Below are 144,179 nucleotides of genomic sequence, written 5' to 3'. Positions count from 1 at the left end.
CACACTTAGGCCTGAGTGAAAAAAGCAAATGGTGCTTTTGGGATGGAGGCTACAGATAGGGTGTGTTCTATCGGGGCAGACACACTAGGGTTAATGTGGGATTGAGTACAGTACCGCCCACATGGTGATGTCAGAAGGCACATGACTCAGACCCAGGGTCAGTGTGGTGTTGAGCAGAGATGTGTATAGACCTAAGCATGGAGACAACCCCTAGCCTGTACCCTTTACTGTACATATGAAAATTGTTCTAGTAGTTAACAAAGACTTACAGTTAACCTACAGACGACTACTTTAAGACATACCCAATATTCTCCCAACAGGGTGGATGATACAGGTCTTCGCGGCCAAGGCTGAGGATTAACAGTTTTAACATTCAGCTGGCATGCAGAGATTTCCATCAATAAAAATGGACTGGGGATTATTTTCCTATACCTGACATTCTTCCCCCATAACTGCTACATATTCAGCAGGGAGACACAAGATGGGAATGGGATAAATCAGCACTAAAGCTGTCAATGACAACAGGAGTGACAAACTGTTGACTGTCGCCTGGCAGATTGTAGTGACGCCCAACACTAATGTCATGAACTCTCTTTTTCGAGGTCCATTCCCTATTGGGGGGGCCAATAGGAGGCTGCAGCTAAGTTTTTCTATTGGTAGTTTACGGTGTGCAAAGAAAAATGGAGAGGGTCCCACAAACAATGTCCAGTTTTGTTGCTTCATTTCTCTCCTGCTCACTCTCCAGTGACCACCCCCACCCCAACTCCCTCCCTCTCACTGGCATATCATGTGTGTCAGTATCAGGTCAAAGCAGGGGGTTCCCACAACTGAATAGCTTCTACTAGTTAGTGACCTACATTGGCTCCTGGTTAAGTAATGCCTCGATTTTGAAATTCTCATCCTTATCTTCAAATCCCTCCATAGCCTCACCTTCACTATCTGTGTAGTCTCCTTCAGCCCCACAACCCCCCCAAGATCTCTGCATTCCTCTAAATCTGGTCAATTGATTATCCCTAATTTTAATTTCTCCACTGTTGATAGCCAAGATTTCAGTTGACTGGGCTCTAAGCTCTGGATTTCCTTCCCTAAACCCTCTCTGCCTCTCTCTCCTCCTTTAAGATGCTCATTAAAACCTATCTCTTTGACCAAGCTTTTGGTCACCTGCCCTAACATCTGGCTCAGGGACAAATTTTGTTTTATAGCACATCTGCGAGGTGCCTTGTGAAGTTTCATTACATAAAATTGTTATTGTTATTGTCTAAGACCATCCTAGGAAGAGTGGTCAAGTAAAGGCTTTCAATCCTGTGAAATTCTTCCCCAAGAGGTGACAATGTCTTCAGGGGAGAGGGGAAACATACCTCACAGAGTTGAAATGAAGAGATGTTTATAGCCTTTGTGGATACCAGGTTAAGATTCAAATGTAGCACATGGATTATCAAGAAATTCGCAACCCCTTACAGCTATCCCAACAGTGGCTCACGGGGCCACACTTGCACATCCCTACAAAATTCCTCTCCGGCTTCTGGTCTGCACTTCCAAAGAATCTCAATGGGCTAGGAAGGAGTTAAAGTCTGTGAAAGGAATATTGCTGCAAGGCATCCCTCCATGGGAGAATGCATTACAAGGGCACCTGGACATTACGGCAGCTAAATAGCGCACAGCTGGTCAGAGTGACTATAGGGTTACCTTTCTCTCAGCCCCTCGGCCTACCTTATTCAAATGTGCAGATGTTAAGTGCTCAACACCCATCCCCCCTCTAGAAAAACACTGTTTGTATTTCTGAGCCTGCACTTACTACTCACTGCTTTGATCAGTTTGGAGGAGTTAATTCTCTTGTATCTGTTGCGATGTTAAATGGGGACCCACTGAGCTGCAGAAAATTTAAGACAATCTTCTTCCCTCTGAAGGCAGTAACTCCTCGCACTTACAGGCAAGAAAAATATTAACACAAATGCTCAACTTGAAGTTCCTTGATAGCTTGCTTAATTTATCCAGTTTTAGTTGGGCCGCAAACAGACCAGGCCTTAGCAGGGACAGCAATGGGATGTTAGAATTAACCTCAGGATCCTGGACTAGGAAGGGGTAACTCCTGGGGCACTGGGGGTCCTGATCAGGAAACATTGACCCCTGCTGGAAAGTGTGCATCTGTGCACGTTGGATCTGCTTCAGGGTCGGCTGCCTCCTGGAACTCACTCCTCAGGCCCCTCGCATGCATCACAGCCATTTCAGGGGAAGTCCTGGGGGGTGTCTGTCACCTGTAGAACCATTTCCAGTGTCAGAAAGTGTGAGAAGGGCCAAAACTTTGTGGAGGAAATCGTCTAGAGATAAAACGTGCTAATAGCACTCCTAAAACTGCCCAAACTGAGATCAGTTCAGACACAGGCCTAGGGTCAAGCCTTAGAACATAAGAAATAGAAGCAGGATTAGGCTATTCTGCCCCTCTAGCCTGCTCCACCATTCAATAAGACCATGTCTGATCTGATCTGACCTTAACTCCACTTTCCTGCCTGACCCCCGTAACCTTTGACTCCCATGTCACAAAAGGCCAGTATGCAGGTACAGCAAGTAATTAGGAAAGCTTATAGTTTATTGCGAGTGGAATTAAATACAAAAGTAGGGAGGTTATGTTTCAGTTCTGCAGGGCACAGGTGAGACCACATCTGGAGAACTGTGGTCACCTTATTTAAGGAAAGATGTAAATGCGTTAGAAGCAGTTCAGAGAAGAAGGTTTACTTGGCTGATCACAAACCTGACTTGGAAATATATCGCTGTTCCTTCACTGTTGCTGGGTCAAAATCCTGGAACTCCCTTCCTAATAGCACCGTGGATGTACCTACATCACAAGGACTGCAGCGGTTCAAGAAGGCAGCTCACCACCACTTTCTCAAGAACAACCAGGGATGGGTAATTAATGCTGGCCTAGCCAGCAACACCCACATCCCGTGAATGAATTTTAAAAATACCAGGAATGGACAGGTTGTCTTATGAGGAAAGGCTGGACAGGTTAGGCTTGTATCCATTGGAGTTTAGAAGAGTAAGAGATGACTTGATTGAAGCCTTTAGGATCCTAAGGGGTCTTGACAGAGTGGATGTGGAGAGGCTGTTTCCTCTTGTGGGAGAATCTAGAACTAGGGGTCACAGTTTAAAAATAAGGGGTCGCTCATTTAGAACTGAGATGAGGAGAAATTTTTTCTCTCAGAGTTGTGAGTCTTTGGAACTCTCTTCCTCAAAAGGCAGTGGAAGCAGAGTCTTTGAATATTTTTAAGGCAGAACTATATAGATTTTTGATTAACAAGGGGATGAAAGGTTATTGGTGGTAGGTGGGAGGTTACATTCAGATCAGCCATGACCTTATTGACTGGCGGAGCATGATTGTAGGGCCGAGTGGCCTACTCCTGCTCCTAGCCCATATGTTCGTATAAAAATCCTGAATATCTTCGATGACCCAGCCTCCACTGTTCACTAGAGGACAGATTTCCAAACACTTACTACCCTCTGAGAGAAGAAGTTCCTCCTCATCTCCTCCTTAAACGGGAGACCCCTTATTTTGAAACTGTGCCCCCTAGCTCTAGATTCCCCCACGAGAGGAAACCTCCTCTCAGCACCTACCCTGCCAAGCCCCCTCAGAATCTTATATGTCTCAATAAGATCACTCCTTCCATACTCCAATGAGTATAGGCCCAACATGTAAGATTTTCCCAAGTTTAATGCCCTCTGTTCACACACTAGTTAATGGGTTTGTTCATGTGCTGGTTTGGTGCGGTTGTTAACTCTTTGAAGATAAATGGATTAATGATTGGTTTAAAAAGAGCACGCAAAGAAATTATCCCCAAATATCTTAAACGGAGGAAATGAAAGCTTTGGTCTGGTTGGTTTCGCTCCATCACAGGGTGGGATATTTATCTATTAATCCCCTCTGAGTTGGCTTAATGTTCACATTGTCATTATGTGAAGAGGAAACGTTAACAACAGCAGCTTGCATTTATATAGCACCTTTAATGCAGTAAAACATCCCACAGTGCTTCACACACAAAAACAAAATGACATGCAGCCAAAGGAGACATTAAGACAGATGACCAAATGTTCAGTCAAAGAGGTGGATTTTAAGCAGCGTCTAAATTAATGAGCTGTCGATTTCTTCTCCACTCATGCTCATTGGTTACACAACAGGCAGCAGTTAAAGCAAGTAGAACGGACAGAGTGAACTCAATCACAGTACTGGCCCTGGCTGTTTACTGTTGATTAAAGCCAGTAACCTGAGTTTCATTCACTAATGCTGTGTCTCTGTTCCTGTTCAATCAATAAATACTTTCAGTTCTGTGAGGGAAGCTTGCACTACACCCAATGATCCTGCCCAGTCCCTCCCTGCACCATCCATTTCTCTTCCCCTGATAACGTTTATTATTAGGAAACCTAATTTTGCCACTCGTGCTTTCAATCAAATCAAAATGTGCCCATAGGGTGAACAGTCAGGTGGGAGATACACTGGGCAGGCAATGTCTTTCACTCTGTTGGGTTATTAATTCCACAGAGAGCCATATTGTAGGTGAGCTACAGTTGAATCAGTGTCTGTATCCCTGATCTGGACAGAGGAGAGTGGGTTCCCATCCCTCCAGGATTAGCCTGGAGACTCCAAGAATTGAAGATCAATCTCCAGGTCGCTGCTGTGTGTAACCCTAGAGAAAAATCATCAGGACGTTAAAAAAGATGGTGTTTTTTTTAAATTTTCATTGAACATTTCTCTTTACCAGATTTTTTTAAAAAAGGCTGTATGACTGACAGTCAATAATCATGCAATTGGGCAATGAGTCTAGAGATAAAATGTGCTAATAGCACTCCTAAAACTGCCCAAACTGAGATCAATTCAGACACAGGCCTAGGGTCAAGCCTTAGAACATAAGAAATAGAAGCAGGATTAGGCTATTCAAGAATCATGCAATTGGGCAATGAGTCTTTTTGCTTTTCAGTTGGTGTAGGGAGGCAATACATCACAAGGATGGATGTGTTGGCTGAATAATAGCTGGAGCATGAGGGGCAAGTCATACGATGAAACCTCCAGGAATACATTTAATCACAGTTGGCAACCCTAGGGGAGGGGAATGGGCCAGGCTCCCTGTCCTGGGTTGCTGCCTGCAGACATCTGTTGCAAAGTGTGCAGAGTTAAGGGGCAGGATTTTCAGGCCCGCCATGGTTTGGAAACAGAGGCAGACAGGGCCCGATGACCCCAGAACCAGAGTGTGCAGAGTTAAGGGGCTGGTTTTCAGATCCCGTTCTCGGCGCTGGCCATTTTGGGGGGAAGGCAAGCTCGGGGCCCAGCAAGGCCGCCCCACTCCCATGAGATGGGCAACCAATTAGGTGCGTGAAAAGAGCCTTGCTGATGATAGTTAAAGGGGTGGGGCTGGGATTTTCCAGTCAGCTTCCAGCTTCCCAATGTGATGGAGGCAGTTCAACTGCCTGGAGGTAAGCATCCAGTGGCAGGCTGGGGTTGGGGGTTGGGGGGTGGGTTGTTGGGGGCGGGGGGGTGGGGGGTGGAGGGGCAGTGCTCCAGGCAGGACTACAGGCCCCAATCCCTGCCTGCCCTGAGTGGTAGTGCAGCCCGGGACCACTCTGTAGAGGGATCTCACCCCCCACAACCCCACCCACCCAAAGTGATGGTCCAGCTCCTTTTTCAATTTTTTATCTGATTTCTTTTAGAGAAAAGTTTCTAAGAAGGCAGCTCCATCTTGAAGCACCCTCTCAGATACATACCCGTTACTGCAGCCTGCTGCTCCTCTCCAGCTGGGAGGCCTCTATCATGTTCGAGCTTCCTGGGCCCGCCGGCCACCCTGACTTGGAAAGGAAAGCTTAACAAGAAGGTTCAGGGGAGATTTAATAGAGGTGTTCAAAATTAGGAGGGGTTTTGATAAAGTGGATAAGGAGAAACTGTTTGAATTGTCATAGTCATAGTCATAGAGGTCTACAGCACAGAAAAAGGCCCTTTGGCCCATTGAGTCTGCACCTGTCAAACAAGTACCTAACTATTCTAATCCCACATTCCAGCACTAGGCCCATAGCCTTGTATGCCATGGCATCGCAAGTGCACATCCAAATACTACTTAAATGTTATGAGGATCTCTGCCTCTACCACCCTTTCAGGCAGTGAGTTCCAGATTCCCACCACCCTCTGGGTGAAAGAATTCTTCCTCACATCCTCTCTAAACCTCCTGCCCCTTCCCTTAAATCTATGCCCCCCCCCTGGTTATTGACCCCTCCACCAAGGGGAAAGAAGGGTAGGAGGGTCGGTAACCAAAGGACACAGGTTGAAGGTAATCGGTGCGTGCCTGACCCGCTCCAGCGTAAAATAGCGCGTGATGGCGTTGGCCGAGCGTCCCGACATCATCCCGCGCTCGCACGATATTTCGGTCAGCGGGCGCGCAAGAAAGTCGGAAGCGCGTCCACCAATAATTAAGAGGGCAGTTAAGCCCATTAAAGTTCCAATTGACTCCGATTTTTCGTGGTCCGTCCAACCTTACGTTTGGCGAATCTGCCAGGCGGACTTTGCATTTTTGATAAAGCCTCATCCAAGGATGGGATGAGGTTTCTGTTATTAAATCTGAAATAAAAGTGTTTGGACGGAATTTTCATCATCTGTATGTTCAGGTGACTGATTCTAGATGCGTGGACATTTTTTTTCTGGATTTTAAAATCTTTATTCATTGCTTTTAAATTCTTCAGCTCCCGGAGGCAGCTCTCTGTGCTCCCCAGCACCCGCGCCGACATCAGCGCTTGCCCTCCTCCCGACCCCCAATCCTGGCAGTGCTGAGCACTTCACTGGCATCTTTCACACTGATTGGCTGTTAATTAGGCAGCCAGCGTGAAATCGCAGTCGGGGGCCGATCGCGGTTGGAATTCCATTCCCCGGTCACTCCCGGGCCCACCGATCATGCGCACCCACCAAACTAAAAATCCTGCCCACAGAATGTAAAGGAGAGATAAATGGCCAGGTAGTTTGTTTTCAATATTATTGGGTGAGATATAAACATTGGTACCAGGAGAGCTCACCATTCTCCCTCAGTCCCACGCGATTATTTTTACCCCCACATGAAGAGGCAAATTAAACATCTGAGAGACAGCATTTCCAACATTGCAGCACTCCTTCAGTGCTGAACTATATAGTACTGGCCTATATCATGCAATCAGGCTCTGGAGTGGGGCTCGAACCCACAACTACTGATTCAAAGGGAAGAGTGCTATCACTGAGTCAAGGTACCAAATAGTCCTGTGGAATAAGAGAGGTAGAGGAAGGAGATTGAATTAACTGGAGAAGATCACTCCAATAAACTAGAGTTTGTGAGGAGGAGGGGAATTTGAGGGAAAGATTGTTAAGGGACTATTTGCCAAATGATGAAGGTGTGGATTAGGATTATGGCAGCAGAGGGTTGAAATGCAATTGGTTGATGATTCATTGGTAGAAAATTGTTTTCTTGGTACCTGAGTTGATATGAGTTAGGATGGTCAACCCATTGTTCAGTGTCAACATCCTGGGAGTTACCATTGACCAGAAACTGAACTGGACCAGCTATATAAATACTGTGGCTACAAGAGCAGGTCAGAGGCTAGGGATCCTGCAGCAAGTAAGTCACCTCCTGACTCCCCAAAGCATGTCCACCATCTACAGGGCACAAGTCAGGAGTGAGATAGAATACCCTCCATTTGCCTGGATGAGTGCAGCTCCAACAGCACTCAAGAAGCTTGACACTATCCAGGACCAGCCATGCCTGATCAGCATCCCATTCACCACCTTTAACATTCACTCCCTCAACCCCCAGCACACAGGGACAGCAATGTATACCATCCACAAGACACACTGCAGCAACTCGCCAAGACTCCTTTGACAACACCGTCCAAACCCACAGGAAAATGTGAACTTGCCCACATTGGTAGGAAGAAGGGGAAAAACTGTATTCTATTTAAATGCAGAGAGATTGCAGTACTCTGCACTACAGAGGGATCTCGGTGTCCTTGTACATGAATCACAAAACGTTAATATGCAGATGCAGCAAGTGATTAGGAAGGCAAATGGAATATTCACATTTATTACAAGGGGAATGGAATATTAAAGTAGGGAAGTTTTGCTACAGTTGTACAGGGTGTTGGTGAGATCACATCTGGAGTGCTCTGTACAATTTTAGTCTCCTTTAACAAAGGATATAATTGCATTAGAAGCAGTACAGGGAAGGCACACTCAACTGATTCCTGGGATGAAGAGGTTATCTTATGAGGAAAGGTTGAACAGGTTGGGCTTGTATCCATTGGAGTTTAGAAGAATGAGGGGTGATCTTATTGAAACATATAAGATCCTGAGGGACTTGACAGGGCGGATGCTAAGAGAGTGTTTCCCCTTGCCGGAGAGATTAGGACCAGGGGACATGGTTTAAAAATAAGAGGTCTCCCAGTTAAGATGGAGATGAGGAGGGTTTTTTTCTCTCAGAGGGTCATTAGTCTGTGGGATTCCCTTCCCCAGTGAGCAGTGGGGGCAGAGTTATTGAATATTTTTAAGGCTGATTTAGTTAGATTCTTGATTAACAAGGGAGGCAAAGGTTATAGGGGGCAGCCAGGTAAGTAGAGTTCGGGCCACAATCAAATCAACCATGATCTTATCAAATGGTGGAGCAGGCTCAAGGGGCTGAATGGCCTACTCCTAATCATATGTTCATAAGACCAAGGCAGCAGATACATGGGAACATCATAACCGGCAAGTTCCCCTCCAGGCCACACACCATCCTGACTTGGAACTATACCACCGTTCATTCATTGCCTCTGGGATGAGGGAATTAATTTATGAAGAAAGGTTGGACAAGTTGGGCCTATACCCATTGGAGTTTAGAAGAATGAGAGGTGATCTTATTGAAACATGTAAGATCCTGAGGGGATTTGATAGGGTAAATAATGTGAGGATGTTTCCACTTGTGGGAGAGACTAGAAGCTAGGGATGCAGTTTAGATCTACTGTTTAAGATGGAGGTGAGGAGAAATTTTTTTCTCTCAAAGGGTAGTTAGCCTGTGGAATTCTCTTCCCTAGAAAGCAGTGGAGGATGGGTCATTGAATTTATTGAAGGCAGAGTTAGACAGAATTTTGATAGACAAGACAATTAAGGGTTACAGGGGACCGACGGCAAAGTCGAGTTAAGATACAATCAGACCAGCCATGATCTTATTGAACGGCGGAGTAGATATGAAGGGCTGAATGGCCTACTCCTGCTCCTAAGTCCAATGTTCCTATGGACTGCAGCAGTTCAAGAAGGCAGCTCACCACCACCTTCTCAAGGGCAAATAGTGCTGGGCAATAAATGCTGACCTAACCAGCAATGCCCACATCCCAAGAATGAATTTTTTAAAAAGCCAGGGGCTGTACACTGCTTATTTGAGAGAGTGCAGGCATTTATTGAGGAGTTCTATGAAACTGGAACCAAGGCTTCTTGGGGTGTTAAAAGATGTTAACGAAAAGGCATTTTCCAACAAATGATTGGACAGTGCCCATATCTCCATCTCTCTTTTCATAAAACTGTAGGGGGTAGCTAAAGATGGGCAGGTGGGTGAAATGGAGCATGCCTGCTAGGGACAAGAGCTTGGTGACATTCAGTCCTCTGGGAACCTGCGAGAAGCTTGTGGGATAAAATAATGGGAAAACTTCAGGGAACAGCAGGACTCAGTGACCTGGGACAACAGACAATGGAAGGAACTGGAGAAGGGTCTGGTTTCAGGGATAGGGTTTCAGTTGGGTTTGGAGTTGCTGGGTGTATCTGTCCTCCCAGTGCTCAGTGAGCATGTCAGCGTGACTAAGTACCTTCCAGTTACAAGCCAGTCAACATATTTCTCGCAGCCGAGAAAATATCGGGAATTCATTACACAACAAACAGTGTGAACAGCAGAAGTTGTGAGGCAAACTCACTTTTCCAAAGAGGTTGGATGATGAAATTGTGCACATGGAGGTGAAGGATACCAATGCTGCCGCTCCCCTTTAAAAAAATATTTTTAAAAATTTCCCCCCCCGCCTAATTTCCCCCCCCCCCAAACTGACTTTCTTTCCTCCCCTCTGGCCTTATATGCACTGCAAAAGCCTCTGCCATAATAGCCAGAGTAAGGGCCAGTGAGCCACGTTATCATGAGAGCAAAACAACTGAATCCAAATCCAGTCTCTAGTCCATGTCGTTGCACATTTGGTGTCAGGTGAACACAAGATTGGGCTCAGGTGCGATGCACCCACAGTTGATCAGCCTACCAGTATTCACTACCAAGGCTTGCACATGAGGAACAGTTACTTGGCAGGTGAGCGCTGGCCGTGCTTGTGGAAGCAAACCCGAACATAGCTTCAGGAAAGATGGCAAGAAAATTGACAAGAAGCAAAGAGGCAAGATAGTTAGTTCAGAGCACCCTTGATGAAATGGGAGTGATGATTGCACGAGGTGTTGGTCACGTCTAGCCCTCAATAGGGTGCCACTCTTCAGGAAGGAGAAGCTACAGAGGAGGTTTACCTGGATGATATTAGGGATAAGGGGGTTTAGTTACGTCGAAAGATTGGAGAAGCAGAAATTCTTTTTAGAGCAGAGAAAGTTAAGGGGAGCCACAATAGAGGTATTTAAAATTAGCAGGGGTTTTGATAGAATAAATATTTCTCTGGCAAATAGGTCGGTAACCAGGGGTCATAGATTTAAAATATAGTCGTTTGTTAGTACAGTATAGAAGCTACATATATTAATACACAGGGCCCTGTCCTTTACAGACGGAAAGAACGTGTACACACATTGAGCCTAAACAAAATAAATGACAGCCATTCTCTGGTTCATTCCCTAGGGCAATGCCTTGACCAATCAGAGTCAACATGCCTGGTTTGAATTTAAACAAAGCTTGGCTGTTAACTGTCAGTCATCATTTAACTGGTGCATTCTCCATGGCAACACCTCTACCAATCAGAGTCCACTTGCCAACTAATCAGCACTCTCCTCATGAAGTATAAATTGTTGTTCCCTTTACATCTGGTATTCTTGTGAATTGTCCTGATGAATGCAAGATAAAAATGTTCAACAACCTGCGTCTTTTTTCAGTAATACTCAAGATTTAAAATAGAACTAGAATAGAATAGAACTAGAGAGGATATGAGGAGAAATTTCTTAACACGGAGGGTTGTTAAGATATGGAACCCATTACCTGAAAGTGTGGCGGAATTAGATTCCAGAAAAAGTTTTAAAAGGCAGGAAAGGTATGTGAAGTGGACTAATTAGCAGGGTTATGGGGAGATAGAGTTGCCAACCCTCCAGGATTGGCCTGGAGTCTCCAGGAATTGAAGATCAATCTCCAGGGCACTGCTGTGTGCAACCCTGGAGAAAAATCATAGGGACATTAAAAAAGATAGTTTTTCTGTCATTTTCTTGGAACATTTCACTTTACCAGACATAGAAATATTGAAAATGGGGAGGAAAAGGCTGTTTGGTTGACAGTCAAGCATCATCATTGGGTAATGAGTCTTTTTGCTTTCCAATTGGCATAGGAAGGCAGTACTTCACATGGATGGATGTGTTGGCCGACTATTGGCTGTAGCGTGGAGGGGCAAGCCATGTGATGAAACCTCCAGGAATACATTTGATCACAGTTGGCAACCCTGTGGGGAGAAAGCTGAGGTGTGGGACTAAGTTGGACAACTCGTTCAATGAGTTGGCACAGGCATGACAGCCAAATGGCCTCCTTCTGTGCTGTAAGAATCTATTAATTCTAAGCCTGACTGAGCTCAACAACGCGAGGTGAGCTCATTGGTATACTACCCCTGGTGCTCTGCCTTCCATGCTGACAACCTGCCAAGGTCAAAGAGGGTAGGACTTCCTATGTTAGAAGCTCATAAGGTCATTCAATGGCACATGTGGGCAGCCATTGTGCCCTGTGCCAGCGGGCACCCTCAAGCAGGGTTCTTTCTTGCTATTGGCTGCTTTCAACGGGAACTGTAATGGAATCGCTGGTCCTGACAAGTCTCCTGCCTGCTCTGTTGCACATGTGGACTGAGGATTGGGAGATTTTGAGAGAGATCATGCGCTGTAACCTTGACAGATGTGGCCAGCTGTCACTGCACTGGAGCAGGTCACCACGTCCGGCAGCATTAGGGGTGTGCAGAGTTTGCTGATGGCATCCTTTGGCGATCCTAACTCTTGTTGGCAGCTTCTCTGAGGAGGTCCAGTGAAGAGATCGTGCCCCAATTTCCAATGTGGGCAGCTGGTGAGGGAAGTTCCACACTGGGATCACAAAGCTGGAGAATAATGCTGATAACCAATGATGTCCAGATAACATAGAATGTACAGCACAGAAACAGGCCATTCAGCCCAACAATTCCATGCTGCTGCTTTTGTTCTACATGAGCCTCCTCCCACCCTCTTCATCTAACTTCATGAACAGACACTTCTAGTCCTTTATCCCTTATGTTTATTTAGTTGCACCTTAAACGCGTCCATGCTATTCATCTTAATTACTCCATGTGGTAGGGAGTTCTGCCTTTTTACAGTTTGTAACTGAAATTCTCAAACGTTTTATGTAAATAGGTGATAAATAGGTAAAAGGTGATAAATCTGCCTTCCTTAGTATTACCATAGGAAATTAATAATGATTTTTGGAAGTATTATCAGTTAAAATTGATTAATTTTAGTATTACCAAGGTTGATACGTTGGCAACAGTGAATGGGAAAGTGTGTTATGGATTGCAAATGAAATGAATGGAAACAGGGCTTGTTTATTGCCAGTTGTAACTGCTAGAATGGTTACTTTTTCATACAATCAGTAGCCATCACTGGAAATAAACAGGGTTTGGCAGACTGGGTACTGTGTTATTCAATATATCTTTAACGAGGGAGACTCATCACCAGCAAATCCTTTAAAAAATCTTCTGTGATAGAGAAATATGACGAGTTTATTTAACATCCTTTTCAAATACTTTTTGTTATTTCTGTATTTTGTTAGAAAAACAATGAGTTGATACTCATTGGAGTGGATGTTCCACTTGCCACCTAAGTGTTAGACTGGCATTAGTCTGGAGTTAGACCAGTGTTCGGCTGGCTTTAAACTGGGGTTTAGACTGGCATTAGGCTGATGTTAGACTGATATTAAGCAGATGGTAGACTGCTGCTAGATTGCTGTTAGACTGACGTTAAATTAGTGTTGGATTCACATTAAACTGACGTCAGGCTGGCATTGCAGATTGGCTGCCCGCTAATAGGTACATCCAATTTGAAATGAAAATTGTCTCATTTCAATAACCAAGCGGAGAATTCACAATATAGGTGTTAAAGCCTGCGCAGCAAGTTGAAAATCAATCCCATGTATTACAGGGAAGGATTATCTAGTACAGAGAGACAAAGTCCAATATTATGGAAAGAGCTGAATGTACACACATTGGAAGCCACCTGAGTTAATGATAGAATCTATTGATTTTAAGATCCTTCACATTAGCAGAATCATTGGCGTGAGTGAGGATCTTGATGTTATAATTAGCCTCACTCTCCAGGGTTTAGGGAAGGATCAATCAACTCGAATTCTCATTATTGATCAATAACTTGTGGCCTCTCCTAGAGAGTAAATCTCTGTCAACATTAGAAAGCAACAGAATCAGGTTGGATTAAGTGCTTTCCCCAGAGTCAAAAAATATCTATATCCTGTCCCTTTTCTATTTCTCGTCTATCTGCTGCCCTTCAGCGACATCATCCAATGATATATTAGGTTCCAATTGACGACATCCAGTTCTACCTCACCACCACCTTCCTGAACCAGCTCTACCTCAGCACCCCCTCCCTCAACCAGCTCTACCTCAACACGATCTCTCTCAACCACCTCTACCTCAACACCGCCTCTCTCAACCAGCTCTACCTCAACACTACCTCTCTCAACCAGTTTCAGCTAAACACCACCTCTCACAACCAGCTCTACCTCAATATCACTTCCCTCAAACAGCTCTAACTCAACTCTTTCAAACAGTTTCACCTCAACACTTCTCTTAACCAGCTCTACCTCAACACCACCTCCCTCAACCAGCTCTACTTCAACTCCACCTCCCTCAACCAGTTCTCCCTCAACACTGCCTCTCTCAACCAGTTTCACCTCAACGCCACCTCTCTTAACCAGCTCTACCTCAACACCCCCAACCACCCCCAGTCAGTTCCATCTCAACACAACTTCCTTCAACCCCTCCACTGCTTCTGTGATACTTCCAGGTCAATTGCAACTGCTCTTTCAAATTCCCAATTGTCAAACCATTTGCCCTCTGATCACTATGGCATTTCTGCAGCTACTAATCTTCTCAGCCACATACTCACCTTCATTCTTGATACCCTAGTCCACATTAAAACTGTTAAGTCTCTCTCACCCTGGTCACTCGCATGTTACGGTTCTCAACTTGGTTCCCTTAAGTTAAAGGAATGGATACCTGAGTGTTTATGGCAGACAACTGGTTTAGTCGTTCATCACCAAATCTGGCTGGACCACATATAGCACTATCCAGACCTGCTCTCTACTGCCAAATCTGCTCACTATTCCAGGATCATCCTGGAATGCAAAGATTCCACCCCTACCCCCACCACACACCCACCTCACCTCCCCACAACCCCCCCCCCCCCAACCCCACCCCTATCACCCGGCTTTTCTTCTCCACTACAAATTATCTTCTTAAAGCTCTCTCTCTCCCTTGTCTCCATCTTCACCTCAAGTGTGAGGAGCTCATGGATTTCTTTGTCACTAAAGTTGAAACTATTTGTTCAGCTGCCTCTGTCATGTCACTCCCTTCCTCTAACCCACTTTCTCTAAGTTGCCCCATGCTCTACTCTTGGACTCGTGCTTTCTCTAGCTTCTCTCTTGTCTCCCCTCATGCCCTCTCTCAGCTCATCTTATCCATGAGACCCGCCTCCCACTGTCTCGACCCTATTCCCACTAAACTGCTGACCACGAGACTTCCCCTCCTGGTCCCCACAGTCAGCTAATATCGTTAATGGCTCCCTCTCCTCAGACACTGTTCCTCTCTCCTTCAAATCTGCCACCAACACCCCTCTCTCCTTGTAAACTACCACCCCAGCTCCTTTCCACATTTTGCTACATTCCAAATCATAGAATAGAATCATAGAATGAATGTGGCACAGAAGGAGGCTGTTCAGCCCATCGTGCCCATGCCAGCTCTCTGCAAGAGCAACTCACCTAGTTCCACTCTCCAGTCCTCGCCCTGTAGCCCTGCAAGTTCTTCCTCTTCAGGTAATGATCCAGTTCGCTTTTGAAAGCCATAGGGCATAATTTTACAGCCCTGCCAGCAGCGGGAATCGTGGCGGGGCAGGGGTACAAAATTTGGCGAGATGGGATAAGTCACTTCTCTGCCGGCGGGAAATTAGGTTGGAATTTTGTCTTCCCGATTTCCATGGTGGGTTAATGGCGGGTCGACTTTCCTGCTGATCTAGGTTGGGAACCACATTTGCATACATTTCTATATCATGAATACTCATTAAAAACACACCTCGCCAGAATCACATTCTCCCACCGCCAGATAATTAGAACGATCTGATTCTCAACCATATATAAGTGGCATGCACGTGGTGACCTTTACTTTACTGGCCATTCTGGGGTTTGTAGATGCAGCTTCCACCTACCTTTAACAACGATGCCACCATGTTGCGCTGCTGATCAGATTCAGCTCCAAGGCTGCTGACTGTCAGGCAAAACTAGAGGGAAATGGGGAACACAAAGACATGTCTGGGGCAGGGTGACTGGAGTGTGGGAGGGAAGGGGGCAACACAGAGGCATGTCTGGGACAGGGTGACTGGAGCGTGGGAGGGAAGGGGGCAACACAGAGGCATGTCTGGGGCAGGGTGACTGGAGTGTGGGAGGGAAGGGGGCAACACAGAGGTATGACGGGGGCAGGGTGACTGGAACATGGAGGGAAAGGGGAGAACAGAGGTATGGCTGGAAGGGGAGGGGGACCGAGGGTGGGTGAGGGTTGTTAAACAAACAGAGGGTAGTATTATGAGACTGTCCTAGGGCTGAGGCCACACTGTCGGGGCCAGAATCAAAAGACTGTCCCGGGGCTGTGTAGGCCAGGCTAGAGGGAAATGCATGGCACGCATGCCTTGTTCCCAGTCCTGGGAGGGGAAGCCTGTCTGTACAGTGTTGGTAGTGCACAGCACGGTGTGCAGGGCATGGTCAGTCGTTTACAGATTTGGGTCCTGGGGGTTGATGGCTTGGTACTGGGTGGCAGGTGGCACAGTCACAGTCAGGAGAGGCATCTGCATCCTATAAATTGGGAGCTGGTAAGTCAGGGAGGGTATTGGATGGTGTTGGGGGGGTCGGGATGTTCCCTGTAAGTTATGCTGCAAGTTGCCTCAAGAAGGGGAAGGGTCAGGTTGACTTGAAGCATGGGGACATCAATAGAAAAGGGTTCAGGGGGTTGGACAGGAATATCAACAACAGTAACTATTTTCTCCAGGGTTAAACGGGGAGGCAGGAGAATGATCGGAGGAAGGGGAATTTGCATCTGTTGAGGATGGAGGAGGATAGAAAGGACTTGGAGGGTAAGAGCGGGAGGTTGGAAGCTGGTCTTGAATTTAAAGTACAGCACTGCCATTTTGACAACGAGATGGAATGACACAACTGAAGAATAACTTTGGGAAAAAATTGCCCAGAGAGGAGTCTCAGGGTGTGTGGGAGGAGTCGATTACTGCAATTTTGGGCCGATTCGAGGAGCAACTTAATCATTCTCAGTTGAAGACACAGTGATCAAGACTCAGCTGAGCACCGTTGACATGTGTCAATGCCAATTGGAGGAGTCTGGCACCTTAACTCATGGAGCACATTCTTTTGAGGATCCATTAAGGCTTGGGGAAACCACATGTCCATCACAGAGGAATGTAAAAGGGGAAGAAGGATCAAACTATTAAGGGGCCAGTACGGCTGCAGGACATAGGCAGCATGCTCCAATCAAGCCTCCATGTTATCTTTGGAATGGCTTACAGGGCACAATGCTTGTAGCTATAAAATTAGTGCGAGGCCGGGATTGTGTCTAGGATAGAGGAGGCAGCCTGACAGTAGCCCTGACTGAGAGTAAGAGCACTTTGCTGTAATGACCTTGATCAAAGCATCTTTGTGAATATGCAGTCATGTCAGAGGGGGATGTTCAGCTGCCTTTGAACCTTCAGGATGTGCTTCAGCTGCAAGGGGTGGCCTGGGGTGCTATGTTTGGAATGATGGCAATTCAAGCCCTTCACACCAGCTCTTGGCTTGGCAATGAAGGGGGATCTTGGCAGGGTATGATGCAATCTTGTCTCTAATCTATCTGTCCACAGATACAAGGAGGAGTGCAGAATGCAAGCTGCAGGCAATGCTGCCTTCTTGATAGCTTTGATGCAAGTGAGGAGGAGAAGAAGAGCACATTGCCATCTGGCACAGCTCAGGTAAGAGCCTCACACTGAGGAACAAGAGGCAGCAGGGCCTCATGAAGACCCAGATTGTGAGGAGGAGGGAACAAATCCATGGAGACATTTTGCTGGACCAAGGGTCTACGGAAGATGCCCCTCATACATGGAGATGAGCGATAGACAGTGCCACAGATGCCTTCGCTTGTCTAGGGATGTGGTGGCTCATATCAGCCAGGGGTCCTCAACCACCCATAGGGAGGAGGACCAGCAGCTCCACACCCTGGGGCCATCCATCCAGGTGACTCCCGGGAATGTCCGGCTGATCTAAATGCACTTTGTCTGTGACCCCCGCAGCTCCAGCTCCACAGGCCCAGGGGGGCTGCATCTGGCCCACAGCAGTATGCCCAAAGCAGGCCGGGGCCCTCTAGGCCTCAGCCCTCCAGAGAACGCCCGCCAAGTTCACCACAGAAAACAGGGTGTAGCAGTCAGCAGGCTGGCTCCACCTTTGCAGTGAATGTGGGGGGAGCACCAAAACCTAGTGACAGGGTAAGGAAAGTGATAAAGAAGTAGTTGCACAATGTTGCAATCATTCCCTGTCTCCTTTTGTCCATGCCCCCTTCTTGTGATGAGCAGTGTTACTATCAATCACATGATACCTTGGTTCCTGCACACACTTATGATAACTGTCTCTATCCCGGGTCTCTCTTCTGTGCAGTATGTTACCATCTGACTACAGTGAGTGTCCCGTTTCAACATCACTCTCCATATCAGTAATGCCTGCACCTTTATGTTAAGGCTGTTTGTGGAACGAGCCTCATTTCCATGCCTCGCAGGGTGCCATCATGTGCATTCTTGGCTCTGAACGATTGAGGCAGGGGTGTGCCCCTATCCCACCTGCGTTCTGGACAGGTGAAGGTGTGGTGTTTAAGGAGAGACATGCTGATTCATGGAGAAGGCTCATGTACCATCCAACTCCATCTGCCTGCTGTCTCTCGGCAGGGTTACAATGATATGAGCCTATACTCAGAGCTTATGCGCGCTGCCCTCAGCCAAACAGGTTTCCGACGTTCCCAGTGTCAATCTGCTTATCTCTGCAAAAAGTAGGAGCACCTTGCCACCTCAAGGTGATGAAGCAATGGCACATTTGTGTGCAGGCAATGAGATGTCCAACCTTAAGCGTCTCTCAACCTGTAGTGACTACTGCAGGGAGAAAGGTCTTGTCACTAAGCTGGTAGACAGCGCTGCGTCCCATTGCCTTGACAGCCCAAGAGGTTACTGATGCTACTTCCATATGGTGATTTCTGGAGGCTGAAACCACCTTTGGGCTTTGCTGTGGAATCGTACATTGTTGCTTCGGACAGTGTGGAGGGGAGCAATGGGGTAGGAGCGATTATGTGATGAACCAGAGCAGTACTCCTCATAAGCAAGGACATGTGCCCTAGAGGGCTTCATGTTGTCTGATCAACTTGGACTTTGTAAGGGCCAGGGCTGGCCATGAGGGCACACTGGCTGTGTGTAAGAGGAGGCACCTCAGTATTATGCAGCCAAATATCTGACCTCGTCCTGCTTGGATGCTCCACCTCCATTGCAGGGTTAGGGTCAAAGCAGCTCAGGGACCCTCACGCAAACTGCCAGATGTCAGTGTCATTTCAGGGAGCGTCCCACAGCTGGCTGAGTCATCTCTAAGTGCTGTCATAGCAACAGAATCTCATCGGCTGCCTTGCCTCAAGTGTTTTGTTTCTGTGTCACCATCAATGTGACACGTTGTGCTCGGCGGCCTTGCTTCCAATGGATCTCCGTGAGGAGCCTTGCCAGATTGAGGGCATGCAGGCACTAGCCCACTCCGGGTGGTCCAAGTGCCCCTGCGTCTTTGTGGGTGTGGTTGTGACTGGGATGCTGGATGCGCTTGTGAGGAGGCAGCACTTTCTGATGTTTGATGCCGGGCTGCTCTCCTCCAGGTAGCACCTCGTCTCAGGATGGACACATGCCCTCGAGGCAGTCTCATCCTTCACAGCATCAGGGCTATGTGAGTGTGCTATGCAACGATGCACTGTCGTCTGGAAGTTCATGGGTGAAATTAGAGGAGTAGCTGTGCTGGTGGTCATGTTGGCTGATGATGGAGGAGAGTTGTCCAGGAGGACAGCCAGTGCATCTCGTCATCCTCCTCCTGGAATCTCATGGCATTGAGGGCCTCATGAGCACACCTTCCTCACCTGGCCCATGCAATGGCCTCTTCATCTGAATCCTCGGCTTCCAGGTCCTCATCACCATCACCCCCTTCAAGGTCCTCCTCATTGGAGAAGTGCAGCTCCTCTATCTTGTCATCTGCCGCCTCCCCGCCCTACGCAGAGCCAGGTTGTGTGGCGCACAGCAAGCCACAATGATGTGCGACACCGTCTGGGGAGTGTACTGGAGCGCTCCGCCAGATCTGTCCAGTTAAGGGAAACTCATTTTCAGCATCCCTATGGTGTGTTCCACCAATGTCCGGGTTGTAGCATGAGCCTCATTACACCTTCCCTCAGCAGCTGTCTGAGGTCGCTGCACAGGCGTCATCAGCCACGTCTTTTGCAGGTAACCCTTGCCCACGAGGGGCCAACCCAGCATCCTGTGTGGTCCCGAGAAGATGTCAGAGATCTGAGACCCCCTCAGGATGTACGAGTCGTGGATACTTCCTGGGAATCTGGCACACACCCGCGTGATACGTTTGTTATGTTCACACACCAGCTGCACATTGAGTGAATGGTAGCCCTTTCGGTTGATGTACTGGACTGCCTGTTGCCAGGGAGCTTTTATAACCACATGAGTGCAGTTAGCGGCACCCTGCCCCCGTGGGAAACCGGAAATTTCAGCAAAGCCCCGTGCTCTGGCATCCTGGCTTGCGCGGTCCCTGTCGACGTTGACAAAATTATGGGCCTTTGCAAAAATGGCATTTGTAGCCTCTTGGATGCATTTGTGGGTGGACGCTTGGGAGATGCTGCAGAGGTCGCCAGTGGAGGACTGGAAGGAGCCACTGCATTAGAAGTTGACTGTGACGGTAACTTTCACTGCCACCGGCACTGGATGCCCTCCTAGTCTCCATGGTGCCAAATCCTGCAGAATATGGCAAATGTGAGTCACCAGATCCCTTGACATGCGGAGGCATCTGCGATATTGGTTCTCGCTCATTTGTAGATAGCACATCAGACGGCTGTACACCCTGGGTCTACTGAGGCACCTATGAATGATGGCTCTCTGAGGATCATCCTCTGCATCCAGAGGGGGAGCTGCTACCCCTTGGTCTTGCAGGTTCTGTTCCTCCCTTTGGCAAGCCAGCTGCCTCCGTCACCTTCTTCTTCTTCTCTCCAGCCTGTAAGCAATGATGCAGGCCTTGAAAGCACGAGACTCCATCTTCCTGATGACCTCCTCACTTCAACGTCATTGAGAGGTGCAAGAGTCAGCATTTGTCTCCAAAGCTCCACTTTCGGTCAAGGAAGCATCTGCGACTGTGGCCTCAAGGCCTCTTTAGGCAGGCTGGACAGTACTGGTCCTTGGAATGATGCCCAGTGCGCGTGAACGTTCACTACAACACCCCACCCCAAACCCACATAACCGACTGCTGACAGCTCCAACTGCTTTCAGCTCAGGCGCTGGGCTCATCTTTACCTGCATCCCAAGACTGCGATGTTTGGACTGGCTTTGAGGGTGAATGTTCAGTGTCTACATGAGATTAATTTTGAGGGTCCAGAGGCTTCTCCTCTGTGGGTGCTGAATGGCCACATTTCCAAGTGGTCCCTCAAGCTTCACCCAATAGTTCTGCAGTTCCATAATAATCTGCTGAATTTGAAGGGTGCATACAAGGGGTTGAAACTCAGGGAACAATCATTGTCACTTTGAGGGATAAGTGTTGGATGAATGGGCATTATTGCTTCACTTCCCTGGCTCCCTGCATGTCAATTGAACAGCTGCCAACCTGTCTCAGCTATGGCTCTGTCCTAATTTTGGAAGTGACATTTCAGTTGGTCGGCCCTTTAGAGCCCCCCACCCCCTCCCAACCAGTCACGTGCTTCAGTGCAACCTCCCCCGCTCGTAGCCCCAAATGGAGCCCTTGCCCTGCAAGCAGCCCTTCCTTCCCTCGGTCATGTCTGGCCCCTGCCCCATTGGAGCCCTAGCCCTGCAGCACAGTGAAAGACACCCTTGCCTCAACCCTGGTGAGGTGGCTGTGGAGACTTCCCTGAGAAACCCCCCCTGAGATGGATGTGGTGCAGCCTGCAAAGCCTGGCGCTCTTGTTTTATTTTGGGAGGTGGAGCTACGATTAATTTAAAAGCATTCAGTGAACCTTGGAAGGCTACATCATCATGGAGATGGGTGGAGCCTAAGGAAGTTCTAGGGTTTCATTTTACTTGTGTGTTTGCTGGGGGACGGAGTGCTCCACAGCAGGGAGAAAGGAGCAGTGGTTAGTAGGCTCCAGGCAGCAAAAGTATTGCTGTTAGTTGGCTCTGTGAAGTTGGGGCTTAGAAGAAGTCCTGGGGAGCTGAGAAGGTGGCAGAAGGTCACTGACTCCATGCTGACCGAGGGAAGGAAGGGCTGCATGCAGGGCAAGGGCTCCATTGGGGGCAACGAGCGGGGAAGGTTGCACTGAAGCACGTGACTGGTTAGGAGGGGGTGGGGGGCTCTAAAGGACCAACCAACTGAAATGTCACTTCCAAAATTAGGACAGAGCCATAGCTGAGACAGGTTGGCAACTGTTCAATTGACATGCAGGGAGCCAGGGAAGTGAAGAAATAATGCCCATTCATGCAACACTGATCCCTCAAAGAAGCCCTGGGAACTATTTATAACTTGGTGTAGCTGAGGCAATTGGAGCTTGGTGAAATCCAGGGGCAGTGCCAGCCTAGTGAAGCTAGCCAGCTATTAAAGAGCTGAAATTGTGTAATAGAGGTGGGAGTGCAGACTTGGAAATCCTTCAGAACAGAGTCTCCAGAGATGAGATTGAAACCGTGGGAGGTGTGGTGTCATTGAGGCAGTGCGAGTTGGAGCGGCATTGGGGAAATTCAGAGGCTTGATCTTCAAAAGTGAAAAGTTTGGAGTCCTTCGTGAGGGGGACAGTTTCAATGAGATTGGTTGACTCACAGTGTTTACTGACATCTGGGTGGGCTTCTGACAAATCCATGGAATCTGTCTTGGTCGCATTTGCTATTTATTATACAGTGTGATATGTTCGACCACAGTTTGCCAATTAAACTACATGTACCCAATATTAACTCCGAATGTTGGAGTATAAGATAGATATTGTAAATTAGTTTATTCTTTTGACTTTGTATAGTAAAGTGTATTTTTGTTTGTTCAAAACCTATGGAAACTTATGGCTTTATTCTCTTAGCAAATGTCTTGAATCTCTAACTTCGTCTAATTTAAATAAAAAGTTATTGGTCCCTAGCCAGATCTTACCAAAAACTTGGGGTCTGTCCAGAATCATAACATGTTTCCCAAGGTTTGTGGTTGTGTATGGGATTATATGCCAACATAAGGCAACACCTACAGGAAGAGGGAAGAAATGTGTCCTGATTTCCCACTTTCCTCACTCTTTCTTGAAGAAATTGTCGGAGTTTAGTTCTGGGGGATTAGCAGATGTTTGATACCTCATCCAAGTGGCGGATCTTGATATGTAGGCTTAGGGAGTGGGTGTTAGCAAGCTATTCGGTCATAAATAGCAATACAACTTGGACTGATCCTGTGTCCAGCCAACTGGTTTGCTCATGTACTTTAGGAAAGGGAATCTATCATTCTTACCCAGTCCGACCTATACGTAACTCTAGTCCCACACTAACATGAGTGATTCTTAACTGTCCTCTGGAATGGTCCATCAAACCATTTAGTTGTTTAAAACTGCTGCAAGACATAAGAAGAATTAATCTGGATGGACCACTCGATCATGACCCAGGCATTGAATTGGATATGGTGAAGGTACACCCTGATCCTGCAAAACCATCCTCACTAACATCTGGCGACTGACTTAACGTTGGGACAGGTGTTCCACAGTCAAACAACAAATTGGCCTTCATACTCACAGATTCATACCTATTAGTTGATGTGTCAGACTTTTCCATCATCATCCCACGTTATGTTTTGTACCATTGGTAAGACAGACCTACCAGAGGTGGTGGCACAATGGTATACAGGTGAGTAGGAATGGCCCTGGGAGTCCTGAACATTGGTGTCAGGTTCCATTGAAGTCTCATGGCTTCAGACCAAATATAGACAAAGAAGCCATCTGCTGATTACCACCTACTGCCCCCCCTCAACCTGGGGAAGGATTCAGAGCAGAAAGAGTACAGAATATACTCTGAGTAGGCGATTTTAATGTACATCATTAAGATTCAAAGGCCATGTCTTTTTTCTCAGTAAATTCGAAGTTTGTAGCATTATTCTTTGAAATGACTGCTATTCAATTGTATATTTGCTTGTATTTTGTATCTCCTGAGCTGGCTGGGTCCTGAAGGACATAGTTGCCAGATTGGGCTTGTGGTAAGTAGTGTGAGAAGTACTCAAAGTTACCAGGCTCTTTCAAAACATTTTTTTATTGACGCTTCAAAGGCCATGTCTTTTTTCTCAGTAAATTCGAAGTTTGTAGCATTATTCTTTGAAATGACTGCTATTCAATTGTATATTTGCTTGTATTTTTTATTAGCATTGAATCTTACACAGCAGAAGCAGGCCATTCACCCATCATGCCTTTGCTGGTTCTTTGAAAGAGCTACCCAATTAATCCTACTTTCCTGCTCTTACCCCATAGCACTGCAGTTATCTCCCCTACAAGTATTTATCCAATACACTTTTGAAACAAAAACAGAAAATGCTGGAAAAACTCAGTAGGTCTGACAGCATCTGTGGAGAGAGAAACAGAGTTGACGTTTCGAGTCAAGCACTCAGAGCAATCTGAAAGGTTGCTATTGAATCTTCTACCATTACCCTTTCAGACAATTCACTTCTGATCACAGTAACTAGCTATATAATAAAAAAATCTCAACTCATCTCTAGCTTTTTCGCCATGTACCATAGTTCTGTGTCTTCTGGTTGCTGACCCTTTTTTCAGTAGAAACAGTTTCTCTTTACTTATTCTGTCAAATCTCTTCATGATTTTGAATACTGCTATGAAATCCCAGTTTCTTCATGTAACTGAAATCCCTCATAGCTGGTACCATTCCAGTAAAGCTCTGCACCCTATCCAGGCCTTAACATCTCTCCTAAACTGTGGTTACTCCAATGATGTAAGATTATCTGCTTCCTTTTGAACTCTATCCTATATTTAAAAAGCAAAGGGTCATGTATGTCTTTTAACCGGGGTTTTCAACATGTCATGCCGCCTGAAAAGCGTTCTGTGCACAAATCTCAGTTCTCTCCGCTCCTGCATCCCCTTTAAAATTGTACCAATTAGTTTATATTGCATCCCCATCCTTCTTCCTTCCAAACTGTAACACATCACACTTACCTGCATTGAATTTCATCTGCCACGTGTCTGCCCAATTCACCAATCTATCTTTATCCTCCTAAAATCTTTTACTATCTTCTTCGCTGTTTCTGAGTTTTGTATCATACGCAAACTTTGAAACTATGCCCTGTAAACCCAAGTCTGGGTCAATTATAAGTGCAAAAAAAATCAATTGTCTTCTATTTTCAGTTGGTATGTTTATTGTATTCTTTGGATTGTTAGTCCCAACGTTTTTGAAATTTTCTCAAACATTTTCCTTCTTGAAAGAAAAGCTCAGGAAACGAGATGTCAATGGATGCAGGTTCAGAGAATGAAAGGCTCTCTCCGGAAATGGCTGAGGGGCGGGTTGCCTGACGGGAATGACGTCACGACGAAAGCACTCTATCCGCTGAAGCGGCGCCGAGATCTCGCGAGAGGCGAGCGCGCCCTTTGTAGTGACGCACATTCCGCTTCCGTTTCCCAGTATGCTCTCTCTAAGAGACGGGAATGGCGGAGTATGGCAGTATCCTCACCCCGGCGGCGCTTGGCCTGAACGCCGGACACTCGCCCGGACCCAAAGTGGAAGCTTTCGCCGACGCGCTGCAGAGGGCACGGCAGGTAAAGGAGAAACCCCCGGCCCGCCCCGGCTTGCCTAGGTTCTGAGCGGGAGTGGAGGTGGCGGCGGCGCCTGTGGGAGAAGCCTCTTGTGGCGGGCCGGAACCGCCTCCATTTGCAGTACCCCCCCCCCCCCCCCCCCCCTCCCTCAAAAACCTCCTTCCTCCCCTTCCTCTCACTGCCTTACAGAGGGGGCAAGACACATGGCGCACGGGGCCCAGGGGCAGCTTCAGCCACAGCTGATATCCCAGTCCCTCCAAAAGCCAAGCTGGGCATCAAGTAGAAGCTTTACTTTTGTGCCAGCCCCCTGGATCAGCTCCCTGAGCCTGCCACACTCCCCACCGCTGTAACCTTCCACACCAGGGCATTAAATCCACTGCATAGCACTGCCCGAATTCTGCTTCGAGATGTTTAATAGAGAGTTTCAAACTTCAGATGGGCTTTTATTCCCATAGCCTGCACTGCTGACAGCGTTTCGGGTGTCCTAGCCCTTAATCTCTACAATAAAGCAATATATGCCCATATATTAAAAATGCAGTAATTTGATAGCCTTTACTACAGTTGTATCTGAGATCCAAACATTATTTTCCATTTTGGTGAACTTGACCTTCCATCTGTGGCCCAGTCACTGGTTATTTGCTTATACATGGTGCAATCTCCTTAAAACTTTGTCTGAATTTCAATCTGGGAATCACTGATTTCAATTAATTAGAATTCCATAATCAGGATAAAGTTGGGGGGAAGAAAATTTGTTAGATTATTACACTCAATTTTACATAAGAAAGCAAAAGTTTGAGTTGGTGTAAGTCCTAATATTCTGCCATTCATAGTAATTCTGCTGTGCTTTTGACATTGGTACAAGGCAAATTTAGGACTGGTGTTCTTCCCATTTCATGATCAAAATGTAGGATGGGATAATACACACACATGCCCTGCAGTTATTCGAGGCACTTGTACACTTTGAAGGGGGCAAACTAAGTTTTCTGGATATTTTGTAACTTAATATCATTAAATGAGTGGAGTCTCACTTAATGTAAAAGTTTAGTGCATGTGTCATTTTTAAAATTGGCATCTCCTATCTTAATTACACATGGTGAGTCTTGAGCTTTGTAATGATTTGTTATATGGGTGAGCTGTGATTTAATTCCTTAATATAAGGTTGGTTTGATTTTCCCGTAGTAGGAAAATTAATACCAGCAGTACCATTCCTTGAAATCCAGTATCAGGCATATTTCTAAATCTATACATAATAGCTTTGTACTTTATTAAGACATCAAAGATTTATGATAGCGAAGGAGGCTATTTGCCCTATCACCCCTGAGCTCAGCTGAAAAGAGCTATCCTGCCTAATCCCACTTCCAAGCTCCTGGTCCATAGTCCTGCAGGTCACAGCACTTCAAGTGCATATCCAACTAGGTTTCTGCCTTTCAGGCAGCCTGGGTGAAGAAATTTCTCCTCAACTCTCATCTAATCCTTCCACCAATTGCTTTAAAATCTGTGAGCCCTACTTATTGACTGCTAAGGGAAATAGGTCCTCCTTGTCCATTCTATCTAGACGGCTCATCATTTTATACACCTTGATTAAATCTCCCCTTGGCCTCTTCTGTTCCAAAGAAGAAAACCCCAGCCTATCCAGTCTTTCTTCATAGCTAAAGTTCTCCTTACCTGGCAACAGGATTATCAATTGTTTGGCTGAAAGATTTATCATAAAAATACTTCTCCAAACTGTTGAACCAGTGGAAAACCTCACTGGTTCTCTCCTGGAATCCCTGTCTGAACTTTTAAGAAACTTCAGATACCAAAAGAAAGACACTACCATCGTATGAGTATATGTAGCAGCAGAAGTAACTTGCCAGGAAGTTGTCAAATAGAGAACACTACAGAAACCTGGTGATATGAACAGAAACTTAAGGGATCCCCCCACCAGCATCCCATTGTGGACCTCTTGGAGATGAGGGACCAGTTTGAAAGCTTATGCTTTAACAAAGTTATTCTGGTTTATTATACCAACCCTCTTTCACCACATCTCTCTCTCTCTCTCTCTCTTCCCCCCCCCCCGCTATTCAACAGTCAACCAGTTATGCCATGTGGATATTGTGCATCAAAGTGCTGACTATATCACAGTGACAATTAGTGGTTAAATAAATCTGCAGTTTTATCTAGCTCTCTTAATTTTTTTGTGCACTTAACTAAGACCACATTCGTGGATGTGATCGCAAGGTTCCAGTTTTGTTTCAGCAAAATATGCTGTTGTCCAAATATCTTGATAATTGTTGTAATGTCTTGAAAGAACTCATTTTAGATAGTGAAGTTGAAGGTGATGTCTATTCTGATGGGTTCCATAAGTGCTCTTGATTCAATTGAGATTAGACCCCAGCTTTGACAAGCCTTTTTTTATAACTTGTACAATCTGTTGTCTATTCGCCAACAAAAATTAAGATTTTGTGCCTCAAGAATTCAGAACTCAAAGATTATGGTGTCACCACAAAACCATTTGCTCTCTGTTCTTGCATCATTTTCAAAGGAAGAATTGTAATCTATGTGCCAGATACACTGCAATCAGTTGATTTGATGAATGTATTTGTCAGCGTCAGAAGTTGAGTTGTATGAATTTGCCACCTGCTCTTTAGGGTGTTCTCTTGCCATGTAATTGTTCCCTAGTGTCTATTCTGTTGAGAACTGATATGGTATGTATTCTTCCCTGGCATCTGGTATTGATACTTGATTTAATCTTGCAGTGCTTATGCCACAGTATATGGAACAGACAAGTCATCAGTCACTGCAGCAAAGGAAAATTGGACGAGACCCCAAAGCATTACTACAACCTACCAAATACATATTTTGAAGTAATCAAAAGCTATATTATCCTCGGGCTCAGAGGGAAGGTTATAATCAAATTTAGACGTGTCCAGGGTCATCTGACCATCCCAAACCCTGATGTGAATCATTGCCTTTTAATCACCTTCATAATATCCATTTTTAGTTTTTGTTTGCAGTTTTGCGCATTACTTTTATATACATTGTATCATTACAGCCCATACAAGTTGTCTAATTAGAGGGTCATTTGGCCTATCTTGGGGATGTATGAAAAATGATGACCGAGTTGTTGGTTTTGCATGCCTGATGTTTCACAGTGCACTAATGTCCTTACAAGTAGTCGGATGCTCTTAATCTATGCTTGATTGGGGATTGGTCCGGTTTGACTTACAAGTGTGTTATGGAATGGCTTTGTGGATTAGAGCTGGACTTGGCAGAGACCTTGAACAGTGTAGTTTTATTTTTGCTTCATTAACCAAACCAAAATAATATTTCAAAGTAAACAGTTTGCATTTCATTACGTGTTGCTCCAGCACTTGTTTTATTGCATTTTCAATGTTGTCACTAAAGCTTAATTACCAAGTAGACATTAAATATAGGAAAACTTGTACTAATGGCATTAAGGTGCCATGATACTGTGCCTTTATCCATGACTTTAAACTATCTACTACTTGGGGGTCTGCAATTACTAGTTGTTTGTCATAGTATTGTGTTTCTCAAAATGCTCTCTCAAGATCAAATCTTGACACAGTCTCTATTATCATTTTTGACCATGAAGCGTGAAACTTCTCCCCTCCCCATATCATTTACTAAAAAAAATTGTTTTAAAGACTCTGCAGTCTGTGGGGCATTTTCAGTGGTACTTAGAACCACTCAGTGTACCTTTCATCCCTTGAATGTTGGAATAAACTCGGATTTGTAGATTGTTGTAGAGACAACTTCTCAGGTCACTCAAAATAGGGAAAGTTGTATTTCTCTGTACACAACATAAGAAATAGGAACATGAGTAGGCAATATGGCCTCATGAGCCTCCTCCACTATTCAGTTGGATCATGACTGATTTTCGACCTCAACTTTCCCAACTATCTCCATAAATCTTGATTTCCATAGAGGCCAAAATCCTATCAGTTTCAGTCTTGAATGTACTCTGTGGCGAGCACCCACAGCCCTCTGGGTTGGAGAATTCCTAAGATTCATAACCCTTTGGGTGAAGAAATTTCTCCTCATCCCTGTCCTAAATGGCCGACTCCTTATCCTGACACTATGACCCCCCCAGTTTTAGATTCTCCAACAAGGGGAACCAGCCTTTCAGCATCTACATTGTCAAGAATCAATGAGGTTGCCCTTTACTCTTCTAAACTCGAGAGTTTAGAAGACAATCTGTCCTCATATTTAAACAATGTTTGCTTAAAAAGAACCTATATGTTAAGCAAGTACTGTACATGTTTAAATAAAGGTTACATTCTTTTAATGCAATCGCTATTTGACCTTGTATGTAACTGCTGTAGTGTAATTCTTACTTTTTTAAAAACTTCTTGTTGGCAATTCTGTTGACAGTTTTTTATGTGGATGCTAAAGCCTGATACAAGCACTGTCATACAATTATAATTTTGGTGTCATAGTCAGGCGTGGGCCAGCATTTTATTCCCACACTTTGTATTCCACATCAGTGCAGCTAGAACAGCTAGAATTTCAACCAGTGTAAAAACTTTTGCAGGCTTAAGTAATAATCTCCCCCTATATCTCGCTCTCTCTCTCTCTCTTCTCTCTCTCCCCACCCCCCGCCCTCTTTCTTGAAGCTGCTGATGCTAGATTGGATATTGTTTCATTGCTGAGCATTCTGTAGTATTTTATTCAAGTTACCAAAGTTTACATGTGGGCTGAAATGGTGAGTGTTGATGGGTCATTTCACTGTTGGGTCTGTCACAACTATGCCCAATTTAGTCCATACTGGTGTCCACATGCACAGATTTTCCAGCGAGCAAGTGCAGTATTCCCTTTTATTTTCTCCCTTCCTCTCTAGCACTAGGATGCACCTAAGGTGTCACCTTAGCTGATCCAACATTGACCAAGCCTACAACGTTTCTAATGTAATTGAATTGGAACAGATTCCTCAAAGGTGGAATTCAGATAATAAGCCACTTCAGCTTTGCAGTCATTATGCCTACACCAAGCGTATTTAACAGTAGCAGTTTGAGAAGTGCATTGGAATGGCTGGGTGTTTATCCCTTTGCATCTTCTGATGATGGTTTTCCCTCCCTTAGTGAATAATGTAATAAATGGGTCCTGACATTTGGATACAGGGTACCATATAAACCAGAACAGTTTTATTGAATTATTGTAATGGGGAGGCTCAAGCCATGAGAAGGCTGGCATAATTCACAAGCGTTGCAGTGTTTTTAATTTCTTTTTATGCCCTGAATTGTCTTCCAGACAAATTGAGGGTTCAGTGTGACGATGAATTTTCACAAGAGGGATTTATTTCATTTTTACAGATTTTAGTCATTTATTTGCAAGCAATTCAGATATGTTCTGGTGCTGCTATGGAGGATTCCAACTCTGTATCTTATCTGTGGTGGAGCGGAGAGCGATGAGGAGACACTTTGTGTATGTTCTGCCGGTGACATGTCTGTAGAATTTAAGGTCCTGTATGATGCCTTAACAGAATTTTGTATGATAGAGAATGATCCAGACTAAGCTATTCTGCAATACTTCAGGGCACTGATGATTGACTAGCCGGCTGCATATTAATGAAACCTGGAATGTTAGACGTTATTAGGAGCATGCCTTCAGATAAATGTGTGCCAGTCCCCAGAAGGTCAGGCTAGTCATAGATGTATTAGATATTGGGATTCTTCCCCAGTACTGAATGCTGTTAATATATGTGTGTTTATAGGTAGAAAAGCTTTAGCTGTGCCCCTGCTCTTAGCTGGCATCTCTTAGCCTTGTCATCCTGCAATAGCTCCTTTGGACACAAGCAAGTGGGTGTGTCTCTAAAGGGCGAATGTGCCCCCTGAGATGGGCAAAGAATCGATCTGAATTTTTTTCAGTAACTTGGTTAGGAGACTGTTGAATTTGGTGATTGCATGGATCAGACACCTAGCTGATCCAAAATATACGAGATTTTCTTGCCTTTGGGTGCTGCACAAATGATTTCAGACAAAGTACTGGCAAACAGGACATTTACAAAGTAATTATTAAGAAGTAATTCAATCCCCTTTTAATCGGTGTAGTAACTAAATGGTGGTTTTTGAAACTCTCTAGCCTGGGTGCAGTTGTGATATAAAGTTGCCTCAACTGTGTTCCACCAGCACTCTGACCCCAATGCAACAGCAGACATGACCACTTTTCACATTGTCCTCGAGGCAACGGTGATTGAGTTTGTTGATGTTGAGGCAGCCAATGTAAGATTTTTTTTTAAGCCTTTCACAGGATGTGGGTGTTGTGGCATGGCTAGCATTTGTTGCTCATCCCTAATTGCCTTTGAACTCCGTGGCTTGCTAGGCTATTCCAGAGGGCAGTTAAGAGTCAACCACATTGCTGGGGGCCTGGAGTCACCTGTAGGCCAGATCAGGTAAGGATGACAGATTTCCTTCCCTAAAGGACATTAGTGAACCAGATAGGTTTTTACAATTGATAATAGTTATCGTCATGGTCACCATTACTAGGGCTTAATTGAACTTGAATTTCACCAGCCGCCATGGTGGGATTTGGACCCCTGTCCTCAGAGCATTAGCCTTAGCATCTGGATTATTAGTCCAGTGACATGACCACTGCGCCATTGTTTCCATGTGATCAGCTCTGTACTGCTCAAACTCTTTGTATAGGATTCTTGAACCCAGCGAGAACAGTTCAAAACCAGGCCTTTGAGGCAAAAATAGTCCTGAGAAAAAGTCAAATCTCATTAATGCGAATGACAAAATAAAACATTTTGGACTAAGCAGATTTAGAATCCAGTTCACTTGACAAGCTAAAGAATTGCTGCTGTTGGACACACCTTCTACAGTAAGGGGATAATTAGCTCCAATATTTTCTTTGTACTTACCGGATCAAGACAGAATAAATCTACCTCGTGACCTTCCTAGAATATTGCAAGCAGTAGATATACGAGTGACATCAGGGCCATAATCTCCTTTGGGATTCAGATGATAGCTACAAATAGTTTGTGTATTTTATGATTCCATTCCAAACTTCTTCAGGTGATTACAGCCTAAAAACGTGTGTATATGTGTCTGGTATATACTGATGTTATTTCCTCATAACTATTCTTACTTAAAAGGATCATATTGCAATCACAACTCCTTTGGTGTGAATATCATTTTACATTATCTGGCATATCTTGTCTGTTACCCGGATAAATGTCTGTTACTTGTTGAAACAAAAATAATTCAAAGTTTCTCCACATCAGCTATGAAATATGTATCATGATTCACAAGTTTTCCGAATGGCTTGGTGTATTTATCTAATAAGTAAAATTGGCTTCAATATCCTAGGTTAGGAGTGGATGAGACTCTAAATAAATGTAAGACTCAGTAAAGATTGGTTCTAGTACTTTCCTTCACCAACTGGCTTACCAGAATAGAACAGGAACAGCCAGAGCGCCACATGTTTCTTGCTTCACACTAATCTGTGCTGGAATTGTGTATGGATTTAGATCACTGATCCAGGACTAAAAACTGTGTTGCCTTCAGGGGTCACACAGCCTATGAGTGTCAAGTGTTCTGTTGAGTAATTGCTTCTTGGATGAGTTGCTGGAGGTGCCAATGGAACGGTGCCTTCCCAGGAAGTCATCACCTTCGATAGAGAAGAGGAGGGCAAATCCTTCCTTATCACAGAAGGCCATGAATGGTTATAAGGCTGTAATCGGATCTCTGTTTTGGATAAAGCTATAACCCTGAAGAGCTTTGCTCTTGTTGTTTATGATGCCTTAGCTCTTTTTTTTTTACTGTTTGCTGCCTTGTAGTTTCCATTTTCAAAGAAATAGGTTATTGTAGGTAATTTTTCTTGCAGTGTGTGGCATGCTGGTGTTGTGGAATCAGATGTTTTCTTCTTTACTTCCATCATTATGAGCCCACTTCCTGGTCATGTACTGAAGGGGTCAGAGTGCTCTAACACTCTCCCAGCTTCAAGCCAAGAAGACCAGCCTTTTCCCCCATTCAGGTGACCTTGAAATTAAGGTGGGATGGAATCATTGGAGATGTGGCCTATATCAAATCTTCACAGTAGAATTTAGATTGAGAGTAAGTTGGTTTGGAACAGCAGAACAAATATTGAGGTTTATTGTAAAAGTTTATACCAATGCATGAACGTCCATGAATTGAAACTTTACAGGATATGGTTATCACAGTTCTGCCTTCCATCTCTCACACAGCTTCAGCTTTTTTTTAGGGAGACCAATTAAAATTGGTTAACATTATATGTTATTTTGTCACTGAGGCTTAATTAAAGATTCTTGTCAGCTTGCCTGTGGTCAGGGGGAACTGGAGTATTGAACTTGAAATGATAGTTTAATCCTTTACGGTGTCCCTCAGTTGGTATTTTAACATTAATGTTTTATTCAGCAGCCATATATTCAGCTGAATGGTGTTTGTAATACTAAGTGAAGGTCTTCAGGGTGTCTGTTTTTAAAATCAGAAAAAAGCCTGCTGGAGAACTGCCAAGTTAAATCTCTACTTTTGCAATTTATTAGAAGGGCTTTCTTGAGCTGATGGGCTTGTACTGATTGAAGAGAAGTATCCATCCTGGTTTCTTCATTGATCCTGTGTATACCAGTGGACATTAAGTCATCATGAAATGACCTAAGACCAGGATTGATGGTCTTTAGCTCTGAAGGAGAGTCATATGGACTCAAAACGTTAACTCTTTCTCTCTCCACAGATGCTGCCAGACCTGCTGAGTTTTTCCAGCATTTTATGTTTTTATTATATATTATATTGATGTTGAGCCTGGTTAGGTTAATGGCAAATGACTGGAAGCGACAATACGCTGGATTTTGGTATTTTGCGCATTAAAGTGGGAATGTTTCTAAACCATTATCATCTCTGGATGGTGCACTTTTGATCATCAGGATTCTTTGCTTTTGCCTCATTTAAGTTTTTCGCTTTAACTGCTCCATGTCATTGATAGTAATTAACCTACCACGCAATGTGATTATTTGCACTTTAAAGAGGAAATTGCTTCACTCCCATTACCGTACAGAAATGTCAAACATTTGTGCATCTTCACACATTTGCATCGGCAACCCTGCTCCGTACTCGATAGTTTATTTTTCATAAACCACCACTTCCTTCTAAATGCATGTGACTGATCAGCCTACCTTTCAGGGGAAATTGCTTATTGAAGTAAACTTAAATGTTCCCTTCATCATCTTGAAAACTTCAAAATTGATCCAGGGAAACTTCTTTCACTTTCTCTGATTCAAACACCAGAAGACCAAGGTAGAAATTGGGGAGTGAGGATTGAGAGAAGCAGTTAGGCAGAACCTTTGTGGGCAACGAATATAGATTCAAAGGGCAAGGGATATATATTCTGGAGAAAATGTGGAGAAAATTAAATAGGGTTGGTGGCGTCAGACATTGGCTTTTGGGCTGGTTATGTATTCCCTATTCTTGCAGACTTTCACTAGCTTAATTGTTGCCCATTGAGATGTTATTTTTTACCTTGATGCAGATATGTGCCCCTTTGAGAGGTGAGAGATGCTTGCTATTGTTTAATGGTAGAAAAACAACGTGACAATATTTTGAGAAGCCCCAAACTGCCTTGGAGGATTGTAATTTGAGATTTCCTGATGAATGCTTAACTGGCATATCATTTCCATTTCGCCAAATGGCTTTTTGCTTAAATGGAAGATGACAGTTCATTAAGGGAGTATTTAAAGTTTCCATAAATGTTTAGAAACTCCTACAGAGAGCTGAATATTGGATTGTGTGGATATCTGATTTCCTCCTTCAGAATATCGTTTTTGAAGTTGTCACTTCTACTCTTATGTAGCTTTCTAATGCAGTGCAGCAAATACTGTACAGTATGGTGCACCATTTGCAAAGATATTTTTGGAATCACAGGTTGGAGGCTGATAGTACAGCTGCTGCACCCTGTGTTGTTTTGTTTCAGCTGATTTTCCTTCCATGGTGGTATTTGTTTTTTCGCATGTGACTCATTTATCCAGTTGATGGTCTCTCATCCTCCATCCCCAGTGAAGTCGAGTTTGCCCAAAACACTTGTTGTCTGTACCCTCTCCAATAACAAGTGATGCTTGGCCATTCCTATATACCCCCGTCCTCACTCGTTGGATCCCAGTCACCCAATGCTTGAAATTTTTAATTCCTGATGGGCTTTAAATCCCTCCAAGGCCTTGATTGTTCCCACCTGTAACCTCTACCAACTCGAATGCTCCCTTGCTGAATGCTTCTTTCTGATTTTGGCTCCTTGTGCATTCCCACCCTCCTTTCACACTACCATTCATGCAAAGCGTAGTGGAAATCTTTCTTAAGCTGTTAAGCTTGATCAATTGAAAATTTTGAAACTGAGAGTAATGGGTAAGGGTATTTGAACCAAGGCGAGTAAATGGAGTTGAGATACAGTTCTGCTAGTATCTCATTGAATGGTGGAACAGGCTCGAGAAGCTCAATTGTATTCTCCTGTTCCTGTGTTCCAGTGGTGACCAGGTCCTACTCCTCAAACCTTCCTTCTCCTCCTATAAAACTCTAGTTAAAAACCACCCATTGACCAAACTTTTAATCACTCCTAGTCTTTGTTTTGACTTGCCTGTCTTCCATAGCCCCTATGGAGTAACTTTGGAGGTTGCTATGTTAAGGGTGAAATAACTGCAAGTTGTTATTGACACCAATTCTGTTCTCTATATTTTGCTTCGCCCGGCATATCTTTAGGAAAGTATTGTATCAAAAGTACCATGTTTCTAATATGCGCTGTTTTGAGAACTCTAGTGTGCAATTTTGGAACTCCATATGTATGAACTCCTGATCAAGGCTGTGATATAATTTGAAAATATGAAGGGAAATGTTATTATGTTCAAACTGTTTGAAAATATTTTTTGATAAGTGAAAGATATAAAGTTTATTATCTGCTACAGTTTTTTCTTGTTTATTCAGTTAGTCTCCGGTTGGTACTTGGAGTTACAAGGTTGGGGGTTAGATCCTGCATATCAGGGTCAGGTCATGTTCTGAGTTGAATCTCCAGTGCGTTCCTGAGGCGTGCTTCATTGTCAGAAGTGCTGTTTTCCAGATGGGATGTGAACCTAGTCTCCTTGCTAATTTTGATTGTTCTGGTGGACATTAAAGATCCCACGACGCCATTTGAAGACTAGCATATCACGTGCTAATCAAACGTTCCTCGCCCAACCACTCTGGTCGGTCATCTAGTGATTGTTGTGGGAGATTGCTGTGTCTAAAATGGCTGCTATGTTTATCTACCTAAGCCACAGTTGATTGGATGAAATACTTTCACATTTCAGTGTGATGGGAAGTATATTTGTTATAAGCAGTTTTCAGCGCTTGGTGGAAGAACAGTAGTAATTTACAGTGGGAGTGCAGATGGTTGGGCAAAGAGCACAAGTACCTTTTTAGTGCAGGTTTTAAGGTATGAGGAAGGTTTCCGAAACTTTCATATCAAGGGCTTTATTATATTCCTGTGTTGCCTTAAGTTTTTGGAATGCTTCAATTTTAATATTCTTTTTTTTTCCAAGCTCCTGTTTGAACCCATTCCAGTTTTAGATAACATTGTAGGACACTGTAAATGAATGGGAGAAAAGGGGTGGTGGGGGTTGGGGGGGGTGGGGGTTGGGTGGGGCGGGGGGGAGATTGCTTATGGGCAAAGTTTAAGTGGAGCAGGAGAAGAGAGAAACAGAGGAAGTAACATTCAAAAGTGAATGAGATGTAGTCTGGATCTTCTGTGCTGCACAAACAGAATGTGAGCGATAGACCTGTATAGCTCGATTTCTCACTGAGCTTTTGAATTGAATTCATGAGGAAGTAACCAGAGGAAGTTGAGTGTTTACCTGTTCAAGAGAGGGCAGAGCTAAGTAAGCCACAGTACTCTTGTCTGCCTCTCAGCTGGCTTTAGAGAACGTGGCAGGAGCCTAGAAGCAGCTCCACATCCTATCCTCTTAGGAGTTTGGATTGGAGAGTAGTGATTGAAAATTTATTGGATGTGAACTTGAAGCATTCCATTTGATTTGGTACATCTGTAAACATTGGACTGTTTGACTTTTCAAACTGACAGGTAGTGGTACAAAAACAGATTAGAACAAATAAGAACAAGTGAAGATTTCTTCAACATCAAGTGCCCTTTTGTAAAGAGTGCTTTGATCTCCCACCTAAATTCTGCTGTAGTTTAGTAGCTTTTGCTGTGGGCCAATCATTTTTGGCTTCTGGCCTGCTGCCTAGTGCAACTTCTTTCTGAGCCCTGTAATCCCATGCTGGATCAGTTGTAACACTGGGCTAAGAATTGCACTTTCAAAATGCCAGCCCAGCGATATTTCTATTAATATATGGAGAATGAGTTGAATTTGTGCTACCAATCTTGCTATCTGCCAGCTCCAGCCACTTTCTGGGTGAATTATTTCACTCTATCCCTTAATCAGTTAGTTAAGATTAAGGCCCAAAACTCCACCAGATAAGTGATCCAACCCCCTCTTTCCCCCCCCCCCCCCCCCCCCCAACCCCAAATTGTTGTAGTAAGCTCTTCACTGTCTCTCTTGGTTTCTTTTTCTCCTTCTCTCAACCAGGAGTTCACTAAAGGCAAAAAAAACTTTAAACACAACCTGCACAAATAGTTTGTTTACCTAACTTTGAGCATTGCCCAATTTGGAAAGTAACAGAACTTCTGCTTATATTTATATCTGTCACGTGTTCTGTAAGCTGATATCTTATTAACGTAGCCCTATCACTCACCAGAACGTCACGCTCCTGTTTATTGCTACTGCTTACCAGTAACGAGTGGAGCAGATAGTACCTTATGCTTGCTGGGCAGATTTGTTCAGAGACATTACGAGAAATGTTCCTGTTCATCTGACACAGTTTGTGTTTTTAAGTCGGGCATTCGAGGTGGGTTAGAAAGCAATCACTTAGATTCTGATGGTTATTTCGAGGTAGTTTTATGTGGTCAGTAATAAGACCATATATATGTTGCCTGTTTGTTGTACAGCTAATTTGTATTTTGCATGCTGTATTGATATATTTTGGAAAGTAATATTTGCTTTAACAATTTAACTTCAATTTAAAATTGTGTATAATAGCACAGCAACCTGTGAATTGATGAAGGATAATGGATGTTGATGGGTGTAGATAGATTGTAGGCTCTAATGCGATTGCTAGACATTGTGACTTACATAGTTTAATTTTTTTTAAAGAACACTCGTGTTGGGGTAGTCACCGAGGGGACTTTGTTTAGAGTAGCACATGATGTTATGTGTCAACGTTTATGCATTTGGCTGTATGTGTTATGACCAGGGAAAGTGGTTCATTGTGGAAAGTGATTTGTTATCACTGGGGTTCACGAAGAAGCTGTGAATTTGAGTGCATTCAGGCCTTTTTGTTTTGCAAAAATAGTACTCTGATAGTAAATCACTCAGGTTTTAGGGATTTGTCATGAGATGCTAAGCTGTGTCAATCATTTTACCGGGTTACAGCTAAGCAAATGACAGTCTAGAGTATAAATATAGCATTGGTATATATAATGGGAAATAAGTTAGAGGAATGTGTGCAGATGTAAATTATTTAATATAGGTTGCTCTGTAGATTTGGAAAGATTGTTCTTAGTGCTGTTGCTTCAATGAATCCTAAATCAATGCCAAGGTCTGTTGTTATCAGTGACTAGAGATATGTGCAATTGAATGGATTCATTGGTTTCAACTTTACATGGCCTGCAGGCTTCCACACTATGCACCTGAAAAACCCACAAAAGACTTGCGTGTTACAGCTATAGATATTATTGTTCTCTGTCTTCTCTCCTGAGTATGATGGATTTCCAGCTGGCTTGGCAAGATGTGCAAATTTAAACTGCTGTAGTGGGTGACAATATTGTAGATTGTGTGAGGAATTGAAAGTGCATTATTCCACGAAAAAGACTTGATTTTAAAGGTGTAGATTAGAACGGTGTGCGAACAAGTACTTTCTTCCTTTTCTCCGATTTTGAAATGTGAATGAGACTAGAAGTTGAGTCTAGAACTAGGGGACGTGGTCTAAAAATTAGAACCAGACATTTTAGGATTGAAGTTAGGAAAGGGTGGTAGAAGTTAGGAGCACTCTTCCACAATTGCCACTAATGCTAGTAATCTTAAACCTGAGATTGATAGATTATATTATGTGGGGCAAAGGCATGTGAAGTTCAGTCACAAATCAGCCATAATCTCATTGACTGGTGAAAGACACCAGAGGCTGAATAGCCTATAATCTGCGAAGTCTCTGGGACTATGTGCAGCAAGGCCACAGGCTTCGTTAGAATGTGGGCATACTATGGAGCGATTTCCCTAGTTTTTTTTTATTTGTTCATGAGATGTGGGCATTTATTGCCCATCCCTAATTGCCCTTGTTCAGAGGGCAGTTAAGAGTCAACCACATTGTTGTGGGTCTGGAGTCACATTTAGGCCAGACCAGGTAAGGCTGACAGATTTCCTTCCCTAAAGGACATTAGTGAACTAGATGGTTTTTTTTACAACAATTGGCAATGGTTTCTTGGTCATCATCAGACTTTTAATTCCAGATTTTTATTGAATTCAAATTTCACCATCTGTTATGGTGGGATTCAAACCTGGGGTCCCAGACCAATAGTCTCTGAAATAATATTCCAGTGACAATACCACTGCCACCACCTCCCCCAATGGTTACCAATGCTTTTAGGGCCACTGTCTGTGTTTTTTTAAATGCTTTGGGTATGAAAGGGAAACCCTGAAGATTTTTTGGGGCATGTAACATTTTCATGCTCGTGTGGAAATATGCCATGTTAAAACTTGTGGAAAATACTAGTCCTATTGCATACTGTTTGAAAATGCAAATTTAATTTTATATGGATTGTTACAAGTACAGAGGAAACTTTCGCATTCTCTATTTGGCACTGAGCTGTCAGGATATGACTGACCGTTTTAAATCTTCCTAAATGAGATTAGTTGCTTCATTTCCAGGGTCACCTTACTATTGGCATTTCCGTGAGTCACACAGTTGGTATGAGCATTTAGCTCAGTGACTGGAAACTTAGAAGAAAGCCTGGTTGCTGTTAATGAAATTTAAACGGTAGCCCATAATTGTTGGAGTGAGCAATTGTGATAGCACACCCATATTGCGATTATTTTTGTATTTCTGTGCGTGATGCAAGTTTATCATGCAGAATTCCAGGGAGCAGGCCATATCATTTTTGCTGACCCAAATTATTACAATTAAGTGTGTGCATGAAATGTCTGAAAATTGTTGGGATTTATGGGACCAGTGATACTACAGGTACTGCCCTCAGACTGGTACCTGTACATTGGGGCCTAAGTCACTTGCAGGCTTCTGTGTCAAATTCAATCTAGGGTCAGCTGTACACCTGTGTTTGTTGCAACATCAGCTCTCTTAACATGAGGAATTAAGTTTAAATGGTTTCCCAGTGGTCCAATAGAATACCATCTAATTTGCATTCAACAATCTCCATAACAGAAAGCAAAGTACAGCAGATGCTGGAATTCTGAAATAAAAACAGAAAATGCTGGAAATACTCTGCCAGTCAGGAGAGAGAGTTTTATTTCAAAGCTGTAACTGTGACTGAGATTAGATGAGAATCTGTGGCAAAGAAATTAGATCTGGTGTGAATTTTGCTTTGTATGGTGTAGTCCTAGTAAGATTCAAAGCATGTTTATTGAGTGAATGTAGAGGTGGAGAACTTGGTAATCCACCAAGGTTCCATCTTTTTCCCTGCAGCTCTTTGAGCATTGCCTCATCTGGGATACATTGATATCTAGCTTTGCCTTTCCATCAGTACTGTAAGTTGTGATTCAGTGGTAGCAGTATCACCTCTGCCAAAGGTTAAGGGTTCAGTTTGCACTCCCTGAAGCACATAATCTTGGCTAACATTCCAGTGCAGTACTGAACTGTTGGAATTGTCATTTTTGCAATGAGACTTTAAAAACGAGGCCCCATCTGCCCCCTCAAGTGGACGTGAAAGATCCCATGGCACTATATCAAAGATATGCAGGGAAGTTCCTCCTGGTGTCCTGTTCAATATTTTTCCTGCGACCAATGTTTTAAAACAAAAATCAGGTAATTTACTACATTGCTGATTGTGAGACCTTGCTGTGTGCAAATTGGCTGCCACATTTCCTATGTTACAACAAAGACGATGCTTCAAGTGTTCGTCTATGTCTGTTAAATGCATTGGAACACCTGAGGTCGTGAAGGGCTCTATAGAAATGCAAGACTTCCTGTAATAACCTCCATAACTATCACTGTGTCACTGCCCCAACATCAAGTCTTAGATGAATCGAGCTTTGTGTCCTAACTTTGGGAAGACTAAAACTGCCGTTTGTGTCTCAGGAGAAGGTTTGCAACCTAGCCTCCGGTCTACCCTCCTGTTTGAGCTGAGTTTTAAATCCCATATTCTGTCCATTGCAAGATCATCTATGTCCATTTTCTCAATACTTGCTCTTCTCTCAATCCTTCCTAGCCCTATTGGGCTCCTCTAAATGCAAGATACTTCTAGCTGTATCTTCAGGATAGAGATAATGCACTTTATGGTCTGATGTGCAATGGTAATTGCTGTAAATCTGCTTAAATTTGATTCTGTTCCTTTAAATGTTTTGTTCTTCAATAAGTACTATAGGTCATTTCAAAGGCACAGATATGATGGTTACCTGTCCGCTGTGTCCATTAGTCATGCCTGTAGGGCATCTGTAGAACAAAGAGGGTTTAATGTGCTAATATTTGGATAGTGTCAGCCATGGCTCAGTTGATAACACACTTGTTTGAGTGGATTAGGATGTGGGTTCACGTAGAGCTGAACACAAAATCTAAGCTGGCACTACCAGTGCATTGCTGAGGGAGTGCTGCACTGTTGGAGCTGTTTTCACGTAGATGAGATGTTAAACAGAGGTCCCATTTGCTCTCTCGGGTGGGCATAATGGACTCTGTTGTACTATTTCAAAGAAGAGCAGGGGAGTTCTCCCTATCTTCAAAGATGGTTTAAGCCGTAACTTGGGCAATATTGCATCAAGAGAGCGGTAATTTTGACAGTTATCGGGAGAGTCAGAGACGGTGTAGCAAACTGACGCGTAAGTGGCTGAGTTTCAAAGTTGTGTTTTATAATGTGTTAGAGTAGCAGAAATATGTTTGTTTGATATTCTGAGGAGAGTGATAACCCCTGTGATTATTGTAAATCTGCGGCTACATTTGCATGATTTGCTGTTCAATAAAACTGACTAATAATTTATAGCCTGAGGCGCAGTCTGTTTATTCCGGCTCTCTGAAGTTGAAGAGGTCATGTTACGTGTGATGTATCCTGTAAGCTAGAATATAGCGATCAGGATTCTCTTCCTCTGCTATATTTAGGTAGATATTCAGTGTACAGTGAGTAAGTGACACTAAAATTAAATACCTAGATTATATAGCCATAAACATCAGACCAGAACTAGATTGACCTGTAGTGATATGCTTATTAAAAATAAACACCGTAAACAGGCTAGACATGGCCTTGACAGAAGAAAGCTCTGAATTTAATCTTTGGACTTCATCTTCGCCTATAAGACTTCAGTATCTTAATTTCGTTAAAATAACCTGTCTGCCATTCGTTAAAGGATTTCTGTATTTATTGGAGTCCATTGGAAATAGTGGCAACTTCCTGTTAAGCAGTTCACTTTCCTGCAGTCTTTCAACATATAGGAAGTTATTTTATGGTACTAACTTCCTTCAAGTAATTGTTTTTTATTCATTCGTGGGATCTGAGTGTCGTTGGTAAAACCAGCATTTATTGTCCATCCCTAATTGCCCTTGAGAAGGTGGTGGTGAGCCACCTTCTTGAACCGCTGCAGTCCATGTGGTGTAGGTACACCCAAGTGCTGTGAGGGAGGAAGTTCCAGGATTTTGACCCAGCGATAGTGAAGGAATAGCAATATAGCTCCAGGTCGGGATGGTGTGTGGCTTGGAGGGGAACTTGCAGGTGGTGGTGTTTCCATGTATCTGCTGTCCTTGTCCTTCTACAGCAGAGATCATGAGTTTGGACGGTGCTGTCAAAAGAGGTATGGTGAGTTGCTGCAGTGTACTGGTGGTGGAGGGGGGGTGAACATTTAAGGTTGTGGATGGGGTGCAGATCAAGCTTTCTGCTGGCTGGTGTTGAGCTTCTTGAGTATTGTTGGAGCTGCACTCATCCAGGCAAGTGGAAAGTATTCTATCACACTCCTGATTTGTGCCTTGTAGATGGTGGACAGGCTCTGGGGAGTCAGGAGGTGAGTTACTCTGCAGATTTCCCAGTCTCTGACCTGTTCTTGTAGCCACAGTATTTATACGTGTGTCTGTGTGTGTGTCTGTGTGTGTGTCTGTGTGTGTGTCTGTGTGTGTGTCTGTGTGTGTGTCTGTGTGTGTGTCTGTGTGTGTGTCTGTGTGTGTGTCTGTGTGTGTGTCTGTGTGTGTGTCTGTGTGTGTGTCTGTGTGTGTGTCTGTGTGTGTGTCTGTCTGTGTGTGTGTCTGTGTGTGTGTGTGTCTGTGTGTGTCTCTGTGTGTGTGTCTGTGTCTCCGATATCTGATTTGCAAATGCTTCTGAACACTGCAATCATCAATGAACATTCCCACTACTGACCTTGTGATGTGATGAAGCAGCTAAAGATGGTTGAGCCTAGGACACTATCCAGAGGATCTTCTGCAGCATTATCCTGGGCCCCAAAATGATTGGCCTCCAATAACTGCAGCCATCTTCCTTTGTGCTAGGTATTACTCCAACCAGAGAGGAGCTTTCCTCTGATTCCCATTGACTTTAATTTTGTTAGGGCTCTGTGATGCCACACTTCATCAAATGCTGCCTTGATGTCAAAGGCAGTCATTCACCTCATTTCGGAATTCAGTTCTTTTTTTCCATGTTTGGACCAAGGCTGTAATGAGGTCTGGAGCTGAGTGGCCCTTGTGGAATCCAAGCTGAGTGTCTGTGAACAGGCTATTGCTGAGTAAGTGTTGCTTGACAGCACTGTCAGTGACACCTTCCATCATTTTGTTGATGATTGTGAGTGGACTGGGGCAGTAATTGGCCTGTTTGGATTTGTCCAGCCTTTTGTGTATAGGATACACCTGAGCAAGTTTCCACATTGTCAGGTAGATGCCAGTGTTGCAGCTGTTCTGGAATAGCTTCTAGTGGCGCAGCTAGTTGTGGAGCACAAGTCTTCAGTATTACTGCTGGGATGTTGTCAAGATCCCAAGCCCATGCATTCAACCAATTCTTGATATCAAGTGAAGTGAATCAAGTTGGCTCAAAACTGGCATCTGAAATGCTGAGGCACTTCTAGCTGATGGTTGCAAATACTTCAGCCTTGTTTTTTGCACTGACATGCTGGGCCACCCCATCATTGAGAATGAATATACTTGTGGAGGCTCCCCTTCTGGTTAGTTATTTAATTGGCTACCATCATTCATGACTGAATGTGGCAGGACTGCAGAGCTTTAATTTGATCTGTTAATTGTGGGATCGCTTAGCTCTGTCGCATTCTGCTTCTGCTGTTTGGCATGCATGTAGTCATGTTGCTGCTTCATTAAGTTGGAACCTCATTTTTAGGTGTGCCTGATGCTGCTCCTGGCATGCTCTCCTGCACTCTCCGTTGAACAGTATTTAAGGTCTTGGTAAAGCTCTGTGAGAGTCTTCAAAGAGAGAGGGAAATATCAAACAATGAAGAGCATTTGATCACTTTCCACAAGTTCAAGTTGTCCCTCCGTTTGGTAAGGTCAGTAGTCAAGATGCTCATGTAAGGAGACTGGGGAGGAAAAGTGATATTTGAACCCATTGGTTTATAGACGGCTGAAGATTTAGTAAATGTATTTTTTAATAAAAAGGCCTTGGTGTTTTACAGGGAAGAAAGGAGCAAGTAGAGTACAATTGGAAAGCCATTGTACTCAAAATATTCATTATTTGGGCTGTGACAATAATGTGGATCATTCAAAGTGGGTTTCATAGCCAAGGAAATCAGTTGCCAGCAAAAGTCAGAACTAAGTAGAAATTTGGTGAGTTTAGAGAAAACAGAGTTTTTTTCAATTCATTCATAAGATGTGGGCATCGCTAGCAAGGCCCGCATTTATTGCCCATTCCTAATTACCCTTGAGAGTACTAGTAAGCTGCCTTGAACCTTGGCAGTTGGTGTGGTTGTAAGCACATCTATAGTACTGTTATGGAGGGAGCAATTTATGTCCAAGTCAGGATGGAGTGTGACTTGGAGGTGGGGATATTCCTGCTGCCCCTCCTTTTTGGTAGAGGTGGTGAGTTTGGGAAGGAGGCATGAGTATGATGTAAATCTAGTCATGGTTTTCTTGAACAAGCAAAATTATTACTTGGATGTGGCAAATATTTTACCTTTATGATCAAAGGCACTGGTTTTAACTCCTGGTTATTAACCTTTTTGCTAAGGGGAATAGATCTTTCCTACCCACTCTATCTAGAGCCCTCATAATTTCATATGCTTCTATTAAATCTCCCCTCAGACTCTGTTCTAAAGAAAACAATTCCAGCCTATCCAATCTTTCCTGATAGTTAAAAAAGTAACTTCATTCCTTGCAACATCCTTGTAAATCTCATGTACCCTCTCTAGTGCAATCACATTCTTCCCGTAAGGAGGAGACTCGAACTCCACGCAGTACCCTCGCTTTGACCTAGCGAGTGTTTCTTTACAGTTCAAGCATGACCTCCCTGTCCTTCTATGCCTTGGTTAATAAAGGAAGGTATCCCACATGCTGCCGTATCAATCTGTCCCATTACATTGGGGATCTGTGGGCATGCAATCCAAGGTCTCTCTGTTTTTCTAGGCTTCTCAGAACCCTACCGTATATTCTCTTGCCTTGTTTGCCCTCCCCAACTGCATAATCTCTCACTTCTCCAGGTTGAATTCCATTTGCCACTTTTCTGCCGACCTGACCAGTTCATTGATATCATCTTTTCTTCTTCCACCATCAATCTCACAAACAAAAGGGTAGAAAATGAATGGCATAAAATGGACTGAGAAGCAGAGATAGCAACAGCTTGCATTTATATAGCACTTCTAAGGTGGTAAAACATCCCAAAGCACTCCACGGGAGCATTACAGGCTAAAAATTGACACCAAATTAAAGGAGGAGGCATCAGGAGATGTGACCAAAAGCTTGAGCAAAGAGGTAAGTCTTAAAGGAAGAGAGAAAGGTGGTGATGGTGAGGTTTAAGGAGCGAAGTCCAGTGCTTAGGATGCTTCGATGTCTGTAGACAAGTCTGTCAGTGGTAGAGGGTGGGAATAGAGGGATGCGAATAAGGACAGACTTGGAGGAATGCAGAGTTCTTGCAGGGCTGTAGGGCTGGTGTAAAGCAGTTACAGCAAGGAAGAGGTATTAATGGCCTGTGGGCAAATGTAGGTCAATGGCAATGTGGGTTATGGATGAACAGGACTTGGTGCGTGTTAGAATGCACCCAGTAGAGTTTTGGATGAGCTTAAGTTAATGGAAGGTGGGAAATGGGGCTTTCCTAGTCGAGCATTGGCATAGCTGAGCCTGGAGGTACCAAAGGGTTTCAGCAGCGGGTGAGCTTATAAAGGGGCAAGGGCAAATGATAGAATGGAAGTTAAGCAGCCTGGGTGATGGAAGGATGTTGAGTTGGAAGCTTAGCTCTAAAATAGAATGTTAAGATTGCGAATGGTCTTTCAGCCTGAGACCATGACAAAGATAGCAGGTTTTGATGGTAGGTTCATCACTTACTGTGATCAGTTATCACAGAGTAGCAAAGCAGATTTGAGTTGTATTGTGAATAAGTTATAAGTCTGTGATTTTTGTACCAAAGCTGGAGAATCTTGAATTTTAAGCTCCAACATTGGTTCTCTGTTCAGTTCTGGACATTAAAGCACAAGGGACATGTAGTTTTCTGTGATAAGATAATCTGGGTGGTTCAAATAAAAGGGCTCCCTCATCTATGCTATCTTTGGAAATTTTAAGATTGTGATTAGTGTAGTAACCTAGATGTGTGATATACGTAAAATAGTTTATAACTAACAAAATCTCAATCAGTCTACTGCCTCAAAATAACTCCCTGTACATCACACATGTAATGCATACTGGTCCAATATAATGCTGACAGTAGGAGATAGAGTTTCTGCTTTTATGGCTGCAGAAATTGTGATTCCTGAGTGTGTAATAATGAAAAGAGCTGTATTGTAACTATAAATAAAAATTTGTAAAATCAAAAGCACTGCATTAGAAAATATTTGCTCACATAGATGTGTACTGTTGTACATTCCTGTATTTGTTTTCCATATGGTTAGAATAGCTGCACACGAGCCCTAATTTCACCTTCCTTGGATGTTACACTCACTAAAGAATAGATGCTTACTTTTAGCAGTTGTTTAGGCCTAATACAGTCATTGTGGTGTACAGACAATTCATGATTTCATTGATCCAAAACTCTACAATTGCCAAATTTAAAACACTGTAAAGATCTGACTCCTTGTGCTGTCATTTGGAGCTCTGTCTTTTAACACAAATTCAAACTGCTTGTGAACCAAGGCAGAAAGTGTTGGGAGACCCTGACAGCAAAGCCAAAGGCAAAATACTGCAGATGCTGGAAATCTGAAACAAAAACAAAAATGCTGGAAAAACTCAGCAGATCTGATGGCATCTGCGGAGAGAGAGACAGAGTTAATGTTTTGAGTCCGTATGACTCTTCTTCAGAGCTCTGAAGTTCTGAAGGCCTGCTTGAGTTCTGACAGCAAAGCCTCTGTGTACCACCATGCAGTGCCCACACATCTACAACCTGAGTCAATAGCATTGGGGCAAATATTTGGCTATATACCTATAACTTTGCCTGTTTAAATACTGTACAATTTCACTCTCCCTTCTCCCGGTAAGACGACTTGTTAACCTTGTTATTGTACCATGCTGCACCAACTAACTTAGAAACAGATACATTTCTGGGTGCTGGTGCCATCTCATCTCAATGGTGAGGTGAAAACTTTTTTTTTTACAGTGACTGGTTAGAATCTGGAATGCACTGGTTGAAAATGGAGTGGAGGCAAATTCAATCTGGCTTTCAAAAGGGAATTCGATAAGCACCTGAAGAGAGAGCTTACCCATAGCCCTGCAAATTCTGAGTGGGACTAGCTGAGTTGCTCTTGCACAGAATCAACACAGACACAATGGGCCTAATGGTGGCCTTCTGTACTGTAACCATTCTGTGATTCTAAAAGCACAATCCACATGAGCATAAATATGGAGAATTTTTTCTGCAAGTATCCTCAAGTATATTGTCTTTCAATGTATTTTGTCTGTCCATCACTGGTGTGTGTATGTATTAAACTCTTACAGTAGGTAGGGTACTGCACTTAGCTTCTGTGCTAGATGGGGAAAATGGCCCAGTTCTGAAAGCCTGATTCAGTGAGCTTGGCTGGAAAATACGCATGTGTTGGCTGAAGGTGGTGTGATGAGGTTGAACTGCAATGTCCTCCATGGTCAAATCACCTGTGACACTTCTTGTCTTGCCTCATTGGTGAAGAATGGGAACTTGAATGATGTACCACCTGGCTCCCAGTGACTGAAACAATATTCAGCATTCGCCAGCCCCTCCAGAAGAGGTGGTGGTGGTGAGGGGGAGGTATAATCCTAATGAGGTGATCTCATTGTAACATACAAGATTATCAAGCGGCTTGACAGAGTAAATGCTGAGAGGTTGTTGGTTTTTTACCCTCAGTGTCTCCATCCAAGGGGAAGGGGCCGATCATTTAGAATTGAGATGCAGCGAAATTTCTTCACTTAGAGCGTTATGAATCTTTGGAATTCTCTACTCCAGCAGCTATGGATGTACCATTGTTTAATATATTTAAGGCTGAGTTGGATTTTGTTGTCTTAGGGAATTAGGGGGTTTGGGGATTGGGTGGGAAAGTGGAGCTGATGCCAAAGATGAGCTGTGATTGTATTTAATAGCAGAGAAGGCTTGTGGGGCCCATATGATCTACCCCTATTTCTTACATTCTTATATTCAAATATTGCCAGAGTCCAGAACCAGTTATCTCTGAGCACTGAGTACAGTAAGAGCATCAAATTCTGTGCCGCTTTTTTTTTTGTACATTTGCCAGTTTGGAGCTGTCACTTTCCTTGTTTCAGTTTGTTCCTGTTGAGTTTTTGTGTTCTCAGCTGCCCAAACTCAGCAGGATTCAGCTTTAAAATTCTCCTGAACAGGAGTAGTTATCAAAAACTCAAGCAAGCTGTTGCTAGAGTTGCATCAGCTGATGATCATTACTGTATGAGACCAGTGGTGTTTCTTCAATAGTTGGCAGAGTTCACTTTCAACTGTGCTGTGTAATGCTTTCTCTGGGAAGAGTGAGAATGCAAGTAGTACTTACATGTGGCATTGATTTGACTTTGCACTGAGCTTCCCTATAAGAAAACGTGTTGCCGCACAAAGGAATAGCTTCCCTATCCACTTGGCAACCTGTTGTTTCTTAGTTAATTGCGGCAGATCTTTTCCCAGGTTTACCACTGGTTGTTAGGATTTCAGTGGTGTATAATAGTGGGATGTGTGAAAGAAAGAGCTTGTATTTATATTTTGTCCTTAGAATGTCCTTAAGTGCTTTACAAACAATGAGTTGCTTTTGAAATGTAGCCACTGTTGTTTTCTAGGCAGTCCTGGTAGCCAATTTGTGCACAGTAGGCTCCCACAAACAACCAGTGGATGTATGACCAGACAGTTGGTATTTTTGGTGGTAATGTTTTGAGGCCATGATACCAGGAAAACTCCTGGCCCTTTGAATTGTGCCTCATTTTAACATAACCAACTTGGGTAATGCTACACTCCATCAGTACTTCCCTGAACTGTCATTCTGGATTATGCATTAAGTTTGACAGAGGGACCTGACATAACCTCCTGACTTGGTCAAGAATGCTGCCCAGTGCATCAAGGTGAAACTTCTAATGCATCCAATTGGGAATTAGCGCCAAGCACCGAGCAATACAATTAGATTTTGTTTTTCCAAACTTGGGTTGTGTCTGAAGTGTAATTATATATTTATACAGTACCTTATCACATCTAAAATGTTCCAAAGCAGTTCACAAAGCCAGTTACATTGAAATGTCGTTACTATTATGTAAGCAAATTTGACAGCTGTGTTGCACAGATTGAGCCCCCAAACAGCAATACTATGAATGGCCACGTAATCTGTTTTTGTTTGGAATTGATTATCACAAGCTACTTTTTTTCAAACCACCACTATTGTTGCCTGGGCAATAGTTTCAGGGACCTCTTTCGTGATTGTCAAAGTCAACAGGCAGGGATCTTTTTGCTTAGCTGCTTCAAATCTGCCTTTTAGAACATTAGCCTCCTATCATCCTCCAATAATGAAGCTGCCCGTGCCCACATGTGGCAAGACCTGTACAACGTTTAGGCTTGGGCTGATGTGTGGCATGAATGTTACTTGCCAATTAAGTGCCGGACAATCACCATCTCCAGCAAGAGGGAGTCTAACTGCCTCCCTGACCATCGACACAATTAACAACATTGAATCCCCCACCATCAACATCATGGGGATCACCAATGATCAGAAACTTAACTGGACCACATGAACACTACAGCTGCAAGCGCAGTTAGAGGCTGTGTATTCTGTGGTGAGTAACTCACCTGACACCCCAGAGTCTGTCCACCATCCATGAGTTACAAGTCATGAGTATGACGGAATACTCTCTACTTGCTTGGATTAGTGCGGCTCAACTCAACCAGGGCAAAGAAACCTATTTGATTGGCACCCCATCTACAACTGTAAATATTTACTCTTTTGAGCACTGGGGTACTGTGGTTGCAGTGTGTACAAGATGAACTGCAACAACTCACCAAAGCCTCTTTAACATACCAAATCTGTAACCTCCACTGCCTAAGCAGGGCAGCAGGCGCATGGAAACACCATCTGCAAGTTTCCCTCCAAGACGCATGCCATCCTGACTTGGAAACATATTGCAGTTCCTTCATGGTCGCTGGGTCAAAATCCTGGAATTTTGTCCTGAATTGTCCTTGGGTGTACCTACAGCATGCACCTCAGCAGTTCAAGAAGACAGCTTCCTGCCACCTCTGGAGGGAAATGAGGGATGATTAATTGCTGGCCTTGGCAAAAACACCCTAATACCATGAACTTTTTTTTAAAAAACACCTAACAAATGATTTGAAAAGCTTTAAATTATTGTAACTATTAAGACCATATTTTATATAGAGTATAGTTTCTGTTTTAGTTCATCAGACAATAGAGAGTTTAAGGCAAATTAATGTAGCTGTGTATGTGCATTCTTAATCTGGATCACTGTTAGATTTTTATATTGGTTAGAAAAGTTGCACTCTCTGGTCTGCAAATTAGTGAAATTAAAAATACAATTGTAGTCACAAGTCACAGTAGGCTCCCACAAACAGCCAATGAATCTATGACCAGACAGTCAGTATTTTTGGTGGTAATGTTTTGAGGCCACAATACCGGGATAACTCCTGGCTCTTTGAATTGTGCCTCATTCTAACACATCCAGCCAACTTGGATAATGCTGCACGCCATCACTACTGCCCTGACTGTCTTTCTGGATTATGCATTAAGTTTGACAGTGGGGCTTGACGTAACCACCTGACTTGGGCAAGAATGCTGCCCAGTGCATCAAGATGAAACTTTAATGCAACCATTTGGGAAATAGCACAAAGCGCTGAGCAGTACAATTGGAGAATTAGTCACAGATTCCCTTCTTCATTCTGATTTGGATAACTTTAGCCAGGCTGGCAGCAAATACATTTGTACGAGTGACTGGAAAATCAGCCAGACACTCCTGCCTCCTTGGAAATGTATGTGTGCATGTCTAGTGAGGACTGGTGTGGGTGCAGTTGTAATGTGCCACCCACCAAACTGATCAGCACCCACGCTGGCACATACATTCTACCCATGTATCCATTATTTAATACTTCCGGGGTGGGGTGTAAGCAGGTGAGAGAACACTGCCAGGAACAACACCTCTTCGACCTTTTTATGACATCTTTTGCAATCTCTCCTTTGCCTCCACCTATCACTGGCCTTCTATCCAGCTTCACCTGTCCCTAACCCCCTTAAACAGTATATATTTCACCACGTTTTTACTTCTCTTCAGTTCTGAAGAAGAGTCATAAGGACTTGAAACGTTAACTCTGTCTTTCTCTCCACAGATGCTGTCAGACCTGCTGAGTTTTTCCAGCAATTTTTGAATTTGTTTCAGGAACAAGTGATTACATACAATGTATCTAAATCAGCTTGGTTAATGTCTTTCAGCCAGTATATTCTGGTCGTGTAGCCAGATATGAATCAGTGTTCCCAAATACAATGGCAAAAAAATCTCCTTTCACTAATTTGTCAGACGTTCAAATACCATGTGTTCAGCCAAATCTGGCTGGCATTCAGGGATCAGTGTCCCTCCATGTTTACATAATGTTTCCCCTTTGCCAATAACAGACCAAGGCTTACAAGCTTGTACTTGCATAGTGTAATGAAACATCTCTTAAAGTGATTGCCCTGGAACCAGCTGCAATATATATATATATATATATATATATATATTCAGCATTTATTGTATGGATGGTGGGTGGAATGTTTCCACCTCAGTATTCTGAGAATTCTAAACTCTTCAGTATATTTCCTTTCAGAAAACAATTTTTTGACACCGGAAAAGATCATTAGATGTCAGCATGGTCCTTTTCTATAGAAATTCCATTTGAAATGTCTTCTCCCCATATTGCCCTCTGTCCTGATTCCACCAATCCCCACCCCCTTTTCTATCTGCATTGTGTCCTTTCCAGTGCAGTCCATATTTTCTCACTTCTGATTATATTGTTTCCTTAATAGTCCACTGCAGGTTGAACTTCAATTTTGTGAAATCCTGCACTTGATTTACACCAGTAGTGTTTTTTATTCACACATGGGATGTGGGTGTTGCTGACTAGGCCAGCATTTATTATTGCCCATCCCTGCTTGCCCTTGAGAAGGTGATGGTGAGCTATCGCCTTGAACTGCTGCAGTCTGTGGTGTTGGTACATCCACAGTGCTGTTAGGGAGGGAGTTCCAGGATTTTGACCCAGTGACAGTGAAGGAATGGGCGATATATTTCCAAGTCAGGATGGTGAGTGACTTGGAGAGGAACTCCCAGGGTGATGGTGTTCCAATGTATCTGCTGCCTTTGTCATTCTAGGTGGTAGCGTTCATGGGTTTGGAAGGTGTTGTCTGAGGAGCCTTGGTGAGTTCCTGCGGTGCATTTTGTAGATGGTACACACTGCTGCCACTGTACATCGGTAGCGGAGGGAGCGAATGTTTGTGGATGGGGTGTCAATCAAGCAGGCTGCTTTGTCCTGGATGGTGTCAAGCTTCTTGAGTGTTGTTGGAGCTGCACTCATCCAGGCAAGTGGACAGTATTCCATCACACTCCTGACTTGTGCCTTCTAAATGATGGAGGGGCTTTGGGCAGTCAGGAGGCGAGTTACTCACCACAGGATTCCTAGCCTCTAACCTGCTCTTGTAGTCACAGTATTTATATGGTTAGCTAAATAATCTGTGTCCCAGACTAAAGTAACTTTATGAAGCCAGTCATAACCACACACCAGTGCGAGCAAAATTATCAGTTACTCATCGCTTAGAAATCCTGCTCTTTCATTGAACTTGTCTTTTACTTTGGCCATGGAATGCACTTGGCAGAGCTTGAGCTCCCTATGGACAAACATTCAAAGCTTGTGGAGGCCTGCAGCATGTTCTGACCACAGTCAATATCACCAGCACTCTATTTCAACCCCCATCACCAATCCGCTCCCCAAACCTAGATCCTCTCTTTTTAAAAAAACTATGACTTGCCATTTTTGTCAAAACACTCGATCTTGCTTGTTGTGACTGTTCCACTTGGAATTGTGCATGAGGCCTGTCGGGTGCTTTGTTATATTTTGTTTCATAATTGCATTTGTAATTTCTGAATAATGTTTAGTGTTGTATATAGCATATGTCAAAATAATGCTACCTGGAATCTTGCAACATTTATACTGATTTGTTGCTAACTATTTCAGTGTAGGAATAGTTTACTAAGCTGGCACTGAACCAGTTTTGAAGGATCAAAGAGATGAGGAAAGCACATCATTACGTTGAATTATTCCAGTGCTTAATGACAACACAATGTCCCACGTCCAGCCCTGTTCTGCCACCCCTACCCTTGCTGATTGTTGTTAGCTCTCCATCACTTAGCACATCAACTTTAAAATTCTTACCTTGCCTATAGATCCTTCCAAGGCCTCAGTCCTCACTAACTGATCCACTGTCTGTTCCTCTCTCTTTGCACTTCACCACTGATGGCAATACCTTCAGCCATCTTGTTACGCCCATACTCTGCAACCCTCTCCTAAACACTTCTATCTTGCCTCACCTTCCCCCCCCACCTCCCCTCAAATTTTAAAACTCTCATTTGCACATCCTTCTTCCACCACTGTCTCCAATTCGAACCTTGCTGCTACTTGTATCTGACTCTGAATGTGGTGAATCATGCTGTAGCAAAGGGGCTCTATTCTGTTGGAGTTGCACTACCCTGAATGGTACCACGTTGTATTAAAGCCAAATTCGAGTTATAAAGCAAAATATTCCAATGTAAAGGGTTGTTAAATGTTGCACTTGTTTTTAAACTGCTAAGTTGCTTCTTTTTTCCCCCCTCCTTCTCTGTTGAAGATTGCTGCTAAAATAGATGCTGGGACACATCTGAACAATTCCACTCCTGTGGTAGATCCTGCAGTCTATGGCTATGGGACTCAGAAACGGACACTCGATGACGGGGGTAAGCCAGCGTGTTGCTGACAGTATTTCTTTTCTTAATGTAATTGCTTGATTTTAGAAGTACTTTGTGCTCCCTTTGCATAATCTTTGCTGGTTACTTTTTAAGTTAGATTCCTACCAGAACAAGAATGGCACGAAAAACTGGAGCTGTAGTACTCTAGTTTGCACCTGTGCTTCTTGATGGATTGGTACAAATCTCAAGCTTCTATAAGGTTACTGTAAGGAGGCCAGGTACTTTCCATAGTGGTGTAACTTAGACAAGACTTTAACAATTGTATGCTGTTAAACAGCAAGTTTGAGACTTGGAGCAGACAAATTACATACTGGTTAACACAGCCAAGGTGATGCTTGGCATAAATGAACAAAGGAAAGGGAGATGGTGCTCTCTTTTTAATCCATGCCCTACGATCCAGGAAAAGCTGTTTTGTGTTCCCTATGGAACATATTTTTACAAAGGAGTTTGGCGGAGGGGAGGTGTGTTTAGGGGAAACTAAACAACCTGTGATGGTAGATTGTCTCTTCCTGTGCATCTTGCTCTGCTGTGAATTTGTTGGTCAGCCTGTGTATGCTTGACCTCCACTTACCATTGGCTGACACAGTAATAACAGGGAGATAAAGCTGCAATAAAATTAAACCTTTAATGAATTAATTTGAATTAATAGATTTTCATTATTAGTCAACCTTGGAACAAAATATATTGTGCAGTCTCCTCATGGCTCTTAATGCTGTTGCCTTCATCAACAACATAAAACAAAGAACAACCTTGGAAAACTTTTTGAATTCAGCATTTCTTTTCCTGCATTTTACTGCTCTGGATCTAATGTTTAAGTGCAAGAGAGGTTGTCAGTTTGAGGTAGTTCACAAAGCTGGTAGGAACAGGCTGCCTGCATAGTTTGCTGTTGATGAAAAAATGCATCTCCTTGAAGGAAAAAATGTCTTCATATGAAGAGAAAAAATTACCGATTTAGCTCCGAAATGTACCTTATTTCAAAACTTGTTATCTGCAAGTTGCTCCTTCATTTTTAGATGAAGGACAAATGGTACACAATCTAAACTGATGACTGGTGAGGGAAATCCTGATGCAACATATGCATCAGTCCATGTCCAAATACAGCAAGACCTGGACAATATCCAGACTTGGGCTGGCAAGTGGCATGTAACATTTGTGCCACACAAATGCCAGGCAATGACCATCTCCAGCAAGAGAGAATCTAACTATCACCCCATGACATTCAATGGCATTACCATTGCTAAGTCCCCCACTATCAGCATCCTTGGGGTTACCATTGACTAGAAACTGAACTGGGCTAGCAATATAAATACTGTGGCCACAAGAGCAAGTCAGAGTCCAGGAATTCTGCAGCTAGTAACTCACCACCTCACTCTCCAATGCCTGTCCACGTCTACAAGGCACAAGTCAGGAGTGTGTTGGAATACTCTCCACTTGTCTGGTGAGTGCAGTTCCAACAGCATTCAAGAAGCTGGACATCATCCAGGACAAAGCAGCCTGCTTAATTGGCACCACATCCACAAACATTCACTCCCTCCACCACCGACGCACAGTAGCAGCAGTGTGTACCATCTACAGGATGCACTGCAGGAACTCACCAAGCCTTCTTTGACAGCACCATCCAAACCCACAACCACTACCATCTAGAAGGACAAAGACAGCAGGCACATAGGAACAGCACCACCTGCAAGTTCCCCTCCAAGCCACTGAACATACTGACTTGAAAATATGTCGCCATTCCTTCACTGTCACTGGATCAAAATCCTGGAACTCCCTCCCTAACAGCACTGTGGGTGTACCTACACCACATAGACTGCAGTGGTTCAAGAAGGCAGCTCACCATCACCTTCTCAAGGGCAATCCAGATTGGGTAATAAATGTTGGCCCAGCCAGTGATGCCCACATCCCATGAATGAATTAAAAAAATTCAGCAGGCATGTTGTTTCATACAGTTATTATTGACCTTTGGCAGTCACTGTTAAACTGGTCTCTGAAAATAACATTTGGCAATGAATGATCTAAATAAATGCTGAAGCTGGACTTGTCGATTTCCCCTACAATTCTAAATCTGCACTTTTGAGAAAATAGTGAAAATATGGTTCCAAGTACACGAGTGTCTCGGGTCTGAAATGCACTGCCTGGAAGTGTGGTGAAGGCATGTTCAATTGAGGCATTCAAGAGGGCAATAGATGATTATTTGAATAGAAACAATGTGCAAGAGTACGGGGAAAAGGTTGGACAATGGCACTAGGTCATAATGCTCATTTGGAGAGCCGGCGCAGACACGATGGGCCAAACCTCCTGTGTTGTTAAAATTCTGTGAAATATGTCGATCTTATAGTGTTGATTAGTGGAAATGGCAAATATGAAGCACGGTGATCTATTAGTGGCACATTTAATGGCAGAACTACTTCAAAAAGGAGTTCCAAAGCACCAGATTCATGCCTGATATATAAACCGTGGGACCATTTCTATGGCAGCCAAACAGATGCACACAAGGAAGCTGAAGTCACTGTTCCCAATTGGTTGCCATATCTCCCCCAATGATGTATCCACAAAATTGCTTTGCTGGCCTGATAACACTGCACTCAGGCACTCTGTTGGTGACCAGGAAGCACTGGTGCTTTCAGTAGTTTGTTTAGTACTGTGGGAACATTACTACATCCAAAGGCACGCACAGGGGGATCAAACAGGAGAGTGTTAAACAAAATGCATTAGGAAGCAAGAGTATTTTCTTCTTCTTTATAGCTTAGTTGCAATATAATGTTTTTATTAAACGATTGCTGCTCAATTTTTTTTTTTGTTCAAATCCTCTGTCGTCTTCCCCTCCTCCCACCACCCAAAGAACTGTTTTTATGTCTTTGTTTTGTAGTTAGAAGTTATAACCTCTGCTCTTTATAAATCATCTGCCCAGTTGACCTGAGTCTGTGGAATTGAAATATAATGCCACTCTTCCGCTGATTCCTTTCCCAGTGTATCACTTTTGGGCATTCCTTAGAAGTCTAATGGAGCTTTTTTTAAAATCTATCCTATTTCAGAATAATTTCATTGTAGTATTGCTAGCGGTTTTCCATGGCAATTTTAAGTATCTTTCATCATTTGAGTTCATATGCAGCACAGTTGTGTTTTTGCTTGCTGTTTTTACAGTGTCAGACAAATTTGATTCAGATTTGCAGTAAGAAATTGCTTGTCTCTTGGGCTTATTTTCAAATTAAAGGCCATGTTCAGTCTTTGTTCCCATATCTTCCTATGGCTCGGGGGTCCATTTTCTTCTGATTATGCCTCTTTAATGCCTTGGATGGTTTTCTGTGTTAACAGCTCTTTCTAAATGCAAGTTGTTGGATAAACTCACTTTTTAAAATCTCTACTCTCTGCTATCAAGCTTTGCCTTTCACTTCATTTCTTGATTTGAAATTTATGTACAAGTATCTTTTTTCAACCTTCAGCCTTTTCACTTTTTTCTTTAAAAAAAAATGTTTGCATAAAAATATGTTCTTTAACTTGTAAATGCATCTTCCACTGCAAACAGCTGCAGAGGCTGTTTGCATTTATAGCTGGGTGTGCCTTGCTTTCAGTTTCAGGCAACTATCTTGCCCATTGTGAATTAGAAATGGCCATAATACCTAACTACAAAATAGTTGCTGATCACACTTCAATTCTGGTGTTTCTGGAGTTCTATTTCAGCTGGCTTTCAAAGCTGTGGCATTTCCTGTTACTAATGTCGACCTGCTTTGTGAATTGTTTCTCTCTATCTGGCACTGGCTAGTGGAGAAGCAGTAGTATGAATGGAAGAATGTTTAGAATCAGTTGTGGGTGCCCTTGTGACAACTTTCAGCTGTACTGAGCACATTTGATCTGCCAAACTAGGTGGGGGATTGGAAGGGGAATGTTTTTGTTTGGTTGGTGCTAAGCTGTTTATCATAAGTAAAGGTGTGTAGCTGTTCCTCGTTATGCTGAGGTCTTCCCTTCAGAGTATTTTGTAGCAAGAGTTACTTTTTCTGTTAAACTGCTGCATCTGAAAATTTAGCTGCATGGGCAGTCACTTTACTTCTCTGATATTCTAATGCCTTCATGCTTCAAATGTGTCGGCTCAAAATGGAATTAGCTCAGTCCATTCTTAAGAGTTTGCCTAGTAGGTGTTTCAAGGCATCGTATCTGGTTGACTCCATGACTTTTGTAGAGGGTTGTAGCAAAAAAATGGCAGAACTATACCCTGAGCTGTATGTAACAAAAATGTATTGCATAGATAATGGCTAGCAGGGGCAAGTGATCATCAAGGTTGTGTTTGTCCTCAGCTGAGTATCTTGGTTATTTGGATGACAAGTGAGAGCTTTGCTGTGCCAATTCTCACTGTTCATTGTTTTTTAAATTGGTGCTCATAATCCAAAAGGGCCTGCCAAGTTGTTGATGTTGCCTAGGTGGATACAGCCAGCCAAGGTACTCATTCCAGTTGGCATATCACACTTGACTGCAGGTTATTCTAATACTATAGCGATATTGTGAGAAATAACACTTATTATGTAGGCACACAAGAAGCCCATTTAGCCCCATTGAGCTTGTTCCACCATTCAGTGAGATCATGGCTGTTCTGTGACCTAACTCCATATGCCTTTTTCCCTATGTCTCTCAATGCCTTTGGTTAACAAAAATCTATCAATCTCTGTTTTTAAATTTAACAACTGCTGTTTGTAGAAGAGTTCCAAACCATCCTTTGCATGAAGAAGTGTTTCCTATTTTGACTCCTGATCAGCCTGACTAATTTTTAAACTACGTCTTCTAGTCTTAGACTCCCCAACTTGTGGAAATAGTTTCTTTCCATCTACCTGTATGTTACTCTTTAATATCTTGAAAACATTGATTAAATCACTCTTTAACCTGCTAAATTCCAGGGAATACACCCATAGTTTGTGTAATCTCTCCTTATAACTTACCCCATAGCTTCTGATATCATTCTGGTAAACCTATGCTGCACTCCTTCAAAACCAATATATCTTTCCTAGACTTGGTGCCCTAAACTGCACACACTGCTCCAGGTGTCGTCTAACCAGGGCTGTGTATGACTGAAAAATGACTTCTACTCCCTTGTATTCTCATCCTCTAGATATAAAAATCTGCATGACATTAGCCTTTTTTGATTGTTTTCGTACCTGTTCATAACATTTTTAATGATTGGGACCTCCAAATCTCTTTGGACTGCCACTGTTTCTAGCGTTTCACTATTTTGGAAAGTACCCTGTTCTATCCTATTTAGGTCCAAAGTGGATGACCGTCCATTTGCCAACATTGAAATCTATTTTCCAATTTTGCTCATTCATTTAGTCTATCACTATCGCTTGATAATGTTATGTCTCCATCTACACTGTGCCTTTTGTCAAGCTACCTATGTAACTGCTGTTGAACTGTGTGCAGGTTGTAACTTCCAGTAACGGTTATGGTACCGTTAATCGATAGCCTCATTCAATAAGGTCCGTTCTGGAATCTGCTTCAGTGTACTCCTGTGTGTTAACACCAGAATAAGAGTCTACAGGAGAAACCTGCACGAGGAGTATTTGTGCTTTCAGACTTTAATTCTCCTTTCCCTTTTCTCAGTAGTGAACCAGCTTGGGGGAATGGTGCATCAAAGGTAAGTAACAGATTGTTGTAATTATTGTGTATCTGTCTATAGTATGTATGCAAGTATTTTATACAGTTTCAAGCTTCCCCAGAGCAATTGGTACCAGACGCTAAAAGTGGAAATAATTTTAGAATTTTTTTTTCTTGTATGTGATCCCTTGCTTTTGTCACACATGGTTCCATTAGAAAGTGTGTGAATGTAGAACCACCCAATGTCATGACAATATAGTGATTTATCCATAATTAACATAGGCTCACAATCTCCAAACTGAGAAATGGCTTAGAAATGTACTGCACCTGTCTCTGCAGCACCTCTGCAAATTTTTATCTTGGCATAAATGCTTTGCCACACAGCTTCTATTAGTTACATTAAATGTATGGGTGTGGCAGTCAGTATCTCCTCCAGTTCCAAAAAGTGCATTGTAACTAGACAGTGGGATTGTGGAGATTTAACAGTTGTGATTATTCTTAAGGTGTAATGTTTCTGCATTTGCAAGATGTTTGCATATATTTTGGGAATGAATGGCTTGAACAGACAAATTTGCACCATGCCTGTGTCCCACTTTCTTGCTATCACTATCCCCTCAAAAAAAAAATCTCCCTGGCCACCTCAAAATAGTTTCTAGTGTGATTAGTGAAAAAGCCATTAGGTTCCTACATAGTGGAGCATAGGGATAAAAACTGGGTCGTCTGCTGCAATTTTTCCTTTAGTTCAGCTGAGAACAGAACTCAATAAAAAGAAATATAGAATGAAGGCCAGATGGTTGCTCAAAGCAGAAAACAAATCAACTGATTTCAGTCTTTTTCCAATCCTCACCCCAAAACCACCAATATCCAGGGCTGCCAAAGTCAGCTCTGCTGTTGACAGAAAGAGTCACAGTCTTGAAAGTTTAGAAGGAAAAAATGGTCAGTTTGAGAGTGACTAGTTATTTTCCTTAAAATCGCTGCCCTTTTTATTGTGATGAAAACCTGGAAATAACCTCTAGTCATGTAATTTTGGCCCAATTGTGGGGAAGAATATCCAGTTCCTTGGGTTTTATTGGTATTACGATGTGCAGGTAAACAAAGATATTCCAATCTGTTCCTGTAAACTGCATCCTTTAAATTTTTTATTTCAGGACTATAATGTCTGAAGAGTACAAAGTGCCTGATAAAATGGTTGGATTCAGTAAGTATGAAACTTTTGGACAATATATATGGTTTAAGTTACAGGTTATTTTTTTCAACACAGTAAATGACATTTTAACACGTGCAAAATGTTATTTGTGTGAAGCATTAATTATGCTGATAATCTCAGGATACTAGATTGACATTTTCGCCTATTGTGGCATGCAGAATCTCTGGATCTCTGTTGCAGAGTTGCATGTTTTTTTTTAAAAATTGGAACAGTGCAAATTGGCTTGGAATTTGGTTACCATAAATTTGTTGGGTGAAATAAGAATTGTTTTGAAGTTCAATGATAGCCTGATCATTACATGATGCATAAAGCTGCTGAATAATGATAAAACATGATTTCATGCTCTAGGTTGGCCTGCATGGCAGGTTCTTGACCTCGGCTGTTTTCCTTTTAGGAAGTTGGGTAGAGGTGAGAAAGGACGGGTATGGAGCAGAAGCAAAGACTACAGAAAGTAATCTTTAACTGGAGAGTTACCTTATTGTGTTTAACTAATTTGCTTGTGTCTTTTGATGAGGTTATAAAGGGTTGAAGAGGGTAATCTGTTGTGTTGTATGTGGACTTTCAAAAGACTTGATAAAATGCCGCACAAAAGACTTGTGAGCAAAGTTAAAGCTCATGGATTAAAAGGGGCGGTAGCAAAGTGGATATAAAATTGGGGCTGAATGACAGGAAACGGTAATGGTGACATTTTTCGGACTGAAGGACTTAGGGAGGTTGGTGGAATGGGCAGACAAGTAGCAAATGAAATTTAGTGCAGAGAAGCATCAAGTGAACACAGACAATATAAAATAAAGGCTACAATTCTAAAGGGGGTACAGGAGCAGAGGGACCTGTGTGTGGTGTATGTGTGCCTAAATCATTGAAAGTGGTAGGGCAGGTTGAGAACGTGATTAATAAAGCATATGGCATCCAGGGCTTAATCAATTGGGGCACACAGTACCAAAGCAAGGAAGTTATGTTGACCATACATAAAACATCTGTTTGGCCTCAATTGGAGTATTGCATACAGTCCTGGGCACCATACCTGAGGAAGGATGTGAAGGCGCTAGAGAGTTCAAAAAAGGTTCATGATTCCAGGGATGAGGAACTTCAGTTCAGTAGAAAGATTGGAGAAGTTAGGACTGTTCTCATGAAGAGAAAGTTGAAAGGCGATTTGATAGAGGTATTCAAAATCATCAGGGGTTTGGACTGAGTAGATGGGGAGAAAACTGTTTCCATGGTGGAAGGATCAAGAACCGGAGGGTACAGATATAAAGTAATTGACAAAAGAAGCAATGGCGACATGACGAAAAACTTCTTCACACAGCGAGTGGTTAGGATCTGGAATGCACTGCCTGAGTGTGGTGGAGGCAGGATCAACTGGGCTTTCAAAAGGGAATTGGATCATTATCTGAAAAGGAAAAATTTGTCGGGCCATGGGGAAAAGGCAGGGGAGTGGCACGAGGTGAATTGCTCCTTCAGAGGGTCAGCACAGACACTGGGCTGAATAGCCTCCTGGTTGTAACCATTCTGATTTAGATTGGTATTGTATACCACGTAATGAAAGGTGTCAATCTGGTGATTCAGTGACTTATGCATGAGAGGAGAGAGAAGAACAAAGTCCAGGCTTTTTTTTTGTTCCCTGTGTCTTGCCTCATATCCTATTGATTTCATCAACTGTTCAGAATGTGACTGGGGTGAGATACATGTGTTCAATTTGCTATGCAAACTAGGATGAACATAGGACTTCAGTCAGTAGTTATATGCTTCATTTTAAAAAGGGAAAAAACAGTAATTTGATAAGATGTGAGTTCAGTGCAGCAAAATTGGAATAATTGGCGGGCATTAATCCAGTGCTGATCTTGGCTTCACTGTCTCGGGAAATTAAAGCAGAATCCAGTGAATGCTGGAAATCTGAAATAAAAACAGGAAAGGCTGGGAAGCACTCAGGTCTGGCAGCACCTCTGGACAGACAAATCACATTAACATTTCAGGTCGATGACCTTTCATAGAATAGCCTTTCTAGGGAGGTGTTGAACCGAATAGAGATGTTAACCTAATTGGAGCGAGTGTTATCCTTGGTAGTCCTTGTACACATAGTGGTTAGTTATAGGGCAATATTTGTTGAAGTCTGGCAATGGATTCCCTGCTTAGATTTTCTGCTAGGGAGAGAAGCTTTTAAGTGGATTACAAAAAACATTTGTATAAACCTACAGGATTTTTACTTTTAGTAACTTTTACATAAGCGGTTTGGTTGACAATATAAAAGCAAAATACTGCGGATGCTGGAAACCTGAAACAAAAACAGAAAATGCTGGAAAAACTCAGCAGGACTGGCAGCATCTGTGGAGAGAGAAACAGAGTTGATGTTCTGAGTCCGTATGACCCTTCAGACCTAAAGCTTCTCTTTAGCTCTGAAGAAGAATCAAACGGACTCGAAACATTAACTCTGTTTCTCTCTCCACAGATGCTGCCAGACCTGCTGAGCTTTTCCAGCATTTTCTGTTTTGGTTGACAATATGCCCGTTTTGCCTGAATAAACTGCAGTTCAGAATTGAATGGAATCCACATGCATGTATCTGATTACAATGTTTCACTTAACTCAGTTGCTGCTAGAGAAGATTTATTTTAGACCATATGGGGGTTGAATAGAAGGCAAAATTTTGAATTTTCCTAGTGTTTCCATACTGTTTAGATGTTTGCTTATTTCTCCCCCCGCCCCCCCCTTACTTATGCCACCAAGTTTCCTCCTTTAGCTCATGTGAACCATATGAAGGTTAACACTTCTACATCTCAAAGTGGGAAGTGTTTACCTATGAAGCAAGACCTACTTTGTCATCCTCTTCTTTTGCTAGGATGTTCTTTTTGCTGCACCTAAGAGTTGGTGAAACTCTCAGCTTGGGGTGCATTGTGGTTTGAATATTCATTTCTGAGCTATCAACTAGCATCCTCCGTTTTGCGCCCCAGCATATTACTGTTGAAATGCTTGTTTAAAATTACTTGCATGTAATGACAATAACTGTCAATTGTTCCTTATAGATGACAGTTCCAATGTTCTATATATTTTGCATTAAATGCACTGTGTAGGCATAACCCCGGTCATCTTTAGGCAGGTCGTATTCAAATGCATCTATATAGACTAGAGCAGGGCTGCTTCTTTTTAAGGCAGTGTTGATAATCCCGTCCTTCTATTGACTCCAATTTTTACTATTGCTCCCTTCAGTAATTGGCAGGGGAGGAGAACAGATATCTCGAATACAGATGGAATCTGGCTGCAAAATTCAGATTGCGCCTGGTAAGCACTTGGCTGTTAGATTAGATTATCTTAAGTTTCTGGTTTTAAAAATTATATGTTCATACACCTCACAAGTCTCTTAAAAAGCATTTGTTTGTCTTAAGATATTGTGATGTAGTCCTGCTACCATTATTTCTAGATTGATGTGAAATTTTGATACTGTTCTGGCATGACAAATATGTCTTAAATGCTTCTGTAGTGACACCATATCTCGTTTCCTGTGAGCTAACTTTCTCCTTTGCACCCCTGCAAGATAGTGGAGGTCTCCCAGAAAGATCCTGCACATTGACAGGCTCCCCAGAGAGCATAGAGTAAGTATTGTCTGTCTTCTGTTCTCCTGAGTATGTTTGATATATTAAGCTACTGTGCAATCTGTTGTATAGTTTGGACTTTCATGCACCCTCTTATGTCTTTGGATCCAGTTTCCCTCCCACAAATGTTCTTGCCTTGCCTATCATCCTCCCCTTCACCCACCCCCAACCAATCTAAGACCCCGGGCTGCTGAGATTAATCATAGCACACCTACTGTTATGACTTGACACCCTTGAACTTGTGACCTAGTATTCTGTGGCAAAATGCTGAGTGTCACCTTTACCTATTGAGGACCAAATTATATTCACCTAAGACCCAATACTATTAGTCTTCGCTGAGGCCCCTGACCAACTCTGCACGTTCAGTTACAGGCTGTTGGGAGTATCATTTCAGCAGCTGCATTCTTTTCATCCTAGACATTTATTTATCTCCAGTGTCAAAAAGACAAAACTTGAATTTCACTTTAAACTAGAAGAATTGCTAAACTTCTGTATAAGATCGATTTAGGTGCAGCTTTAGTTGACCCCAGAGGGTTGAAACAGGCAAGATAAGATAGACGACTGTTATATCTACTTTCTCACATGAATGTGCATAGCTAGCTTTATTTGAGTGATGATTAACCAAATATAAACAGATGGGACAAAAGTTGCCTGACAGCTATACTGCCAAGTCTTGCATGGCCTGCAGTGTTGTTCCAAGACCTGACAGATCATGGTCTGCCTCTGCACCAGGATAATAGCTTAAATATAGGCAACTTTATCATTAGCATGATTTGCAAAATTATTACTGCTAACAATGAAATAAGGGAAGCAAGACTTAAGCAATGGTGTGATCAGTGTAGATTTTACAGTAACCCTTGCAGAGTTTAAAGACTAATATTTTTCTCATTTGACTTGTGTCAATGCCTTTTACCACACAGAAATGGTATATCATGGGCATATCAAACACAAAAGCTGATAAAAGTAATGGCACGCTTGCGTGTGGCTTGTAATATTTTGTTCTTGATGTTCCTGAGCAGCGTTTCCCATGCCACGTTTACTGCCCTCTGCCAATGATGCATTTGAATCATTGTGGAGAGATGCATGAGAATTGTGGTCTCCTCTTGTTCCTTCCCTCCCCTTTCAAAGTATAAGGCAGCACCAGTTTCTGCTTGATGTCTCCACCTGGCAGGAAAGAGAAAATTGGGGGAATTTGAGCTGTAAATCAATGTCCTGTGCTACAGCACATTAAAGTGCTGGGGCATTGAAGCCCCAAACTGTGGGGATATTAAACTCATGAAACTATTTGCCTGAAATGGACTGAATTTTTCCAGAACCTAAGTAATTAACAAGCTGTTTAATATTTTGACCAACGAAAATCTTCAAGCGGCTAACAAAACTAAACGACTGTAGCAAAGGGTTACATTAGTCTGATACTGTGACATTCCTGTGAAGTATTTTGTTGAATGTAATTTAATTAATTCAGTCATGCAAAATTGTTTGAATTCTATAGTTTTGTGCTTTTAAGATACTTGACTGATCTCCATGATGTGCTGGTTTATTAATTAGAGAAGCAAAAAGACTCCTAGGACAGATTGTGGATCGGTGTCGGAACGGACCTGGCTTTCACAATGACATTGATAGTTCCAACAGCGCTATACAGGAAATCCAAATCCCAGCCAGCAAAGTGGGTCTTGTCATTGGCAAAGGAGGGGAAACCATTAAACAACTGCAGGTATGAGAAGCCTGTGACAATATGGTGGAGTCAGTTTTATCTCACATTTTCAATTGCTACAAATGTATTATGTGATCTCAAAATCTGAAAACTTACTGGACCCAGCAGTTTGCTGGTCCAACTTTCCTGTACTGTCTGAACATTCAAGACTGATACCATTCCGACAATTACCTGCTATTCTGAATTCATCTGAATAGCACAAGAAGAGTCCATTGTGTTGTGACCCAAGTTATTCAAGTGCATTAGTACTGATGTGTTAACGGAAAGTTGTTAACTAATACGTTTTTAATTTTCAGTGCTCTAAATTCAGATTGATTTCATTAGTGACAAACCTGTAACTTCAGTATTTTATTATAATATATTCAAGTATTTTTTGAACTTGGCCTATGCTTGGTATAATGTTTACCATCTGGTTTTTCATAATTCAAGTGTACAAAATGTAGAAAGTCCATGCATTAACTTAACAGGACCCACACAGGTTGGTGAAGTCAAAACTAAGACATATAGAGCCTTTCCTAGCTGAGAGAGTTTATAGACTTTGTTCATTTTAATGCCCCTCACCTCCACCCAGTGTCCCAGCTAATCCCTTATTTGTGTTCAAATACCATCACCTGTTTTCCTTAATGTAATTAGCATCAACAAACTTTAACAATCTAATTAATAATATATTGAGAGAAACCATTATGCTCCCTTGAAATTCTACTTGCAGCTGTCCAATATTTTTATTCCATATGTGTCCATGCTCTTTGTGGGCTGCATAGGCACAGTCCAAACGACTTCACAGAACACATACAAACACTAAATCACTGTTGTATAGCACTTTGGTTAGACCACACTTTGGGGTACTCTGACAGTTTTGGTCTCCATATTATAGAAAGGATATAGAGGCATTGGACAGTGTTCATAAACTATTTGCTAGGATGATTCCAGAGCTGAGATTTAACCATCAGAAAAGATTGAACAAGCTGGGGCTCCTTTCTCTGGAAAAAATGAAAACTGAGGACTGTCAAGATTGAGGTCTTTAAGATTATGAAGGGTCAAAAGGATACAGGTAGAGATGTTTCCACTTATGGGGCAGACCAGAACTAGGGACCAAAAACATGAGAGAGTCATTATTAAATTTAATAAGGAATTCAGGAAAACTTCTTTACCCAGTCTGGTGAGAATGTGGACCTGCTATTACAAGGAGTAGTAAAGATGACTAGCAAAGTTGCATTTCAGGTGTTAATAGATAAACACTTGAGGGGGGAAAAGAAATAGGATATGGTGATGAGATTAGATGAGGAAGGATTACAGGAGGTGTATGTGGCACATAAACATAATCATGGACCTGTTGGGCTGAATGGACTTTTTCTTTGCTGTGAATACTATGTAATGCAACCATCCTGCCTCTTCAGTTACAAGGTTATGAGTTCAAGCCCTACTGCAGGGGTTAAGCATATATGTTGCTACATAAGTGCAGTTCTGGGAGAGTGCTGCATTGTTGGAGGTGCTGTCTTTTGCCTGAGATGGTCAACCACGCCTGTGTTGAGACAGTACTATTCAAAGAGCAAAGGAGTTCTCCTTGTTGTCAATGTTTATCCCTCAACCATAACCAATAAGCTGGACTGCTTGTGGGTTCTTGCTGTGCAGAAATTGCCTGCTGTGGTTGCCTACATAACCGCTTCAAAAGTAATCCCGTGTCTGTGAAGCACTTTGCATATTTGTTTTAATTTTCTTCCATTCATTTACACACGTCTCAAGTCTCCAACGTGAACAGACCTTAGTGTTCTGATTTAGGATTTATCCACCAAAGTGGGTAATGGCATTAAGAACAGCTCTTTGGAAACCTCCAGTCCCACAAATTTAAGGGCACATGAATCAGCCAGTATGCATTACATAATAGAACCAAGTTACCTGAGATCAGTGGGCTGGATAGTTGGGCTTGTAGGCTACAGGTGGCCATGAACCAGTGTTTGGACACGCCTGATTGTGGCATCATATTTTCTGCTGCTGTTTGGCCCATTGCCTTATTTTTCTGGCCCTCTTACAGCTTTGAGAAATTGCTGCACACCCTCCAACAATAGTGGAAACCTCAGTCATGGAATAATAAAGTAGGTGATTGGCTGACACTTGTCATATGATGCCCTATAAAAGCATCATTCCATCTAAACCAGCCCTCGCTGTTCTATAACATTCAGCAAAACAAAGTTTTGTAGAAGAAGTTGACTATCTTTAATCCTTTGTTTTTGGATTGGCAGAGGAAAGAGAAAAAAATAAGTACATATTCCTAACGAGCAGCTTTAGTGAAAAGAAAAAAAAGGACTTGCATTTATATAGGGGAGATGGTAGAATAGTGGTAATGAGTCTGGACTAGTTCCAGAGGTTCAGGTTAATACTCTGGGGACGTGGCTTCAAATCCCACCATGATAGCTGGTGGAATTTAAATTCAATTAAAATGTGATGTAAAGCTAGTCTCCGTAATGGTGACCATGAAACTTTCATTGATTGACATAAAGACCCATCTGGTTCACTAATGCCCTTTAGAGAAGGAAATATGCTGTCTTTACCCAGTCTGGCCTACATGTGATTCCACAGCAATGTGGTTTACTCTTAACTGTCCTCTGAAATGTTCTGTTTAAGGGTGATTAGGGATGGGTTACAAATGCTGGCTTTGCCAGCAATGCCACATCCCCCAAAGAAGTAAAAAACAAAGCACCTTTCATGATCACTGGTCTTCCCAAAGTGCTTTACAGTCAATGGATTTTTTTTTTGAAGTGTGGTTACTGTTCTAATGTAGATAACACAGCAAAATCCCACAAGCAGCAATGTGATAATGACCAGATGATCTGTTTTTGTGGTGTTGATTGAGGATTAAAATTGGCCAATGCACCAAGGATAAACTTCTTGCTCTTCAAAATAGTGCCACGGGATCTTTTATGTCCACATAAGAGAACATATGGTGCCTCGGTTAATGTCTCGTCTGAAAGACGACAGCTCTGACAGTGCCACACTCCCTCAATAATGTAATGGAGTGTTAGCCTTGATCTTTGTGCTCAAGTCCTGAAGTGGAACTTGAACACATGACTTTCTCTGACTTAGTGAGAGTGCTAGCAACTGAGCCACGGTTGACGCAACAGTAGTTTTATTTGTTTAAAAAAAAGATTTGAATGCACCATACGAAACTGGTTCACTTGCAGCTCACTCTGCACAGCTGCAAGTACCTGAAGGTGCTCAAGCGGGATTGCTCAATGATGTCTGGTTGGGGCTTGAGAGAGTTTTCCTGAGTGTGTGCTAGGTTACAGACTTCCAATCTAATTATTGCAGTGCAATCTTTATCATCCTTTGTGGCAGTTATAAACATAAACGTATTCACAGTGGGGGAATAAACATTGTTGTATTACTGTACAACAAGGATCCCTTGGATAGGTACAAATAAGGCTTGTGGCGTTTAAGGGATAATTTCCAAGATAAGGCTAAAAATGGGCCTTGTACTTCACTTTTTGGTTCATTAAAACGTACCTTTGGCTATTTGTTTCAGAAATTTCTGATGAAGTGGGGAGTCCTTCCAAATGGACTCCACGAACATAAGAACTAGGAGCAAGAGTAGGCCATTCGGCCCCTGAAGCCCACTCTGCCATTCAATAAGATCATGGCTGATCTGATTGTGGCCTCAATTCAATTCTACCTACCCCCGATAACCTTAGTCAAGAATCTATCTACCTCTGCCTTAAAAATATTAAATGACTCCGCCTCCACCATTCTCCAGTTCCAAAGATTCACAACCTTCTGGGGAAAATTTTTTCTCATCTCCAGGCATAGGAGAATGAACACCACATTATACATGCCTTGGCTTGCAGGAACCCCTGGTCAGCATTTTCAGTGAGCAGCCAGTGAATGTGGAGAGGACCACTGGCAGCCCAAGTGATGTCGTATTTTCACATCCCAGAAATGACAATACAAAGATAGCAACCCAGCTCGAGATGCCAGGCACCTTATCAATCTTTTAAACACGAGTCTGAGAATGCAATTGTCAGCTGAATGCCCTAGGATGAGGGAATCTTGGGTTTAGTGCCAGTATTGCTTTACCTAAACTTTGTCCCATTTGTTAGAGGCTGTCCATAAAGTCTGTTGTCATACTTGCAAGTGTGCAAAGCAGTTCTCTTGAGGAGAGGGTGTTAATGCTCAATTATTTATTTTGAAACTACACTTTGTAGGCAGAGTGTATAGAAACAGGAGAAAGTTCTTTGTACCTAACGTGACCTATATGAGTTTTGACTTGCTGAGATTGAAAGAACACTGGGAATCTTCATAGTCCTTTCTCTGGATGCATCTTGTGGGAAAATTGGTCAGAGCAAAAATTATGGTATACTTGATGTACACAACTATATTGCATAATTTGGTACATTGAGCTGAATTTTATGTGGCTGTTTAGCCACAGGTCATGAAGCTTCGCAAGGTCACCTATTTATTTGGTTCTCAACAATCCTGTACTGAGAACAGTTATCTATTCGGTGATCATTTTTAATGACAAGTGCATTTCCTTTTATGGCAAATAAGTGTTAAATCCACCAACCCGTTTAACCCTGAGCAACTTTATCCCTTGGAGGGTAGATTTGTAATGTTGAGGATCTAAAAGCCCATAACCAGAAACACCACTGGCTAAAGTTAACCAGATGACTGGCCAAATGGACATGCAAAGCTTTGTTTTAACTGATTGCAGTGTGGGAGAATTATCCTTTTTTTCTCTTTCAGGAAAGAACTGGTGTAAAAATGATAATGATTCAGGATGGACCACTTCCCACAGGTGCAGACAAACCACTGAGGATTACAGGAGATCCTTACAAAGTACAGGTGAGTTGACCTCTGTATCCCTTGTTGAGACAGTGGGAGAGTTGATTAGCGCATGACTTCTGTGTAGTTTATCCCAGTGTACCTCAGTATATGCACGTAAAAATTGTTTACCTAACCTAACTCTAAAATCCTTGAGCCGGAGTGTTCAGGGGCACACTGACTTTGTTTTCATTGATAACCAGTGCCATTTTTAATTTGCTTACCATCTCACCATGTCAGTGCTGGCTTTGCCTTTCACTTGGTAAAATGGGAAACTGCAAATTTTGTGCCAAGGAGAGAATAGGCGCAATGTTATTTCTGCCAGGTTGGGATGAGCAAAACTGCAGAGACTGAAAACCTGAAATGGGTATAGAATGCTGGCCCTAGGTTGTTCAGCTGAAAAGATAGCTTGATGTGTTGGGGTAAATATGAAGTTCTTTGTTTTTTATTCCCAAATTTATCCATGGAAATGATGGGAAATTATTTTGCGTGAAACTTTCCCTCATTTCTGCTCTTTTTAGGCTCCTCCCCGCGCCCTGTGTACATACATATCAGAGGCTGTTAATACATTTCCATGCATGCAGGCACAAAATTCCTCTGACATAGAGAGATATTCTGCCAGTCCCAGTAAATTAAGCAGCCTAGTAAGGCTACCACGTACATAGAATCTTAATGTTACAGCAAAGAAACAACCTATTTGGTCTATCAGCTGTGTGCTCGTGCTTTTTTTCCTAAACGTGAATCACTCATCTAATCCCACTTTTCCCCTTTGCTTCCATTTGCTTTCTAATTATCTTTTTCATGCAACCATCTAAATTCCCCTGTAAAAGAATTGATGGATCCTGCTTCAACAATGCTTTGTGGCATGCAGTTTTCCTTGCTAACTATCCTCTAGAGAAATTACAGGTTGAATATCCTTTATCCGTACATCCGAAAACTGAATGTTTTTTTGAATGCCTATGTAGCTAATTTGTATGTTAATAAAGCAATGTAATATATTACAGGTGTAATAAGTGTTAACAGGTAAGAAACAGGGTGAGAGAGAGTTGGAAAATGGAGAAACAACCTCGTATTTGTAGACTATAGCTAGCCTAGGCTTAGGCTATTGTAATGTAAATAGGTCTACCTTGGATCTGAAAACCAAAAATATCTGAATACCGAAACGCAATCCACCTCATGGGTTACACAACCTGTATTTCTTGCCCCTCCTTTAATTATTTATATGGTTATCTTAAACTTCTGCCTCTTACAATCTCACCAATTTGTGGAAGCATTCCATCAGTACGTTAACATCATAAAGACCTTGAAATCTGGTCACCCCTTCTAGTGCAAAAGGCCTAATATCTAGTCTCTATTCAAAGATGCAATCTTTCATTCTCATTTGGGTGTCAAAAACTGTCTGCAATACTGCAGTTGCAGCCTTGCTAAGATCTCGTTCTAGTCCATTAGTTCCTAGCATTTCTACACTAAACCTGTAGATTAACAAAAATAAGAATTTTGTTTACCTTTTTGGCCTTGTCTACTTGTGCTGATGCTGTTAATGGCCTGTGTATGAATGTACAGAGATTCCTCCGCTGCACTTAAAATCTCAACTATTTCGGGATTGTTTTGTTTCTTCCAAAATGTACTAATACACATTTCTCTGATCATAGTTTGACCAGACAGAGTCTCCATGGATCTATGAAAAGGAAATCTTTCTTGACAAATTTATTAGTGTCTTACGGGAATGTAACTGGTAGAGTAGATAAAGGTCTGCCAGTAGACGTAGTATACTTGGATTTCCAAAAAAACATTTGATAGGGTGCCATATAAAAGGTTAGTAGGCAAGATAAGGGATTATGAAGTTGGGCATAATAAATTAGCATGGCTGGAGATTTAGTTAATGGACAGGAAGCAGAGAGTAGGGATGAATGGGACGTTTTCAAGTTGGCAGATTGTAACGAGTGGAGTGCTGCAAAGATCAGTGCCAGGGCCTCCGTTATTTACAATCTGTGTCAGTGATTTGGATGAAGAGGCAGAGAGTGGTGTATCTAAGTTTGCTGACGTTACAAAGCTTAAGTGGGAATGTAAGCAGTGAGGACACAGAGGCTGCAAAGATATATGGGCAGGTTAAGTGAATGAGCAGTAAGGTGACGTATAGAGTATATTGTGGGGGAGTGTGAGGTTATTCACTTTGATAGTAAGAATAGGAAAACAGAATATGTTTTAAAAGGCATGAAACTTCTAAATGTTGTTCAGGGATACTTGGGTGTACTTGTATAAGTAAGACAGTTAGTGTGCAGATACAGCAAGCAGTTAGGAAGACAAATAGCATGTTGGCCTTTATTGAAAAAGCATTAGAGTACAAGAATAAGGAAGTCTTGCTACAAACGAATGGGGCTTTGGTGAGATGACTCCTGGAGCAATATGCGCAGTTTTGGTCTCCATATCAAAGGAAGGATATATTTGACTTGGATGGCCCTATTGTGAAGGTTTACTCGATTGGTTCCAGGAATGAGAAGTAAAACGAGCCTATACTTGCTGGAGTTTAAAAAAAAATGAAAGATGGTCTTATTAAAACATACAAGATACTGAAGGGGGTTGACAGGATAGACACAGAGGTTGCTTACCCTGGCTGGGGAATCTGGGACATGGGGACATAGTCTCAGGATAGGGGCCAGTCATTTAGGACTGAGATGAGGAGAAATTTCTTCACTCAAAGTATGGTGAATGTTTGGAATTCTCTGCCCCAGAAGGTTGTGGATGTGCCATCATTGAATATATTTAAGGTTGAGATAGACAGATTTTTGGTCTATCATAGAATCAAAGGATATGGGAAACAGACAGAAAAATGAGCTGAGGCAAAAAATCGGCCATAATCATACTGAATGGCAGAGCAGGCTACCGAGGTGTGTATGGTCTGCACCTGCTCCTATTTCTTATGTCCTCTACGTTGAATGCATCTGCCATTTAGTTTGGTCTTGTTTGCCTCTTTCTCCTCCTGTATTCATAATCTGACTTGCAGTTTATCATGCTAACCTAATTTGTTGTCATCATCAAATTTCAATGTTCCTTCAACTCCGTAGTTCGTTTATGTATATAGAAAATAAGTGACCCCAGAATACACTGCCCGCTACATCCTTTTTGGTCATGAGACTACTGTTTTGCACCTACTCTTTGCATTCTTCCTTCCGTTTGAGTGAGGAATGCCATTCAGCTAATCTTTCACCAGAAAGACCCAAATCCTTCATTATGTATCCAATTGTCTGTTAAATGATTCTAGACTTTGTCTTCTGTGTTGTATCCAGGAGTCCATCGCATGTATTATTTACTGTGTGTGGAGAACAACCTCTGATTCCTGTCCTAAGTTTGTATTTTATTAATTTGAACTGGTGCCTCTTTTAGAATTTAGCTAGAGTTTTTGGATTTGCCTTTGTCTTACTGATTTATAAGCCTCATGATATCTTCACCCCTCAGACCCTTCATGCAAAGGTCAAGTTTCTCCTGTCTTACCTCTGACATTGTTTACCCCCTTGGCTCTCCTCTGTGCTACCTCTAATCCATGAATGTGTCTAATATTTGTGACCTGAGCATTGTATAGAAGGTGTGGCCTGACCAGTGCACTGCACAGTTTACTACCACTGTTTATAATTCCCATTGCTAATCTGTGAATCTATTGGCCATTTTTTTTTCTTCCCTATAATCTGAGCAAGATTTCTTTCTTGCTGTAGCGTTTTCTTTGGCCCTTGGCCTTAACTTTTTCTTTTGCCTTTTCTATTCATATTTTGAACCTAATTGTATTGCGATTATATTTACCCAAATGTTTACCTACCTTTAAGAACTCTACTGGCTCCACTTCATTATCTAGAGCCAGTCATGCTTCCTCTCTGTTGGAGCAATATACTGACTAAAAGAAGTCCTGAACCTACGGCAGAGACCTTCCCTTTCCACCAAGTGTTTTCTTTATCTGTCTAATTTATTTGGAGAATCAAAATCTGCATCGATGGTTCTAATTTTCCCACAAATGTTGAATTCTCTTTTCTTTCCACGAGTGAGCATTCTATAATACAGGCCCTGTATGTGACTGGAACCTTTGCTTATCCCTTGGTTCAGTCCAAAGCTGTTCTATTTTGGAGCACTTCTCTGTTTAAATTCCAATGCTCTAGTACTATGAAACATTTTCTCCGGTACTGTGGGTTTTTTTTTTTAACCCTTCACTACCCATCCACAAAGTTTGATATCCTGGAATATGTAATTGCCAATTATGATTTGGGCAACTGTTTCATTTCTGTTCCTCTATCATTATTGTGAGGAATGTGGCTTGCTTACTGCTTGCTTTGGAATACCCTGCTTGAATTTGCTCTGACAAAGATCAAGAACACTGTAGGGAAACAAAACAAAAAGTGCAGTACTTTAGCTGAGCTGATTTGTGACTTTCCAGCACTGAAAATGCAAGTGAGAGCTCTCATGTAACTCTTCATGGCTTTGTAATTCTGTCTTTATTTAACGTTGGCTGCAAAAATGAATTTTTATTTTTTTCAATCATGGCACAGTCTTGAAAGCTACAATTAATGTATATGTGATGATTTGTTTTCGCACGCACAGTGCTCATGCAAATGATTGATCACCTCCAATAACCTTGTTTGTTTCCCCTCTCTGCCTTTCCTCCCCACCCCCAGCAAGCAAAAGAGATGGTCTTGGAAATAATCAGAGATAAAGATCAAGGTGACTTCAGGCGGAATGAATATGGTTCCAGAATGGGAGGAAATAGTGTAGATGTAAGTACTGGATAACTTCTGCTTGTGTTGAAGTGATAGTAGGCTTCTAAAATTTTCGAATGATGTTTGGGCAGACTTCTCATTCTGTTGCAGCTGCATTGCGTCTTACTGCATGGAGCACCCTGTGCTTATATTGCATCATTAGTTATGAAACTGTTGTTTTTACCTGTTGGCATGAGTTGGATCTTTCATGCCAGTAAATTCACTCAAGTTCAAACAGCCAGATTATACTCTCTGCCCATACTCTAGGCATCATGGTTGCAGTGTCTATGTTTGCAGGAGAGACAATGATTCACCTGACAGATGTCTGTTAAGTATAACCATGTTACACTATTGAAATACATCTGGGATGCACACTTTGGATTATCCCCATCGATATAGATTTAAATGCACTTGAAAATAGCTGCTGTTCTCTCATACCTCAATGAATCCAGATCCTGTTAACGAGAGTTTAACTGTTAGAGATATTTTTGTTTGAGAATTTTGCACAATATTTTGAATATTTATCAGCCCAGCCTTGTTAATTCCCCAGTGGCTCCTGGGAGAGTATTCAGTGCGCATCTAAACTATTCAAACCAGGAAGATCCAACATGTAATTCCTTGTCTGTGTTGAGCCAATCTTCTGCCAGTAGAAGCATTATATGCATCTTGGGATAATGAGTGGCAAATTGGCAGGATTTCTGCTTCTGATCTCTATCCAGTGCCCAAAGCTTGAAGTGGGTGTCAGGTAAGGACAGAATTGGGCTTGTTTGATATGCCCCAAGTTTGAACGATGGCAGTACTCATTACTGTCATGAATAATCATGTCGGAAAATTACCTGGCACTTGAGTTCATGGAGCTGTGACCCAGAAGGAGTCCATTCCTTCAGAATGAAAGTGGAGAATAGATACAATCTATGATGAAGATAGATAAAATTCTAATGCTGAAGTCCTGTAGATTTGGCATATTTGGTTGTCACAATTAGTTGTTCGTGAAGTTCTACAAAGAAGCAGGCCGATGAGTTGATCTGTCAAGGAGCAACTGGTTTTGTTGGGTTAAACAGTCATTCCACTAATCGGAGTAAGTAGGTTGAGTTGATGTGCTAAACATTTGTAATGGCCAATTTACAAGAATGTGTGTGGAATTAAAACTCTTTTTTCCCCCACCTCCAGGTTGCTGTACCTAGGTTTGCTGTTGGTATTGTAATAGGAAGAAATGGTGAAATGATAAAAAAGATTCAAAATGATGCTGGTGTTAGGATCCAGTTTAAGCCAGGTAAGGAGACATCATTTGGCGTGTGAGCGGAACACTTTGCAAAGGAGGTCCATTCAATTTGGATTTTAGTACAACTCTTGTAGGTTGTTAAAACCTGCATTTTTGAGTGGTCACCTATTAAAGAAAAAGACACTTCCCCTAATTTTCTTTTGCTGCCCAACTCATTGCAACCCCAATCATTCATGCACCCGTTTTTAAAACTTGTACAATTTGAAACCAAATACTCACAGGTAAATGTAATTCAATCGAAAAATGCAGAAACAAAATGGTGACTCCAATGATATTTAGCTGCTCGTTCTGCCATAACTGATCACCAATATTTCATCCTACTGGTATTAGTTGAAAATGTTCTTCATATAAATCCCGAGTGCTTTACTGCTGAATGTTCTTTTCCATTCAAACAGATATTATACCTTACTGAAAATAGCAGTTGTGCAATAGTCTGAAAAATGACCACTTAGCCTAATTTTGAATCACTGAAATCCTTTTGACTGAAGTTGAATAGCTCCTTCAAAGTGCAGACACAGGCGTGATCGGCCGAATGGTCTCTTGTGCCGTGTCTTTCTTAATCAAAGGATTTCCAGATGTAGATTGCATAACTGCATTGAGCTAATTGAACCTGGTCAGGCAAAGCAGCTCAGCAAAGCCCATTTCAGAGTTCACTGGAAACATGAGTTGGGTTTAAACCAAATTGTCATGCTGTTATGCCTGGAGGACGAAGGTGCGGGATTAAAAAGATGACCTTAAAATACAGTTTGTAAGGATCTTCCAAAATAATCCTTCCTGATTTAAGCAGCAGCAAAACAAAACTTCCAATTGCCTTTTAATTACAAGTGAATAGACGTTTCCTGTTTTAGCACCGTCTTTCAAGCCTGTGCTGTACCCCTCAACCCATGCAGTTGGTGGACGTCTAACATAGCAAACATTTAAATCACTGTATAGGACATCAGTTATGTTTCAGAAGACTGATAATTGGTCCGTTAGTGTTGAAGGAGCTTCATTAGTTGTATTGCAGTGCTTTTCAGTCTGATCATTTTAGAAGGTTGTTTTAAGATTGGTTGTCTGGTTCATTTAATGAGACTATTTATTAATGTAACAGCTGCCAGCTCTTCATTCCAGTTAACTGACTTTATGTATTTACTGGGGTAAAGATATTAAAATACTTTGTTAAAAGGGTCCCAGTAATGAGATTTTTTCCTGACCGTGTTACATCTTCAGTGAGTTTGCTTGTGATTATTCTGGTTGTCCACTGCTGTAAAAATAGCAGACTGTTTCATTCACTAGATTGCAAACAAGTCTATCCTTTACAGTTTTTGGGGGGTCACTTTTCCATTTTTTCCAGTCTTGTCTTCCAAAGGCTCTTGGGGCACTGGGGATTTCAGTTTGTGATTCAGATGGGCATTCTTTATGGACTAACTGTTGACAAACTGTTCAATTCTGGCAGGTGGCACTGCTAAGTGTGATCCTGTATTCCCCATAAGTTACCAGATGAGCAGCAAGGCTTCCTGAATTCGTTTTCTTCCTTTGACACCCCAGCCCTGATGTCTAAGGTTACCGAGGCCAGTCGTAGTACTGCACCCACTGGTCCAGGAGAGACCAGCTAATTCAGTACAGATATATTTCTGTGTGAAGAGTGCTGCACAGCATGGTGCTTTTATTCATAGTACCAATGAAGGAATCTTGAGACCATTGAGAGACATAAGTTTGTTTGGAGGTAGCAGTCATGCGTTTAACCCTTCCTTTACTGTGGGATATGGTGATCATCAATTAAAATAAAATATTTTAATCATTGGTTCTGAAAGAGTTTAAGCTGTCAGACTGTAAAACATATTATGGCTCTCTGCCCATCATTAATGAGCTTCCGTTCAGTATTTCTGTCCACTCAGCCCCCGCCCCCCCAGGCCTTTAAAAGACTTTGAGCTGTCAAAAGGAAGTGTGTGTGTGTGTGTGTGTGTGTGTGTGTGTGTGTGTCTCTCACCAACCTTGTTTTCCTTCTAGATGATGGTATAATGCCAGACAGAATTGCTCAGGTGATGGGACCTCCAGATAGGTGTCAACATGCTTCTCATATGATTAATGAACTTATTCACACTGCGCAGGTGAGGAACTAAAGGCTTAAATGCTTTAATTAAGCAAAGAAAAATGCATAGGTGTGCAGTTTCCACTTACTCCCGCTACATGTCAGCATAATCTGAGTGGAATTGGACAAATCAATATTCAAGACCTGGGAGTTTTAAAAATGAGTTATGCACAGGATCATTGACATTCGTGTTTTTCACAAAATGCATAGGTTCAAGGCTCAATTCACATGAGTCGGGCCCCATCCACAAAACTCATCATTGCCCTCGGGTCGAAATTGCAAGATTGCGCTATTTGGAGAAGGCTCTTCAGATTGAGCTCATTTTTTTAGGTGCACAGGCACTAGTAGGCACATTTTCATCTCAAAAAATATAATTTACTAAGAAATTGACCGGTGTGCACCGATTAAATTATTAAATGGCTCAGTGGATTTTTTTTATTAACAAGTAGTTTTCTGTGATTTTAAGTCGGGGTATGTACAGCTGGAGGACTGGGCGAGAAGACCATTTTAGCTGTGTTAAGACGACACCAGGTTACCACACTCACGTACATCAAATAATACTTTTTAATAGAAAAGAAATACATCCATCTTATTAAGCTACTTAATTGCCCTGGTTTCTGTTTGTGACTATGCAAAATAATTTAACAGTAGCATGAAGCATGACCTAACGAACACAATTTTCAAACATATATTTTGCCTGCACTTTGACAATTATACCCAAAGTGGAAACTCTACCTATTATATTTATAGTTTAGCAAATCTATTGATTGCTATATTCTTGTTCATTAGTCGCTTTGTTTCATTTTGCCTCAATCGTTTTTTTCTCCATTCCTTCCTCACCTAGATTTCTTCCCTTCTGAAGGTACTGGCGCATATTGATATAGGATTCCATGGGTACCTCACCCAAGGGGCTATCTATCCTTTGTATTTAAGACTGGACACAGTGTTGGCAAACGTTCAGTAGACCTCACTTAATATTTTATCTACTATTTTTGCTAATTTAATATCTACCTGGTTTAAGGGAAACTTTATAGTAAACATAAGAGGCTTAGTGTGTTATTGATCTTTTAGTTAGATTTAAGAGAAATCCCTATGCTTAACCAATTCTTCAAAAATTGGCTTGCATTTAATTATCAAATTAAAGTGTTATATGCAATTAAGCTTAGAATATATAACTTTAAAATAGGCCCTGAATTATGTCGGTAGGGATTATTCCTTCCTGTTACTCTGATTCACCCCGATACTTGGTCTAGACTTCGTCTGCCACGTGAGAGCTGAAAATAACCTGACTGTGGGTGAGGAAAAACTATATCCTCTCTCATTTATCTTTGCCCATTTCAGTTTGAATTACTATATTAAACTATTGTATAATTTTTGATGGAGAAATAGGACCTACTAAAATATTAGGACTAAGCTACTGGACCTCTGAGGTAAATTGAAGTAAAATGCTGCAATACTAGTTTCATTCCATTAGATGGAGTGTATTTACACAGCTCGATGATTGCTTCTATTCGAAGTAAAACAGTGCTGAAACTAGGTGAACTCTTGCAAGTGTTCCATATCTGTCAACTCCTGGATCATAAAACTAATCGTCCACCCCAAGATTAAAAAGAATCAATTTATCTGTCACTGCTCAATGCACTTTGACATCAAGTAATCAAAACCTCGGTATAAATAGTAACAGAACTATATTTGTATTTCTGCTCTGCATTGTTTAATGCATATTCATTCTTTCAGGAAAGAGATGGTCAATCTGGCTTTGGCGGTCCAGGAAGAGGACGGGGTAGGGGTCGTAGTGACTGGAATATGGGACCTCCAGGTGGCATGCAGGAGATAACATATACAATACCCGCTGATAAATGTGGCTTAGTTATTGGAAGAGGTATGATAATGATCTGATGCTGCATAATTGTGGTGAACTTTGTTAATTGCAAACTTCACATTACTGTAGTAATTACTGTATAACAATAGAAGATTACAACTTTGAAAGAAAACCTGAAATGGCATAGCAGAGGCTTTTAGTGGGGGGCACATTTTTTGGTAGGGGAGAAATGGGACTTGGCACTGGCATCTTCATTAATTCAACTTTTTCATATTTGCTCATTGGACGAGTGTCACTGGCAAGGCCAACATTTATTGCCCATTCCTAATTGCCCTTGAGAAGGTGATGGTGAGCCACTGCCTTGAACTGTAGCAGTTCATGTGGTGCACAGTGCCATTAGTGAGGGAGTTCCAGGATTTTGGTTGGAAAGGTTAGCGGTGTTGCTTCTTGGATTGTTCCTTGTACCATGTTTTGTGTCTCACTGGAAGGGATAAAAGGGCTATGCCAAGTTGGAAGCTCATCATTACAAGCAAGAAGAATTCAGTTGCTTAATAGATTGTTGTATTGGTGGATAACATGATTATGCCCAGCTATTTGAGCCAATTTCTTCCACGCCCTGGGAGGAAAGTTATCAAAATTTAGAAGACTTATCTGCCGTGATTCCTGCATTTCTCTGCATGGAGCAGAAACCTGTTTCTGTCCTCAAAACCTGAGGACTGCAACGGCCTTTCCATTCCAACTTGTGTAGCAATGGAGGATAAAACTGTTCCACTACAAACTGAGGTGTTTAGAGTCAACACTTCTCACAGCGTGTTTTTCCAGCCACCGTGAAGGGATAGATCAGAGCTCTCTCAGGCCAACTCTAATTTTGCCCAACTGCTGGCTGTACCATGTGGGGACTTTTGTCCTTGAATTCAAGTCCCCACTTGGTGCCTGCACAGAGTAGGTTGACAGGCTAGGATCTGTTGGTGTTTGGGGCCAGACCATTGTCATGTGACCCTTTAATTCCATGTTTTGAACTATTTATGCTTTAATAGTGGGAAATAGTTGTTATACCAGAAAGGCAAATATATGGAGGGTGCAGAGTGACTGGTGTCATTGAATTGCATTTAAATAAGGGTAAGAGTCAGCATTTTTAGATCGTAATCCACAATTGTGTGGTTTTCCCCTATCATGAATTATTGACATAATGGCATATGAGCTATCTGTTGTATCTGAAAACTTGCTAGGAGAGGCAGAACCATGGAATGGGGAATTACATTTCTAACATTGACTGTTCCCGCTCTTCTTCCTGGTGTGCAGAAATCAACCAATCGCTTGCAATTTTTCAGAGAATTATGGCAAATCATTGCAGTTTGTGCCTTAATCTTTTGCAATTTCCCTATGGTCTGGCCATTATGAGTACTTAAGTGATTTCAGTATCTAATCTGAGGATGTTGATGCTACCGAAATCCATTCTGGTTGCACTATGGGACAATCAGCTGATTTCCATAACACTGCAACACCACCAAAATTGCTTGTGTGCAATTTTAAACTTGTATTTCCTGGTCACAGGGTCTGCCCTGTTGGTTAGAAAGATAGGTTCAGGTTAGTAAAAGGCTGAGAGAAGCAGCCTGCAGGAGGCCAGGGCAAATGAGTTGTCCTGCCAGTGGCAGCATTTGCTGCTGGGCACCCAGGTTGCAGTAAAGTTCACCTCTGAGCAGCTTTTGTATTTCTTGATGTTTCTCCCTCCATTGTCTTGTGGTGCTGTTACTGAAGCTGGAGCTGTGATCGGGAGTGCATGTTGAATTCAACATTATACTGAAAGTGAGTGGTGTGATGATTGTGCTCCCTGTGCAACAGCTACTGTCAGTTTGCTTTACTTCATGTTTATTGTCTGTGCCGGTAAAGCATAAATTGCCAAAAGTCTAGAAGTGAGATTCCATTTCGAACCAGTTTTGCCTTCACTCTTGTGGTCTGCTCTCCACCAAAAGTGTTATTAAAGAAACTCACTTTCTCCTATGCATTCTGCCTCTTGTACTTCAGTGTGTTGGGTGGATATTCAGTATCATCTCTTCTTTTAATAAGGTGCCATTTTAAACTTGTGGAATTTTTATAGTATGTCCACTTTACGACTTAAAAAAAAAGTCTAGTCATGCAGTTGCTAGTTTTGCCCTTTCATATTTTGGCATTGAAATAACTGTTAATTAGATTATATAATGAGCAATAACTAGACGACACAGGTACAGCATTGACATGTTTAGAGATTAGAAACTCCTCCCACCAACCCCTCCCAAAATACAAAATGATACATGGGACAGACAGCCAGTGTAGGTAGCTGATTGAGTGACCCAACACCTTAAAGAAATGTTGGATCAATAATTGTTGAAAAGTGGAGTTAATGGTTATAAAGAATGTAACTTTTTCCCCTTGGGAGCTTGATGTTCCTTAAAGTAAGTTTCAACAGTGTCCCTGGTTGCCAGGGATCAGTCCATGATAGAATAATTACATAGGCCCTGAAGAAGTGTGTTGGATGGCCTGCATGGCACCTTCTCATCCCGGACTTGATAGTTTAATGTTTGTGTTTAATGTCTTTGTAACTTCTAGACTCGACCATTCCCAATGTACGTCTGGCTGGGGTCTCACATTCTATCCTCCATAAACTTGCCATCCAAAACTCTGCTGCCCATGTATTAACTCGCACCAAGTCTTGTTCACCTATCTCTCCTGTGCTTGGTGACCTAAATTCGCTCCCAGTCAAGCAATGCCTTGATTTTAAAATTCCCATCCTTGTTTTCAAATGCCTGCACGGCCTCACCCCTGCCTATCTCAAATCTTCTCCAGCTCCATAGCCCTCCAAGTTACCTGTGCTCCTCTACTTCTGGCATCTTGAGTAACCCCCAATTTTAATCACTCTGCCATTGATGGCTGTGCCTTAGTTACTTAGGCCCTAAGCCCTGGAATTCCCTCCCTACACCTCTCCCTCTTCCTACCTCACTTTCCTCCTTTAAGACACTTCTTAAAACCTACCTCTTTGACCAAACTTTTGGCCATCTGACCTATGACCTCCTTATGTTTCTGTGTCATTTTGTTTTATAATACTCTTCTGAAGTGCTTTGGGACATTTTATGATGTTAAAGGCACTATATCAATATAGGTTGTTTGGGGATCTAATTTTGTACTGTATAATGTGATGGTAAAGGATTTGATGGTGTGGTGGGAGCAGTTTGAGGTGATGTCTTAAGAGTGCCAGATACCAATAAAGCATACCGGATAATTATGATTTTCCTTTCTAGCTTATTGTTACCAGTAGACTAGATGATGCCAATATTAGATTTTATGCTTTATTAAATGGATTATTAAATGCAGACCTCCTTGAGGGGTGTGGACAAGTCCATAACATTTGATATTGAATAGATGGCTCACAAACTTAAGTAAAGTGAAGTGTCTGGCTAAAACTGACCCCACCCCCAGCCTGAATTCAAAAATTACACCATGTTTGAAAGTGCCGACTTGCATTTTTTCTGTTAACTAGGTTTAAAGTTTCAACAATATAACTAGAGCTATCCTAATCAACCTTTCTCACTGCTTTAATATGTTATATGCATTGCATATGTTAAAATGTTCAGCATTCATTATTGATGTCCAACATTTGTAACATGTGGTTCAAACCTTAGCCTTTTAATTTACAGCAAATGGATAAATGCAAATTAGCTAGAAAATAGTACTTTTAGAAATGAAAGACATATTTTCTTTATCAAGTCTGAGATCTTTTTAGTCTGCTTTTAGAGAGTTAAACTGTGTTGGTCTCCTTTACATTTTCATGAAGAGAATAATGAAGTGGCTTAAATTTCTGACACAACCCTTGACCTGTTTTAACTAAACTAATGATAGCTGAATGGAGCTGTTTTTAAGATGAAACGTGACTGAGATCACCCAAAATTGATTCTCTTCTCCCCACCAACACCCCCCCTCTCCACCCCACCCCCCACCCCAACAAAACTCACATTAAAATAGACCAGTTCATTTGACTATATTGTGGTTGTGAGAACAGGGGCGGGTGAAGAAGCACACGCTTTGAAAACCCAGGGCCTCATTGTGCACGTCCACTGCTTAATGTGAGTTACAATATGCTGAAGCTAATGTGACATTAATTGTTGGTGGTTGAGGTTTCGGTTCATGATCTTGTGTGAATCTCCTCTCACCACCCGTCCCTCTTTGGAGGGAGTGTAATTGAAATCTGACTGCATAACCAGTGTTTCATGGGTCTTTTCAGGATCACTCTATCTCCCAGTCTCTAAAGTTGATGTCCGGCATTACCTTTTCAGTGGCTCTGACCAGCTGAAAGAAGTCTGAAAAGGCTGTGAGGCAATAGAACCGTCAAGTGCTTTCTGTGTTGGGTGAAGGCAGGAGCTAGAAGATAAATCGTTACTTCTCTTTACCATATTACCATAATAAAAAAAAATTGATGGATAATTCTCTAGTGCTGGGCAGTGTCACTGCTGTCTTTTTAGTGGATTGATTAATTGCTTTACAATTTTCATCAAGTACCATTGCAGTCGGTTTCACATTGCACCCCTGTCAGGCGGAAGAATAGACTGACTGTTGAACGTGTCTGTGACTGGCCACCAAGCGTCTTGTGAGTGACCTCCCCCAGTGGGTGCATTAACCACCAAGGGCATCCCTTTGGACACACTGGAGGAGGGGGACAGAGTGAGAGAAGCAGTCAGAGCAAGCATACACAACTCAACAAGTAATTGATGTTAGGACATAAACATTAGATTTTAATCAGCGTGCGGATTTGAAAAGGCTTTGAGCTCAGATTGTTCGGTGAATAAAGCATTGAAGAGAAGGCGTAAATTGGCTACATCTAGGAAGGCCACGCTTTAATTGATTTTGTTGGGGAATAGCATCGTTTTTTTTTAAGTTCCTTGGCTTTCCATATGTTTAACAGGTACCCTCCCTGCTGTCTGCAAACATTACAAAAGAATGCAATTAAAAAGGCACTTTCCACAGTAACTGTTTGGGGGAGGGTAAGAATTACGCTATGTGAGAAATCTTGGTGAATGAATTTCTTTAACACATGAATATCAATTTAGTAATTGCGAGCAGGCTTTTTACAGTCATTAAATTTTATAGGATGCATTGTTTTAGTAAATACAAAAGTTACAGATTAACCGCAGACATGTTTTTTGCAGTAAGGAGCAAACTGCAAATTAATCACAGCACATTAAATCATTTTGGGAGTTTCTTAAAACTTGTAGTTGCACACTGGACTCTATGATTTGAAGCAAGTACCTTCAGCTTGGTCTAGTCTGCTGGCAGTGTTCAACATATATTGCAGCGTCACATTTCTGAATTTTGTAGTGGCATTGTCAAACCCACAGGTTGCAGCATTAATAAAGTTAGCACCATTGTTCATCGAAGTTTTTGCTTGGGCCCTTGCAATTGTTGGTATGAGTCAAATGTCCTGACCTGATTTTGTCACAGGAATTGTTAACATGATAGTTCGCTCTGGACACACAAATTTACTGTTCTGAACACTCCTAGTTTTGTAATGATTGCTTGTGTGGTTAATGCTTTCTTTTTTAAATATATTCTCAAAGATGTAATTGCATTTTATTCCCATTATATTTGCATGTTTGCTTGACAAAGCATTTTTCACTAGGTTTTTGTGGCAGCATGTTGCCATTAATTTCTACTTGTATGTTTAGCAAACAATTCACTTTGTGGTCCGTGTGTCAAATGTTAAAACTTGTTTAATTGTTTTTGCCATTAATTACAGTTTTTTTCCTCTGCTTCCATCCACAACTACCCCCATCCTCCAAATTGACCATGAAAAATTAAATCCTAGCACAGCAGAGAGATGTGTACAATTAACGAATTAGCAGCTGGCCTTTTTTAACTGGATTGGTGTCTTCTGATATAGGATATTTTGTATAGCTAGAAAGGAGATTCCTACAGATCCAAATTTTGTATTTTGATCAGTTTAAAGAGCTTCAAAGACATTTGTATGACTATTAAATGAAAAGAAAAGGTATTTATGTCAGTATAACGGCTGTGTTTATTCATTAGGTTAAACTACAGCAATAATCTTGTGCGTTACGTTTGAAATATTCTGATTTTGTCCAAGTGCTAAATAAAGTTGGTACATATGCTGCTAGTCAAATGGTTGAAGCTCACATCTGAGCTACAGAAGGTTCAAATGATCAGAGCATTACAAGTAATGTTCAGGTCTTTTATGAAGATCAGGTCACTGGGGTTAGGTCAGAGCTACTAAATCTTGGCATGTTAATGTTCACGGTGGAACTTTATACAATGTTATCATCTTTTGGGCTTCCTGAACTCCTTCTCATTTCCCCAGTGAAATGGCAGGCAACCTGCTGTTAGGCTCATGATGTACTTGATTTGTTAGTCGAGCAGGTGGCCCCTCCTTACCATTCCCACCTACCAACTTGGGGTTCCAGGTATGAACCTCTGTTTTTGTTTGAAATAGTGCATTGTGGACGAGTCACTGCCTCATTGAGATTTAAGTTTCATAGTTTCTTCATGCTTTTGGGAGTTGTAATTTACACACTGTGCATTTGTAGGATTGTCTTGTGGCCCTTTTAAGATTATGTCATGAGAATTGAAGATCAAAGCTGGCTGCCTGGCCAATGGCCACATTTAACAACAGATTGAGTGTAAGGTTTTATTTAAATGCTCTTTACCCTTTTTAGTATACCAGAGATATGGAGCAACTGAGGCTGAATTGTTCCTAATTGGTTTTATTGATAGAAAAATGCAACAGTTTGCAAGTAGAGACGCCTCTAACCTTTGTCAGTAGTGCAGCTCAACTCAATGATCAATTCTTCAATAGACTGAGAAGCCAGTTTTTAGTTGACATCCTCTTGGCCTCTGCTTCTGGTCTGTTGTCTTGATCAGACTAAAATGACTGTTTTTCTATCTTTCTCACTGATGCAAAAGCAATTGCTAATGCACATGTCTCAACATATGTTTATGGGATAGTTCATGTTAGATGGGCCAGTAGCTTCCGTTACCTAGGTTTAAAAATAGTTTGTGAATGACAGACATTACTACAGAATTACTAGAAGATAACTTGTAACATATGTAATAACTCAATGAATTGTATTCTGGAAATAAATGTCTAGTTAAATCTGTTCTGAGGGCCCTTTTAACACTTCCATCTTGTTCTTCAGGTGGAGAGACGATCAAAAGCATTAACCAGCAAACAGGAGCGCATGTAGAACTACAGAGAAACCCCCCACCAAATTCTGATCCTAATATCCGAATATTCATCATCCGTGGAGCTCTACAACAGATCGAGCATGCTAGACAATTAATAGAAGAAAAAATCAATGGGGTGAGATTTACCTCTGTTTTTCGCTACCACTTACATTTTCCATTTCTTTCACTTCAACCTTTGCTTTACAGATTAGTTATTGATTCAGAAACTTTACCTTAGATAAAACCCCGTCCCAGACCTTGGTCAGTGCTGTTGTAAATCAGCTATGAGGGAACCACAAGGATGTGTTTGACATCTGTTCACCATCATGAGAAAATATTTAATATCCTATCAGTGCACTTTCTCCCACCCCCTTCTTTTCATGTGTTGCCTCTGCCTCTCACAGGTTCCTGGTATCTTTCAAAATAACCAACTCAAATTCAGAGAATCATAAAATGTTACAGCACAGAAGGAGGCCATTGACCCATCCAGCCTGTGCTAGCATTTTGAAAGAGCTATCCAAATTTCTGGTTGCGTGCTAATCATACAGAGTTTTGATTATATAACAAATAAAGATTAAAATCAAAAGACTCTTTGAAAGATATTTTTAAAATAATGGCACTTGGAGCAATCCATCTGAAGGACTCTGACTTCTTCGCTCTTGGCTGGCCTTGGTTCAATGATAGCATGCTCGCACCTGGTGCAGAAGGCGGTGTGTTCAAACCTTAATCTAGAAATTTGAGTGCACAATCACAGCTACTGCAAAACTGAGTGCCTTCTAGGTGAGATATTAAATCAAGACTCCCATTTCCCATGTCTGGTGGGCATAAAATATCCTGTGCTACTATCTAAAGAAAATTAGGGCAGTTTTCTCAGTGACATGGCTAACTTTTTAACACTTAACCTACATCTAAATCCAATGATCTGGTGATTAATGTAATTGCTGTTTGTGGGCAAATTGTTTGCAGTTCCTCTATTACAACAACATGAACATTTCAGAATAAAATAATTCATCAAGTAAGGTGCTTGAAATGTCGTGGTTGTGAAAGGTGCTATATAAATTCAAGTTCTTTCTCTTTCTTAAATGCTTTTTTTTTTGTGCTCTTTTAGGGTCCAGGACCTGGTGGCCCTGGAGGATTTAACACAAGCCCTTATAGTCAAGGACCACCTGGACACCATCAAAAGTAAGAGTTATAATTCTACAATGTTTGCATTTTAAGCTTGGATAATTGTTTTCACTTAGTGTCAGTAGAATCTGTGTTCACTCCATGTTTGTACTCCTTGTTAAGCTGATGTGATTGGAATGTAAACTATATCATGCCAGATTATCAATACCTCTCCTCTCATGCACTTCATTTCTGATGTCCTCCATATGCTTTTTCATTTAATTTCTTTGCAGTGGAGCTTTGTTACTATTTTGTCTGAGGTTTTGAGTTTTTGGTCAAGCAGGTCTCTGATACATATGGGAGCTCATTACCATGCTTTGAATCTCTAAATTAAGCTACTGAAAAATCCTTTGCCGATAATGGGTGCATACGCACTCAGCCCATAGGAACATGTCCCACTTAAGCACTAAGAAAACAGGCAAAGTTAGCAAGACCCACAACTTGGGGACCCCATGACTGTACAGTTTAGCAACCTAAAAAAAACTACTGACCAGAATAGATGATTAGTAACTTTACCACTGTCTGACTGGAACACCAAGTTTTCTCCCCTCTTTCTTTCCTGAACCCCCACCTTTCCCCTCCAAGTCATGGTCATGAACCAGGTTTGCCATTTGTCCCTGGAGTGCTGCTTGCCTGCCTGGTTCATGTATTAAGGCAAAGTCTGTCGTGGAAGGTCATCTCCGCTTCTAATTAGCTATTCCCAGCAGTGTTACCTTGGAACTGACACCCTAGTTTAACCCTCTTTCACCACTAACCACCCGCCCCAAGAACACAAAATAGTCACCAGGTGATTAGCAGATACCAGGACCAATGTAAAATTTATAATATTCTGTTGGGCGTCCAGCTCATTTTAAATTTGTTTGTGCTCATTCATTTTGAACATAGTGGTCCTCCACAAGCCTTTATGACACAGGGATGGGGAAGTACGTATCAACCTTGGCAGCAGCAAGGACAGCAGGATCCAAGTGAGTGTCTGATTTGTTTACATCTAACAGTAGCTGTATTTTCTTATTGCCCTTTGCCAGCTCATTGTAGTATTGATTGTATTATGTTTGATTTCCATTTAGTCCAGTGCTTCATTAAAGACCTGGATAACAATGGCTTTTTATCACCCTTCTCAGAATGTGTAAAAGGACATGCTGCATGGGCAGCTATTGAAATTCAACAGCAAAAGCAATACTTTTCTATCCACACATTCGATATGTTAAGTTGCACTGCACACAATTCCTGTAAGTGCAAAACTTACTTCTGTCGTCCATCTGTCATCCATTTCAGCTAGTCTTAACAATAGTCAGCTTGATTCCAATTATTTCCTGATTTATTCTAATTCACTAATTTATTTTACTTCTGATTGGCTGGTTTCAACATCAGTCCCAGTTATAGTAGGCCACAGATTAGTTGAAACAAACTGAACAATTGAACAGCTTCAAGCTGTAGGAGAGTTTAAACTTTTTACACATTGTTGTGCAGTGGGTGTACCCATACCTCATGGACTGCAGTGATTCAAGAAGACAGTTCACCGCCACCTTCTCAAGGGCAACTAGGGATGGGCAATAAATGCTGGCCCAGCCAGCGAAGCCCACACCCCAAGAATGAAGAATAATAAAAAAATCAGTGACTTGCGTTTCTCCACCCAGTTCTCTTTTTGCGTTGTTTTCATCAATGAGGGATAGAGATTTGGCTTCTCTATCCAAGAGCAGGTCAGTTCCACACTGTCCATGATTATAATTTGACGTCAGATAAACAAACCAAGCACTCTGCATATGAGGGGGGCAGGGAAACACCATCAGCCTACTCCATTCAGTCAACCATGCAACCTCCCATACCATTCGCCAATGTAGCGACACTATCTTCAGCAATTCAGGAAAATTCTGGGGGAATTTCTCTTTCCCCCACCCCATTTCCTAAATTCTGGAATAATGAGTTGTCCATTGCAATCACAACTAATTAACTTGCCTCCTATCACCTGTCCTGTCACAAATTTAGGGCTCCATGCTCATTATATTTTATTTACTTAACCTGTAACTGGCCAAGCATTCATACTAAGAATTGAGTACCTGAAGCATTATTTTCTTAAATAAAAATGGGGCCTTAAATCAACACAGTGCTGCAATGATTTGCTAATATGTTATTCATTCCGTGGTATAACATTTGTGCATTATTAGCTATTACATTATAATTCAGTGAACAGCATGTCCACTGATTGCCATGGGAGATCTGTTAATAACGAAATATATATTATATAGATAGCATACATTTTTGACACTTCCTGTATAATGCTAATCATCCAATTTGAGCATAATCTTCAGTCAAATTTACATATTACCTCTGTCAAATAAATGGAAAATGATCCAGACAAATTGATCAAAAAATTTCAACCCTCTTAATCGTTGATCTTTCTCAGTAACTTCCCAAAAGTAAGTCTTAAACATAAAAGTTCACACATTATATTTCACAGTAGCACAATTATGCTTGCCCATACGCTTCTCTTTCTTACTTTCCTCAGTCACCACCAAAGACTATGCCACCTACCCATAAGATTCTGCTGTAGTTTAAATAGGCATCCAGTTTCTCACTGTTGCTTTCCTTCATCCTTCTCTGTTTCATAGCTGCCAAAATCACTTTTTTTTTTCTTCTTGCTTACAGCTCATGTTCACCGCTGCCAAACATATCACTGCCCTTAAGTTTTGTGCCCTTATCTTTCCTAACTTATTAACAGCTCCATGACACTCAACACAAGCTCCTGTTTTTCTGCCCAGTTACGATCACCAATTTCTGGGGCCGAGCACTTCCCTCCTCCCACGCCACCACTGAGCCTCACCGTTTTACCTTCCGAGTTGAACAAAATAGATCCCAATGTAGCCCACCCCCATTTGAAAGCTTTTTTTGCCCACATAAATGCTATTGCCCCCAACTTCCCAGCTGGAGACATTTTCCTCCCTCTTCCTTCACCCCATTTGTATAAAAATCCTCTTTGTTCCATACAAATTATATTAAATATTCTGTATATGGATATATGAAAATGTATACCATGCACAAATTAAGCGTCTTAATACAATTTTATGTCCAATTTATTTTAACCCTCATTCCATTTTTGAGCCTGTGCAATTATTTAAAACATCTCATTTCATTGCAGTGTGTATCTAATTTCTCCACTGTTACCCTAATTTGCTTTGAAACCAATGTTGCAATGATTTCCAGTAACAGTTAAAATATGTCAGCAAAACAGTGTGTTCTCCAGCCCATAAAATAATGCGTCTCCATTATCATAATCAGCATATTCTCCAACTTCCCATGAGCATAGGCGATCCACTAATAAATAAGGGAAAATAAAAGCAAAAAACTGCGGATGCTGGAAATCCAAAACAAAAACACAAATACCTGGAAAAACTCAGCAGGTCTGACAGCATCTGTGGAGAGGAGCACAGTTAACGTTTCGAGTCCGTATGACTCTTCAACAGAACAGAAGAAGGAAAGTTAAGTCAACACTTTGGGCAAATAATCCTTGAAATAGTTCTGTCAGAAGATCTGCACTCAAAGTGTTAACCTGTCTTTTTCTTTTCAAATGTTCCTAGTTCTGTTGTTTGTTCTTCAATTTCTCCTATTTTTATTTGATTTCTAATTTTGATTTTATCCCTGTTATATGGTTAGTCCTGAATTGTGGTGTTTATCTCTAAAACACTGCAGTGTGTGAGCATGCAAGTAGTGCAGTGAATCCCATACTAAAGTTGACGAATAAAGGGTGATGAAACGCCTGGGACAAAATGCTATTAACAAAATTCTGTGGATGAACATTGTACATGTCAAATCAACTGTTGCACAGGAATAATTTGTTTGGTATAGATTCCTGGACAAAGGAATGTAATGGCATCTATTCTGAATAGACTGGCTTTGTTTTTTCCCTCCAAAAACAAACTATTGTGGAACTGTTGCAGACTGGGCAACCCCAGCTTGTTAACTCTGTTCTCAGCTTATGTGCTTGACTTGAAGTCTCCTACCAACTCCCAGTTAAATCCATTGCAGAAGCAAAGAGCAACTCCCGGCCACTCTCAACCACCTCGTTGAGGGTTCTTTTTAAGTGGAGGTTGTGTTACGCAATGCTTCAGGTGCAGTTTCTCTTGCTGCTCAGCCATTTTTTGTGTACCATGGAAGATGTGGGTACCCTTGAATAGGGCATTAACTCTTCTCTCTGTCAACCCCCTTCTAAAAGCTCTGCATATATTTGATCAAAGCTATTTGAAAGCCCAGTCACTTGGTTCACGAATCATTTCATCCTATTTTTATCACTTTTATGCTTTTACTAAAGCACCTCGTGACTAGGTGAATGTATTGAGGTAATAATTGAGTTAATACTGGCCTTGCTGGTGATCTTTCCTTCGAAGGGAAATTCAGTCAGAAGAGGATCAAATCCAAAATCGTTGGTAATAACCAAGAAGGCATTAATAGGGGACGTACTCGGATTCCCATTTCTTTGGATACACTCTTTTTTTGGTGAGGGGCATGGAGTTACATTCACGTGATTCAAAATTAGACTCTTTAAAAAAATTAAAACCTGATCACAAGCAGTAATGTCACGGCATAATGAACTATTCCTACCACACAAGTAAAAGCTACCAAAATTAGTCAGTGATAGTTACTGTGACACTGTGTGTGTGTCTAGGTAAAGCTGCACAGCATTTGGGTACAGCAGCCTGGTCAGCCTACATCTCCCAGTTTTACCAGCAGCCTAGCCAGCAACAGCAAGCAACAATGGGGCAGAACTCGCAACAAAATTCAGGTGTGTATTTGTAAAGAGAAATTTTTCAACAATACGGGCAAACGCCTTCCACTTTCTGCGCCTAGCAATTTTCAATTTTTACCTGTGCAGTTCCAGAATCAACATCACTCTTCTATTAAATTTAACTTTATCCCTAATAATTCGGGGGCTTAGCCTATGTGTTCTAAAGCTGTCTGCCCATTTGAGACTTCATCCTAATCAAGCATTTCAATTAAAAGTCTTCTATTTATCTATCTGCCAAAGGTGCTGTGAGTTTGGGGTAGCCTCAACAAAATTTCTCCTGGGATCTCTTGCACTCTTCTCTCTTGTTCGCTTGCACACACTCTTGCTCTCTCTACCCTTCCCATTGCCATGATTTTACTCAGCCGTATGTTGTAAATTTCCGGTGTCTGCTATTTTTACATTTATTTTAGTGTGCAACTCCACAGCACAAAACTGCTCCACTAAGTTGGCAATGGCCAAGAATCCTTGGGGTTGGGAATTGGAATTTCAGCATTACAGTAAAGGAGATGGTCTTCTGAGACTGGGAGTTGAAGCAGATTGTTGGGTAGTGTAGAGGGAATTTCTGTGCTGTTCCTGGCCCAGGACTGCATAATACTGGCGCGAGACACTAAAAATGACCAATCATCAAATATCCCTTACTGCAACATTTGAACTCCTAAATTGCGGTAGTGCTGTACTATGTTGCTATGTTACTGTGTAGTTAAATACAAGAATTTGAAAAATATCATACAACCCATCTCTTGGCTGTTGTGTTGTAGGATGGCTATTTTAGGGTATTGTGTGAAGAAGCTATTGGCAAATTTGTTTTTGAATTGTGAGGTAAGACTTTTGGAACTATCACAGTTGTGTGTCAGTGTATCAGTGATGTATTCTATCAATCTTTTCCTTCAACTTATGTGCAGTATGCTTTTTGTGATGATCTGCTTATAGCTAGTGATCAGCGATAGTTGCTCGTTAACCTGATAGGATTAGGTTAATGAAACTATCCTTCATTTGAAAGAAATCTCAAGTTTAATGCATTGTTTATTTGCTTCTAATTAAATCACAATCCCTTTATGTCCCTCCCTTCTATTTCAAAATTCACTTTGTAGCCAAAGTGGTTTATCCTAGTTCTAATTGGTAACCTGTTGAAAACAAACTTAATTCGATGGGTTGACAACGGTGCATCAACTACACTTTAACCAATCAGATCTTGTGATTCTGGACTGACAGGTGACATGGCCTCTGAACTACACAATTGAGTTTTAGCACGTGTGAACAAATCAGCTGTCACCACTTGGAACTGCAGAAGAGTACAGACTGCGACTTCAGCAAGCTCCAAGTGCAATGTTAACTATGTGGGGTTCAGTTGCGAACTGGTATTAACTGAGTTGTGCTGCAGAGGTTGAAATGTTTTTTTTAATCCTTGCTTTCTCCATAAATCCTGACCCAAGTAAACCATTTTATGCAAAGATCATTCAATGTTCAGTGACATAACTTACGAGCACCAGTTTGCTAATGTATGTACTTTCAAAATGACCATGAAATTTTTTTCAAACTTAACATGAAACCTTGCATTAAATGTAGCTTGTAAATTCTCTTACAAGAATTGTCCCTTGTGGTGCTTATCACAGGGTTTTCCTAACTTTTAATTAAAATATATTATTCACTCAGACTCTCATAACTACTGACTTCTTTACCAGTTTCCACACTTGATATTTTCTATCAAATGTGTGTGCTTACATTTCAGAAGTCGTTCAAAAGCTCACTTATCCAATGAATATATTGATGTTAACAGACTGTGATGTTGAGATGCAGGAAAAGAAAGACTTGCATTTATATAGTGCCTTAGAACTTAAAGCACATTACAACCAATTAATACTTTCTGAAGTGTAGAGGGATTATCTTGAGTGCAGAAGGTGTTTGTGACTAAACTTTGGTATAGGCAGGAGTGATTCACTGCTGAATGGTGATACTTGCTAATTCATGTGATGTATGAAGTTTCATAGGGTAACTGAGAATGAGTTTGTAGCTGCATTTCTCCTAAAGAGAGTTCCCAAATTAATGTCAGTTGAACCTCAATCCACATCCCACCCCCAACCTCCCCAAAACAAAAACTCTCAACTTCTCCAAAGATGTTGGGAATTCCTCAGTTGCCTGTTTTCTACCTTTGTTTGGTCCGTTAGTTAAGTTGTGTCCAAAGCCTGCTTTGCTTCACCATTTCCCTGATCCATTATGTGGATCGTCTTGAAGAACTTTTTTCTACTGAAGGCAAAATGTTTTCAGTGCCATGCACTTCCAAAGATATTTAATGGCAGAATTCAAAATGGTATTTCTGTTGATGCATATGAACAATTTTATATGTGGCCCTACAGATTGCAGTGAGTTTCTACCCTCCCGTCTGCCTTCTCCACCCCCTCCTCAAAATTCAGGACCTCTTTCCATTGTCCCACCTACAACGTTCAAACGCAGTTTTATAGTTATGTCTGCTGTTTTTTTTTGTTTCTCACACAATAATGACTCATTGGTTGGGTTGCTTAATCTTAATGTAAAGTTTTATAGGCAGTGTCCAAGCAGGTCATGTGTATGTGTCTGGGCTGGTTAAGGTAAAACCTCCAAAGGTATCAATTGGAATCTGCTCAGACGTCGCACCACCTTGTAACATGATCAGGGACAGCAAAGAAATATTTTGTTGATGGGAAAGAGGAAACAGTTACTTTCTCTCTCCTAACCCCAGCCTCCACTCTTGAAAAATAATTGGAAAATGGTACAGTCTGGGACGGAGAAGAGTCTTACCTTCTAGAGTGCAGGTTTTTGCTGGTGCTGCTGTTGGAATTAACTTTTGCCTGTTAGGGACTACCTGGTCTTGCCCACTCCCTCTGTGTAAACTGGGCTGAGATTGGGAACGCTCAGGAACAATTTATGATGTCAAGCTTTAAATTAGGAACTTGTGTGTGGAAATCGTGGAATGTGGGACTGTACCTGTCATTCTGTGATACAGCATGTTGAGTCGTGTGATCTGGTTATGAATAGCAGAAGAAATTAATATTTCATTGAGGGGAGTAGCCCTCTGCAACCAGAAGGTTGTAAAAAGAAATAAGAATCTAACCTAATTTGTATGGGAGGTGTGCAGTCTGAGTTGTCCTCAAGCAAAACTTGTTTGGTCAAGATTCATAATCCAACCATTAGTGTGTAACATTTGCTAACTACACATTACTACTCTGCATCAGATCAGTCTGGTCTGAAGCTGTTCCGAGTGCTGGGGCTTCTTTTGTTTTGCAAAAGATCTCTGACCTTTTTTAAAATATGCTGTATTTTATATCAGTTTGTGAAATGTAATTTTTTTAAACCTGCCCACAGATCAGAATGGTGGCCAAACTGGTCAGATGGATTATTCCAAAGCCTGGGAGGATTACTACAAAATACTTGGTATGCACTTTTCTTGGACTGATATTTTGTAAGTGGCGTTTGAGTTGCCTTCTCACAGGGTATTTGCAGAAAGCAGGTTTTGTGGAATAGGGAAGTATTTTATTCCCTCCTTTTCCTTTCCTGTTTCTTTGTCTTTCCCTCACCCATCTTCCTCTCTTCTCCTCCTCCATTCTGTGCCTCTGTCTCCCTCTTTTCTGTAAGTTAAACCCTTGAAACCTTGCATTGATCAAGCTTCCCCATAACTGTGCTAATAGTCCTCAGCTTTCACAGTTCTCTGGGTAATAGAGCAACAATCTGCACAGGAAACTACCAGCCCTGCTTTTATATGCAGTGATTTAGAACACGAGTCTTTCGGGTACCTTGCTCACTGAACTTTAACTTTTTCTTGGGTATGGAGGAACACTGTTTCGGGGATGACCTCTGGCCAGTATCTCAGTCAAAGCAACTAAAATAGGAGCATGCAGTGCAGGAAATTGCAGAGCCGAGCCCAATCATGCTTGCTCCATAGTGTGTCCCTGTTACAGAACTGCGACGGAAAGCAGCTCTGATAAGGTGATGGGGAGCGGGACTCTCAGTGCTGTGGGATCTGCCTTATTTACGTTGCACAGCTGATTAACAGCACTCCTGCAGCAACAGGCCCCCCAGAAAAGACCTGTATGGGCCAGCAAGCAGAGCACTACATTGCTTGCCCATCCTGTGTCCAAAAGAAGGCAGTGGTAGCATGTTCCATTGCAACAACTGGCAGATGGAAAATTTTTTGGGATGGGATTTGATGTCTCCAAGGATTGTGGTAGTTCTCTTACTTTGTTCTACTGCCAAAGTAGCTCTTGCTGCTACAGCAGTACTTTGAAGCTAATGCCCTACGAGCTAATCAGTTTTGGCTAAATCATCTGGCGAGCAGGAAGAAGTTGAAATTAAAAATAATAAAGCCTTCAGATACTATGCACCTTTTGACAGCTTGAACAGTATGTGTATGTGATTTCTGGAGCAGTCGATGGGGTAAGAATAACAATTTTGCAACATTGGAAGGGGTGGAGGCAAAAGTCCAAATACTGCAAGGGCAGGGGATTGGTGGAGGTTTTTGTGACCGCTGTGCAATTTGTTTCCTAAGTTGCTTACTATAGCTCACTGTATAATAGGGAAGATCAGATGTTGTTAGATGTGATTTTTATTTGTGTTAAAATCCAGTTTATTGAAAGCGTCATTGAACTTTGCATCACAGGGAGAGTCCATAATGCCTGTGCCAGCCCTGCAAAAGAGCTGGAGATTTGGTCTAATTTTCCAGCCGTTTTCCCCATACCCTTTTAATTTATTTTCCTTTTCAAAAGTTTTGAATTTTGTTTCAACCTATTTCTTTTGGAGCATTCAGTTCCTAAAACTTTATATAAAAAGCAAATTAATTCTCCTTATCTCTCCCTTTAGGCTTTTGCTGGTGATCTTAAATTTATGCCCTTTACTTACCTACTTCCAAACTAGTGGAAATTTTTTTCCAGATTTATCTCGTCAAAACTCTTCTTAACTTTGCCCCATGAGAACTCTTAACCTTTTCTGTTCTAGTGAAAGAGTTCCAATTCGTTGCAGCAGTTGAAAGACTGCTTTGTTGCAGGGATGCGCATTAGTCATTTTTCACTAATAATTTTGGTGGTTGGAGGTTTGTGTTTTAGCAGTCTTGCTTTGTGTGGCTGTTCAAATCATAACTGCGTAACTAGGTTCAGTGGGTATAATATAGAAATCCCTAGTGTTGTTGGTTCTAGACATTTCGCTCAGTGACCAGCTAATCAAGCAGTAAGCAATTACGATCAGACAGACTTGAATTGACTTCTAAGTAGACTTTCAATATTGAGGTGCATATATTTGAGTGTAATGTGTCATTCTTTGGAAAATTTCATAACTCTCTTAAAGTACCCCATTAATTATAAATTGATTTTGTTGAGCACAAAGTATATGTCGACTTCTGTGTTGACATGTCTTGCGAATCTCATCCGTGCCTGACTGCTGTGCTTCCTTTATTTAGGAGGCAGTGGTAATTGTATTTTTGAACTGTTAGGAATATCTTGGGAGTGATCCTGACTTACGAATCTAATTTTCTAAAGGCAAGCAAAGACCTGTTTTAAGTGACCCCATTCTCTGTACTGTAAACATGGTTACACCCATAGTACTCAATGCTTCGTTCATTCCAAATCAATAACTTGTTGAATATTAGAGTTCTGTTTTGAAACGAAAAAGCATGAAGGATCTTTTGTCGCCTATAGCAGGTGGAACCTGTAGTTGGTCCTGACCTTCCTTTGAAAGGGTCTTGTCCTATGACTGCGGCCAAGTCTCTCTCAGATTTTTTTCCTTGTCCTTCTCCAGCCTTTTATGTTTAAATGCTCCCTTCCCCCGCCTCTTTAATGCCATTTGTAACCTATGTGAAGGACAGAAGCCCTTCAGGGTCAAAGCAGCACTGCAAGCTCTTTAAAAGGCAGGGAAAGGGATTCCTGAGCTATTGATGTAGAGGGTTTTTTTGTGGTTGCTGCTGGGGTCCACGCCTGCTGGTGACTTGTGCCATCTCCTGGCTGCTGATATTGTCTGTCGCTGATTTAAGATGGCCTTGCAGTGCCCTGAGGCCAAATGCTAGCCACCTTCCTGAAGAGCCCTGTTGTGAACATGCGCAGGATAAAAGGAACTTGAAGACTAAAAGCTGGAATTGGAGCCATTTCAAATTAACTTCTACATCAAGAGCTCAACAGTCTTCGATCACACGTTTTAACAATTTTTGTGTGGCATGAGGGCAGAATTGATCTTCACTGAGATGAGCAGTGGACCCAATAAGTTTGCACCAATGTGACCACCTAATTTTCTTGAGCTGTGGGATTCCTATGTTTTTAATGTGTACATGTGTGGTGTGTGTATGTAGACATATAAGGTACTTATCTGGTTAGGTTAAAAACTAATCCTTTCGCTCAACAATTTGAAATATACTGCAGACTGTATTGTTTTTAAGAATATGTAATCTACCTTTATGTAAGATTCTACACAGCAATCTGCTGTCCATTTGAAATGACCCACGTTCATTTCTAGCTTTGTTAAATGATTTATCCTGTATGCATTCGTATTCAAGGAGCCCTTAATTGAATTTTTGAAACTTAAATCTCAATTAATTACAAAACAATTTGAGTTGTAAAAGAAAAGCTATTGCAAAGCTTTTTTTTTTAAACAGAACAACTGAGCTTCCCACCAGTGACTGCTGTGACACTGGGCTGTACCAAATGAGGAATGTCCTCTTTGTTTGAACCCTTGAGTAACATTAGAATTGCAATAATTTGACTCTTTCCCAGTTACGAAAGGGAAAAAATTGGCCAAATTTCCTGCTCCTGAGCATCTTTTCACATCCCCCTAACTGCCCACATGCCGCACAAAAATTGTTAAAACGTGTGAGGAAGTAGGTTAAGAATAGGATTGGATTTGATTGTGACAGATCCCAAGATCAACTTAGCCATCGATGCTCACTGTTTGGGCAGTGACATGGTAGATGCAACTTTTTGAAATTGATCCGCAGCACGAGTTAAGGAGAGGGCAAGGGAACAAAATCTGAGGTCTGTCCCTATCTTTAGAATCTAACGGCGCAGAAGGAGGCCATTGGCCCAAGGATCAAACAGAGGACTTTTACCCCCCCTCCCCCAAATCGATACAGCCCAATGTCTCAGCAGTCACTGGTGGAAAGGAAGTCCAGTTGTTTTTTTCACTTTTTAAAAAAAACTTTAAAAAGCAACAGCTTTTCTTTTACAACTTAAATTATTTAGTAAGTGAGATTTAAATTTCAAAAATGCCAATGAAGAGCTCCTTTATTTAATATGTACAAAATAAATAAAGCAAGAAACAAAAGTGGATCATTCAAATGGACAGCAGATTGCGGTGTAGAACCTTACATAAAACTCGATTACATATTTTAACAAATAAACAATCTGCAGTGTATTTCAAATTCTTGCATGAAAGGGTTAGTATTTGAACTAACTGGACAGTTAGTTGTGCCTGTGGTAGCTCTTTAAAAGAGCTATTCCCCCCCCCTCTCCCCACCGCCGGTTATCCTATTTAGACCCCAGCCTTTTCCCTTTAATCCTGCAAATTAGTCATCCTACTACTGTTAATATAACCCAATCTGTGCAATTTCAACAAATTGTTTTTCTTTCCAATCAAAATTTTTAAACATTGTCTCTTTAAGGTGCACTTTTTAGATTGTGTGAATTCCATCTCCTGACTGCTGCAGAATGTTCTGGAGAGAGCTGTTTAATCACTGCCACCCGTTCTTCTCTCATTTTTATTGAAAGGTCCTGATTTCACTGTGTTAGGGAGTCATAAAATGCAACTGGCATGTCTTTTGTATTAGAAGTTCTTTGGAGCCCCAAGCTTTCCTCCAAAGTGGCAGTGCTTCTCAGTTGCTGCATGATTATTTTCCTCAAGCTTTAATTAAAGGCTCATAAAAGGCACTCTCTTCAAATATCCACGCTGGTGTAGGTTGTAGCACCAATGTAGAAAAATGCAGCATCAATCCCTTGCTCCTCTAATTCTTGATCTCCACCCCAATGTGCAGGAATTGAACTATTTTGGGGAAATGAGTTGTTGTTGGGTCATGTGCACATAGCATTCCACTGCATTTGTCTCTTCTCATCCCATTCACAAATCCCAGCCAGTTTTCTGTCTCCTACACTGCCTGATGAGGAACGAAGCAATGAAAGTCTGACAGTCCCATGTCAATTTGTGTTGTTAGCCTGGATAGCTGTTGGGATGCTACAGTTGATGTTTCGCTGTGTCTCTATCTCTCCTCTATCCACTTCCTTCTTCCATCCATCCCCCGCCAATGTGAATCAAGCCAGCGAAGGAACTAGGGTTCCTGTTCCTGGTTGTTATCCTATACCCCTCTTGTAAAAGCCAGAGTTGAACTTAGCTGTGCTGTCTGTTCATGTAGAACAGCCTTTCTGCTTGGATGAAGAAATGATCACTTTGAGTACTGCAATGCTATGGAATTGTGCCCCAGCCTGAAGTAATACCTTCAGGAGTGAAGGGATGAAATTGTATCAGCAAAACGCCTTACTAGATCCTAGATCAAGAAGGTTCTTGCACTGATGCCAAATTTTTAATTTATTAATGAACTTGGTCATTATAGCCCTAGTTGGTTTACAGGAACTGTTTTCAAATTCCAAAATGTTCCAGAGCTTTTTAAATGTGAAATTTAAAATCTTGTTCGTCCCTGGCATAAGCAAACACTGAAATCTATTGCACAGGAAACTGCCCTAGGCAGTTTAAATGAGAGGTTTGGAACAATAGTGTTGCTATAATCCTGAGCCGTTAATAATAGTATCCATGGGATTAGTTTCATTTTACTGAATTAATTGTTGTATACCCCTACTGACATTTCTTTAGTTTGTTTTTTTAAAAAAGCTACCATGCAACATCTAATTCTGATTCATTTTCTCTTGTGCACAGAAATTTGTTCTGCCTAGCTTTATCTTTGTATAGTTTTGTCCCTCACACTTGTGCAGTAGCTCATTTGTAAGTGCTAATCTGTTAACTGCCTTTATTTTGTGATTAATTGTGTATTCACAACCCCTGTTAGTCACTTACTCTGCACTAAGTGTAATCCACAGGCATTTCTCCCCCTCAAATCTGCCGTTCTGTACTGCATTTTGAAACTGTTTCATGGCCTAGTTTTAAAGACCTGTAGAGGATAGTTTGCGGGTCTCTGCTCCAGTCATTTTCTACAGCCTGTCTGCGAGTTTGAAGCTCTGCATGAGCTGGTCAGGAACAACTGGTTGTTTGACATGGTCTCAAAAATAACACGCACACATGCATGCACACAATCTGTGAAGGTTGCTGTCTGGAATAGGATGAACTGGTTACTCGTCACCTTACATGTTATAATTATAGGCTCAACATATGCTGAATCGGGGTTCCCTGGAACTAGTGACAAAACGTATCCAAGTGTCTCATCAAACATTGCTCCAGCCGATTGAGAACACCAATCCACCCAACATTTTGTGAAACTTTTGAGATACTGTGGGTAGTTTATTTTTAAAATGTCATAGATCTGCCATCTCATCTTTTCACAGTATAGCAAGACTTGTGATAAGTGCAGGTTATTCCACTTGGAGTTAAGAAGCCACTGCTGTGTGATGTGCAGGTTAAAAACTCACCTATGTGAAAGGGGTTGTTTAGTGAATGGTGAAACCAGGGCAAATGGCATTGTATTTAATTGCTGCTGTACCCCCCATTTCGAATTACTGTTTAAGGGTAGTATGTTCATTTACAATAGGGCCATTGTTGAATTGTGGCTGTTAGCACAGGCAGTTGGCTATTATGCACTTCATAAATGTAATCCCCATGAACCATCGGTGGGTTGTGACCTCATTACCAGCAGAGTGCTTCATCTGTTGTAACACTGTCAGATTGCTGAATGGAAACATCTGGTATAAAATTATCTCCGTGTTTTATTATCCTGAAAGGCTTGTTACTTACCCATCTCTACCAAGGAGCTCAGATGTGCACCAAATAGGTATGCCACTGATTGATTGTTTCATTTTTTTAAAATATCTAGTATTTTGTGTGGTTTACTATTAACATCTTGTAACTTAGTGGCAGGTAAATGAAGTCAATAGTTAGGCTTTAAATATGCAATCATGCAGCTGATGAGCAATCTGTTTATTTGGATAAACAGGATTTTGTCAGATTTGACCCAGGGTAAGCTTTTAAATGACTTGTATGAGGCATTTTACGAAGAGTGAGGAATGAGTCTGTACTGCTGATTGATTGTCAACCATGCAAGCATAGAATATAGGGCCAAAACGGGACGGAATATCCAAATCCATAATAAATAAATTTATCAGTTGTAGATTTACAGAAACTAAGATGAGTCACTGGTAAAAGATCAGTGCAGGAAGGGCTGAAGAGCAATGGGTGAAACGAATGATCAGAAGACAACAGGCATAAGCTGTAAAGAATAAACTGAGTACAAAACTCGAGCAACTGTGACACCTAAATTAGCAACAAGTATCATATGAAGAAAAAATAGCAGGAATGGGAGTTCAAAAAGCAGGAAGTAACTAGATGAAGACTGTCAGAGGATTTTAATTTGTGAAAATGAACTCAGTGAAATAACTGCTAGGTACATTCTATTGATCTATGTCTTTGGAACCATTTCATATACAACCTGAGGGGTTGACCTTATGCTTTATCTCTGTAGGTGCATATCAGTTTTAATAGATTTTATTTATATATATATATATATATATTTTATATATATGTGTGTGTGTGTATATGGCAATTTTTTTAAATTTGGAATGGTTGGTAGCATTTTGAATAGCCGTGCAGACTAATATTTATCACTAACACCGGTTCAGCAAATGATAGTTAACTTTGCATTGAAGTTTCTGAATAAAGGGGAAATAGTATTGCAGGCAATAATGATGTCTGGAAATGTGTTCCACCTGCTGAAACCATGGATGGAGCTCTGCAGCTGATTGTAGACTTTTTGAATTGATGCAGGAGGTTATGGTATAGCGGTAGTTAAGGAGGACTCACTTCAGCACCTGCTGTGCTCACACTCATAACCTTAGAGGATGAACTGCCCAGTCACATCACTTTAATGTGGAGACCCTGCTGTGAGGTAAATCATCCTCGTATCACCTTGCTTGTGTTTAGTTGAGCAATGATGGCTTTTCTTTGTATCCTGTTGAGCAGAGATGCTATGTTCTATTACTGAGCCAATGAAGGGTATTGTGGAACAGTTGAACTGCTGATGGTGACAAGTGGAAACTGACTTTCTTGAAGTATCAAAGGCAAGAATAGTTTCAACTGAGACAGCCATCAGCTTGACTCAATTTTGAACACACTCCCCTTGAGCCTCAGTGCTTTTGAGGCATAATTTCTGCTGCCACATTGTTAGAATGCTGTCTTCTGGATGAGGCATTGAAACCAAGACCCTGTTGAGGTGACTGTCGAAAACGGTATTGGAAGAACAATAGAGATTCCTCCTGATTTCCTGCCCAACATTCCTCCTTCAAGCTATACCACCCGAGGAAAGCCCAAATTAACTGGTCATTCGTCTTGCTGTTTGTGGGATATTGTCAACTTGGCAGTAACTGCATTTCAGACTGTGAAGGGCTTTGGGACATTGAGGGTGTAAGGCACTATATAAGTGGAATTTTGTGTTCCTGAAGTGAAATTTTTTCACCGCTCTCTGCTAGTTGTTTGTCTCAATGCAGAGCAGCGGTGATTGCCAATCCAAGGAATTCAATAAGTGTAATGGAAGTCAAGCAACATCATAACTGAGGCTATACTTTTGAAGCAGATATAGTGATTTTCGATCTGGTTCTTTGTTTTTTTTTCACCCTCCAATTCTATAATCTTTGAGCAGATAAGGACACTATTTCTGATGCATATGAGGGTGAGAGGATGCCAGTGGTGTTTGAGGGTGGGTTGACAATGTGTTTGAATGCTTTTGGTATACTAATTTTGATCCAGTTAGAATTTTTGCATTCTGCTCCTGTTCGCAGCCGCTCAATTTGAATATCTCAGCCTTCTGAGTACTGCAAACAGAAAGCACTTGACTTGCGAAATCCCAGCCATGAGATCTGTTACCGAACACCCTGGTGGAGTTTTATAACCTGAGTTTTACCATTCATGGTGCTAGTTTAGGGTAGTATAATTCATATTAAGGAGCGTTGTTTATGGATCCATAGGATTAATGCACCCCCAGGTATCTGCTTCAAGTCCATGTTGGAAATGATACACCCCTTAAACAACAGAGGGAGCTTATCTCAGGTTTTCCAGGAAGGATGGAAAACCCTCAGCTTCAAGCAGAATGCATGTGGTACCTGTGCAGTTCCCAATCCTCCTTGTTCCCCTGCTCTATTCCTTCCCTCCTTAAATTGGAGTCTGCCTGGAACACGAGCAAAACTGTTGAATGTGATTTCAACCTACGTCCCTTCTCTTTTCCTACCTCAAGTAGAATGGAGCACTAACTTGTTCATCCTTACCAACAAACACAAGCGTCTCTGACAACCCCATCTTTCTGAGTTAGCAGCCCTCCAGAGGAAATTAGCCCTAGTGCCTGCCAGTGGAGCACCAACAAAAATATCAGCAGCAATAGCCCTTCAAAGCTTGTTTGCAATCTTTGTGATTTCCATTTGACATTGTTAACATAACTAATCTTTTTTTTGCCCTAAAGCGTGCCATGACAGAATTATAACCTGAGATTTGACTCATCATACTCAGTTATTGACCTGGTCTCAGCACCTGCACTTTTTTTTTATATCTCCTATCCATTTTATTTTCTTGATCTTCAGTGCCTTGACCACCAATTATGTTTAAGGGAGCAGGCTGGGCTGTTATAACCACTCTGCTGAGGCTAACATTAAAAAAATGCATTATTTTTCACAATTGTACCACCAAATATTTGAAAATGATGAAATTGGAATCACTGTAGCTCCTTGTGAAATCCCTGGATAGACATTTATGAAGATCATTATTTATAGTGATCTGGTTGCACTTTTTTGGAATTCGATAGTTCATCGTCTATACAACATGACATTAGCTACTTAAATGAGATGGCATTCCATAAATTGAAAGCCCATAACAATTTTCCCATCTTCGGTTCCCGTCACAAACTTGGCACTAATACCAATCACTCCCCTCAGGTTAAATCAGATTTTGCAACCCAAATGTCCCATCCAACCCTGAAGGAAGCTTCTGAGTTCATATCCTCTCCATTGCAAAGATCACCCACCCCATATTTATAGCATTGCCTGCTTCTGCCTCAACCCATCATCTGAAACTCTTAAGTACCACCAGGCTTGGCCTTTCAGTGGCTGCCCATCCCCCATGCTCTGTAAACTCCTCTAAATTTTACTGCCTGTATGCTACCTTTACCTGGTCCTTCTCACCTAGAGCTCCTGTACAAGCTGATGTATCCACCAGAGGTGGCGGCACGGTGGTATACAGTCGGGAGGGAGTTGTCCTGGGAGGCCTCAACATTGGCTCTGTGCCCCATGCAGTCTCATGGCATCAATTCAAAGATGGGTATGGAAACCTTCTGCTGATTACCACCAGCAACCCCCCTCCCCCCTCCCCACCCCAATCAGCTGATGAATCAGTGCTACTCTATGTGGAAACTCTTCCATGTGGAAGAATTGGAAGAAGCACTAAGGATGGCAAGGACACATAATGTACTCTGGGTGGGGGACCTCAACGTCCATCAAGCGTGACTCGGTACCACCACTACTGATTGAGCTGGCCAAGTCTTAAAGGACATAGCTGCTAAACAGGATCTGTAGCAGGTGGCAAGAGAACCAACAAGAGGGCAATACTTATTTGACCTTGTCCTCACCAATTTACCTGTCGCAGATGTATCTGTCCATGACAGTATCTGTAGGAGTGACCGCTGCACAGCATTTGTGGAGATGAAGTCCCATCTTCATATTGAGGGCACCCTCCATAGTGTTGTGTGCCACTACCACTGTGCCAAATGGGATTAATTTTGAACAGATCCAGCAACTCAAAGCTGGGCAACCTGAGGCGCTGTGGGACATCAGCAAAATTGTATTCGACCACAATCTAACCTCATGGCCTGGCATATCCGCCACTCTACCATAACCATCAAACCAAGGGATCAACCCTGGTTCAATGAAGATTGCAAGAGGGCAATACCAGGAGCAGCACCAGACATACCTAAAAAAAAATGAGGTGTCAACCTGGTGAAGCTGCAACTCGGGACTACTTGTGTGCCAAACATCATAAGCAGCAAGTGATAGAGTGAAGTGATCCCACAACCCACAGATCAGATCTAAATTCTACAGTCCTGCCACATCCAGTCGTGAATGATGGTGGACAATTAAACAACTAACCAGAAGAGGAGGCTCCACAGATATCCCCATCCCCAATGATGGGGGAGCCCAGCATATCAGTGCAAAATGCGAGGCTGAAGCATTTGCAATCGTCATCAACCAGAAGTGCCGAGTGGATGAGCTACCATGGCCTCCTTCTGAGGTCCCGAGCATCCCAGAATGCCAGTTCGCTACACACCACGTGATATCAAGAAACAGCTGAAGGCACGGGATACTGCAAAGACTACTGGCCCTGACAGAATTCCAGCAATAGTACTGAAGACTTGTGCTCTAGAACTAGCTGTGCCCTTAGCCAAGCTGTTCCAGTACAGCTGCTCTACTGGCATCTACCTGACAATGTGTAAAATTGCCCACATGTGTCCTTGTTCACAAAAAGCAGGACAAATCCAACCTGGCCAATTACCATCCCATCATTCATCAGCCAAGTGGTGGATGCTATCAAGCAGCACTTACTCAGCAATAACTTGCTCACTGATGTTCAGTTTGAATTCTGCCAAGGCCACTCAGCTGCTGATTTCATCACAGCCTTGGTCCAAACAGGCAGAAAAGAGCGGAACTTGAGGGAACGTGACAGTGACTCCCCTTGACATCAAGGTAGCATTTGACCGAGTGTGGCATCAAGGAGCCCTAGCAAACCCAATGGGAGTTGGGGGGAAATCTTTCTGCTGGTTAGAGTTACACCTCACACAAAGGAGGATGGTTGTTGTTGTTGGTCAGTCATCTCAGTCCCAGGGCATCACTGCAGGAGTTCCTCAGGGTAGTGCCCTCGGCCCAACCATCTTCAGCTGCTTCATCAATGACCTTCCTTCCATCATAAGGTCAGAAGTGGGGATATTTGCTGATGGTTGCACAATGTTCACCATTCACAACCCCTCAGACACTGAAGCAGACCTCCTCCATATGCAGAAACACCTGGACAGCATTCAGGCTTGGGCTAATAAGTAGCAAGTTACATTTGTGGCACACAAGTGCTAGGCAGTGACCAACCATCTCCCCTTGACATTCAATGGTATTACCATCGCCAAATCCCCCACTATCAACATCCTGGGGATTACCATTGACCAGAAACTGAACTGTACCAGCCATGTAAATACTGTGGCTACAAAAGCAAGTCAGAGGCTAGGAATCCTGCAGTGAGTAACTCACTGCCTGACTTCCCAAAGCCTGTCTACCATCTACAAGGCACAAGTCAGGAGTGTAATGAATATTCTCCACTTGCCTGGATGAGCACAGCTCCAACGAAACTCGAAGTTCAATACCATCCAGGACATAGCCTGCGTGATTTGTACCCCATCCACCACCAACGCCCAGTGGCAGCAGTGTGTACCATCTACAAGATGCACTGCAGCAACTCACCAAGGCTTCTTAGGCAGCAAATTCCAAACCCACGACCACTACCATCTAGAGGGACAAGGGCAGCAGACACATGGGAACACCACCACCTACAAGTTCCCCTCCGAGCCACATGCCATCCTGACTTGGAACTTTATCACTGTTCCTTCACTGTCGCTGGGTCAAAATCCTGGAACTCCCTAACAACACTGGGTGTACCTGCACCGCATGGGTTGCAACAGTTCAAGAAGGCAGCTCACCACCATCATCTCAAGGTGCTATTAGGGATGGGCAATAAATGCTGAACCAGCAAGCGGTGCCCACATCCCATGAAAGAATAAATTTTTAAAAATACATTGGCCGCCTCTCCCCCCCAACTCCAATGTAAAATCCTTTTCCTCATGTTTAAGCCCCTTCATGATATTGTCCGTTCCAGCTCTGTTAATCCACCTAGCCTTCAAACACTCATGAATTCTCCTTTCCTCCAACTCCGGCCTCTTGTACTCCTCCCCCACCCCTCCACCCTATCATTCGTGGCTGATCCTTCAGCTGTCTAAACCCAATATTACAGATTTCTTTCTCCTAAACCCATCTGCATCTCCAGCTCCTCTCTTCCTTGAGACCATCCTTGAAACCCACCTCTTTAACCAAGCATTTGGTCACTGCTTTTATATATTCTCCTTCGGCTTGACGGCCATATTTGACTAATGACACCTCTGGATCCCGCTTGATGATCTCTGTGTTAAAGCCATGCTATCATAGAATCCTACAGCCCATTGTGCCCGCAACAGCAGGTTCTTTGAAAGAGATAAAGCTCCACTTCTCTTTCCACAGAGCCTTGCAAGCTATTATAAATGCTAAGAGCTTCTCCTCAAAGTCTATGCTAGGAATTGAGGAAATTGTTCAATTTCTGGGCCATGAGGCTTGAGTATCGCATTTTAATTAGTTTGTTCTGATGTGTCAGATTTAAAATCTGTAACTATATAGCACACTTGGTATATGTATTGTACTCGTATGAGTATAATGGACTTATCAAAATAAGTAACAGGGAAATGGGGTGTTTCAGGAGTGGCATGAAAGGATTTTGACAGGGGTCTCACTGCTGAGAGCCACCTTCGATTAATTTGCATGTATTCTTCTTGGGCAACTGAATCAAAACGGTCCTGTCTGTGTAAACCAGGCTCAATTCAGACACCAGCAGATAGTTGACAGGTCATTGTCTGCACTTCCACTTGATTGGTATTCTGCTTTGATTTTGAAGAAAGAGACTGCAGTATTTGTAGGAAATACTTACCTATCAAAATTGCTGTCAATCCAAGGATGTAATTTGATATCCACCTATGCACGACATCTGTGGGGGAAGGGAAAGCGGGAAAGACATAAATAGAATGAAATTGATTGGATAACTATTAGTGTGTGTGGAACAAAGAGATTGGAATAAAATGCTGACTAAAAGATTAGTTGGAGGGAATAGGGTCTTCGGTTTTCCACCCTACCATATACCCAAAATATCCTTTGTGCCTGCAAGGTATTAGTGGTCCTTGCACTTGTCAAAACTTCCCCAAAGCGAACAGGACCTCTATATGGTAGAACTGATTCATACTATTTCTGTATTTTGATATGTTAACCACTAATTGGACCATAAGCAGGTGGTAGGAAGGTGAAAGAACAACTGAAAAGATGGATGCAGCCTGACTAACCGGCATTCTCCCAAACAATTTTATCATCCGCATGAAAGTCGGCTGGTGACTGGGGAGGTTGGAGCGAGACAAATCGTTTTTTAAAGTCTTTTTTCAAAAGCATTCACATTTCACCTTCTGTTTGTGGCTCCAACAGTGACCTCAGTTGCTGGTTAAGATCGGTGCAGGTTATTGGTGGCAAAACAGTTTCACTGGTTTTCCAAGGAAATGAGTGGAAAGAGCTGCTGTGATGGTAGCCTTCCTCTGCCTTTGATTTCAGCATCACCACTGTTTTATATAGCAACTAAAAGTAGAACTGGTGTATGCCAATGACATCAGAAAAACCACTCTAATTGATTACTCTAAACTCCCACAAGTCACCGTAAGGGTATGTGGAGTGTATCGAGATCATAGGAACTTTGGTATTTATGTTCTGCTACGGTGTATAGTAAGCTCTGGTAACTTAAACCAATGAAGGGCTGGTGGCTGTTTCCCCTCCCATGCCCTCGCCTTTCCCCAAAATACACAGCAATGTGGTTGCAGTAAATGCTCATTGCATGTCCAGAGCCAGGTTGAATTTTGTCTCTTTTGCTTCCATTGATCACAAACCATACTTGTAATTTTTAACTTTCTTTTAAAATTGGCATTCCATGTATCACTGCAGTACAAACTTTCGGCATCAAATTTTCATTCCAAATTATAATTCCTCAAATATAGGAATCTGACCCAAGGAAAAATCTTAAACTAGATCCATCAGATATTGGTTTCAACCATGTCTCAGCAGGAGCTCTCTTGTCTGAGTCTTAAGCATTGCAAGGTTCCCCTTGAGCACAAAACTGAGGTTGATAGTGCAGCACTGAGGGGAGTGCTGCACTGCCTGCTGTCTCAGCTAGACATAAAACACCCCGTGCTACTGTTCTGAAGGAATGTTAGGGGTGTTCTCCATGGTTCCTGACCAATGTGTATCCCTCAATTTAAAATTACAGAAACATTATCTGGTCATTATCACATTGCTGTTTCTGGGAGCTTGCTGTGAGCAAATTGGTTGCTGTGTTCCTTACATTGCAGTGGTGTAGGTAACTATTTCAAAAACAGTTAATTGCTTTAAAATGCTTGGGATGTTTGAGATCATTAAAGGTGCTATATAAATGCAAGTCTTTCTCAGCTTTTGTTTTCTGATTTCTTCACTATATTACAAATATCCATAAGGTTTAAATAAAATTTAAGTCAGTTTAAATTGAGCTGGGGCTGAGAATCCATTGATTCTTGTGGAGTAGTGGGGCACCAGTAATGCTAGTCATTCTCCGTCATTGTGACATGGCCGGGATTGGAGATTCAACATGGTTGTCCAAATTTCACTTCCTGCAAGGAGGATTGAGAGAATCTGGGGAAATCACGGTTCTTGAGGTAGTCTTGAATGCTGAGTTACTGCGTAGCATTGTTTGTGGCGTTGTCATCAATTGTCATGTTTGGAAGGCAGATCTACATTGTGGATGGAAAAGGGCAAGAAGTTGAGAGCGCAAGCGAGAGAGAGAGAGAGACCTGCTGTGGCTAAAACAAATGGCAAGGCTCAATGGGACACATGGCCTAGTCCTGTCTGTACACTATAAAGTTGTAGAGTGCTAACTCATGCTTACTTTTCTGTCCAGCTTCATTGGGTTATTTCTCACAGCACCTAAGCCCTCTTTCCTCCTTTCTCTTTCTTTCCTCCCACCCCCAATTTTCTGTTCCATGAGAAATTGATTAATTTTTCTGAATCATTGCCCTGGCTTATTGCAACATATGCTTAATTTTGCAATTTTGGTGCCTTGTGAGATAACTTATAATCCTGTTGTCTTTACTTCTCCCCCTTTATCAGCTCAGGCCACAGGAACTGCCCCAGGAACTCCACAGCAGAGCTCACAACCAGATTACAGTGCAGCCTGGGCAGAGTATTACCGACAGCAAGCAGCGTACTATGGACAGGCCACACAGCAAGGGCAGGCCCCTGGTCATCAGGTATGCAAGTAGTGCAGATTAAACATTACCATGGTGATTGTGGCACAAAGCCCTGGAACAGTAATACTCCTGCTGTGGAGTGGGAGGAGACCAGTAATGCCAGTTATCCCTCACACCATCAAATTCCTCCCTAAACCTCTGTTTCTGCACCTGTTTCCTCCTTAAAGATGTTCCTTAGCATACCTATTTGACCAAGCTTTTGGTCACCTTTATCTCCTTATGTGGCTCAGTACCATTGTATTTGATAACACTCCTGTGAAGTGCCTTCAGACATTTAAGCATGTTAAAGGTGGTATAGAAATGCAAGTAGTTTGTTGTCTAGCAATGAGCCTTGTCCAGTACTTGTGAATATAAACTGCTCCTTCCAAATGAATTGAAATGGAGCAATGCTGTCAGACGGAGGTGTTCCTGGTTGAAACCAAGCTGGTGGATCACTTGCTATAATCCCATGGATACATTTATCATTTGCTGTGTAAAACCAACTTTAAGGTTGTAACAATCAACACTGAAATACAGCCCTACCTGCACATAACTCCTAAATGATAGGTTCACTTATAATTATCAATTCTTCTCTTCTTATAGCAATACCTTTTTATACTGTTTTTATTCGTAAAGCAATGAAATTACACTTTAGTGAATGGAATTGTTAAACTTGTTTTCTTGCTAATGTTTTCTCTTCCTTGCTCGGGGATGGCTCCATGGGTCTTGCTAGATATCCACCAGTACCATGTCCAACTAGTTGTTAGACATCTTCACAGCAATTGTTAGCAAGTACCGTGGCCATACCCCAGCCTTGTGCTGTCTGATTCTGACCTTAGCAGCACCTTCTCACACTTCGAGCCACAGGGATCACTACCCAGCCATCAGCAGAGGACTCTGGCTGTGGTTACCTTTGCCCTTCCTGGCCAATGGTGCTGAGGACTATTAACAGGTCATAGTTAATGACCCGTATCAATATCCTGGCTACCTTGGCACAGACCAGGGATTGAATGTGGGATATGTATGGCTCAGCTACTAACTGAATCACCTTCCTGAACCAGAGAGCAGGAAAGTTGCAGCACAGAAACAGGCTCAACTAGGTTTATGTTCCACCATACTTCATCATCTAATCCCATCAACATAACCTTCTATTCCTTTCCCCCTCATGTTCTTATCTAGCTTCCCCTTAAGTGCATCCACCCTAGTCACCTCAACTGCTGCTTGTGGTAGTGAGTTCCACATTCTAACCATTCTGTAGGTAAAGAAGCTTCTCCTGAATTTGTCATTTGGATTTATTTGTGACTGTTTTATATTTATGGTTGCGAGTTTTGGGATTCCCAGAAGCAAACATCTTTTCTCTACCATATCAAACCCCATAACAATTTTGTGTATATAGAAACATTTAAATGTAATGGTATAAGGAAAAGAAAATTAGCTTTCACCTTATGATTGTGGGTAAATGTATTGACCTGTGTGATAGAGATGCAGATAAGGAAGCTTCTTAGCCTATGCTGAGTTAGCCCATCTCAGCTGGCCAGCAGTGGCATGGTCACTATAATTCACCTTAGCCTCTGAACAATAGGGGCAACAAAAAAAAAAAGCAGCCTGGGGATTTGCTGCTGATCATTATTCAGTGGCTTGTGCTGGAAGATGCATGTGTAGATGTTGGATGAGAAATAGAGTTGTGATGTGTCTCCATATGGAGATGTTGGCTGACACACTCGGTCAAGACTCCCCATGAGGAATTCGCACTTGGACAAGATAGTGAAGAGCAATTGGGTACCGAAAGAATTGCACGACAACAAACAGTGAGGGCCTTCAGAAAAAGGAGGAGGATGTCTTGTATTCTGAAGATCTCATTCTTCCAACAATTCTTCACAATACTCTCTTCTAATGCCCCCGCAATCATGTTCTAACACTCGCTATCTCTTCCTCTGTTGCAGGATCAATAATTTGACGTCCTTGTGGTGAGATTTGAATCATTGAGTGTGGAGCCTTTTTTAATAAAAGGTTGAAAAGATTTATGACGCCTTGAAGAAGAAAAACTTATACTTTTGTTTCTGAACACTAGAAGAAAAAAATACTTATTACGATAACTTTCTAGATTTACCATTAATGGAATAATAGTGAAGTTGAGGGGTGCAGATGTTGTGGATTGAACACTCGGGGACCCTTAAACCAACACCATGGTTTGGACAGGCTAAAATGCGAATGGTGGTTTGTTCTGTTTTTTTTAATTTTTTTTTTAAAAAGATTACTCCCCTACATCAGCAGCACTACAGGATAAGTTTTTAAAGTATAATAGTAGTGTGGATGTGGGGGTTCAAAGACGGTGCATTGTTGAACTGTATACATCCCAACGATAGATGGGTAGGAATACTGGTGCTGGTACTGCATATCCTGAGACTTGGTAGTGGCAACGTACGAGTCCCAGGTATCGGTCTGGAGTTTTGTACAGTACAGACCGAAAGGTACTAACGACCACGGTATATATATAATATATATTATATATATATATATATAAAATATGTCTCACTTTTGTGAAACTGTGCCTCCATCCCTATGTGAGTGGGCACTAAATACAAAACTGTGTTGGACTGGTAAATTTTTGTACTGGTCCATTAATTCTACTGTGTGGGGAGGGAGGGGGAAAGAAGAAAAAAGAAGTTAGCACAACAGAAACTTCTTTTTATAAGGAGTTGAAAATGAGAACTGTGAATAATAATTTAATACTTTTTTCCAAAATACATGTTTTACGTAGGTGACTGTCGGCAAAGATGAGGATTTAAAAAATGTATTTAAAAAAAAAACAAAAAAAACGAATCTAGACACATTTTGTAATTGATGAATGAAAATTGAACAACAGCAGGGTGCACATCTGTACGTGGATGTAATGGAAGAACACTACCGTTCGCACTGTAGTCTGCCTGCCACCCCCACTTTCCCCACCCCCCCCCCCCAAAAAAAAAAGTCCTGAACTGTAAGCATGCCTGAAAGGGGCCTCCAATGTGCTAAAGACTTGATGAAATCATACACTTTCTCGTTCTCTCCTGCGATTAGATTGCACCTGTCTGTGTAATTGCCTGATGAGAAAAGATGATACAATTAAATAAAAGTACAGGTTTTATTTTTTAGTATATGAAAAAAAAATACAAAAAAGGTTGTTGTGTTTGCTATACACCTCTCTCAAATTTGGACTCGGCAAAGTCTCCACGAGCCATGCTAATGACTATTTTTTAATTCTTATTCTTACGTGGCGTGACTTACTATGTATGATTATGTTTAGCAAGTGAATGAATCCTAGTATTAATTACGTATGTGAAAAACAAATAAGTTGATTAAGAAAAAAGGGATGTTATTAAGTTGAAGCTGTTTAACTTGTAGTATTTGCCTTTGTACAGTTAACAGTGTAGATAACCAGGGACTTTGGTTCTGTTTTTAATGACCTGAAGTTTACTGGACATTCCGTTTAAATTGTACTGATTTTTTTCTATTAATGCTCGAGATGTCTAACTTTGGAAAGTGTGATTGGTTTAAAAAGAGAAAAACAGCTCTGTGCAGCATGTTAAAAAGATGTATCCCTTTTATTTTACTGACACTTGCATTTTACACTCTATAATAAAATGTCCACAACATTTCTTTGTGGAAATTTGGCCTGACTTTTTGGCTTTGCTTAATTTGCTGGTGGGTGTGGATAGAGCTGCCCCCTGTTTAATGCCATTATCCTCATCCCTCCACTCCTGAAATCTGTCAGTTTTTTATTTCATTGAGGAACCTTTGCAAAAGGACCAAGACATCACCAGGGTTTAAAACTACAACACTAGAGGGAGGGATGGAATACCTCCAGACAGTGATTTAGATGTTGCTGTGCTTGACTTTTCAAACCTTGTGGGAAGAAAATTCTCAGATGAGTTAATTTTAAGGTCCTAGAGAGAATGAGTCACAGTACGAGATGGTGCAGTTAGATTAGGGTAATGTGGCAGTTGTACATACGAGCATATAAATTAGGAGCAGGAGTAGGCCACTTGGCCCCTCGAGCCTGCTCTGCCATGCACTAAGATCATGGCTCACCTGATTGTGGCCTCAGCTCCACATTCCTTTTACCCCACCCCCTGATAACCTTTAACTCCCTTGTTAGTCAAGAATTTATTTTCCTCTGCCTTAAAAATATTCGTTGTGGTACTGGACTGGCACCCAGGGGTCACAAATTCTGACCCCACACCATAGCGAGTTCTGAAATTCGATTCACAATGCCTGGTAATTTGGGGCTAGCACTTGAGAGAAGTGGCCATGAAAGCTTTTGCTTTGTTATTTAAGAGCCCACTCGGTTTGCTAATGTTCTTCAGGGAAGAGAAGCAGTCACCCATGCCTGGCCTGGTATACACGTCGGCTCCAGTCTCATACTACAACCTTGGCTCTTTCCTTCTGAAGTACCCTGGCAAGCCAATCCATAGAAATAAAAGCACAATAACTTTGGTTTCAGCACACCAAAGTGAGGATGGGGGTGAGAGGAGGAACGGGCTGAGGAGCAGTAGGGAAATGGACTGTGCCATTGGAATTCAGGAGCAACACAATCACGGGGGGTTAGCGTCAATTAAATAACACTGCCTGACAAAGAGTGTATACGCTTTGTAACGTAGTACTGAGTAAATTTGCAACAGGAGTGTGGGGTGGTCAGGAGACACCGGACATTGGAGGATCACTTATTCAACGAGCTTTTTTCCACTTTGTTCAAATTGCTGCAATTATCAGAACAGCAATCATCTATTTTCCTGGTGATTTGAACTACGGTGAGTAATAGATAACTTATATATCTGTTCTCAGTATGAAGTTCTTCAAAGATGGATTCACCATCTATACCTCAATGTAAAAATTTTTACTTGTATTGTCATTTTGTCCCTGTTGAAGTTTTTTTTCCATGGTGGTGTAATCTGGGTCCATGAACATGGCTTGATTCCCTTGCCCCGAAAACGTAGATCAGGAATTTAATGAGGAGCACTGCTGTCAACCAGAATCTTGCCATCACCTGTGAGAGTTTATTTGCTGCATAACGGAGAACTACCTGGAACCCATGCAAAATCTCATCCACCAAAAGGTTTTTGACATCTGCCTCAGGTTAGGGAAAAATCTGAGTTTGTTGGTATCCCAGCTCAGTTTCTTCAAACCTGCTGATCCCAACAATAACTTCCCAGTAGTTCAATAAGGAAGACAGACTTGCATTTATATAGTGCCTTTCACGACCTCAGGACATCCCAAAGTGCTTTATGTCTCTCAAAATATTTTTGAAGTATAGACGCTAATGTTGGAAACGTGGTAACCATTTTGTACACAGCAAGCTCCCACAACAGTGTGCTAATGAGCAGTTTTAATGACGTTGATTGAGGGATAAATGTTGGCGAGGACACCAGGGAGAACTCCCCTGCTCTTTGAAATAGTGCCATGGAATCTTTTACACACACCAGAGAAGGCAGTTTAACATCTCGTCGGAATGACGCTACCTCTGACAGTACAGCACCCTCAGTACTGCAGAGTGTTAGCCTTGATTTTTATGCTGATGTCCTGGAGTGGGGCTTGAATGGGTAAAGCAACCACCCAATATGATGCCGGACCATTCAGAGGTGGAAGAATGCTGAGTTAACTGGCAGGGTGGCACTTAAGTGTGCTATAATTCCTTAGGTTATGGAGAGGGGAAATCAGCCAGGGTTTGCACTTCTAATCACACAGATAGCCATGCTTAAAAATCTTGTTTTGGGGTGGACAGGGAAACATTTGATGAAGATGGTATTGTACGATGCCTCACCAACACCCCCCCTTTCCCCCCTCCACTCCCACCTGCCCTTTCCCCCTGGCAAATAGCTAGGCAACAGTGAACAGGCACTCACTTCAAGGATGACCCTTGGGAACCTTTTGAACTTGGTGCTTGGATCAGCACCTTCGAGAGAAGCAGTGGATTACCTAGATGCAATTATTGGTAGCAGAGCCCTAGTGATTCTCCCAGAGACAACGCAACTTTAAAAGGTGCAAGAAGCTTTGGATAATTCTCACAATTTGATTATTTGGGGAGTAGGGTGGGTAGAATTGGATGGAGCTGGGCGTTTATCCGAATTCAGAAGGTTAGATTGTCAGTTCTCAAGATCAACCAACTCTTCAATAAAGTGCAGTAAAATGCATAAAATTTTCCATTGTATTTTTGGCCAGTTGCTATGGGCGGGGGAGAGAGGGTTCAGTCACTCTGTGGAATGACTGGCACTGTGTCATTAATAACTTTCAAATAACCAGCAGTACTTAATAATCCACATGTAATTTCTTCCTTGAAGTCTCGGTGATGAGTGCAATAATTGTACTGACTGGTGATCCGATTATCTGGAGGGTCTCTTACTGGAAGGAAATCCTATTGTAACATGAAAGAGATGCTTATCTCCTTTTGATTGGATGTGTTTTGAGACATGGTTAGTGGCCGGGTGCAGGTGGCAGCCGGCCGGCCTTTCCTTTTCTCTGTGCTGTCAACCAGGGTCATCGCCTTGGCGCCTCCAACCTGTGCTTATCGGAGGATTACTTGTGTCCATTCAATTGTTATTTAAGATCGGCTGGTGTTGAGGTGATATCACGCCAGTCTGGGGCTTTCTGCAGGGCTATCTTGTTCTTGCAAACAGGCAGGCGGTGGAGGGATTTTCACAGCATGTTTCAGTAAAATTAAAAAAAATTTTTACAACACTTTTTAACCTCCCCACCCCCCCTCCTCCTATACTCCATCCCTTAAGTTTTCTCTTTCCTTTACTGAAGACACTGGGCTGTGCTGCAGTATCAATCTCAGCTGCTTGGCAGTCTTTTGCTGCCTTGCGGCAACATCGTTCATATGTAGGCCTAAATAATTGGTGTTGGCTATCCTGCAGCAGGGGCATTGCAGCAAGTGCCATTCATGTGCACTTGACTATCTGGAGCAGAGCCTCTGGTAAATTTTTTTTCTCCTTTCTATCCCTGGGAAGTTGAAGCCAGTTAGAGAACCCCCTATCCCAACCCGCTGAGATCGAGTACCTCAATGCTCAAGTTCAGAACAGTTGCTAAAATATTCTTTAAATACTCAGTGCTGATTGCATTGCCAGGAGTGTTGAGCACGTTAGCATACGGAGTTGGTGCTGAATCACTCCTGGGTTTGATAATATAATTTGGCTCCCTACAGGGACTATAATTCAAAAAAGTAGTCCATTAGATGTAAAACGCTTTGGGAAATCCTGAGGCAGTGAAAGGTGCTATATAGATGCAAGTTTTTTTTCTTTCATGGTCAGACTTGGTAACTGTTTGTTGCTCTACTTCTCTCCGGAATCATTCCATTGCTGCTAGTTGCCCTCTGGTACCAAAACTCCAATGGCGTTGTTCAAATGTTGAAGTTTGATAGTGGGTGGGAACCTTGCCTGATTTCCCCTCTCCCAGCGCCTTGGTCCGTTGCTGTTGAGGGAAATTGTAGCATCCCTACATGAGCTGGTCAGCTAACTCAGCAGATATTTTGAATAAACCTAGCCTGTCTACTCTGTATACATAGGCAGCAGACATAATGAGCTTGGCTTTCAAAGGAATCACTCATTTCTCTCAAATGTAACATTATTATGATAAATCTTTCTTTTTACATTAGCCCAAAGGGTTGGATTCCCTCTATATGGGGCTGCAAATTGAATCAGGTATTCTTCTCAATCCTCTTCTGTTGGGTATCCAGCATCAGGTTTCTATTCTGTTTATTACTGAGCTTGATGAATCCTGTATTTTATAGTCTTGTGTGACAATGTTTAAAGGAAGAACTTGCACTTATATTGGGCCTGTCACAAACTTCAGGATGTCTCAAGTGCTTTGCAGTCAATGAAACACTTTTTAAAATGTAATTATTGTAATGCAGAAAATGCAGCAATTTGTACATCGTAAAACAGCACTGTAATGCCTAGGTAATTTGTTTGTGATTTTAGTATAGAGATAAATGTAGTGGGAGTTGTTTCTCCCACACTGAGCAGCACCATGGGATCTTTAACATCCACCTGAGAGGACAGAGCCTCAAATTTAGCATCTCGTTCAAAAGACGAGTAATTCCTGTAAGGCTACACTCGTTCCTGTTGGCATTGGAATATGGCTTTCTGGCCATGACTCACATATGTGTGTGTGTGTGTCCTCTTAAGATGCACAAAGCTTCAAGAACTTTGCAGTTTATTTTATGCAAATGAATCTGCTGTTGATTTCAACACTGTTGTCATTTTGTCATTCTCTCATCTTTCAGTGTCACTGTGGGGAAGCAACAGCTGGAGGACCTAATGCTTCTCTGGAGGAAAATCAGAGGACGGACTGCCAGCCGCTTTAAGTTAATATAGACATTGCGCAATGTGAAACTGCCAGTGCAATTGGCCAGGGCATCCTGGACTAGGGAGGGGAAGAAACAGATAAGATCCTTGCTCTGTACACTATTGAACAATTAAAAGTGCATGTGTGTGGGCATAAGGTGAGGATATGGTCGGGTTTGACTGCAGTGCCCTGAATAGCCAGTTATCTCTTCCTAGCCTTAGCTAAGACATGAAAGGCGATTTTGAATTAGATGAAGGCTCAGAGGTGCCTATGGAACCATAATGAATTGACAGCTTTGGAAAAGGGTAGGAGGGGCAGAAAGATCAACTGCACAGAAATCCCATGCCATTGTATTGTGCTTGCCAGCGTCTGGTTATTGAGCGTTAGTGGCGAAGATGGCTGAGAGCCCTCATACTCCAGTCTAGGGACAAGGAAATGGGCATTGGGTGGGAATAAAAGAGAGTAAACGTGAATGAATACCTCATAGATTGAAAAACAATTGATTTGTTTTCCTATGAATCTGCTGGGAGATTGCCTTAAAATTAATTGTTGTTTTGTGGGGTTGGGTGGGAATAATTGGGTGAAATTATTGACTACTTCATCTTTGGGATTTGGGTTTGAATTGAACTCAGACTGATAATTGACAAGTGAAAAAACTCCCCTGCCTGCCAGTTCTATTTATCCAAAGTAAAGTTAATTGGTGACAGTCTGAGCAATGCAATAGTTTTACTGAATTGTCTGGCAGAAACTTTGTAGGTGTGGTAGGTGACTCACTAGAGATATGAACTTTGTACTTGACTGAATTGGGAGGGACATACTTTGTATGGGGCCCAGTGCAATAGATGCTCCACAACTGGACTTTCAAAAGATATTTGATAAAGTACTGGATAGCAGACTTATTTGGAAAGTAGAAACACATGATGTTAAAAAGACGATGGTAATTTGGGTATGTAATTGGTTAGGAGATAGGAGACAAACAATAATGGTGAATGGATGTTTTTTCTGATTGCAGAGCATGCAGTAGGATGCCCCAGGCATTGGCATTCAGGCAATTAATTTTTTAACATGTAAATGACCTGGATTTGGTCATAGAGTACTATTTATGAATGATACCAAACTTGCGATACAAACTGTTGAAGTGAGCAGACACATGGCAGATGCAATTTAATGTACATAAGTGTCAAGTGAGAGAAACAGCATGGAGAGGCAGTATCATCTAAATGATAAAAACAAAATACTGCAGGTGCTGGAAATCTGAAACAAAGACAGAAAATGCTGCAAAAACTCAGCAGGTCTGACAGCATCTGTGAAGAGAAAAACTGAGTTGATGTTTCAAGTCCGTATGACAACTTCAGAGCTCTGAAGAAACATCATATGGACTCGACATTAACTCTGATAATCTAAAGGGTGCTGTTTTAGGGATGAAGTGGGGCTGCATGTTTGCAAACCATTGAAAGTGGCAGCGCAAGATGGCAAGGCAATGGGAAAAAGCATATGGGATACCTGCCTTTGTGAATAGGGGTATTAAACACAAAAATAAGGAAGTTGTGCTAAGCCTTTACAAATCGCTGATTATAGCGTGTATAATACTGAGCACCAAAGCTTAGGAAGAATATCGATCTTGGGAAGGTGCAGAAGAGGTTTACCGCAATGACACCAGGGATAAGACAGCTCAATTATGTGGAGATACTGGAATTGTTCTCTCCAAAGCAGAGAATATTAAAGAGAGATCTAATGGAGATGTTCAAAATTAAGGGTTTTGCTAGAGCAGGTAGTAAGAAGCTCGACTCTGGTCTGATAACAAGAGGTCATCAATTTCAAATAGCCAGTAACAGAACGAGAAGGACAATACATTTGAAAGAAAACTAATTTGCAGAATTATGAAGAAAAAGCCTGGGGTGTGGGACTATATTGGACAGCCCTTCCAAAGAGCCAGTACAGGCAAAATGGTGTGAATGGCCTCCTCCTGTGCTGTGTGATTCTATTATATAAATAATTTATCTACTTTCTATAGCAGTAAATGCTTCGTTTCCCTATTTTCTTTGTGTACAAACCTGGTCGTAACAGACTCGACTAGCAAAGCTCGATTGTAAGGATAGCCGCCACTGAGGAAGGAAATACTGAACAAACCCTTTTCTGAAGCTAGGGTTAAGGCACATGTGAACACAGCGGAGGGATTTATCTGTGTTGTCCTAGACTTGGAGAATGTTTAATGCTGACACTCCAGTGCAAAAAGTGGGAATTGCTCCTCCACCCACCCACCCACCCAGTGCTGACTTTAACAGACACTGAAAAATCAACAAATATTGATTAATCTTCAATTTTCTTTCCTCCTGAAGGAGCTTATTCTGCCTGGGATACAATTCCATTGGCACTGGCACCCAATGCACCACCCATGTAACTATTCTCCATGTGTGAACTGAGATCATGTATGTTCCCAACAGGACATCACAAGTTAACCTTGATCCTGCCCTGAACGGATGCCCACCTCAATAAGAATTACTTGGAAATGACCAGGTCAATTTAAACCCTTCCCCGACCCACCACCACCTATTTGTTCTGGTGCATGGAACTATACAATCAACAAAGATAACCAACTGAACACAGACCAAAGATGCACCCTAGAACCCTTTGAGGGTCTGAGGTGCACAATAGCATACACGACTGTCTTAGCCACAGGGTCATCTGAAGACATAAGCAGCAAGAACTGCTTATAGAAAACATCCCGCTGCAGTGTGTACAAACCTTGCACTCTGAAGCATGAAGCTAATGTAAGATTGAAACATTTGTCCCTGGTACCTCCCCTGTTGCCATAGAATGGGAAAAGTTTCTGAGTGTTTGTTTACATGAGTGCTTCTGCGTGTGCACATACATGCAAACTGCTTCTGTAAACAAAAGTCATACTGCAGTGTATGTTCAGCTCTGGAGTAGATACCAATTTGAGTTGCATGTGCTGAAGTGAATGAAGCAGAAAATGGCATCAGGAAACAGTGCCAAGGAATTATTTGAACAAGCGGAATGTTTATTTTTCTGGCCATCACTGATTTCCACGTTACTAGGTTTGAAAAATTAATAATTTGGTTGGTGCTACTCCCTTGTTGCTGATTGGGTGCTTTCTTCCTTGTCTAGCAAATGAAACTGGGATTGAGTTGGCTCCAATATTTCCTTGATTAAATGTGAAGCAATCAGCAGAAAATGGATAGTTGGGACGATCACAAATTCTTGACCTTTGTGTTGTTGTGGGGATGTGATCCTGCAGACGTGCTTAAAAAACATAGACTATGGAGTCCACACTACAGGAACACAAACTCTGGATTCAAATGAGAACATGATTCAAGGTCATCTCAACCTGAAATGTCAACTCCTGTTTCTCTCCACGGAGGCTGCCGTGGCCTGCTGAGTATTTGCAGCATGTTGTTGTTTTTAGTCCAGGAACAGTATCTCGACTTTCTTCTGAGCGCCTGTACACTGACCATTTTCTATTCAGCAAGGAGTGTTGAGAATGTGGAATGGGACAGGGGCAAGCAGAAGGAGATGGACGCTTCAGGTATGGACCTTCTCAGGACGTAGCTCTGATCCGAGAGGAAGAAGCATGTGGGGTGCAAAAGAGAGTACCTGGAGTCATGGGTTTGTGGGTTTTTTTAACACTTCAAGACTTCCAGACTGACTGACTGATTCCAACACTTTGTTTTAATTTCAGAACTCACCTTTCCTAACCCTTTGATGCCATTAGATACTTGCACATGCTTTTGCTCCACTCCTATCTTTGCCTTGTCTCATTTAGATGACAGGTCCTCTGTGAGTGTCTTGCAAGTCATTCAACCCATTAACTTCCCCCTACAACTGCTGGATTGTCCTCCCCTCAAGCCACCCTACAAAGCAGCTTACTTTTCCTTCAGAATTGAAAACCGAAAGATAGTTATAGACTCAGAATATTGACCTCACTATTCTGGATACAGATGATAATGGACTTATTGTATATTAATGGCATTTGCTGGGTGACTTTCTTCATATTTTGATATCAGGAATAGTGAAGATTAGATGCCCCGATTTCAATCCTTTCCCTTAATCCAACCTCAAAGAGAAAAAGGAAGTTTTACATTTCTATAGTGTCTTATTTACCTCTTTCAGAAGCATCTCAAAGCACTTCACGTTCCTTTGATTTGTAGTTAACATTATTGTTTAGGCAAACGTAGCAGCCATTAGTACACAGTAAGATTCTGCAGGCTGCCCATGAAATAAATGACCATTTGCTTTTTAATGGTGTCAGTTGAGAGATGAATGTTGGCCAGGACACCAGGAGAAAATTATTTTCCAAGTAATGCCAGAAGATCTCTAACAGCTACCTGAGCTTTTAACATCCCATCCCCCAGACACCTCCAACAGTCAAGCATGCCCTCAACATTGGAGTGTTTCATTAGATTGTGTGCTCAAGTTCTGCAGCAGGGTTGGAAACATTAATGTCTGAGGTATGAGTACTACAAACTGAACCAAGTTGACACCTCTAAATGTGCCAATATGGCATTTCATCTCACTGTTCTGTCTAAGTGAGTTTGTCGGTTTAGTGTGAATTGGTGCCGAACTGAATAATTTAATGCTGTACACACTCAAGTCCACTCAGAGCAGCTTTGACACTGTCTAAGATCATTTTGGACCATATTTGCTCCAGCCATTCCTACTCTAAGCCAATTGGACCCACTCCAATGAAAGAATTGAATCATTAACTACAATGTATCAGAGTGAGCTCCCTTACAAAGTGCAAACTGACCTTTACCCATCTCCACCACAGGCCTGTTCTTCCAGTACAGATTTATAAAGGTGAAGGTAGATCTGCAGTTGAGCCATTATCACTGATAACTATACGTAACTGCCTCCCCCTGTGCTCCTTCAAAGTGTGACTGGGGCTGTAAATGGAAACATATCTAGGGAACACTGGGGTGCACCATGCTTTCCAATATCTAATCATCTGAGTTTCGAAGGGAAATGTTTTTTAGTTAGATGCAAACAAATGCAGATCTTCCCATTCTAAATAGAGCTGTTTTCAGTTTCAGTTAGAACAAAATACTGGTACAAATTTCAGTGAAGACAACCTGTTGAAAATCTCATTCTGCAATCTCATCATATGACACTATCATATATAATAAAACAGCAATCTGACCATCATCATAACCGTTAGCACAGTTAGTTAATAAACAGCAGAGATCTATAATGTGAACAGCATGATAATTACTATATAGCAGTATTGCATAATTTGTACAGAAGCATTATAACATATTATACAGCAACTTGTTTGAGTGGGGTCGATTGCCCCAACAGCTCTGGGATGCCTACAATTCAATCAGAAAGCCTTGCATTTAATTTATTCATAATTTCAAAACATCCCAAAAGGCTTTATAGCCAATGGAGTACTTTTGAAGAGCAATCACTCTTGTAATGTAGAAAAAGCAACAACCAATTCGTACACAGCAAACTCCCAATCAGCAGTGATCAGATAATGTTTTTTAGTTATATTGTTTGAGGGGAAGCTACTGGTCAGGACACTTGGGATGACTCCCCTGCTCTGCCTCAAAATAGTGCCATGGGATCTTTCGCATTCACCTGTGCAACATTTCTTCAGCGCTGCACTGGAGTGTCAGCCTGGGTTATGTACTCAAGTCCCTGGGGTGGCATTCAAACCCATGGCCTTTTGACTCAGAGGTGAAAGTGTTACCAGTCAGCCAGGGCTGATGCCAATGATTCTATAACAATTGATAGCTGCTCATTCATTTGCCTTACTCCAATGTCAAGTGAGATGAACTGAGGTGCTCTTTTGAACCTGCCCAATGCAAAAATTCCTGTATGTTGATCAACTTATCAAGTATCACCAGTTGACCCACTGACAAACCAAACTAAGTTTAGATGTTACTTTCTCGTGCACAGAGATGGCTTTTCTTGTTCTTAAAATGATCTGTAGCTCATCCTGCAGGAGGGTGCAAAGCTCTCCCAAGACTTAAGGATTGTAATGAAAGTCCTGGAGACTTTATTGTAATGAGATGTTAAAAAGTAAGTGCCATGTCTGTCAACCCTGTTCACTGGGTTTCTCCAATGCTATCTGATTCGTCTGCCTTCCATAATATCCTTTTACTCCCTTCAACAGGTGTGGGACATGTGCAGGAGAATGCCCATCAAGAGTACAATTCCAAAGTCTTGGACCACATTCCCCACATTCAGTGAAAATGGTCCCTCCGACATACTACAGTATTAAGCCTGATGCTCCCAAGGTGCAGGCCTGAATAAAAGTTCCAATAGCAGCAAGAGAGGTTATAGTAACAACACATTTTTGGATGATTTTAGCCTTTGCAGTGCTCCTTTAAGAGATTATTTCTAACCACGGCATCAGGTTGTAACAGAAACACCTATGGGGCATTGTTAAGTGGGTGAACTCTTAAGGCAAAACCAATGGCATTTAGGATCATCCTGTCTTAAGCCCAGGAATCTGCCCCAAATTTTGACCATCGATTGATCAAACCACCTCATTCTACCCTTGGTCCAACACATCGGACTTCTGGTTCCAGTAAGTCAGGTCCAGGTACTGTATGGTATTTAAATGGAATTAGCTTTCGCAGTCAGTGAATAATTGGACTAGGATGACAAATATATGTTTTAAGGTTTTAAATGTTGTCCTTATTTTTATATAATGTGTGGAATGTGTACCATTGGTAATAATTAAATAACAAACAGGAATTTATAATGGAATAGGAAAACAAGAAACACAAGAGTAAAATTTTTCGAATATTACTCGCGGATTGCCCAAGGCAATGGGATCAATACAAAACCATGTGGCTCATGCAGATGTAATTCTTTCATATTTTTATAAAACTATCAGTGCCCACATTTATAATTGAAACTGGCAAATTGGCTATGCAATTTGCCATGTAGCCCAGCACTGGAGGTCCATTATAGGAAAGATATAAGTACAGCCTGACAAGGTTGCTTGGGAAATTGCCATTATAAATGTGGACATAGGAATTTATAATGGAAAAGAGTGGATAGGATGCAAATGTAAGATTTATAAAATGTTAGTTAGATATAGCAGTGCTATAACCTGTACAGTATAATGATCATTTTATCAAGTATAGTAATGCTCTTCTGTAACCTATGCAATATGATTATTATATAATAGTAGATCTCCCATGGGATTGTTCATGGTGAATTGAGACAATTGAAAACTTTGCTGCCTGTGTCTTAATTTGAAGTCCACTTATCCATCTCCCCTTTGTTCACTGACTTATATTGGGTCACAGTTAAGCAATGCCTTAATTTTAAAATTCTTACCCTGGTTTTCAGATCCCTCCATAGCCTCACCTCTCCCTATCTGTAATCTCCTCCAGCCCTACAACACTCCTAGAACCCTGTGATATGCCAATTCTGTCCTTTTGAGCATTCCCGATTTTAATTGCTTCACCATCGGTGACCATGCTTTCAGCTGCCATGGCCCTAAGCTCTGGAATTCCTTCCCCAATTCTCTACATCCCCATATCCCTCTTTCCTCAATGTTCCTTCAAACCTACCTCTTTGAACAATCTTTTTGATCATCTGGCATAATATCTCCTTTTGTGGGTCGCTGTCAAATTTTAGTCCATAACACTCCGCTGAAGCACCTGGGGACATATTATTACATTATTGGTACTATATAAATGCAAGTTGTTGGCATTGAATTAGATATACTGTTTAATAACAAGGGATATTTAATGCACAATCAATTGTTGGAACCATTGATTCACAGAGATAGATTAAACCAAATTCTGTGTTTAGTTCATGCTATTCTGGGTCTTTTGTGGTATTTTGTGATTGATTTCTGTGACTCTACATTATTCTATGAACATTGTAAATGAGCAGTGCTGATTATTATCAGATATTTCTTTATCTATATTTTTTAACCTCTTACCATGTTTAAATGTACAGCAAGGTTGCACACATGACCTATCAGCTTAGAACTAGCTACCTGGCAATTAGTAGCACTGGGTCTAGCTGGGTTTTTGCAGCAGTAGGTCAGGTTTGGGGCTTTGGGAGGGGGTCTTTGGATTGGGCAGCATGGGGGGAGGGGTTCCCAGGCGTGGCAACACTTATTTGTAATCCGAGGGAGACTGAGTTAAGTATTTGTTCCTGAAAAATGCTGCTTTCTTTAGGTAAATAAGTGTCACAATATTAAATAACTATAAAGGTTTCACTGTATATCTTTCAAACATTAAATAAACATGTGAATGCTTACAGGAAATTAATTTTAATTTCAACCAGAAAAACTCTATTTCATCCCTTGGAGCATTGGGAGGAGTTGGAGCCATCTTCTCTCAATGGCTAGACTTGCTGTCAATTACAACCTCTCCCCAGAGTTGCCTAAAAACCCTTTACCTAAAAGCCACAGCTTTTATTTTAATATGAACTGAATAAAATGATGGAAAACAATAATTACCCCACACACTTTGGGTTTCCAAGCCAATAGCAATAGTTAATTTTCCACCTGCTATAGATGTAATAAATGACTCTTGTGTCAGCAGTGAGTTGCCTTACATTGTAAATGTAAAGAGTGGGCAGGGCATTTACCTCTCTCTCTGTCTCTCTCTCCCTCTTGGCTTGATTTACTTTCTAAAGTAAAAACAATAATTGCTTTCATCCAGTTTATATTCAAATCACTTTCAATCTCCACGCAAACTGAGACATTGTTATATAAAATCTAGCCTGATTTCTTCAGATAAAATGACGGGTTGTTCTGAATGTTTAAAAATTAGAATAAAAACCAATGTGAAAACACTACTGTTCAAATCCTGTTTGAAGACACTTTTGTCTTGTTTCCCACCCCCTCCCAGACCCTCTCTAAAAACTTCCCTGTGATAGAAAAAGACTCAATGTTTACTTTTCTCAGTAAAATATTTGAAATTCACACACTTTTTTCCCCAAATAATTTAGGAAAGTGACCAAATACAGTAGATATATCCTGTGACAAGCTGGAAAAATCCTTCCCTATGCAGAGCTGACCAATCCTGAGTCACTGCACACACTCAGGTTACAGAGTCGCCCTTCAGAGAAAGGATTAGGCATTGTCCTGTGGAAAGGTATCAATGACTAGGCTTCTTAGAGAGGGTGAAGTCATGAGTTAAAAACTGTAATTAAGGTTATTAAAAGGCACCCCGAGATTCTTTGAGTCAATTTAATGAAGTTATTGTGAAGGATGTCTTTTTTTTTAATGTTTTGTTTTTTGACATTAGAAATTTTAGACTACTGAGGGGGAAAGAGGCAGACCAAAGGTTATGTTTGGGTGACAATGCGGGCTCGGGGAGTAAGATCCCAATGTGGAGGGGTCGAAGATGTGTAGCATACAGGGTCCTTTCTGGCGAACGAGCTAAAATCCTATACATTTCTGAATTGTGATCGCTCCTCAGCAGCAATAATTATCATATCTCAGAAACATCCCAAGGGGGCCTCAGGTACACTTAATCACCACGATACTCTGTGCCTGTTGTGTCTCCACCATGAAAGGTGCCACACCAGCAATGAGGAGTAGAGGCCGAGTCATCTCTTCGTTGATGGGGGCGGGTGTTGGGTAGAATCTCGGGGGTGGGGGGTGGGTGGGGGAGCCTTGTGCCCTTTCACTTTCTCCAGGTGGGGGGGTCACATCCAGTGGGCAGAATCCGACCCACCCCCTTACCATCTACATCCCACTCCACAGTACAGCCCCCAGTACCTCAGCTCCAAGACATCACTGAAGTCGTCTTTTCCCTCGGGTTTTGGAAATGGGCGGACGGGGTGGGGTGGGGTGGGGGGGGAGGAATATTGGAAACAGCCCCTTCAACAGCCAAACGCCGCTCAGTGCGAGCATTTGGACAAGATAGATCCCATTCAATTAACAGGCGGGCATCTTCGACAGGTTGTGAAAATCCCTTTAAAAACTACACGTACTTTCTTTCTAAATATCATAAAGGATTGTCAAAGCAATCGAGCAAAACACACAGCTACAACCAAACTCATGATAATATATTTCAGTGTGACAAAAGAAATCTCTGAACTAGGTAAATAGGCTGCAGCACTGAAGCCAGTTCTCGGTCTGTCAATGATTGACATGGGAATACTAGTATCCCAGTATCCCGGGAATATCTTCTTGCCTAATCACCTGTTCTGGTCAACGCCGTTTACCTACGATATTTGAAGAGAACCATGGAATCCCGGAGACTGTCTGCCCTGGAGTGTGAGCTTTCACATGAAATATCCGAATACGAATATTTCGAAACTCTCCTTTTAAATCGGAGGGCTTTATCCAGCCTCAAATACCCTATTCCGGCCACCAGAACCAACACCAAAACTCACCAGAGAAGCGGCATCTGAGAGGGGTCAATCACCCTGTATCAGTTAAAGCATCGAGTTATGAGTCACTGGTTATGGGTCAACCCAGCCTTGGTATTCGCCCTCCCAACGCCAAGGTGTAAAAAAAAGAGGTGAAAGGACTCTTTTGAATGTATCTCTTTTCCACAAATGGATATCGCGGGGCAGGTTCCCGGAGCCCCGGTTGGGAAAAGGCAGAACTGAAATCAAATGGGATGAAGTTCCAAAGGGTGCGGCTTATATTTCTGTGAAAATGGGAGTCTTAATCGGACCTTTCTGCAGTTCTGTTCAGTATACACTACTACTCCACAAGTTCCTCTTGTCTCCAGGTGAATGCTGGAGAAGGCGGAATCCCCAGGGAACAGGAGAACACGGGGCAGGTGGACAAGGCTCTAGTAGAAACGGGGGCATTACTCAGATAGACAGCCACAGGGTGAGGAATAGGAGAGGGTACTGCGGCTGGATTCGATTGGGAAAGCTGCTGAGGATTTTACATTCTTAAAGGCGGCCAATTAGATATATATTCTATAATCAAATATCTATCTATCTTTCCATCTATCTATGAGTGTCTCTGTCTGTCTATCTAACTATCTGTTTCTGTCTGTCTATCTATCTTTCCTTTTAACTATCTCTGTCTATCTATTTATCTGCTTCTGTCTGTCTATCTATCTGTTTCTGTTTGTCTATCTGTCTGTCTATCTTTATTTATCTCCTCATTTTCCCTTCTGTTTTTCCTTCTCTTTTTAATCTGTTTCCTCCCATCTCTCTCCATCTCCTTGTTTCGCTGTCTCTCTCTCTCTCTCTCTGCCTCCTCCTGTTTCGTCCCCTTCCTCTGTCTCACCTTCGCTATCTCTGTTCGTTTGTGAATCTCTCTACCTCCCTCTATCTGCCCCTCTCTGTACCTGTGTTCTTTCCCCCTTTCTCTCTCTCTCTCTCTATCTGCCTGTCCCTAATTCCACTGCTGCCGCTGCGGCCGCTTATATACAGCCAGTTCTCAAAGGCAATCAACCCCTTGATATATCTACATATAAATTTAATAATGACCTTTCATTATGGTTGAGCGGTGCGTGTACCTAAACAAGGAAGGCAGTTGCGAATATTCCCACAGTCCCTTCCATCTCCAAGTGCTGAGAGAATGCCTGTTTGATACAAGCTGCTCCGATTCTTCTCTCCTTTTTTTTAGTCTTTTCACATGTTGGGATTCATCTGTTTTTACAAGAGAGTAAAAAGAAACAGGGGTAGAAAAGCCCTGGGTCCGGTCTCTCGCGTTCACTCTGTGCCAAAGGACACTCTTTACGCATGTGAGTCACCTGCCTACCCAAACTCCTTATTGTTTTTACAGTTCTTTTTTTTTCCCTTTGACTTTTATGAAGCCTGTTACACAGAAACCCCCCACAAAATGAGCTTCAAATTGGATACATATTGAGGGTCTTTTGTCTGTCGAGGGTCGTATAGGGCTAATTAAATTTGATCCCGACAAACAAGACACGTCGCCATCCATTAATCCCAACTCCGCTTTCATCCCACACTCGCATTCAGGGGCTGTGTACTATTTCTTAAAATATGCCCACTCAGTGAGTTGAGTCTATTGAGGAACATTTGCAGGAGGGCCATTGTCCTCGCGATCTTGTAGCCATTTTCCATTAGAAAGGCGGAGAACAGCCGCTTTGAGCTATTGAACCAGGTTGGAGAGAATAGATCCCTTGAATACTAGGACATATTTACGCGTTTCCAACTTTTTATTTAAATGTGAGGGTCCCTCCCTCTCCCTTTAAGGAGTTTTAACTTTTAAAAACTTTTCTTTTTAACCCCAAATAAAAAAGAGAGACGGAGCTGAGAGTTCGGCTGAACTTTAAGTTCAAATAATCTTTTGGGGTTTTTTTTTACCGAATTAGAGAGAGAGAGAGAGAGAAAATTGACATTTTTAAACCGCTTGACAATTTTTTTTTGCGAAAACGCATGTGGGAAAAATGGGCGGGGGGAAAGCGATTTAAATAAATGATAATAATATCTAGAAATGCGTGGAATGGATCGTGTTGGGCGGTAACACTAGTGATTCGGCACTTATAAACAGCCTCTTCTTTAAAAAAAAAATGCAATTTTAACTTTGATTGGAAATATACGTTGTTCCTTAGCCCCGAACCTCTCATCGCGGTTTTCACAATAAAATAACATTTAGATTTGAACCAACGACTGGTTTAGGAAAAAAAAATGTTGGGGGGGCTCTGGAAATGGGAAACAGGGAGTGAAGGGCGCACAGAAAAATTGAGTGGAATTTAAATTCACGTCCTGGAGACCAAAATATATCCAGTCAAACTGTGGTGTGATCTGGTATTCGTTGTACGTACAAGATGAAACGATCTTAACTCCTGCATCCCTCTTTCCATTTTAAATCCGTTTTTTAATATTTACAAATTGCCTTTTATCCGTTCTCAGTCGTCTATTTTCTACACGTTTTTATTTGGGGAGAGAGAAAAAATATAAGACCCCTTCCTTTTAAAAAATAAAGCTGCCACATTTCACCTGGGGTGAACGGCGGCGCGTTCTGTCTGGACTTTGCTTTAATGTCAAACTAAATCAGGGTAGGGTTTTCGGGAGAGAGGGATTGCCTGGAATCCGGGAATTTCCGGCAGATGTTGAACTCCGAGGCAAAGGTAGAAAAGAAACTCCATTTGATGGTTTATTATTATTTTTTTTTAAAAAAATGCCTCACGTTCACTGAGAACCTGGAATTATATATATATATTTAAAAAAAAATGTTCCCTTTAACGGCGAGTGAGGGAGATGGGCTAAAATCGATGAAGCCATAAGTTGCAAGATCTCATAAGAGTTGAGCACACGCCTGCCCCTCTGTCCCGGTTATGCTCCCTGGGTCGAATGGCAACATTGAAAAACGAATGAACTCCTTCTTTCCTTGTATTGCTTCCCTTCCCCCTCCCCCTCCTCCCCTCCTCCTCCCACCACCTTTTTTTTTTATATGTTGAACATAATAAATGTTGTTTAAACTGCTATAAATGTAACTCATCCCAGTGTGTGGAGATTCTATGGGACCCCCCCTCTCAAGGAGCGAGCTCTGAAAAAGACAGCTGCTTTAGCACTAATCTCTTCTCCCCTGTCATTCATTCGCAAGTTTCTCCAACAGAGACTCTCTCTCTCTCTCTCTCTGCATTTTAAATATATCGAGATGTTTTTATATCATTAATTGCAACCCCCGCCCAACCCCCTTCATTCATACCATTCCCCCATCCAAACATATCCATTTTAACCCGCTCCTTCCACTCGGGACTTCAATATTTTAGTACAGGGGGAGGGATGGGGGGATTGAAATTTAAAAAAAAAATACCCCCGTCCTTCGGGTGTCAAAGATCGCTTTTTTTTTTCCGATTTTTTAAAAAATAAAATCTAATCGAGAATGGGGCGTTGAAAGATCAGTCTGCTCTACTGCTGTCCTTTCTGATGTTAGGTCTGACCGTGGTGAGAGAGAGGAAGCAGAGAGTCCAGTAAAGATGTCCAGTCTGCGGGACACCCGTGGGCCAGACTGTCTTCCTGTGATCACTCTAATCGCCCCCTTGTCCAACACGTAAAATGCATTTTAAAACGATGAAGGGGCGGGCTAGGGAGATCCGACAAATGTTGCAATCTTGCTGATTCTGATCCAGCGGCAATGAATATTAAACCGGGAACTTTCCCCACTGGCCAAGATCCCAAGTTTCAGCCCTAACTTTCGGAAAGCCGGGCGAGGTTTGGCCACCCCAGTCACCGAGCGCGGTGTGTGAAATAACAATCCAGGTTTCAAAGCCAGATTGAATCCCATTCCACAGATTATTGGGAGTGTTGACTCTTGGGTGGGTGGTGGGGGGGAGAGTTGTTGAAGTTTTGTTGAATAGGCTGACGATGTGCCTCACACGTGGTTCACAATCTTATCTCCCCTCATCTCCAGCAATCGGTGCAGAGAGAGAGAGAGAGGGAGGGAGGGTGCAGAGAGAGAGAGAGAGAGAGGGAGGGTGCAGAGAGAGGGAGGGTAGAGAGAGAGAGAGAGAGAGAAATGTCTTTACTCCTTTGAGACAGGGGCAGGCTGAGTTTACCTGTCTGGGCTGTCTCTGCGTTTATAAAGGCAGGGCAGGGAGATGTGGATTGTGGAGCTGTGTGCGGTGGGTCTCCCAACAGGTGCACAGGGTATAAAGCTGTTGGGACGTCTTGCTCCCCTCCCTCGCTCCAGAATGAAGTAACTCTGTCCTATAACCAGCCTCTACTCAGACGTCAGAAGGTCATTAATAACCAATTAGGGGGTCATTGAGGCGGCTATAAAGAGGGCTGAGAGATTTGTTTTCTGGACTGCAGGAGATACACCATAGTTGTCTCTCTCTCTCTCTTTCTCTTCCCTCCCCTTTGCCTCCACAGCATCTCTGCTCTGCCTTCGCCTCTCTCCCCGCCGTTTGCACCCACTGGCCCTGGGGACAGTGTGTCCTCCTTCACCCCTCCCCCACTCCCCCAGCCTCCCCACCCAAACCCCCTCCCCCCCGCCCATACCCTTGCCCCCACCCCCTTTCTCCACAGACCATGGGCTCTGTCCTACCCTCCGAAACCCTGGCTCTCAAAGCCGGCTTTAAGCCTCACGGCTTCTCGCTGGCGGACATCATCACTTCCGACATCCTGCACAGCTTTCTGTACGGCAGATGGAGGAACGTCCTGGGAGAGCAACTTTTCGAAGACAAAACGAGCAGCGGCGGCGGCCAGAAAATCGCCTTCACCGCGGAAGCACTGGCGCAGTCCTTCACCGGAGGTGAGTGGGTACAACCTGAACACCCTCCCCCCACAACAGGGGCAGCTCAGAGAGGGGAGAGAGGAGGAGGAGGAGAGAGGGAGGAAGGAGAGAGGGAGGGAGGGAGAGAGGGAGGGGAATCAGAAAACCTGCTCCAAACTCTCTCTGATAATAGACAGTCAGAGCTCAAGGTGGAGAACTGGGGAGATTTTAAGAGGGGATCCCGCCAGTGAAACCCATTTTTTTGGTTTCATTTCAAACACTTTGGGGGAGGTTTGGAATTTCTTTTGATCGTCAAGCGTTTTGCAACAATTATTTCGATGTTTTTTTTTTAAGTTTGGCTTAAGGGTCTCTCTCAGAGCTCTGACCATTTCATCTTCGAACAAGTTTTGAGTTGGAGTTTGGACTGGCCCTTGCGAGGCAGAGTCGGGGAGGGGAGGGTGCAGTGTTTAAATGGGGAAGTTACATTTTGTACAGGATTTGAGAGAAGGTTTGAAACGCATCCGTTCAGGATTTCGATCGAAAAATGAAATCGGGCGCTGGTTATTTGATGTCTGAACTATTAGTGAATATTCTGTGCTTATCCCTGATGGGAGGTGCGGGCTAGAGAAGTAGAGAACTTTAAAATATATATATATACATATAATAAAATCGGATAACACAAGAGGGCCATTCGGCCCATTGTGCCAGAGCTGGCTCTTTACAAGGAGCTAGCCCATTGGTTCCCAAACCCCTGCTCTATCCCCCGTTGCTCGGCTAAACTCGTCTTGTTGAAGAAGGATCCCATTTCTCTTTGAAAGGGGGTTCCTTCTTGAGTCGATTGTCAGTCGGACTGATCGGATTCCCCAGTGGACTCACCCCGAGTGGGTGCGGAGAAATCGAGGGTTGGAAAGGCTTTTTTGAACATTTTAAAACCAGGATTGAGACTGGGTGGGTGCGGAAAGCGGGTGAACTGAGAGTCTGACTCTCGATGGGAAGATTAGTGCGAGTTGCACAGACTATCAGCCGAGATCTGAGGGGTTTTTAATCTCACCCCCTCCGCTCCCCACCCTAACCCCCCCGCTCTGTGTTTCGCTTAATGTTCTTTATTTACACGTGTTATTACGAATTTAATGGGTAATTGTGCGCGGTGTTTTTTTAGGGACGGGAGCTTTTATTAAAAATTCATCTGCCAACTCGGATTTCTAAACGGAATGAACCATGATTATAACGCTGATTATTATCCTGATTATAACGCTGATATAACCCCGATTATAACCCTGATATAACCCCGATTATAACCCTGATTCAACCCCGATTATAACCCTTATGTAACCCTGATATAACCAGTCAAGTCTCTGCAGAGAGATAGAGAGAGAGGGGGGGGAGAGGGCAAAGTTCTGGGCCAACGAATGTGTCTTTAAACCAGCTCTCCCGCACTAAACCCGTTTCACTCGGTGTTGAGTTACTGCTCCTCCCTCTTCCTCAATCCCTGTTGTGCTCAGGACCCTAATCCGTTAGGAACAGGGTTTTCGTTTTGCGTGTTAAACAAAATGCCAGCAAACCGTGTGAAATTACCATGTAAAGATGAAACCCAATCTACAATTACCTCTTTATTTTAATTTTATACCATCTATTTTAGCTATTCTAGTTTTAATGAGTACCTCATATCTACAATAGCTGCAATTTCGTTCTTTGCAAGGTTCATCTCTCTTGCGCGTTTAGCTCCTATATTATTCCGTGTCTGCGTCCTCCTTGACATTCCCTTTAAGTCGGAGGAATCTGATCCTCCGACTCGAATTATTTTAAACCCACTCAGGTCCACTTGCAGCTGAGTGACTGTTCTCAGGTTCCTTGCTGCTAAACTTTCACCCACCTCCTCTTCCCCCTCCGATCCAGAAGTTCAGAAGCTGTCGAGCCTGGTGCTTCCCTCCGAGGTGATTATAGCCCAGAGTTCCATCCCCGGGGAGGGACTGGGAATCTTCTCCAAGACTTGGATTAAACCCGGCACCGAAATGGGGCCATTCACCGGCAGAGTCATCTCCCCGGAAAATGTGGACCTGTTCAAGAATAACAACCTGATGTGGGAGGTAAGGAGACTGACACTGGGTCACAACACCTGTTATAGGGGACAACATCTCACACACCTGGCTATAGGGGACAACATCTCACACGTCTGGTTAAAGGGGTTAAAGCCTTCACACTCCTGGTTCTGGGAGAAAACACACACACACCTGGTTATAGGGGAACAACATCTCACACACCTGGTTAAAGGGGATAACACCTCAACCATTTGGTTATAGGGAACAACGTCTCACACACCTAGCTATAGGGGATGACATCCACACATCTGGTTATAGGGGACAATGCCTCACATATCTGGTTATAGGGGACAATGCCTCACACATCTGGTTATAGGGGTTAACGCCCACACATCTGGTTATAGGGGTTAACGCCCACACATCTGGTTATAGGGGTTAACGCCCACACATCTGGTTATAGGGGTTAATGCCCACACATCTGGTTATAGGGGTTAATGCCCACACATGTGGTCATACAGACAATGCCCACACATCTGGTTATAGGGGATAACATCCACACATCTGGTTATAGGGGATAACGCCCATGCACTGATTATAGGGACAATGCCCCGCACATCTGATATAGGGGACAACGCACATCTGGTTACCCAGAACATCCCACACATCTCGTTATACAGGACAAGATTTTACATTCCCACTTATAGGGAACAACATCCCACACATTTGGTTGTAGGGGCAACACCCTGAACATTTGGTTATAGGAGACAACATCCACACTTGGTTATAAGGAACAAGGCCCCACACACCTCATTATATGTGACATCACCCACATATATGGGTTTTCAAGGTAATAACTCACATACCTGACTATGCAGAACACCCCACATGCATGGTAATGTAGGGTAACAGCCCACACACGCACTGGTTATAGGGAGTAAAACACAGTAGTATGGGGGATAATACTCCACATGTGAATTATAGAGAATAATACTCCACATATTGGGATTATAGGGCAAATGATTCCACATATGAGTTACAGGGAATAGCACTGAATGCTCAAGGGTTTCTAGAGGATTATTGACACCAGCCTCACTATTAAATCTTATAGAGGTAAATTTATTGCTGGGCCTGGGTTCCTTTCTCATCAGCTGAACAGACTCTGTGGAATCCAATGCCCAATCTGCTTGGGTAACAGGCTTTGCCAGTGCTCTGCGCTGTCCAATTACACTGTGTTATTTAGTTCAACTCCAGCAGTGCCCCAGAACACATGTGGGTTGCAAAGTATTGGTTGTGCCAGCCTGCATCTATGATCTGTGGAATTCAAGTGTTGGTCTGTGCTGATGGGGAGACCATATATTCTACATGATACCAGTAGAACATTTACTTGTCCAGATGATTGACTAGCTTTGTGAATTAAGATGGTGGTTTTCTGATGTGTCAAGCCACCTGGGCCGCCCAGAAATAATTACTTTGGCCGTACAACAGATTACTTAAATCATAGGGATTGTAGAGGGTAAGATTTGCTGCACAGTGAACTCTATACAGGCTGTTCACATAGGAAATAGAGACAGAATTTTTTTGGGGGGAATAGCTGGACAAGGAATTGAGGTGAAATCAGATGAGTATAAGAGTAAACCAGCAACTAAAGCAGGACAACAGCATTTGACCCCCTTCTCTTCACCATCCTCCACAGCGCAGCATTCCTGAGAATTGTAACATTTCCTCACTGGGATATTTTAAGTTGTATGTTAAGTAAAAGGTTCCAGCTTAGCCCAGTTTGTAAATGTATCAGGGAAATGGAGTGCAAGGGCAAATGGGAAAGAACCCTTTTTATTTTGTATCGTGCATCATCCTCTTTCACCAGCTCTCACGACATTTTGTTCCCCCATCTTCTCCCTTTCTCTCTTTCTCTCACTCTCTCTCTCTCCTGCTGTCTCTCTTTCTCTCTCTTGATCTCCTACTCCTCATTTCTTACATTTTTGTCCCCATCTCTCTCTATTCAACCCCCCTGCTCTCACTCTCTTGTTTTCCCACAGCTCTCTCCATCTCTCGTTCTATCATCTCTCTCAGTTTTACTCTCATATCCTTTTCTCACTCTCTCTTGCATATCTTCTCATATCCTTATCTCATATCCCTCTCTCCCTGCATCTCATTCCCCATTTCTTCATCCTGTTTCCCCATCTCTTTATTTTCTCACTAAGATAAAAGCAAAATACTGTGGATGCTGGAAATTTGAGACAAAGACAGAAAATGCTGGAAAAACTCAGCAGGTCTAACAGCATCTGTGGAGAGAAAAAAGAGTTAACGTTTCAATTCCTTCTGATGCTCTGAAGAAGAGTCATATGGACTCAAAACGTTAACTCTTTTTTTCTCTCCACAGATGCTGTTAGACCTGCTGAGTTTTTCCAGCATTTTCTGTCGTTGTTTCTTTATTCTCTCTCTCTCTTGCATTAGATCTTTATCTCTGATAATTTAGGTCTAATGTCAATTTGGCTTTTATAAACAAAACAAATTATCAATATTTTACAATTAAAAAACAATTTGAATTGAAACCATTTTATTAATAGATAGAACATTCTGTCTGCTCCTGGAAGCTGTTCGGGACGTTTAATAATTTCAGAATGATTTTTTTCCTTCACTTCTGTTCTCATCGACTTTCTCCTCCCTTCTTTCCTGAAATAGTTGCCTCCTTTCTGCTTTCCAGTCCAGGAACTCTGAAGTGACCTTTTTCTGGGCTCCAGGGTCTAGGATCACCTTGTATAGAACACCCTTTCCCTGCCTTTAGGGTGAGCCAGTGGAGTTTGCAGGGTTGTGAGGAGGGGGGAGGTGGTGGGTGGGGGGTGGGGGGAAGCCCAGGGGTGGGAGGATTGCATTGGACAGGGCTTCAAAGAGCTAGCACAGCCGAATGGGCTCCTTACAGTGCACTTGCCTGAGTAGATTTCTCTATCATCTGGAGGGCAGGTTAGGATCAGCCAGCAGAACATTTCAAGGCAGATGTTGTGTGTAGGTGTAATTTGGGGTTGAGGGTGTAATGTCCTGATAGAATGGGGGTGGGTGCAGATATTCCAACCCCATTCGTTTTGTTGGGCACCGACCCTCCTGATCCCGAGTGTTTGTGCCTGTCACCCTGAGCAATCAGGAGTAATTCGTTCCAGCACTCAGCACCTCAGTCAGGGCTGGAAATACTTGAAACATGATTTAAACAGACTTTCAGGAGGGAAAGTCACGTTGTTTTCGCAGAGAAAGTAATTTCTCCAGTGCTGCTCATCGTCTCCACTTTACACCCTCAGCATCATCTGTTTGTGACTCAAACCAGGGGTGGGGGGTGTTTCTCACTGATGTTAAATACAAAACACACCCAATTCCAACTCCTGTGGCGGCACTGGATGGTAGATTGGCTTTCCGCAGTGTCAGGTTTCCATATCAGTGTCAGTGTCAGTGTCAGTCTCCCGGGTCAGCGTCAGCCTCCCGGGTCAGCGTCAGCCTCCCGGGTCAGCGTCAGCCTCCCGGGTCAGCGTCAGCCTCCCGGGTCAGTGTCGGCCTCCCGGGTCATCCTCAGCCTCCCGGGTCAGCCTCCCGGGTCAGCGTCAGCCTCCCAGGTCAGCGTCAGCCTCCCAGGTCAGCCTCCCGGGTCAGCGTCAGTCTCCCGGGTCAGTGTCAGCCTCCCGGGTCATCCTCAGCCTCCCGGGTCAGCCTCCCGGGTCAGCGTCAGCCTCCCGGGTCAGCGTCAGCCTCCTGGGTCAGCGTCAGCCTCCCAGGTCAGCCTCCCGGGTCAATCTCCCGGGTCAGCTTCAGTCTCCAGGGTCAGCGTCCTGGGTCAGTGTCCCAGGTTAGTGTCAGTGTCCCGGGTTGGTGATGGTGGTGGTGTCAAAATCTCAGGCCAATGTTATTGTCCCGGGTCAGTGTCAGTGTCCGGGGTGAGTGTTGGGGTCAGAGTCGGTGTCAGTGTTGGGGTCGGTGTCCGGGGTGAGTGTTGGGGTCGGTGTCCGGGGTGAGTGTTGGGGTCGGTGTCCGGGGTGAGTGTTGGGGTCGGTGTCCGGGGTGAGTGTTGGGGTCGGTGTCCGGGGTGAGTGTTGGGGTCGGTGTCCGGGGTGAGTGTTGGGGTGGGTGTCCGGGGTGGGTGTCCGGGGTGGGTGTCCGGGGTGGGTGTCCGGGGTGGGTGTCCGGGGTGAGTGTTGGGGTCAGTGTCCGGGGTGAGTGTTGGGGTCGGTGTGGGTCAGT

At 42.3% G+C, this 144,179-nt stretch overlaps 2 protein-coding genes across 5 annotated transcripts in view; both read left to right on the top strand.

Annotated features, from left to right (window-relative positions):
- The first annotated feature begins 25,329 nt into the window (after positions 1-25,329).
- Positions 25,330-116,612, top strand: fubp3 (far upstream element (FUSE) binding protein 3). Of its 4 annotated transcripts, XM_078550054.1 has the most exons (19): positions 25,330-25,467; positions 55,145-55,250; positions 60,849-60,882; positions 61,991-62,040; positions 65,252-65,323; positions 65,577-65,634; positions 67,183-67,348; positions 72,083-72,181; positions 76,819-76,917; positions 78,070-78,172; positions 80,171-80,271; positions 81,990-82,134; positions 89,253-89,416; positions 90,389-90,462; positions 91,330-91,409; positions 95,105-95,221; positions 98,564-98,632; positions 114,379-114,518; positions 116,441-116,583. In XM_078550054.1, exons 1-19 carry the CDS (start codon positions 25,357-25,359, stop codon positions 116,447-116,449), a joined length of 1,797 nt encoding a protein of 598 aa, XP_078406180.1. In that variant the 5' UTR covers positions 25,330-25,356; the 3' UTR covers positions 116,450-116,583. The 4 variants fall into 4 exon arrangements, with proteins under 4 accessions (XP_078406180.1, XP_078406182.1, XP_078406181.1 ...); XM_078550056.1 differs by lacking the exon at positions 95,105-95,221; XM_078550055.1 differs by lacking the exon at positions 98,564-98,632.
- A 21,123-nt stretch (positions 116,613-137,735) lies between these two features.
- LOC144685205 (PR domain zinc finger protein 12-like) overlaps positions 137,736-144,179 on the top strand; it is an 11,607-nt gene continuing 5,163 nt past the window's right edge. Inside the window, exons 1-2 of the mRNA XM_078549634.1 lie at positions 137,736-137,958; positions 139,816-140,006. Coding sequence (XP_078405760.1) covers positions 137,736-137,958; positions 139,816-140,006 — 414 coding nt within the window. The remainder of the gene's footprint in view (positions 137,959-139,815; positions 140,007-144,179) is intronic.

This window comes from Cetorhinus maximus, chromosome 10 (genome assembly GCF_964194155.1).
Source record: "Cetorhinus maximus chromosome 10, sCetMax3.hap1.1, whole genome shotgun sequence".
NCBI classification, from domain to species: Eukaryota; Metazoa; Chordata; class Chondrichthyes; order Lamniformes; family Cetorhinidae; genus Cetorhinus; species Cetorhinus maximus.
The sequence above is the reverse complement of the archived record's forward strand: the minus strand, read 5'-3'. Positions and strand labels throughout refer to the sequence as shown.

Coding starts and splice junctions, on each gene's coding strand:
- fubp3 (XM_078550054.1), top strand. CDS start 25,357: ATGGCGGAGTATGGCAGTATCCTCACCCCGGCGGCGCTTGGCCTGAAC. Junction 65,635..67,182: donor GGCTCCCCAGAGAGCATAGA/GTAAGTATTGTC, acceptor TTTATTAATTAG/AGAAGCAAAAAGACTCCTAG. Junction 98,633..114,378: donor GGATTACTACAAAATACTTG/GTATGCACTTTT, acceptor CCCCTTTATCAG/CTCAGGCCACAGGAACTGCC.